Raw genomic sequence first — 133,688 nt, forward strand, 5'->3', positions numbered from 1 at the left:
GGGTAAAATTAAGCGAGGGAACCAACTCAGTCAGTAGATCTACGTCTATATTGCCAGATCGGCGTCTGTGAGGGCGGTGATTTGTTTGCCGATTCCCTCTCGAGAGTGACGTCCAACCAAGCCCCGGGCGGACGCTCTTTTAAGTAGAGGGCCGGGGCCGGCCGGTGTGCCTCGGGAGAGGTCATCCGTCGGAATTCCGAGATATTACAGTGCCATTTCTTCCGAAATGAGCATTTTGTGTGATGATTCCAATTTGGTTCCTCTATATTCGGATATTATCCCACAAGGAATCCAAGACTTTCGGTGATGAACTATTAAGAGGCATACTCCGGCAATGCCACGAGAGGAAAATGGACGTGGGTATCCGAATGTTTCTCTGTGATTATCTGGGGTCCTGGCAACTCCCGTGCCAGGGATTGAAGGGCGGTCATTCAACTCGACGCGGCGGCGTTGTTTGAAGAGCCAGGGCTAATGTCCGAAAAAACCTCTTGAACCCAGAAAAGAGATGAGAATTGAGATGCCCATTCTTCCGAGCTTACCTCCGTCATAGACACATCCAGCGTTCAAACCTGCAGATTAGATTGAAGGTGCCATTTTCGTCTCCATCAGTTTTTTGGCGAAGCACTCAAGACATTATATTTACATAAAACTCTGAAAGGAGAGACAATCGCAATGAAGTATTGAGAGCAAGCAGAAGGTTCCTGAAAATTTAAAAATTCCTTTAAAAATATTATAATAAATATTATATTCCTTCCTTTAAAAATATCCCTTTTGTCAATAAATGGCGTGTAGACAACTTCGAGGGTGGAATTGATTAAATCCTTCTCCCGGGAACGCCCATTTGCCGGATTCGGGAAAGAATACCTCCATAAACTCAAGCTCCATCATGTCCTTCGCTAACCAGAATTGATTAACATCTAAAGATAAGCTTGACACTTTAAGGTGAACAGATGGGCAGTGTGGGAGGGTTGAGCGGCGAATGAGATGTCTACATCGCATTGCATTGATCCTCGATCGTCAGCTGTTCTTCATTGCAATTTTCCTCTCGGTCTTCCTCCGATTTCCATCTATTCCTTCTCTCAACTCCGCCAAGTCTCCTTCTTCAGAATCACACTCGGAGCCAGGGGTGTGTGACTGGTTATCCCGTTAGCCGCTACGCTACCCATAAGCATCTCCGAGTCAACCAACCATCTATTTGTCACCGTTAGGGAGGAAGACATCTCTCGCTGCTTGGACATGTCTCCGAACTGTTTTCCGTCTCCGAAAGCCGCCTTCGGGCACTGGTCTCATGTGAACTCGTGTTATTTCTGGCTCTTCTGAGAGCAGCCGTTCCCATAATTATTTCTATCAGGCATTTGCTTTGGCCTTTCATCAATAAATCACTTCGTCTCATTCCATTCATAAAGCTGACCTGTGTAAATTTCGAAGCGATATAATAAAACCAACTCTGTAGTGTCTTTGAAGACGAATGTCCCCTTCGAATCGCCAGCTATGATTACCTACGCAGAGGTGCCTCTTTGCTATTGTTGGTAAGCTAATTTTGTATGCCTTCTGACATCTTCCATCCATCAGGCTTCGGAACAAATTTTAGTGTCTAAATATTATAAGTCATCTTTGTATTAAACATTTTGACCTTCTCTCTAGTCATTCCATCCTCCTATAATGGCATGCCTGAGGATTTATCTTGCAGCATTTGTATAGTTGTAGAGCCGTTATAATTTCAATTCTTATTTTACACAAGATGCCAACTTAAGGAATTAGTTTCGTCCGTATGATCAATATAATTATGACCAACTTTACATCACGTTTGCCATTTCTCCAACACCTCTTTCTGATGAAATTTCTATGTTTAATTTTGTGCAAATGGATGCGTATAACTAGCTTACATTTTTAATATGAATAGTTAATTCGTCGAAGAATCTTAGAATACCCTAGCAAGGGCATAATATGTGTTTATGGACTAAAAACTGTATGCAAATGTGTAGTAATTTCACTCATTAGACTGTGCGTGTAATGTTTCTAATATTCTTAGGGAATACTAATTAGCTCTGTGCGAAAACAAAAAAAATTAATGCCTAACGTTCATGGTAGTGCGTTCAATACTCAAAAAAATATTTTTTTAATCGTATTATTCATTTCCTTTCTTTTCCTTGATAGAAGCATAGTGTTTTTTGTGAGGAAAACTTAAGGTTATTATTTCAAATAAGTCTTGGGCGAATCCGGGAGGGAATTGATTTTTGAACAAGACTACCGATGATTGCGGGTGAAAACAAACATGCCGAGGAATTTGGAACTGAAATGGAGTTTTTCTCATGCATTAATGCCCAAGATCGACCACATAATAACCGCTTTACAAATGTTCGTTTGAACGCCTTTCAAAAATCCAATACGAAAGACATGACCACTGAAAGGGTTAAGATCCTCCAATCGGTCGCGGTGGTCGAAAAACCACAATACATCCGTGGCACCTAACTCAACCCCCGCGGTTACCATGCCAACGTAAACGCCACCATTTCTTTTTTGTCCGTTTTCGCATTCAAGTGCGGGAGGCAACGAGGAGAGAAAATAATTCCTCCTTCAAACGAAACAATGACTTCTGCGGATTGTTCAGGAATGGTCCCAAGCACACTTGACACGTGCGCGCTCGCGCATGCACTTAGGTGTATTATTTTCCACTCCATAATATGAACCGCACAGACAGAGCGTACTCATTCGAGCTCGTTTACTCAATGTTGGAATCAACAACGCAATTAGAGATAAGATATGCGATGCTTATTCACATAATTCTGTTTGTTATATGGTTATTACTTAACCGTCACAATGTCATCAATGTTAACCTTTTTCCAATAGTTACTAGATAACATAAAATTCTTTTGCTACTGAGATCTAACAGCATACCTATTGGGAGCGATTAAACTAAGTAGTCTCGTCTTGAAGTGCATTATCGCGAGTTAGTACTTTTACAATTTTGGTAAATGCATGCGATTATGCATGGATGAGGGAGTTTACGGATAGCTGTAAATTAATCAGCTATATATCCTGGAGTAATGTGGAAAAGGTTGTTATCGCCTTCTTTTAAATATCATATATTCACGTGATCAAACAAGCTTTCTTATTCCGATGCAATAAGTTTAATTGTAATTTTTCAACACCATTTTATGTTTTCTCGCAGTATTAAGTATTTATTCCTAAATGGTGTGTTTAAATAAAAGAAAAGTAGATACAAAGTGATGAATCACCCAGGGTTGGAGTAAAAGGTGGAACATCCAAAACTTTCTGGTAGAATCGGGGAAAGGATTTATGAGCTTCCTCCAGAAAATTGTTGAGTTGGTGAGAGAGGTCGGCAGAAATTGGGTCTTGATGGTCACAAATTACACTGTAGTAAACATTGTCTCATATTAAATGTATTTTTAAACAGAAGACATAACGTACCGTATGCCATCCTTCGGTGAGTTACCGAAGAGAAATATTTTATGGATGTTGTTCCTCAAGATTCCTATTTAAATATAAGCTTTGATTTCTCAGCTTAGTTGTTTTGACGGCGTCATTTTTACAATTCTGAAAATAATTAGTGTGAGAGATTCAGATTAATCGATCTGTGTTTTCTGCCGTGATTTTTGTATGTTGAATATGCACAAATAAGCTCCACGGTGTACTAATAACTAGGACATGCTGAGGGCATGCTCTAAGCTGAGATAAATTTGCTTATAAAATTATACTTTTCAATGTCATTAGTCTCAAATCCGTAATTATACTCACATAATATGTGATCCCAACAGCATGTGGTATTCCTTGCACTAATTCCAAATCAAGAACAGAATTTATTTAAAAAAATCATGCATTGGAAAACTGCATTGGTTCCATGATTAGATATTAAATGTATCAATCAGATGATCCAACGTTTTGGAATTCGTTTTTATAGCCCACTGGACTCGGTCAATTTAGTTTTTTCTCGGGATTGCAGACGACGTGGTGCAACGCAATGAGTGCTGGAATACGACAATACAGCCCAAGGAAGAAAAATATCGCGATGCCTCGTAGAGAAACTTGGAGGAACAGATTATATATATTATGGAGTGAGTAATCAAGGGACTCAAACTAAATTAGCCCTTAACGGCTCAACTCATGACAGAATGGCGGATCGTGACCTTTTGCAGCGAAGAAAGGTGAAATAAAGTACTGTTGAGTGTGAATCGCAGGAGCTAGTTACGAGAGGGTGAGGAATGGGTGGGGTGGGGACTGAGGGCATCTATTGTTGGCCTCTGCAGATCGTCGATCGTGGGTTTCCATGGGAACTGCAGATGGAAAAGTGGGGGAGGGAACGCTCGTGACTCAGTTCACCTCTCTCCCACGGAGGGCGTCGAGAGACTGAGGGTGGGACGCTTTTTTTCCGGCGCCTCCCTTTCTGCCTCTTCTCCCCACTATTTCTCCCATCCTCCTGTTTCCGAACCCGTCTCTACTCGACCCTCGCAGCCCACTCTTACCTTCTTCGCCGTATCGCGGTGTGGCCCCATGTATCATACGTGTATCTATGCTACCTGGAGCGGACGAGAGAGAGGGTATAAGGGAGAGGTCTTAACGGTGAGAGTGTCGTTCCCTCTCTCACTTCAGCATCAGGGGGCGAGGCAATGGTTCTTGGCACCATGTCATCCAATGTGACTGGGTGCCAATTTCTTCCTGCGAGGTCGTAAGGTCAATTTGATCCCTCGTCTCCGGTTCAATCTCATTCCCAGTGGTTCCGACATGCCCCGTCGCTGATGAGGGTAACGGTTCGAGTCACCCTCGCTCTCCTATACGATCCATTTTTGAGAGCCAGGATGCGAAGGTTGCTTCTTTTTCGTGAGGGACAGAGGAGAAATAGTGAACTTGTATCATCTCCCAACTAATTGTCTCCCTCGTCAATGTGACTCACCGACCCCTTTCCCTCTAAACTTGGAGTAACCTCAAAACTTAGCACGTAGGTTTTTTGCAGTAATTGACTCATATTGAAAACCTTAAATAATGGTGACTCCCAGGAAAATCCTCGTCGAGTGGAGTACGATATATTCAAAAGTTTCTATTTCTTGATCTAAGTACAGCCGATTACTTTGCATTTGCGAACATGAGAGTATGGGGCCATATTTAGGAATTTACCGTATTTAAATAAAATTGAAACCATTTTGAGAATTTCAGCGTGAAGAAGAATCACTAATGAATTGTGATTCTTCCGTCGGCTTCCTTCAAATACTCCGAAAAAGAGCCGTTGACGAACCCAAAGCTATGCCGGAGTCCTTAAGTTGTTTTGTTTTCCACGATTATCTCGTTTCGCGGGTCATATTCAAAGAAAAGCGAGGCTCTTTTTGATCATTAAAGGGACGGTGTGTAATTAGTGATGCCCTTGCAAATGCGTTTACTCTCAGTTATTACTTGATCATATCTATCCAGCCGATACGTGTCAAGTATTTGCATTAAACCCTCTTTGACAGTTCACCCGCTTCGAATCTTCAAGCTCTCCATCCGGATCCCCGGCAATGTCTCTTTCTCCCACGCAATGAATTCTCTGTGCTCGCAGAGATTCCCACACGACCCCCATCTCGCCCTTGGCTCCTGTTGTGAAGGGCGAACCTTCACCTGAAGGATGCCCTCGAGCGTTCAAAACTCACAGGAATGGTTTTTTTCACAAGAGGTGGCGAGAGATGGAGAAAGAGGAGGGAGGGGAGGGTGACGACATCCCTTCCATTCCGCCGTCTCCCTCGGCGAAATGAAACGTGAGGCTCCCGAGGGCCCCGGGGGCAGTCGCGAGTGCCGTCGCCCCTTCGCATTACCGAAGCTGCGGCTTCCATGAAATTCAAACCCCGGTGGGCCTTATCTTTTTTCCGGAGTCGTCCTCTTCCCCGTTAGTTGCACTCGGTGGCAGCGATACATGAACGTTCCGGTCGCGGTTAAATGACGAGGTCCAACTCAACCAGTGCCTATCTACGAAGGGCGTTCGGAGGGATGAGCATCGTAAGTAATGGTGGACATAAGTGAAATCATTTGATCGGACCTCTAAAAATATACGGATATAATTTATCTGATACATCATTATGGTTCAGAATTCAGTGAATTTGTGATCTGATGGCCAGCTAAGAGTTGTGAATAAATTCTAACAAAATAGAAATGTCAGGCAATTAATAAAAATCAACGCTAAGCAAAATGTTTCGGAAAAAGATCGGGGTATTATACGATTTTGATTTCTCTCATCATGTGTTTCAAATTCAAATAAATGCAAACTGTATAAAAATGACAACATTTCCAATAAGGCGCCGAAATTTTATGAGATAAGTTTAATGTTCCTTGTAATTTTTTTGTTATATAATTTTCGTAAATGCAACACCATAATCTATGATGGGGCATGACGGAGCTAGATATCACAATTATAATTGCTGAACGACTAAAAAAATATCAGATATGACTTTATTAGTTGCTGGAACCACTCTCCTCCTGAGGGAAATCCAAAGTCGTAAATCAGTTTTGGAAACATAGGTGGTAGCATTGCGGAAAATAAGATTCTCCGCTAAAAGGATATACAATATTTCATATTTGAGTAATTGGAGAGAGGAAATTATCATTAAAACATAGTGTACGAGACCATCACCAATAATCGAATGGACCTCTTCTTTTCCCGCCATTAACTCAAACAGGAAATTGCCTTCTCCAGATATCGTATATGAGCAATGACATGACAGTGCGTTTTGCAACCAGATGGTGCGCTTCTGAAGTACAGGAGACGGCAGCAGAAGCGCGCACAATGCCGCGACGGTCAAGACGTTTGCGGAGGTGATCACGGGCCAATGCATGCCCCTTCCGGGTAGCGGAAAAAAGACACGCAGAAGTACACGCACTACTGGCCGCACTACGTCTTGGTGATGGGGCCCCACGCGATCCCTTGACGTTTTGAGTCCCTAATCCACGACCATTGTTATTTTTTCATCCCGGAGACTTCAACGACGGTATGGAACACTATATTTACACACCATCCGTGATGGGAATAATTGACCTTCTTTTGCTCGGCATTTGAGTTTATGAGCCAGAAAATCTAGGGTGAGTGCAAACAAAAAGTTAAGTGGTAGTTTGAGATCCCGAGGCAAAACATTTTCTTAACAACCGCGGTCATGCCACTCTGAATCATCGTTACGCAACGCAAATCCACTTTCAATCTGGAATTCGGTTCGCTTCCACTTCTATTGATCTTGTTACAGTGCCGGTGTTATTTACCGCGATGCGGAGGATGCTGTGAATTTTTTAACTGGTTTTGAATCTTCAAAGTGCAGATCATTTTCACCATAAATTTACTCCCTGATTCCTGGATGTTTAACTCACTGCACTAATAGTTCCTTGTTTTCTCCCTCCATCTTTAGCAAAGAAGTGCATTTTGATGGGCGTTCTTATGGTTATTTCCAAATCCTTTTTTCTATTGTCATTCCAAGAAACAGACTTGCGGAAAAAGGGTCCGAGTATACCTCATAAGAATAAAAAATACAAGGATAATCGTTGAGAGAAAGATCCCCTTACTGCTTGCTCCCTGGCGTGCCCTTAGCTCTGAGGCAAAGTGAGCTTTGTGTTGAGCATTAAAAATTTTATGATTCCTGAGGACTAAAGCCCTATGGCAACGTAGTCAAAATACAAGTACATGATAACAATAAAATCACTCTGACCCAATGGTAGGTATCACTTAAAGTCATCCCCTGCATCATCTCAACCAGAAAACAGAACCCCTCGTTTTCTTCGAAACGAGAGAGACACCTATATTCTTCGAAATTCTAAGAAAAGACATTTGAAACGCTGTTAAATCTTCGATTTCTTTTTTACCATTCTCAATTAAGTCCAGGTGGAATAAATAGATTACGTTCTTGTCACAATTACACTATTTTTTTATTTCCAAAATAATGGGAGAAAGTATTTCCTGTGTTGTTAGCAATACTGTTGGAAATGCCTCAGTTGATCTATTTGGTTTGTAACAGGAGAATTTTTCCATGAATCGGCGTATATAATTTTCATTTACATCATAAACTGCAGTAAATAAATTGAATTCAGCTACATTTTTCACCGGATTTAGTATACAATAATAAGCCATAAAAGACTATAGGAATCGTTGGAACTAGTCCCTATATAATCAACATCATATGTATTCCTGGAATCAATATCCTACCTTAGTTCTTAGAATTTCCTTCCTCCTCAAACTTATTGGACCAATATAAACATGGCATCCCACCCGATTATTCATCTGGCACTAAACCCTAGGAAAAGTGCAATTTGCACGCTCTGGAAAGAAGACTAGTTCCTTTTCTTGTGCCCTCTATGGTTTCCCACGAAATTCTACGAGACTCTATGATTAGTAACCGATCAATCTCTTATTGTTACACTACCACACCCTCTGTTTTTGCTAAAATTACCTTGAATGAATATATAATTAGCTTCATTAAATACAGGCACATTCGAAGTGGTATTTTCGTTTCATAATTTTACCTTCGAAATGGATTTCCAAGTGATGATCACCGAAGAAGAGTGTCCAAAGGTAAAGGATGATCTCGGGGACTCCCACCTCAAGTGATTTAATAACGAAAAGGACCCTCTTGGATCACCAATAAACATGTAAAGTTAACTATCCACTTCAGAACTTAAAATCCTGTTGGCGCGTACCTTTGAAAACCGAAGGTGCTTGTGAACAGTAGTTGAGCGTCTGAAAGGGATCATTTTAGACCGCCTCCAGATTACAGGAATTATTGAATTTCAACTCGACACGTAGCTTACATTTGGATCGACCGCGCCCATAGGTTTGGTCATCGAATCATCCCAAGTTGACTGATATTTGGCTTCTTTAATTCCACCTTTTACGTCGTCTTCTCATCGTCTGCAATTTCGACGTTAAAAGGAGAGAAAGTGAGTTCAACGGCTGCTGCTGGCCACGGCGAGCCTCGCCGTCCGATTCTGTGGCCAAGCGCAATTCCCCCTCCTCCCTCCCTGCATACTCCCTCCCTCCATCCTCGGGAACGGAAAGACGTCCGCATAGCGAATTCGGCACGGTCACGTCCAAGGAAAATGAGACGATAGGCACCCGCGAGACACGAAACAAAAGAAGGATTTCGGGCGCACGCTCAGGTTAGTTCTCTTTCTCGCAGATAATCTCGAAGGAGAGGGAGAAGATCCCGGGTGACCGTTAAGAAACCCTTGTGTAAGATTTCGGGGGTCCGATAAAGTGGAGGAAGCCTTCGGTCGTGATGAAAGGTAATTAATCAACCCTTAAATGAATTGGCTTCATCGGATATGAACATGAGAATGTAATACAATTTTTATTACATTCTGACATCTTTTTTTTACACTTGATTTGCCTGCGGGTAATCTGATATAGGGTGAGCATATACCTGTACATAGTGCCTCTCACAAACTTGAAAATCAATCGGCGATTTGGGTATTTTTGGCTTATTGCTAAAATTTGGCGATGGTTATCTGAGTATCTTCAATAGTGAATACTTTGTGGATTGCCCTAATCCTCAAATAAAACAAATTTAGCACTTTATTTGGGCCTTATACTTTTCTTGTGGAATCAAAATTATTAATAATGGTACTTCTATTTCTTCTCCAAGAAAGTGCTATCTTGCGGAACATGTTTTTTAAAGCCGAAGGTTTAAATTAAAGGGAAGATATTTTCCTAATTAGTACCAAGTGTTTTGGCAACATTCCAAATGTATTCGCTTCAATATTAATTATCGATTACAACCTATTCAGTGACTGGATCCTCTCCCATTTTAAAGAAATAGTTTCACGTAAATCACATGTTATTTACTTGTCTTGATTGCTTTATTTTCTTGAATTCTCCTTCGTTTTCTTGAAACGTCCTTCTCATTTTTCTCTTGAACATCGCCAGGTTTTAGCACCAAATGAACACCATTTGGTTGATTTAAAAATAGAAGAAGTCCTTATCTGATAGTCTTCAACCACGGCATCTATTTCCGGATTTGTATCAGAAGAAAATGAAGGCCATTCTACGATGGACGATTCTCTCTCCCGAAATGCACCAAAAACTTTCCCTCCCCGTCCATCGTAAACCTAATCGATTGGTTTTGCTTGAAGTTCCATTGAATGCTGTCGCATCACTTCAACCGTGAGTTTCAAGGTTGACTTGATGTCCTTCTCAGGAAGAAATGAACGGAGTTGGGGATAAGCTCGTAAAAGGAAGATCGATATCAGCCTGTTCGATTCATTTGGACCTCTCCAATAAAATACTGTGTTTGAAAAATATCGATTAAATTCAAAGTAAACACTCAAACTTGATCATTGGCAAAATTTGCGTTTCGCATTATTATTCTTTAAAGGAAGCATTCGAGGTTTGCTACCTTTAGGCTATTTTCTGGCTCGATATTTTTGTTTAGTTTTATCGAATATCCAGAATCGAAGTGATAGATAAGTAGTTGTTATGCGGAGAGGGTATATCCGCAAGTTTTAAGCCGCTTTAAGTCTCACGCGCAACAGCAATTCAACTTTGCATTAGCATTGACGAACAGCAGCTAAAGCAAAAGATACGATCAACGCTTTAGAAATCCAATATTTTTATCTGAATTGCTGTGTTTTTATTATTAACTCCACGAAAATAGGTAAACATGCATATTTTTGTATGTAATATATAGACACATATATATACACACACACATATAAGGTCATTCTACCATTTTTTGAGATAATCCATATTTAATGAAGTTCAATTAAAGCCGAGAGTTTTTGTATTTTCATAGACAATGATATTTAATGAAATCATGCGGATAGCTTGAGCCAATAAAAATAAAGTCACATCCACAAAGCATTACAGAAGCACGGGACCAGTAATAGAAATCTTTGAAAAATATTTTGATGCCTTTAAACACTTTTTTCGTAGGTAATGGATTCAGTTAATGAGTATTTCCAAGTAATTATTTACCTCACTACATGGGAGATTGGTCGGCTTGAATGAAATATTTATCTGTGCATTTAAATAACAGATGACATTTATTTCCAAATATCATCTGCTATGTAAACCTTTTCATCATTCTCCACCTGTCCTCCATCTGGGGGAATGACTTTTGAAAGGCATTCGGCGTATTCTCACGAGCTTCTCAGCCAAAGCTTTCAGATGGGTCTCTCACACGTGCTTGACCGCATCTTCGACTCGCTCGGAGGTTCTTTATGTGATTTATCTCTTGTGCATGGCATGTCAGTGTTTGTTTACAATGCCCACAGCTATTCAGATGCCATGTATCTGATGCAACGGAGTAGTATAATTAGCATGGCTTTACTTGACGATTACACGGGTTCCGACCGGAGACTTGCGGGTGTACATGAAGAGCTAACACGCAACGGTGGAGGGACTCGATATCTTGCCTTAAAATCATGTTGGTCATAACCACTTATTCTTGCATAGATAAGTTTTAAACGCGCGTCATCTCAGTCTATATATATATATATATATATATATATATATATATATATATATATATATATGCACTCCTTAGCGTGTTTTATTGTATCTATTAAACCTCTAAGAATGCTTCTAAACAACAGCAGTTGCTAAGAAGTAACGCAGTGCTAACAATTTTTTTTTACTAAGCATAGATATACGGAAATGATTTCAAGGCCAGCCTAGGAAAAATGCAGCATTTTCTTATTCGGTTCCACCCGGTAGTCTCCATAGCGGGCAAAACTGTAAGTGAACCGCCACTCGAACTGACGCTACGTTACTCTTTTCGTCGTCGTGATTGATGGCACCCTGGGAGTGTCAGTGAACCGTGAGCAAGTTATTTCCTCTAATCGCTTGAAGAGCGATTCCACGAATGGTGACGCTAAAAGGATGTTATGAGAGCCATTCTTTGTATGTGGACCCTCTCTCGTGAAAAAAAAACCTGACGCGTTAGCATAGACTTCTCATTTTTGGGATATATAAATTCACGTACCTGCGTACGTATTATACATATATTTATCTCACCCGAGTGGCAGTTTAATAAGCAGAGCGAAGCTGACCGGAGATTCTAGGGGTCAAATATAAACCTGGACTTCGCTGGAAGTGGCTAGGTTGTACAACTTTCTGGTTTACATGTTAATTTTATCATTTTATCTGAATAGATCAGTTTTCATACTACTTTATTCCTATAGATACATTGGGAACATCGTACCGATAAAGGAACTAAGCCAAGAACTAATTCACTGACCCTATACTCCTAGTGTGAAAACTTCGAAGATCTCAAAAGAAGATTGTACAGTAGGGGATTTAGAAAACCTTAAGGGGCGGTATTTTCCCATATGAAATTTGAAAATAATCGCATTTACCCTCATCCTCATCTATCAAACCCACCTCCAAGTTTAGGAATAATCGCTCGATCTGCTTGATAGCTTTTGGATGTTACATACCCAAAAATCATTATTACTACGTATTCTCTTGTATTATATAAGAACATTATACATTCTTTTTCAGGGCATAATTTAATGTTATCAGGATAAAATGGGCCCGTTAGAGTTTCCATACTATAAGTATATTCGTTACAAAATGGTTAATTACTCTTTCCTGAATTTCTTCATTATAAAATGTGCCTAAAAAGATAGTGGAATGGCAATGAGATAATGTAAGAGCTCATACCTCACTGCATTTCATGAAATAAGATCATTGGTGTTAATATTTTTAATATTTTCCAGAAATGACAATATAAATTCTCTCCAAGATGATAGATAATCATTACAGTCATAGGTGAACAATTGATACTTTTGAGTAGCTAAATGCCCAGTGAAATGATTCAAAAGCGGATGATTCTGTTTGGAGTCCTCTTGTAAGATGGAGACATTCTATGAACTCTAATTTCATGCTTTGAACGAACTATTTACCTTAAATGCATTGGTTGAATTTAAAAATGAAATTAAATTAATTTACGATCTAATCATCAATGATATCTGATCTGATTGATGAAATATAATGATGCATTGGTTTACGTTAATCCAACCCTTCTATTCTGATATTTTTTCCAGCGTGCTGTATTAGATAAGTCTCCAATGTCCCGCAATTAACAAACAATGAACTACACCAATCAACTATCTTGCCACACTAGTGAAAACTTTTATGAGCCTATTCTGCTTAACTCATTTTAAGCAGTATAAAACGAACATGAATATTATTATATTTATTGTATTTTCTCTCCCGCTTTAATTAAAGCAAAACCCTTCAATTAATGCTTCAAAACTCTCCCTTCGAATAATTTGACTTCCACTTATTTTTCGATCAGTACTCGTACCGAGCCATGGGTCCACTTAATCTATCTAATGGTTTGGCATTCTGTTTCCTTTTGAATGCGGGAATTGAATAGGAATCTATGTTTTCATCGAGGTTTTAGAAGAACTAGCAGAAGAGAACTTGAATTTTTTGCAGTGAATCATATTTATCGTCTCTCTCAGCTCGATTAAATGGCCTGTATTTCTAGTTCTAGCTATGAAGTGGGAAAATTTTGGAAAGAAAATGATAAAATTATTTCCTTGAAACACGAGAGAAGAACTTCATTGTTTCATGGTCGCGGTATTCTGGCGGGAGCATTTCGTTTTTCGGCGGGTAGATAAATAACCACCACGAGTTATCTGCATCCGCTTTTGACTAGATATGGAAAGACTCACTGGTAAGTGACTTCGTAAATACTTTCTACTGAAATCAGGAGAACGATGACCCATTATCCGACCACGATGCTCAAAACTTGTACGCACTGGCAATTAAAAAGTCTCGGATCGGAATTCCACCTACAGAGATTTCAATTCTAGAATTATTCATCTATGGTATAAGATGCTATACAACACCTAACAAGTAGCTAATTCCTCTGAGATTTATACATGCAATGGGGAACATACAGCTTGAATTGGGTTGGCATTAAAAATTCTTTTCCGGTTGAGAATTTTGCTGCAGATCACAAGGAGCGTCTTTGCGAAAAATCTAAGGATTCAATTAAGGAACTTTCCAGAGAGGATTTTACGCAAACCAGCATGACACCTGGTTCCCATTTTGATTTATGTGAGACTACACGTCCCTATCACGTACAAGACATTTATTCCCATTCCATTCTTGATTCGGCTTCCCAAAAAATTAAGGAGAGAGAGAATCATGAGGTACTTCGGTACGTTCAATGTATTTTTTTCACGCGATGTTTTCAGGGGGAAACATTTTGAGGAAACTGATATTTAAAAAGTTCTCAATCGATCATCCTTTTCGATTCCTGCCTTCGTCCTTCGGAAGGATGGGCGATGGAACGTTTAGTACACTGGCCTCCAGGTGCCGACGGCCGGGATTTGATTTTTGGCCGTGGCATTTCTTTCGAGTGTTTCTTTTTCCGAGGATCATCTCGAAAGATCGCGGTGACTCCACAACGCGAGGGTGCTGACTCAAAGAAGGTGCCAGCGACCTCTCTTCAGCGCGTACTGCCGACGTCGCCCTAAATATCGACTCCCTAGGATTCATTTCCCCGGCCCCTCTGAAGGCGGCTCATAATCTCATCTCCATCTCACTCCTTCCATTTCCCGGCTGATCCAAAGAAAGCTGCAATGACTACTCTGCATTAAAGCAACTTTAACGAAGGTTTCTTGAATACCTCGTCTCTCTTTCTATCTCTTCCCTGATTGGCTAATTGAATCGGGGTTATTCCCCTTCCACTTCATCTCCCCTCTGATGTGTTATTCGAAGTGAGCACGAGCAAAAAGAAATTACGACTTCCTCTTGGGGGGGGGGCGGAGGCAGAAAATTCCTCTTACGCCTATGGATATGCTTTCGTTTTCTTGGGCCCACACAGGTTCCGACACAGGAGAGGCGAAATGAGTCTTCAACCCCTCTCCTCCATTCTTTTTTCTTCACTCTTCGCCCTCTGTGTTTTCCCCCAATACCTCGATCATTATCTCTCTCTGGCCCATGTAATTTCCGATGGCTTCGCTTTCGTTGCCACCCCTTTTCGCCCTTTCAGCCTCAAGCTTTTCCTATCCCGGACCTCCGAATTGCTCGACTCCTTCTTTTACTCCCGCCTTGACTTTTAGTCAGCATACCCCATGGCGCGATTCCTCTTTCCTCAACGCTCATCTTTTCCCATTGGCTCACTCACGGGACACCTTGCCTCCTGCCCTACGGGGAAAGATGGCCATAGGGCGCACTCATTCCTCGTCCAGGAGCTGTACTTATTAGAGCGCACATAATTCACCGGAGTGGAAGGCCTTTGAGAAATAGTAACCAGCACGCGAAACAATCGTGTGTCTTGCAACTCCACGTATGTCATGAATATATTAATTTTATGTGATAGTGTAATGATATTATTTTAATGTACCAGTACTTGTAACGTAGCAATATTATTTTAACGTCACAGAAAAGCTCAGGAATTAGGTGTGCATACCCTTCTTAAAATGTAAAGGAACTAGTTTTTTAAATTTTTTGAGGAAATAACTCGATTTTGCTATTTTAGGACGAACAAACCTTAGTACGAAACCAAAAGCACTTAAAAAAAGGTCTTTTAATTGAAGAGGCAGCCATAGAAATCGGCATTTCCAGGTGTATTCTTAGGGGACACAAGAATTTAGCATTTCCACCATGATAAGCTCAAGCAACGTTTCCAAAATAGTTGGCTGATAGATTATCTCGGTAGAGCCCGATGCTCAGCCTCCGGCACCTTCCTCAGATTCGTTCCACCTTCTGTGTTCGGAACTCCCGTCATCCCAATTCTTCAAACACGTCCCGATTCTCTTCGCCTTCCTGAATCTTTCCTTTCCTTTATTAGTTTAGGTCCTCTTATGAATTTCTCACCATTTATTTTCAGCGCACTCAAGTTTATGTTTATATATAACCTAATGTTCTCGTGATGAGCTCACGTGGAAATTTACGGCATTGGAAGATGGAAACAATGATTTCCTCGCCTCCAAATATCTAATGGCGAAGGAAAATATAAAGCCGTGAAACCCTATGCTAAAGGGAAAAAATATTGTTAACGTGGTATGATGCAACAACATTTTTTGAATCGTTTTGATAAAAACGAGTCACCAGAATATTTTGGTCGAATGTTTGCTTCCGCAGTTTTATCCACATTTTCAAAGGCCCAATCTCCACCTAAGAGATTTAATCTACGCCGGCTACCCCGAGAGAGTATGGTATCGGATACGTAATTTTAATCAGTGCAAGTGGGCGAAGAGAACTTATCGGATATACAGGGTATCCCTCAAGAAGTGGTCGATTCCAAACTTTCCCCACCGAGCGCAAGAGGCGAATGATGACTGTAGCTCGTCAAAGGTCGAATCAGATTCTCAATATGAATCGATGAGAACGCGCCAAGATTCCAATACATGTGGGACTCTCTTAGTCACTGGAGGCGGGAGTGAGAGTGGAGGGGGAGCGCGTATTATCGGTGGATGGGGGAGTCGGGTTAAAATGGGCAAAAGGCTAACGGCCTCTCCGGAACAGAATGCATAGATAACTTCCCGCTTCATGGGAAGATGATGCAGTTAACTCCCTTGAAGGGTCGGAGTAGATTAAAAATCATATGCCGGAAGAGAAAATTTTAACGAAAACTTGGTAATAATATTTGGGAGAGCATTTCAGCAGTGAGTAGTGGCCAGTGAAATCTCAATTAGCTTTTTATCGCTCGCCCACTGGTGATTTATTAACTGGCATTTTATTTTCAAATAAAAACTTCAAAGCTACAGGAAAGATGGGAAAGGAAATTATCCAGTAGTGAGCTGAACCTGTCTCACGCCCCAGAGCATACTTACGTAGATACCATCACCGAAATAAATACCTACAATGATATAATTTGGATAGGGGCAAAATGCGTAGTTTCAGGCGCAAAATGTTGGCATTGGAACATATTAACGGCCGCCTGAAGCTAATTTGCTACGTCAAAGCCTGGGCGGAAATACATTTTTTAACTAGTGGAATATTACAATGACTTGATGGGTAATAATTTTGGACCGTTGAGATTCCATCAAAAAAATGTATCGGGTTCAAAACCGTTAAACGTTTTGGTGAATTTTTGCAGTCCTTGTACAGAATATTCCTGAGATTTCTTTATCGATGCTGTTATATTATAGAACCGCCTTTTGATCTAAAAATTAATTTGAGAAAAGAATAAATGGGATGTATCCTAAACCTGAATTAGACTATCATATTAGTTACAAGACTGATTATTTTGAATTTTACCATCTCTTTGCCCTTTGAGACTTAGATATGTATACAGGTGAGGTTTAGAGGAGTGCGGAATAGATAAATGCCCGACATGAATAGATTTCAACGATAGTGAAGAAAATAAATGGAGATTTGACTTCTTCAAATGTTGACTGAGTACAAGGAAATGGAGCTCTAACGAAATTTATAAGTTACTTCACGTGTTAAGTGTCGACTGTGGCGAGCGTCGGCATCGACGTCATCCTTTGCCGGCTTTGTCTGCTCGAGGGCAAGAGAGATGCTCTCCCCCGAGGCCCTCCCCCAGCGGCAGTTTTCCGCACGACAGCACTGGAATGGGGCAGTACATAAATATATCAATTTTTATGACGGGCCGTCTCGAGCCAGGGGAGAAGTTAAGACTTTAGCGCGACGTTTACGAATGCGATTCCATGCATGGTACATGCGTGGTACCCTTCCTCTCCGCGGGAGATTCCCCTTCACCGTCTTCCTCGGCTGGGTCGAGCGTTGGAGTGCTCCCCCCTTCTTGTACAGGCGCACTCACGTAGGCCCGGTCATTAAACTTCAAGCTCGAGGCTTGGTCTTGTAATCCTCGGCGTGGTCTCCCAAAGCTTAAGTGAGTGTGACACGGGTTGCATTAGGGGATGCCGCAGAATGGACAAGTCCGCGGGAAGAGGTGAATGGATGGATGGGGGAAGGAGGTGAGAAGGGAGCGGAGAACGAGGGGGGAACAGGAAATGTTCGAGATGAGATATGGGGAAGGGCATTTTTTGGGAGAATACGACGTCGGCCCGTTAGGTGAGGGCGTAGGGGGCCTCGCAGATGGAAATGCACGTTGTTTGGGAGAGAAAAGGAGGGAAGAATGAAGGAGGGAGAGAGGATGTAAATCGGGAAGAAAATAAAAGACGAGCGATGTCCGTGGATTTACATCAGCTGCGTGCAAGCAAAGAAAACAGACTGTAACACCGCAATTCTCGATGGCAGACATCTGCAGAGGAATTTCATTAAACATAAAACCAAAAATATGTTTAGCAAAATGTATTGCGAAAATGTAATCACGATCTCTAATACCATGTAACCATATCTCAGGCAAGGCAACCATTATTCAACACTCACCTTTTCCTCTCTATAGGCATTATGATATTTTTTAGGTGGTCGAAGACTAGAATTAATCGTAGGCGTTTGACTCGGTAGACTTAACTGATGATATTCAAAATAGTACTTGAAAATATCCATAGTTATTTATTAAAATAACTACTTTTGGTGATTATGTGAACACTTTAAAACTGGTTAAGTTGTTTTAATAAATAAATGGGAAAAATTATCAGGTGTTTTTCAATCATAATGGTTAAAGACTTTACTGAAAATTTATCTTTCACTACATTACACGTTATGGCATAGGGGTGTGTCCATCACAAGGCAACTCCTGCTGCATGTCTTTAACCTGATGAAGATGAGATTACCTATCCCTGTAGAGTTACGGAAACATTTTGTTTCATCACCGACAAAAAGCGCGTACTTTCTCAAAAGTGGTATCAAAGTGAGTGCCATTGATATTTGCTGCAATTGCTCGTTCCCATTGTTCTTCGTAACACTCGTTTAAATCAAGTTTTATTAGAAACCTGGTCTTCAAATGGGGCGCGTCATCATCGATGTGAAACCAGTTAAAGTCGAGGGAGGGAGGGGAGGAAGGTATTTTTAATAAATGGGAATGGGTGGGAAAAGAGGCGCGGGCAAAGAGATTACTTAGTTGAGCGAGCAACAGGCGCGTGAGAATGACTCGAAGGGCGGATGTGCTGTATTTAGGATCCGGTTCGCGAAAAAAAACGGATTCGTTTAATAACTGTTACCCTCTTCGTCACAAACAAGCTACTTTCGCCCATTTTTTTTCTTGATGAACGCCTGTAATAACGGTAATTTTTGTTCGTGTTGAGAGTGACTTGAAAAATTATCAAAGCATCATCTGTTTACTAAAATTGCACGATAAGACACTTAGTCTAGACTTTAAGTTTTAGTTTTTAGTTAAGATGACCAGACTTTTAGTTAAGAGTTGGAGGTAAAACAAATCAAAGCAATATATTTATTAGAGTATATCAGCGACTGCAATTTGAAAATCGCAACTGATCGCTAAGTTTGCTATATTTCATAGATTATTTGAACTAATGATCTGTCTCTTTTTTCCACAGGTGGGTTCGGAGTTCTTTACCAGGAGTAGGAATTGGTTTCGTCTCACATAAGGGCGGCATATATTCCCTTCCTTGTGGTATTCCCTTTGGAGCATTTTGAGTAAGGATAGTTTGTATTATTATTTAGTGATTGCATCAGATTATATAATACGGAAAAAAAGATTAAATCGTATCTAACATTAAATTCAAAATAAAAAATTGAAAATATCTCTAATAATAATATTGATCATATATAATCTCATGTGTACACATTATTCGTTCATTTCTCCTGTAAAGAGTTCATATGGCGATAAAATGAAATATGTTCGTATTCACTTGAAGGAGTTCTAACGTTTCAATTAAAAAATATGCTTAAAACGCCTCAGTGAGGCAGGCAACACCACTTGATTTTTAACATTTGATCACATCCTTGCTCCCGGCATATTCATTCGTCACTTGGGCGAAATTCCACGTTGACTTTTTCACCTTAGGCGTCCCCACCAGATTCACACATTTCATCTGTCACAATCAGCCTTGGCTCGTAGTGTTATTTGTGATTCTTAAAAAATATTCAGATACTCGTTTTCACGGTGTATGACAAGGAATATAAATATTTAAAAAATCTCGAGGAAGAGTAGTCCGTTAGGCTCATCAGAATGGAGACTGGCTCTCGGGAAAACCGACGAAAAATTCGATTTCCTCGGGCAGCGGTGGAATTTCCCTTCCTCCTCCTCCGCTCGTAGTCCACCACGCGGCCTCTCCTGACCCCTCCTGACTTCCACTCCTCTCCCCACCCAACGCCGACATTCCGGCTCCTCAATCGGGCCTCACCAGTCAGTGCTCATGTAGCATCTCCACCAACATCACGTTCCATAAGGGTAGTAACAATAATGAAGAGGGGGCAAGCTGCACCACCGGACTATATCACTTCCTGCTTGGTTCTCCCGTCCGATTCTTCCTTCCACCTCGAAATTCTCTCTCCCCTCCTCTCCCTCTATCTCTCTGCGCGATGTGCTTCCCGCGTGGGATTGCCTTCTGACCCTTATTATCCTCTCTTCTCATCCCTTCATCCCATCTCACTCTCACTGCTCATCCCTCTTCCCTTCGATTCCCTTTCGTTTCATTCGTATCTCTCTCGCAGTTTTCATTTTTTCGATCAAGACCCGAAGAAACAGTCTCACGTCTTATTCTCTTTTGGCACGTAGGTATGATTTTCTTGATGGCCTCCCGAAATCAATACAATTACCTCCTTCTCTGTCATTTCATTATGCATTATTCATCGACACCGTTCAAATTGATAGTTAAACAACCGAGGTGATTGCCTAATAAAATTAATCTTACCGCCGACGCTAAAGTCGTTCGTTTTCCCCTACCTGAGTGTTGATTCTCGGAAATGTGTATGCCTCTTCTTGAACAATTTTCATTAGAAGCCTTTAATACTTGGAGATTTAGATTTAGTGTACTCGTTCATTAATGAAATTCTGCCGAAATCGCTTAGGCGCACGATTTCTTTCCGCTCAAGTTAAGCTGAGCTAATGCTTGCGTAAGACATTCTTTATTAGCAGCACACTGAAAATATTAGGCAGTCGATATGTGGTATTGATATTCATATTCGTGCACAATGAGAAGTTGTCGTCTTTATGTGTTCACGCCATGGAATTTTATGGTGGCCAAACTTAGGTGAATGGTAATAAATATCTTCTGATACTCCCGAATAGAAATGACATTTTACTTTATATTTAACATCATTATTTTTCTAATAAAAAAGTTTCCCGTTATAAGACTATTAAGCGCACATCAGAAATGAATTGTCTTTGTTGATGAGTTACAATTATTGTATATTAATATGATATAATTGATCTAAAATTACCATGGTAGCTTTGCCGCATTCCGTCAGTTGAAATATATATATATATATATATATATATATATATATATATATATATATATATATATATATATATATATATATATACCTGTATATTCCCTGAATGGTTCACCTGAAGAGAGATGATAGAATGGTGTCATTATTTCTCTCGGCGGTCGTGACTACCAGGGCGGACGGTGGCAAGGATCCTTGATCTTGACAAATGACCACCTCTTTCGTAGAACACCGCAGACACTTCCTTTATTCTCTGCAATCCTTCAGACCCTCTGGTGTTACTCTGCCTCTTCTGATTTCAGTTTATCCCACATAATACCTCTTCTATACCATTTATATGAAAGTGTAGAATGAAATCAAGAATGAGCAGAATTTGTCGAAAAATTATGCCTCTCCTGACCAGAAGGGTGTATCCTTCGGCAAGGAGAAAACAATTTCTCGGATGTAATGGAAAATTCAGTAGCTCAGCAAGAAATTCTGCCGTACTCACTTACTGATCTACACCCACACAATACCTAACAAGCCACCGCTAGAACATCTAGCGGGGGGTTTAGGGGTTCCAGTTATACATGCACTAATATAAGTTCAGATTGCGCAAACTCACAAACACTCGTAAACATAGAGAACATAGCTCATAGCTATCAAGTCCCGGCCAAGGAAACCTTATAATATAATATATATATATATATATATATATATATATATAAGGTTGCGGTAGCCCAGTGGGTAGAGCGTTGGACTACTGACCGGAGGGTCCCGGGTTCGATTCCCGGGCAAGGCACTCTGGGCACCTGCAGCTCCACCCAAGCTATGTGATTTTTCGGGTACCAGGTCTTCCTGGGAAACCATAACCGGCACAGGGAAAGGAACTGGGCCCCCTACCCTGATGCGTGAATTTTCACACGCCGTATAGGGCTTAGTACTGGGTGATCTCTACCATCACCTACTAAACCGACCCTATATACCGACAAGTACGATTTTACCGACATTATACGATTACCGACCCGGACCGGTATTTGCACCATGTCCGTCCGGGATAACTTTTATCCTGAATTCAGTAATTCAGGATAATCCTGAATTCAGTAATTTGTAATCCTGAAATTTATCCTGAATTCAGTAATTCATTTGTCTTTGGAACACAGATAAGAATAGTTTTAGCATCTCATCAGTATTGAAAAATTCATCCGAATTATGCATAAGTTAGCAGTCATTTGTAGAAGTAAGCAGAATTTCCCAATACGCTATTTTAATGTGATGCTAATGCGCTAATGCTTAGTTATACATTAATACATGGCTACGCTCTCTGGCCAACTATTTAAAAACTGGAATGTATGTTATAATGATGCGGATTATTGCCATTTAAGGGAATGCTCACCAAGTAGGTACGTGCCCTACAGACTACGGCTCTCAAAATGGAAAATGGAATTACGGCTCATTGCTTTTATGATGAAATAGTGCATGGTTCGTATCAATCAAGATTCCTCGGGTTGTCCATGAATCGCTTCCGAGACGAATCCGCAAAAAAACTCTGGTTTATCGTTCTCCCTCAATCGGACGAAAGACAAAACGACAAGGAGAAAATTCCCTGAAATTACGTAGAGATGCCTCAATTCTACTTGAAACACTTAGCTCCACTGGAGAAGGAAATTTCATCATTATGCCGAGAAGGAACGCCAAAGTACAGGCTTTCAGTTCTTGGAAAGCTTCGAAAATGGAGAGTGCTCTGTAATTTTTAGGTTACACTTTTAAACCGCTGTATACATAATTGAAGGTCATTACGGAAATAAAAATCTAGTACTCGTTCCTACAATAATTTTTACCCACGAAATGCATCCATCTTCAACATTAATTTAGCGAGTAATTAAAAATCTTTTGAGCTAAATGAGCGATATTGCTTCAATGCCACCCACCATTCAGAATATTGTCATGCGTCATTACCATGAAATAAGGAAGTTTTAAATGAGAAAAAATGTCATTTATAAGTGATGAATTTTCGTAAAATTTTTCTTCGAAATGACATGCTAATATTTTTGCTTTATAATTCACACTTGGCAAGTGCATGCACGTTTTACATGGATATAAAACGGATCTTTTAAATTTGTGCTGTGTAAAGACGTTGATCCTTATCCTCTAGCGGCATTTTTGCATTCGTCGTAGGCCGGACGTCAAGGCATGTCCTTTCAGATGAATGGCAGGAAAACACGCCGACCATAGGCATTGCATTCTGAGACTGCACGCCCAAGTGATTCAGAAAACAGCGGTCCGGAGGAAGAAAAAAGCAGTTATCTTCCCGACCACACGAATAGCTACCGGACCGGGCGGGGGTGACTAGACAAACAAGCCCTCCCGCGGCGATCAGATGTTTGAATCATTATCCCGAAACCTCGCCAAAAACATTGTCTCCGAAAAAACGGCGGTGGGCCGTGGTAATTTTAATGCCCATCTCCCCACCTCAACGTCTCCATTTACTTCCAGTAAATCTTCATATCCGGTCATTTTTTTTCACCGAAAACGCCTCGCTAGGTTTTTCTCAACTAACGAAAATCATTCGGTCGAAGCGGAGGGGAAACAATATCGGAGACTTTAACGACCGGGAGAACGGAAAAAAGTGGAATGACCAAAAGAGTCTTATGCTGAGCAAACATGTGATTATGAGAGGTGGAAGGGTAGGGAGGATCTCTAGAGGAGCGGAGAGGACAGGGGAGATGAGAGGGGAGTAAGACGGAGGGGTGAGAGGATTGAAAGCCATAAGGGGAATAGAAAATATGCCGATGTTTATCGCTCGGTGGAGCATCATTTCCGTCTTACGCTTGCAGCTTGCCGAACCAGTCTTGCAACGAGTCTATAGCTCAGAAGCGCTGAGACAAACCTTTAGGTAATAACCTACTTCTAAGGATTGAAGGTATTTACCTTTTAGAAGGAATGAAATGTTGTACCCGTGCACCATTGTAAAAGCACGAAGAAAAAATTTGAATTTCGAAAGAAATCCTGTGTAAATGCAGGGTCTGTTCAAAAATGAAGCGAAAATCGCTTCGTAGCGAAACTAGTCGATAGTAATGTATTATTTCCTCTGGAAATGTCAAGTCTTTGAGTCTTCCTTTATGTTTTACAAATGAGTTTCCACAGAGTATCGGCCTCAGCTATATCTCAAATTGTACATCATTGCTTTTGTTGCCGCAAGAAAGAATGGCGAGACGGCGGGATTCCATGTAATTTCAATCCAAACATTTTGATCCACGCGGAGCATAGACTTTCAACACGCATTACTTTTTGTAATATTAAAAGATTGATGAATTTCTCAATCCATTTGTATTTCTCTGGAGTATAGAAGACTCGTCAAATTTTTCATTTATTTGTAGCTCAAATTCTACAGTCAGATTTTAAATCCAATCACCAGTAATTTCCTAAAATCGTTAATGTGTAAGATGAAGTCATCTACAGCAATCGCTTCGCAAATTGGCTAATGGCGTCGCAGAGTGAAGCATATCCAATGTGGATGATTTTCCTCACTCGGAAAAATACGAAGTCTTGTTTAGCTTGACTCCCATAAAAAGCGATATATAACCTGCATTTCTGATATGCATGAACTTTAGTAATTTATCCAGCGGGAGAAATGACGGAATCGCACAGTATTGGTTCCAAGGAAATGATAGGAGTATTGCAATAAACGGCGATTAATGAAAAAGTAAGTGAGGACAACGGCACGGTGACGATTAATTACAGGGTAGGCAATGAGGAGGTCGAGGAAGGAGGAGGGGCAGAGGAGGTAGGCTGGATAGGAAAGGTTGGGCGGTGGGATCAAGTAAATGAGAGGATCGATGACATTGAAGGGAAGGAAATGGTATCGTAATGGAGAAGCGAGATGGTTACCATCCATGCAATTTATTTCGCGAGCTTCTAATAATTGTAACTCATTATGGCACATACAAACTATGTCAGAGTTATCTTTGTTTTATTTTTATGACTGTAATGTCTCGGAGTTTAATAATTTTTTGACTGAATTTTTTACGATATTTTGTAGAGACATATTATTGAGATGCATTAATCTAGCTACGATCACTACAACGTAAAAGCGTTTGCCAAATTTTAGTGGGTTTCAATATTTTCGTGGATAAAATTAATTGAACTTTATTAGAAGTATCACCAGTCATGGAACATGGAACGTTGTTGGCAATGATTCACCTTGGAAAAATATATTGATAGTTTTTTTCTGGATTTATTGTTGCAGCTGTATATTTCTTTTAATACGACTCAAGTCTTGGTTTGGGAGAATACTTGTTTTTTAACTGTTACGACCAAGTGAGTTCTTGGCTACTTCTTCTGTCGAAATTTTCCTAAAATATATTTAAATGGTGGAGGGGATAACGCTACACACATTGTGTATACTATTACAATAAATATTTATTTACTTGGGAAGCGTTTTAAAAATGCCTAATTAGAAAATCTGAGATTTTATGTGACATATACAGGTCCTTGCAGCATTTTTAATTGTATTAAATTTAGGTTAAGTCAATACTCCTTATTATTCTCCTGCCGTGGAGAAGTTAATGACTCTTAGATAAGAATGTATCAACCCTTGGAGTTTTGTGTTACATGATTTTATACAAACTACCCCAATTTATTCTCATATCTCTGAATCAGGTCCAAACGGTAATGACTATGATGATGATTCCTTGATTTGATGGTTTTATGACTATCATTACATCATAAAAACACGACAGGTTTCAAAGTCTACTGGACTAATATAAAATGGTGCTTTATATGGAAACTTTCAGGCTAAAATTAGGCACTTAACTAGTTTTATTTTTTTGAAGAACGTATACCGTAAAGTTAAAAGCATCTGATTTTCTGTGATTTAACTGTTCCAAACCATCAAACAAAAGCTTATATTAGAAATTTTTGAAGCAGAAAAATAGAAGTCCTGAGGAAGATATGCCTTAAAGTCGTCGTAAGCTCCCACTGATTTCTTCAGGAAGGCCCACTTACCTTGAGCAAAACTAACCGAAGTCACAGTTATATTTGCCCCCACAACCGGATGAGAGAGTCTAACATAATACTCCTCAAAACATTATTGTTCGTCGTGTCCATAAATATGGTATTTAGTACATTGCTAATATAGTGACAGCAAACGCGTATTACCCAATGTTGATAATTCAGAAGAGAGTGGCGGGTGGCAAGAACGAAGAAATGAGTGGGCGGGTAGGACTGCGAAGAAATGAGTGGGCGGATAGGCAAGAGCGATTTGCTATTTCGGAGGCTGCGAGATAGCCCGAAAATTTGCACAGAAGCAAAAGGAAAGAAAAAGCCCCCTCTATCCTCTTTACAAAACGAAACTCAGATGGCCTGATGGGCAGTAATTGCTACATTTCAATCTAGTGAGAAATAAGGTTTCTTAGCTACTTGCATTAGCATAGTTTTTCTGAAAGAAAATAATTCATCATGAAAACTATCCGATTGTAGCCCCACTGTCGGTTCAATGCATTTTCTCTATGTACTTTTCACCCTTATGCCCTGCGACATAAGATTAATTTGAAATTACTACTGGGCATAAAATAGTCTCTGGTTCTATTCAGACTTGATTATCACGTATGGGGAAAATCATAGGCAGTTATAAAGTGTTGTCAGATATAAAATCAACCAATTAGATCACGTATACTGCTAAATATTTGGGTAAACTATTGGAGGATACAGTTTCCTGATGCGACTCACGCTGATTAAGATCACGCACTCACTTGATATGCCAAACGTGCCAAAGTATTCCTTCATGACCTTTCATACTTCATTGGTATTGATGCTGGTAGTCACTTAACGATTGCTAATTATTGGAAATCCCTTTTAATTTATCGTCCAATCATGAATTAATGGCAGTAGCTAATGCGGAATTAGAGATATGTAGGTGTAACTTAAATGAAATATGCGCGTAGCTTTTTTAATTGAATCCCACCGAGAAGCCTCTTTAATGAGGGTGGCGAGGATGGAGAAGGGAAGCCCTTCCGCTCCTCCCATTGCGTTGCCCACCCCTCTGCGCCGTTTCCCTTCCGCCCTCCGCCCCTTCTCGCCCCTCCTCCGTCCCACCGGCCGCGAGTCCCTCTCCAGGGGCGAGCGGGCGGACGGTCAGGTGTGCAAGGGCGACCGGCGTGTGGGCAAGGGGCGGGGGAACGGGATTGGGATTTGGGGGGGGGGAGATGGAGGGCATGCGGGAGGGGAGCGTAGTGCAGAGGGGAGGGTGAGGGTCCTCCCCCACCCTCCTCCCTCCTGGAGGTCAACGACCTCGAGTGGAGCCACACAAATGAACGCTTTTTTCGCTCAAAGGGGGCGTAGATGATGGGTCCCCTCCTCTCCTTCTATCTCTCTCTCTCTCCCATTTCTTTTCCCCAAGTTCGTTCTCCCTCTCTTAGATATTCCTCATTTCTTGTCCCATCCTTGTCTTCTTATCTGCCGTTTCCTCTTGTCAATCTCTCGTCGCCTTGCAGTTTTATTTTTCCTTCCGATGACACTTCACGAATCCTTCACACCTCCTCAGCCCCCCCTCTACCCTGCTTCGTGCATGTTGGCTTCTTTTTCCTGACTTCATCCGAGTACACAAATATTTTCGTTTCATTCCTTTTCTACCCCCTTAAACCAATCCTTTCTCTTCCTCGCTCTCTTCTTTCCACAGTAAAAAAGTTTTTTTTGCGCCATCCATCTCCCGCACTGCTCACTACCGAAATTTTCGGCCCGTCACCTCAGGTTGCTCCCGTTCGTGGCAACAAAGCGCACCACTGCGCGCCCAGTGCATTCCTCTCACGCCGCCAACACCGCCTCTGCCCTCCCTCCCTCCTCAACAATCTAACCAAACGCTTTATCATGCCTCCCACGAGTTGGAGAGCACCGGATTCCCATTCATGCTTCTATAAATAATATAATCTTCCTTTCGACATACAGAAAATATTTTGATGAACCCTTCTGATGTCATAATTTCCTAGACGTTCGTTTTGTTTCCTTAAAGTCGTGCTGTGTTCAGTTTTCCCGTGTCTTCCCTTTCGTTTTAACGATAGTAATTAGTAGATTAGCCCCATTAAAAGAAACGAGAAAACACCCGGAAACTTCGCCGAAACTCTCATCCCTCTTACCTCCGAAGACGGAGTCGTGAAACCGGCTTCTCTTTTTTCTAGAAAATTATTTGAAGGGTCGTAATGGCTTAAGAACAAATCCTGAAAGGACATGGGTTTTGAGAGATGTCTTGGAATGGTATGGGGGAATGAGAGGGGGGACCTCCGAAAACATTAAATATTTTTCCTGCCAGGGGGGGGTTGGTAATTACAGTAGCGGATGTTGGTGCGTAACACGCGTTTTCCCCATAATCGCTCCAATTTCTTTGCCATCAACGCCTCTCTTGCCATGTTCCCCGCATTTTCTCTTCCATTTTGGAGTTCCCTCACATCCATTTACAACACCCCCCCCTACCCGACTCCCCTCGCCCGCCTAGAGTCACTCCATCTATTTCTTTTCCTATGATTCAGCACAATTTCTCACAGTTCTCCACAAGTTCATCCAGTAGCCCTTCCTCATTTCCACCGCGATTAAATAGGTGACAAAGGATAGCATTCCATGTCCCGGAAGGCGAAGAACGAAGTATTGGAGAGGAACTCGAAAACGTTAGTGGGCAATCAGACGGGGACGATTCGGTAATTTCGCGAAATTCTAATGGCGTGAACGTAACGGTATCGTTTTATCAACCGGTTGGGTCTTCGGCGAAAACGTATAGCTCTTGAGAGCAAGACTATGATCTAGGTGGATTCCAATTTCAGTTATCGTTAGAGATATTCTCACAAATTTGATGCAAATACCTATTGATGTCGAAACTCTTTTCAAGTGTTTACCTATTGAGTTCGTAACTCTTAGAACCACTCTTCCTTGGATGTACGTATCATACGCAGTCTCGACTGCTTATTCCTGTTTAACTGAACCTTCTACCAGACTCAGTGGAACAGCACAGTATTAGAGCAGAAAATACCAATTGTTTGGGAGTAAATTTTGGTGCTTTATTTTGTGCGTACAATAAAAACGTTTTGCAGGAGAAATAACGACTTTTTGGTAACTTATTCCAATAAATGACCAACCCACGAGTAATCTAAAGAATTTTGATTTAAGACTCATGAAGCGCTGTGTTTATTTATTGCTTGTTCCTTGACCATCTGGAATACACCATTGGTATTCAACCAGTAACTTCAACCTGAAGCTGAACTGATCGCAAGGTGATGAATGATAGTCAGTGGTGCGGGCTGCGGGGGCGCGCGAAGGACCTCCCTGCGCATCCATCCCCATGAGGCAGCCTCACATTGTTTCTCCCTCCTTCGCCGCATTTCATCCAGTCAACCCATTCTTAACACCTATTAATACTGGTGCTCCTCGGGGAGCCTCTTCGGAGGTGCCGCACGGTCGCTCATGCGCGAGAAATAGAGAGGGGGCAAGGGGGGAATTCAGATGAGTTGGCGTATGAGGCGGAGAGGGGGTCTGAGAAGATTCGCTGGGGTGGGAGACCCCGGCAGGTCTTCCTCGTGGACGCTGGCCAAACACTGCCTATTCAACTACAATAGCTGTGTGATAAATAGGGTACCGACCACCCCTCTTCGACCCCAAACTTGGTGAACAATGGAGGTTGGATTTCAGTCTTCTAAAGATTCTTCCTGACATTCCCGTTGAAAGCCTGAGCATAACGGATTGGATGGCGTTTTGCGAACGGCTGTTATTTGAAGGTTCTCCTAGAAGAAATGGCTGTACCGAACGAAATTTTACCAATACGACACTATAGATCGAGGAAGTAGTTTTAGGGGAGGCGACAGACAGCTAAGGCCAGTTGCGCAATCAGGGATCGATGATAAAATAAGAGTGGAGAGAAACCCGGCGTCGACATTATCCCACTCTTATCGAAAGACGACGCTATACGTATAATGTTATTTTTCACAATCAGGTGACACCTCAAACACAATAAACACAGTAAAAGGAAACGCGGAAAAGTAAACACTCCTTTATGGTATTCGGGGTGGCCTCAAAGGACTTCATTAGTGTTAGAAACACTGATAAGGGTGGCTGGGACCACCGAAAATGCTGAAAAAAGTGCATTTTTTCCGTATTTCTTTTAGTGTGTACATGCATAGTGCATGTGTGTAAGTATATATATATATATATATATATATATATATATATATATATATATATATATATATACTACCTTGATCAAAAATTTACCGGAATTTATTCAGAAAATTAAAAATACAAGTTTATTCATCTAAATCTATATTGTCCCCTTCAAAGTAATCCCCATCGACTGCAACACACTTATGCCAGCGCTTGATCCAATCCTCGAAACATTTTTTATATTCGGTTTTCGGTATGTCCATCAGTGCTTCCTGCGATTTTTCCATTACTTCCTCTCGGCTGCTAAAACGCGTTCCCCGTAATGGTTTTTTAACTCGATTGAACAGAAAGAAGTCACAGGGAGCCAAATCAGGTGAATTCGGTGGCTGTTGGATGGTATTTGTTGCATTTTTCGTCAAAAAATTACGAATAATGATAGCACTGTGCGACGGTGCGTTATCATGGTGCAAAATCCACGAGTTTTCTGCCCACATTTCTGGTCTCTTTCGGCGAATTGCTTCACGCAAACGTCTCATAACGCCCAAATAATACTCTTTGTTTACTGTCTGGCCTTCTGGCAAAAATTCATGATGCACTACACCGTTGTAATCCATGAAAACCGTCAGCATTGCCTTCTTTTTTGACTGAAAACGACGTGGTTTTTTTGGTCTCGGCTCATTTGGTGAACGCCATTCACTTGCCTGATGTCTGGATTGCGTGTCGTACTCATAAACCCACGTCTCGTCTCCAGTAATGATCCTTTTGATGAATGTGGGATCGGATTCAGCCTCGCAAATCATGTCTTTTGCGACGTCAACACGGTCTCTTTTTTGCATGAAATTGAGGTCTTTTGGCACCAACTTTGCTGCTACACGACGGAAACCCAAATCATTAACTACAATGTCTTGGGCGGATCCATAGGCAATGTTCAAGTCCTCCGCTATTTCTCTGATGGTTAATTTGCGGTTATTGACCAACATTTCTTTTACTTTATCAATTTTTTCACCGACTTTCGATGTCGATGGTCTGCCACTGCGTTCATCATCTTCGATTGACTCACGACCACTTCTGAACCGCTCGTGCCACTGGTAAACGACCGTTTTTTTTTAGAGAATCGTTGCCGAAACACTTTTCCAACATTTCCAACGTCCGTGCGCCACTAAATCCGTTTTTTACGCAAAATTTAATACAAGTTCGTTGTTGCAAATTTAAATCCATTTCTGCAATTGTAAAAAATCGCCAACACACACAGAGATAGATGTACTCTTGGCTACGTAACTTTTGCAAATGTCAAGTTATGACACTAAGATTTAAAGGGAATATCAACAACAGATGTACCAATTTAACAAAAAAAAACAGAACTCAAATCGGAACGATGGGAGCGCCACACGGTGGTTATTCCGGGAACTTTTTGATCAAGGTAGTATAAAGATTCCGTCTTCCCCACCTCTCCTGTGTTTGTCCTTTATGTGTGTTCCTATCCCTCTTCCTTATATCTGTTTCTATATAAATGAGTATATATATACAAACTTGGACAGCAACAAACAATATAAGAACACATAAAAATATCACTCACACGTTATTTCTTGATCATTTCGACGGAATTCAGCCCCGTCTTCATCGGAAGAAATAGAAGTAATCACTTCGATAGAAACATAAGTAATAGAAATAGAATCTTTACTTCTATTTCTTCCGATGAAGACGGAGCTGAATTTCGTCGAAATTATCAAGAAATAACGTATGAACGATCTTTTTATGTGTTCTTACATTATTTGTTGCTGTCCAAGCTTGTTACACACACACACACACACACACACACACACATATATATATATATATATATATATATATATATATATATATATATATATATATACACATACATTTATATAGACGCACTTTTTTTGTGTGGGTCGCGGTAGTCCAGTGGGTAGAGCATTGGACTGCTCACCGGAGGGTCCCGGGTTCAATTCCCGGGCAACTGCACTGCACTGCACTCTGGGCAACTGCAGCTCCACCCAAGCTGAAGTGATTTTTCGGGTACCAGATCTTCCTGGGAAACCATAACCGGCACAGGGAAAGGAACTGGCCCCCCTACCCTGATGTGTGAATTTTCACACGCCGTATAGGGCTTAGTACTGGATGAACTCTACCATCACCTACTAAACCGACCTTCGGGTTGATTACTGTGTTTAAGGTTTTATGTTTTTATATACATTTATATATTTAGAACAGTTTCCTCATTCTGTATTCCTCCACGAATGTAATGAGTCGCCTCCCGAAAAGTATGCAGGGACCATCTCCGAAGAGAATCCTTTTTTAAATAAAAAGTGAAATAACTTCTTCACTCTCACTCCTCCCGGTCAAAGTTTCCGGGAACGTTGATGACGATAACTGCAAAAGTCATGAAATTATCACTCCTCTTCGTTCCGCTCCAATCAAACTCCACTGAGGAAGAAAAACTATAGTCCGTTACTGCTAATTCGCACACCACCGTGCTTGTGATTATAAGCGAAAGAATCAGAAAAAAAGACGCGTCAAATTTCCCTCTGTTTTTTTCGAAGGGAACCGAATTACTAGGAATCTCACGGACAGTCGTATCGGCCGGAGCCAAAGCTCCAATAATCGATTACCTACTCCCGTTTCTCCTTTCCTTCGATCTCCCTTTCTCTGAATCGCCTCACTTCGTAATTGGCTTAGAATTATCCATTTGGTGGTGGGGAGTGAGGGGAGGGAGGGAAGTCTCTCTCTTTCTCTCGAGACACACTCATTCCAATCTCACGTCCGTTGGACGTCCTTTTCCCTCCCACACTCACGCCCCAACACTCCCGCGAAGGCACATTTAATCTGATTATTCCATCACGTGAATGAAATTGATTGAACCCCTTTTCATTCCTTTAAAGAGACGATTCCTGTCCCGCGCGCAAACAACCACCTACCTTGCCCCTTTCCCTCCTCCTCTCTTCTCCTCCCCATACATTGGGAGATTGCTTTTGAGGGGAAGTGGGGGAGGGGAGCTTCGTTTTTGCCTCGCTTCAAGGAGTCAGGAGAGCATCCGCTTTGCCGTTTCCTTCCTCCCTCTACGTTTTCTCTCCCACCCCCTACCCTTTCTCCTTCACCCTGCTACGTGGGTACGATCGGAAAAAACAACAAAGATGGTCCATTTCACACGGCGGCTATTCTCTTCTGCCGGGATTTATAGCTTTTTGAAGAATATTTTCAAAAACGGTCATTATAGTTAGAGGGATTCGGGTAATGGAAGATCGGATTGGTTATTTTTTACACCACCCGAGTCAGCATACAATTTCTCCTATAAGGAGACGTTTCGATAATAAATCAGGATCATACCTGCATTTCAGGAGATATTTACAAATTATCTATATGGACATGTATTTATGTATTTCTGAATTGCCTAACCATCAAGGCCAGTAGACTTGTTTCTTAAATTGTTTGCTTGAGCAATGTTTTGAAGAAATACAAAGATTGGAGTTTTACGTTTATCTTTAATCTTTATCCTATTCTACTTAAAAAACGGTATGGGATAAAATAGCGTAGACTTGAACTTTAATCAAATTCCAAACGAGTACCTACTTTAATAAGGTGGCATTAATACATATATTCCCAAGGACCCCGGGGCCTAAAATGCATTTTGATTTAAAATAATTCATGATTTCCAATTACCAAGGTAAAATATTTTAGCAAGTCAACCTGAAATGAACCACAACAATTTCGTTTATAATTCGACGGCACTGTCTTTTTGAGACCTTCATTCACTTGCCCCTGAAATAAATGACCGAGACTAACTCGTTTCCTATTTCAGCCTCCTCCATCTCTTTCCTCTCCTTTGTCTTTTCCTCCCCCATGCTCCTTCCTGCTCCGACCATTTCCTAATGCTTTTTGCTAAATCCTGGTGTTTGATCCTACTTCTCCCGGGTCCTGCATCTTATATTTGCGAATTCCGTCAATTCATCCCTATTCTAATCCAGTTAGCATGTAGGAAAAGTTATGTGGAAAAAAAGGAAAACTGCAATCAAGAATTTACTTAAACTTTGCTATGAAGGGCATTGCTGTTTTTTTTAGAAGAAGAAAAAATTATATTATTATCTGTTATGAAGCACTACGGGGTTTTGATGTACAATTTCAAATGAAATGTACTTGAAGAAACTGCGGGAGACGCCGCGATAGTAACTTTAAGGGAGTCTCCCGCTGAATGTGCAATAGGACGCCTCGGTAGCTTGACTGGCTAAAGCACTTCGCCGGGCATCGAGGGGTCTGGGTTCGAATCCTGGTTAAGGTGAATGATTTTTACGCTCTAAAATTTCTGAGTTGCTCAACGCATTTGTGTTGCTCTTTTTGATTATTTTTTTCTATAAGCATACTATTCACATTTTGTCCTCTGCAGTTAGCTCTCAATATCCGAAAATTTACATTAATTTTGTTTTTGTTGTAGTCATATCATGAAATAAGAAATGCATGCATAAGTCTACATTACTTTGTCACTCATTTTTTAATTGAGATTTACATGCATTTATCACTATAGGTACATACATGGTTATTCATTATTATTTTGATATTAAGTTATAATGCTGGAGCTTTGCCACATCAACACGTTTCCTGGCATTTTTCTCTTGAGATGAGTTGAAACTCAGGTAGTACTAACTAAGCTTTTCAGATGGCAATTTGCTTCTGTAAAAATAGTCGGATGCAATATCAGTGCAGAGAAACAGATGCAGATATTAAAATAAAAGCATATCGAATACATTAATGCCGATTTGATATCCGGATAATCGCTTAATTTATCCTTTAGTATTAGTTGCAATGACAACCGATCGCTCTTAATCTCCTGGCGGCGGAAATGCAACTCGTTCCTATTCTTTGCATCCAAATCAATAGAGCTGCGAGTGGAAAATTCAATTAATTTCATCGAGTGGAAATTAAAAAAAAAATTCTTGAAACTTAGCGATGGCTAATTCCTTCAAAAATGGGTTTGTTTAATTTTTCTTATGAAGATTTCGTTTTGATTCATCCTTGTTTGAAAAATCAATGCACTCAGCGGCAAGAATGCCGATCTGTATCGCATAAACCGGCTGACAGCATGCGCGATGAATAAAAAAAGTTGGCGGATTCGAACTCAGAGGCGATTCTCCTTGAGAATGCATTTGTTGCATCCTGGTGCAATTCAACTCATTCGCTTTTGATTGAAGTAATAAAAGATAGAATTTATTTTTTATCGTAACCTTGGAGACTGTATAACATCTGGTTGCCAACGGCAAAGGAATGGCTAAGAATTGAAACCAGAGAAACTGTTAAGGTCTTGTGAAAACCACATCGAAGGAAAATAGCTTGGTGGTTGAGACACCCAGTCAGTATTTGGGTGAGTCTGTGTTTATTGGAACGAAATTCCCCTTATAATTGGGTTGTATACCACGTTTCATCTTAAAATTATGGCATTTATTAATTAGACACCGTAATTATTTACTATGCTATATATTGGCCCACAAAGGATGTCATATTTGATTAAACCGTTGATGGAACCGTAAATGGAACCTTAAATGGAACTAGTTGAACAGAATGCAGAAAAATATAACTCTATTTTCAACATATCGTAAAACGATCACAACTACGCTCCACAGTTTTACTACCGTCTACCTTCCCTTATGGGAAGTATTTTTTTTAATACCTACTTTCTCCTATTTGGTTGCATTAAATACCTTATCTACACCAACTATTTATCTTTTAGGTGTTTTTGCATTATCTGCTGCAATTTTTTACAATTTTATTACGCGCAATAAAACGCACATCTCTTCCCTAGTGATATTTTTCCCGGATGTTCGACCTCATCGTACTATTAGAGGATTTTCCAGTTAATTTTGCTCGCTTAATGTTAGTCATATTAATATCATTTATGGTGAAAAAAAACGTGAAACCTCATTACTCCGTGACTTCCTCATATAAACTGCGGAGCCATTAATTAAATGATGCATTAAACAATATACTTCGTTGCACCTAAGAAGTCACAATTCAGCATCGTGTCGATTGAATTTTCGTACGCTTTCATGTCCTAATAGACAAATATTCACCACCGCCACTCTTAAATCGCGATCGAAATTATATAAAATTTGTGGTTGCTTAAAAAAAAGTGATTTATAATAATTTAAAAAGGCTATATGAAACTTGTGGTAGCTTCAATAAAAAAATAGTGATTTACAATAATTTAAAAAGGCTTCAAATGAATTTTCAGCTATTGGTATAGGTTTCACTGAAGTAAATCTAGTAACGTAAGGGTAGTCAGTATTTTAGGTCATTCTATTCGAGTCACATACAAGAAATACGGATGATATGGAAATTTTTCAAAAACGCTAATTAGTTTGTTGAAGCGATGGTAAAAGTACCAATTAAAGCGCGTTACTACTACGTTTCTCGTTCACAAATTTCAAATTTCTTAATCCCTGGCATATCTTAATGTTGTGTGTTTGTAGTAGTATTTGTTTTGACGTTATTCAACAAGACCGCGATTGTGGCCAATTACTAGTACGGCACAATTTTAGTCCTAGTCATTTTTCAATTTCACTTCTCCTCCGCCATTTCGTTCTCCGGTCATCCCTCACGCCAATCTCACACCCTCACTCACCCACTCGTGCTAACTCTCCCTGATTCTTTCCATTCCGTGTAATTCCACTTTCTCACATCTCGTCCCTTCTTCCTTCCACCCACCCTCCCCCTCCAGCTCCTCCCCCAGAGTTGGCCGCCGTCGCTCGCATTCCTCCCCTCAGCCCGCCCCCGCCCGCTCGCAACGCTGCCCTTTCCGCTGGGCTGCGGATGAGTCGCCCGTGCGTGAAAACTATTTCGTCAGGTGTGCTTCGTTGTGCATCGCCAAAACGAACCTTCGTCCGTTTTTGCCGGTCTCCTAAATAGCCACCGTGTTCAGCACAAGATCCGAGAGTCGAAGCAGCTCGTGATTCGCGTTGGTCATATCATTTTTGTTCCGCGTGATGTTTTTCCCTGGGTACCCTCGAGCATGAGAAGCATGCTACAAATTCTTCGGGTTATTGCTTGTGCGCAATCTTCACCTAATCTTGATTTACTAGCGCAAATTACATGAAGTTTTTTTGCTAAGTTTTCTGTCGATCCGTCAAAGTCTTACCTGTTGCGTGTTTTTGAAAATTAACTTTTTCAAATAATGTTTCGTTCTTATTGGTTGTGAGATGCAAAGGAATGCAAAAAAACACTAAATAATGACTACATAGCCATTGCTTGTATAAAAAAATTCCAACTAGTTTTTAATCACGGGTGGTCGTAACAAAGTGTTTAAATTACTATTAATAAAGTGTCATATCTCATCAGAATGACTGCGACGCAGATCATTTAATATTTTAAGCTGTCAATACAGGTACTAACACACTCAATATAACAATAAAGTTGAGAAATATTATATGATTGGTCGCATGCCACCAATATTGACAATTTTGTGAGAGGTAAAATAGAACAGTGGACGATATTTTGGTCAATTTTTGGTACTCTTCTATTTCGGAAGTTTTTCACAGGTTGCGTACGATAATTAACTGACTTGCATATAGTAAATGGAAAACGATTGCCATCACAATTGATTAGAGACGTATGGGGTTTAAAATGGATGGAGAGATCATAGTTCTCCTTCATCAGCTGTGGTTAAAGATTTAACTCTGATGAATAGTGACAGTTGATAATAACTTCCATCCTATTGACTCCGTACCTTAGTGGCGATTGACTTCTAATCACCCGCTTACGAATAAACAACGGTTTCCTGTCCAGAGAATCTTTACTTAAGGTTCATATATAAGGTGTTCTTATATACTCATATATAAGGTGTTCAGGTGCACACCGAGTGGGACGCTATTTCAAATTGACCCTAAAAAGCAGCGTTAACAGTTCTTTGACAGCAATCCTAAGTCCTGAAAAAATTCTGCGTAGGCCGCTCCAGACATTGCCGACGGCGACGGTTGGGAAAAAAATACGCATTCGAGAAAAGAGAGCACATGTTCTGGAATTCTGTCCGCATCTTTGGCAGCATTCCATGGGCTAGTGTAACAGACGTATCCCCGAGCTCATCTCCTGTGTTCGTGCAGTGCTCTCCCGAGAGTTTTTCAATCCTCTCTTTCCTCTCCGAGTCCATCGCTCGCTCAGGTCTCCACCTCGAGACCTCTCAACCTCGACATCTCCCGAACGGCGTGGAGGAAAGGCGTGCAAAAACCACCGGAAGCGAAAAAAAAACCCCTAGCCGATATGGTTTTGTTTTAGAACGGGGAATCGTACTCGACGGATGAAGGGTCGTTGTCGAGCTAAGGTATCGGCAATGTTCTTGACTCGTTGGATTGAGGGCGCGAAGCTCAGCGATTACGGCTCACACTCTGGAAAGGCATCGAACGGGCGAGTTTTTATGAGTAATAAAAACATATTTTCGTATTTCCTTGGCCGTTTTATTAGCTCGTTCCAGTTAAGCATCACATCACAAGGGCTGCTCTATGGTTAGTCTTGTCTCCAGTTCGGAGTTTGACGTCGTAGTTAGGCGACGTTGAACACCTTGCGGAAACATATCTAGTTGAAGAAAAATGTTACCTCCTGCGTAAATTTTGTGCACTTTATGTTAACTTTCAGTGTAAATTATGCCTTAAACAACAAGTAAAATATGTTAGAATACTTTATTACCAATGAGCTAACTACAAGGAAACTCTCAGAATCAGACAATGTGATTGTTCTTTTGATATTTTCTCTTTAGGATCATAAATTAGACATTATTCCAACAAATTCTCATTTTTCATAGTAATAGGTATTTCTGAAAGATGATATATGCCATTTTCTCGCACATCGCAATTTCAACATTTCTCCTCACAACTAAGAGTACCTATTGCAAGGGAATAATCTCTAGTCTCCACATAGTGTTGAGAAAATACCTCTACCAGGCTGTAACGAAGTATGTATTAATTTAAATCAGAAAGTATACCGCTGTTTGGCAAAAGCAACATATTAGGTCTCTATAATGCTCTGTTCATCATCATCATCGATAAGTATCCTTGAATAAAGTCAATCCTTTCCTTAAAAAGCAATAGAAACAGGAAAAAACAGTAATCAAACCTTGAAAATGTCATCCGCAGTACTCACATCTTCCATGCTGTTTTTACGTTCCCTGCATTGATTTTGTTTAATCGTTCTTCAATAGAGACTCGAAGAAGTGGTAATGATGTTAACTATCTCCGATGCTAACATACGATTTCCGTTGAATTAATGTTTATAGAAATCAACAATGGACTAAATTGGCAGATTGAATTGCGATTGAGTGCTTTTAAAAATCAAATAAAGCCAATGAAATTACTACCAATACTTCGTGCTTTTGTTATTTGACTTCGAGAAGTCTGCTAATCATGTTCTTATTGGACTGTTACCAGCAATAAGGTGACTTTGGCGATTGCATATTGCTGAAGTAATTCGGCGTATGGCAAAAACGTTGTTGTTAACATGGAATTAGGGATATAAACCACATCAAATGAATGAAAGAAGAGTTACCCTACATAGCAGTTACTACTGGAGGCAGCCTATTGCTGAGATATTTTGCCCCATTAAGGATAGATGCTGTAACTTGATAGAGATCGGATTTTTAGGAAAAGTAGAAAGCGTGGCGAGATAACTGAGATAGACATAAGCCTACCCTTAAAGCTCCTCGGGATCACATGGTTTAAAATTCCATCCGGCCTCCTGCGGATTTCTTATGAAATTCTTTCCACAAGAAACTCAATAGGAATCGAAATACCGGTGAAACACCAACCATCTCTGGAATCCAAACTTGGGCCCTCAATATGGGAAGCCGGCGAACTCACAACATCATCCAGATCTTCTAAAATACTTTAAATTTTGTTGCCTTTTCATTGTCTAACTTCAGTTTGGGCGAATCTTTTTTTTTTATTCCTGCGCTATCTTATTTCTAACGCGCTTATGCTTCAACGTTCTCAGCGCGCGTTTCACTGGGATTACGATTTTACTTTCTGACAAGCAAATAAGCATAGATCACTTCACCGGAGTTGTAAAACATAAATGCACGCATTCGAATGAGCAGAATGTGTATGATAACCATCATTGATGAAAAATCTGATTTTCGAAACTAGGGGAAGGACATGAAGCTAATACAACGAAGAATTTGATAAAAAACATTATTTTCCGGAGTGGAAAACGAAACCACCGAAAGGACTCGAAATTTTAGGTCGTTAGCCCAGAATGGGCAAACGACAAAAGTGGGACAGAGGCAATAATGTCTCCATACCTATGTTCCTTAAGGAATGGAGGACGAAAGGTCACGCCATGGGAAGAGATGGGTGGGAGGTGAGGGAATGGATGGGAAAGAAAAAAAAATAAACATGATCGTCGAATGCGGGAGGTGTAGCAGCGCGGCGCCTGCATACTCCGCTCCCCTTATCTGATACTGAGACGGAAATGGGGCATTGCGTTCGCACACATTATCATTATTATCATGCTCCAGGACTAGGGAACCTGTATGTAACCGAAAAAAACGAGGTGGAGGTTTCTTCCGCGGAAACCTACGAAACTGTGGACACGAATTTGGTCCCTCATGTTTTGACGAAAATTGGTGGACCCATTCTGTCATTCTCGTAAACGACATTTGGAAATCTGGCGGCGGTGATGTTTTATGGGCAGAGACGATAGTGGTGCCGTGTGTTTGAAATTTGCCGATAAATCGTGAATCGGGAGCGGGTTGGCATTTAAAATTTAAGATTATCATTTTGATCTCTAACTTGTAATTTCGCCACATTTTCTGCACTTTTCACGTACCATCACGATGAACAGGGATTATAGGAATATTCGATGTCTACGGATTACCCAAAAGTAAAAAGAGCGCGCGTCCCTTCATATGTGGGCAATCATCACCGGAACGTTACATACAAATGAACGACCAGATTTAACGTCCCCGACCCCGTAGAAAACTTAGAAAGGGAAATCCGAAATATCACGGTGCGGAGGAAAATGAAATACGGAGGGCTATTTGAAAGAAGCCACTCTTACGGAGGCGGATGTGACAAGCAATTACGGAAGCAGTAGACTAATGCTCCTTGTGGTCAGTTCTTTTTTTACCGTTACCCCTGGTAAAATTCACCGCTGCCTCTAAAACGGAAATGACCTCCATGGAATTTAGTCGTAAAGGGAATAGCGGGAATGACGGAAGTAATTTGAAATTCCTGACTACCATGTGGTCACCGATAAGTGTCGATTCCTGCGCGCTTCTAAAAGCTCCCAATCGGAACGGTGGGTCCCGAGGGAGGCGATTGTGGTTGAGAGACGTATACTTTTTCGTACCTTTTAATTCTCCCGTAGCTTTCAATCTTTTAACACTCTAAGTGGCCGCGAATATCCCATTAAAAGGATAAACAGGGTATTATTCGCGATGATGGTAGATAAAGATGAGTGGGAACGAAAGAAAGAGTAGATTAAGAAAATTGGAAGTTCGAAGATAGCGTGAGGAAGAACTGGGATGATTATATTTCGAAGTTGTGACGTCGTTATGGCATTCCGTCATGCCGGAATCGACTGCCGATAGTTCGATAGCGATTTTTTTTTCTTTCACACCCAAAAGAATCAACTTGAATGTTTTGAGGAAGCAGGAGAAAGGAATGGATGAACTAATAGCCAACTATTCCGTTTAGCGAAATTTGCCGGCTGCCTTTAGAAAATGTATATATCATGCATCGGGTAAAGGAGAGGTTATTCGATAATTCATGAAAATGAAACCCATTATGTTGCATATTCGTGATGAATGAGAGGAGCGTTTCAAGTTCAGAATTTCTTGGCAAGTCTTCAAGAAGTAAGGATCAATTATTACGTAGAACAGGCGGATTCCTTGTTACAATTAACTCTTGATGCGCGTCTTAAATCTTTAATTTAGTGTTAGTTTTATCCGAAATGTATTGCCACTGATTAATGCCTTTGAACTATGACATGGGTCCGCAAGCATCATTTTATACCCACGTTCGTATTCAAATGGACTTCGGCGGATATTTCCGCGGGTATTTTGGAGGTCCGAACATCAGAGGCGGCGAGCAGCGAAATACATTCCGGCCAATGCTGACAGAATTGTGTGAAGTCGCAAGCCGGCAGGCGCGTACTATGCAAGTCAAATGAAATAAGATTGTCATTCGCATATAATATATTTTCGATAATTAAAATAATATTTTCCACAGTTTATACTGTAAGAGCGTTTCCAAGATGTACCGCGAGCCTCAAAGTCAGCCTGAGTGGTTTACTTTCAAAAAAACTGATGTTAACTAGTTTGTAGTGTGAGCGAGAAATAATCGAAGGAGTCTTCCAGCTCACAGTCCACTCAAATTACCATTATAGAATGCGATCGGCTAAATTTCATTGCCATAAATTCGTTGTGCTTGAGAGGAAAGCGTAAATAATTAATAAATTATAAACAATAAAATAAAATAAATAATCCACACACTTCTTAGTCGAAAGGTGTTAGATTTGAATTCGCCACCGACGTAAATATTACGCTACCATTCAATCTGTTGACTGTTGTCTTTAAGTGAGCTAATTTTCATTAGCTGATACCTTATGTAACAAATAAAATTATTTGATAGTTGGAAAAATAAAATTATAGTCTTAACAGCGACAGAAAAATATATTCCTTAGGCAGACTTCGCATTGCTCATTCCCTTCTTGGTTAGCATATTATTATCTTCAGTTACTTTGATTAAACTATTTTCGAATTCACCAAACGTGAACTTTATTCTCAGCGGTTGTGTTATAAAACGGTTGTGACTTAAATAAGTTATCAATTTCCTTAGTGGTGAATGTTGGCAAGAAAGTTCAAACCCATCTTCAATTTTCTGCAATCCGCTAAAGAGTCATCCGATAGGCAAGGATCAATGGTGGCAACGGTCAGAAGTCTTAGGCAGCTCACTTGAAGGTTTCTTGGATTCATCCCCCTGGGGAATGAGCAGCTCGTATGCAGTTGGCAAGGGGGAAATTGAAAGAGGAGGATGTTGAGGAAGGGCGAGAGGGGTGGACGAGTAGGGGATGGCGAAGGGAGGAGAAGGAGACGAAGAGGAAGAGTGGGGGTGCTCACTCTTGGTAGGAGTGAGGTGATGTGGAGGGGGTTGGACGGGAAGCCGCAAAGCGACAGGAGGGAAAAGAGATGGGGTGGGAGGGGAGGAAGAAAACAAAACCATAGCCATGGAACGGGTTCCTTTTTTATGAGCACGGTGGAACATGGCTTTGATTGCGCCTCGAAATACAAGGGCGGCGATGCCATTCCCTCTTCCCCCCCATTTCTTTCCCACCACCTTCGGGATGTCTCTCGGAAGTTAAACGGGGCTCGATTTTTTTCATTAATAGCCGATAAGAGTGGGGACGGGGACCAAGCAAAATGGTCGTGTGCGGGGAAGAGGACTCCCTCGGTCGGGACGATTTTGTTGAGGTCAAGGGGAAGGGCGACCAAGTCTGGATCGATCTCAAATCCAAGGGAGGGGGGGTCGACCTCTATTTCCTCCCCCGCCCCTCATTGTAACACAGGGAAGAAACGATTTCGAGGGACGTTCGTAGGAGTTGCGTCACACACCGTGAGAAGTCGCCTCCACGTCACTTCCGGACACGGGTGGTCAGTTTTCGTCGGACCTGCGGCGAATGCCGGGGGCGATGGGATGGAGGGCGGAGATTTCTCTCTCTCTTTCTCTCTTCGTTTAGTTCGGGACCGGAACAAGTTCAAGGACCTGCCCGCGTCCTTACTTCCCACGACCCGTAAATACGCATGCAATCTTAAATAATTTCGGAAAATTCGCATCCAGAGCCTCACGGGGCAGCCAGTTTTCCCCAGGATGTCGAAGGTCAATTTGCACGTTTTTTCTCATTCGCGAATTTTTGCATGGCTCGTTTTCCTTTCGAAAGGATGCGAATTTTCAGTTAATTTGAAAAAAATTGGCGAGGGAAGCAAAATTAAAGAAGGGGTAACGCATAGGTGAGGATTTTTGCAGAAAAAGCATCAGAAGTGTATGTCGATTACTCCGCGTCGGTTTAATAAACAATGATACTAGACACTCAGAGATGTGTCTCCATGAGTTGAATATTATATATGAATTAAGTCCATTGAAATTTCTCCCATATGACACTAATATTAAGAAAACTGGAAAGGTAGAATACTTTTAGCTCTAGTAATGGGATATCATCTGGAAACCGTTTTTGAGAAGGGGTTCATTTTGAGAGAGAGATAGAGAAACCCGCTGTAAAGCATATCCGAGAAAATAGAAATCGTGGGAGGGGAACATGACGGAGCTGACATGGTCTGTATCAATGAAACATTATTAATAAACACTTCAATACCGAGGATTATTATATTACCAGATTTATAAATCTTCCCTTCTCGTATAAAGCGAACACCATGGGCAATTTTGGTCTCAACCGTTACAGCCAATTCGAGTCCGCCTGCAAGGTCAAAGGTGTTCATAAAACATAATTTCATAAAAAAGTGACGAACTGCACAATATACTTTCTCGCGGCAAGTCCAAAGAAGTGACCCCTGCTGGTCGAGGTGCGATGACCAATACGTCTTTGTCGATGCAGGACTATCGGATTCAGCGAGGTCACCAATTTGACCACTTTGAACGATGTGGTGTTCCGAACGCGTGTAATTATTTCAAGCCACAGTCCATCGATATGCACGCGAGACGCTGGCTAATCAGGATGTGAGGGTCCTCGCTGCAAGGCGGCCGGGTGGGAGGTTATCGGCGGAGTCTCCCAGCTTGGGCGGCGGAGGAGACGAGGGAGGAAATGGGAGAGAGGGGGTGATTAAAGGCCGTATCGGAGTAAACAGTGGATGCGCTCGGGATCATTATTGGAGGGGAGTTCTGCGCGGACGTGCGGTCCGAAGCCGTCAGAAGTTCACGGTCAACTCGCCCTAGACCCGAATTTCCTTTCAATAAAGCCGCAGTCGCGCAGCCCATCACGCCATTAAAGACGTGCCCCATAGTGACCTTGTGACCTCTCCTCCCTCTGCTCCTTCAATTAGCGGACTCAACCTCAATTTCGCACAACAACAATTTTGTGGAATATCTCCCGTCTCCCTTACTATCGGCGTTGGGTCAAACGATAGCATAAACTCATTGCACTCGCCAACAAAAGGGCTGCTCCAGGGACTGGCGAGGGGTTTACATGCTTCGTCACCCCTAACTCTTTGAGTCATGCGTGATTCCTCATAGTTTTATAGGCCCTTGTTGACTGTTTTTGCTTTCTTTTGGGTCGGTTATGGATGAACTAGTATCACTTCCTACATGAATGCGATTGAGGTAGGTACGCCCTTAAGGAAAATCTCGCGGTGTGGTTTCATGACGGAAGAATGGAGGGGATGCTTTCGGTGATTAATTCACTCGTGTGTAAGCTTTTTATTTACTAATAGTAGTTTTACTTAGCCATATTTTGTGCTTTTCATTTGGATGACTCCTTGCGACTCATGTGTTGGTTGCATTGTGCAGCTCGTGTTGACTCGCGAACTCTCCTCTTTTGCCAAGTCCCCTTGAGTCAACTAATTTTTAGATGTGGACTTCTCGTATTAAGATTATGCTCGAGCCCAATAAGTTTTTCACAGAAATATCGATTCTTCTCTTTGTCTCCTTTTTCCAGAATTTCATTAATTTTGATAACTGCTCAACTAGAGTTAATATTTGACGCTCTTGAAAATTGGATATGAGAATTTACATATTATCAGTTATAATTTGTTGTTGTATTTAAACATTTCTTATTGTATTGAGATGTTTTTACTCAGCATCCCCCGTATACTCAGTCAAAAGATAAATTCATAATGTTTCCAAATAGTATGAAATAAAAAAATCTAATAAATCAAAATCAAAAAGAAAATATCTATTGATATCACTAGGCGGAAGGAAACGCACGCTTGTGATGAGTAGATCTTTGGTTAAAAGTGATTGGGTATAATATAAATGCGGAATTTATCAAAATTAGCAATGCTATCAAGACTTGAAAATAATATATCACTGGTCTTTCTTTCTTATTCAAAGAATATTTGCTATTTAAAAAGAAACCCATTTTTGAGGACGTGAGATGGCGAGTCTCCTTTTTTGCCTGCCGAGTAGAGTGTTGTATAATTTGATGAGCCCTGCCTATTGATATTTATCGATAAATCATTGCCTGCCTTATTTGCAGTGTCTTTCTTTGGAGTTCCTCTTTATTCTCTGCCTACCACGTAGCTGATCCGGCAGGCACAATTTCCACGACGCGTAAGGGTGTAACGATCGCAGACTATTAACTCAAATGAAAGGGGACCAAAACCCAAATACCTATGGTGAAAAGAGGCGTTGGAAAGAATCATATGGCTCTCTCAACGGTAGAGATCCCCATGGAAGCTTCCTCGCCGAGAAGTGAAAGGAAATGAGCGGTGGAATATTCTCAGGGCTAATTTGCATCCGCACAAAGGGCTCATTCCTCCCGTATGGCCCAAGCTTAAACGATCGTTGAGATAATTCACCTCCCCTCATATTTACGCGGAAAATTATTGCACTTCCGAGAAGATTCACCCTGATGAATTATGCGCATCAATTGAAACAAGTTCCTCTCCGTGGTGTGTCGGTCGTATAAGAAACTGGTATGTCGACTAGTCACAGGCGCGCGCGTCCCCTCACTTGCCGGGATTAAAGCCGGGTTTACAAACCAGCGTCTGTTTCCCTTGCGGCTACGCACACCCAATATGTGCGTGTATGCATATTAGCAGTTGGCGCCACGATACTTCACCAGCCTATGTGCCATTTCACTTGGGCCGCTCCCAGTACAATCCAGAGCGATCGCTTCTCGGCCTCTCGCTCGCTTCCTCTCCGAGCGCACCCGCCAATCTACCGCCATCATCTCGGCTCGCGATTTTTTTCTGTCTATATTTTGGCCCGGAGCCGTCTAGAAGAACAATCACTCTCACCCATCTGAGGGCCTCCGAGAACTCCTCCGAGTCCATCAATTATCCAAGGAAAATTCCGTTTTCATTCATCTCCCCATAAAATATTCCCATCGTGGATCAGTTCATTTTAATCGATTGCACCATATTACATTGTAAACGCAGAGCAATAATGGTGGGGCCAATTGAGAGTGTCAGAGATCATTTAAGTTTAATGGTTATATACTTGAGGTGTCTCAGCCACTAACAACATTCTTCACGAGATCATTAAGGACCAAGTCGGAGCATGAATTCAAATATGTCGGTGCACGAGTGATTGGTATCCTACACTTTGTTAAAGAAATAGTTGGAATCCCTGTAACAATATGGTCTTACTGATTGCATTGTTTAGACTTAATGGATTGTAATATTTCAGTATTTATGAGTTATAAAATTCGTCTTTAGAAACATATAAGGATGGTTCGTGTGTGCATATGCTTTCTTAAATGCTGTTGACTGAAAGTCAAATTTAATGATGGAGCTGAAATTTTAACTATGTTTTTTACTTTATTATTGTGTATTCAAGTAAGCACTAAACCGAATTTATTCATTATCATATAAAGCAAATATCTATCCAAAACTTGATTACTAATTGAGACTTGCTACTTTTCAGTGACATTATTCTGAGTAATTCGCACTTTTTTCATTTTGAGTAACTCGCAAACAAGCAAGCGGTACGTGAAGGATATACTGTTTAAATATATCTAATGATCACGAACCTTATGCTAAATTTGATTGTTATGCCTCTGGAAACTCTGGCTACCTTGCTGGAATATTTAAGGTAGCCAATATGGAAGTATGTATATCGTATAGGGTGTTGTGTCGAATGTTAGCCTGAACAGCTTGTACGGCAATTCATAGCATTAATGTGGTTGAACATCGCAAAGCGCGTTTCTGTACTCAAAGGTCATGGAGAGAGATGTTGTAAGACATTATATATATTATATCTACCCTCAATAAATTGTTAACCTTCTTCTATGTAGACCTGGGTACCTTTTTAATGATGCACGACTTTCCAAGGCAAGATCCCTGGTTCATATCCCGACGGCGGTGGAATATTCTGTGGTATTTCCATTCTTGTTGGATTGCTGCGTGGGGAGCACTATGATGAAATTATTCCAGGTTGGAAGTGGAAGTAAATTATTCCGGTTGGTTGACTTCGAGGGGGAATCTTAACCGTTGACCACATGGCGCCTTTCCTTAGAATTTGGCCGACGCCACGGCGGGATCCTCCCTATTCTTATCTCTCCCACAAAACTCTTACATGCAATAAAATTATGAAACTATGTATTCTAATATTGTTCTGAGAAGATACGGCCCCTAAAGAACAAAGTTATTTGAAATCCAAACATTCCAAATGCTCAGTATAGGCTAGTGAAGCCTAGGGGTATTATTGTGAGTTGATATTCTTTTCATGTTTTAAAAATAACAGTAAATGTTTCCAGCTATTACCCACGTTTCCACTTCTCCGGAAACCTCGCACAGCACAGCCGCGCAGGTCGCCTTCATCCACTTCGGAGTAAATGAGACGCCAGTGGTAATTGGAGCGGTTGGCTCCGACCCCGAGGCTCGGCTCTCCGAGCCCTTCCTCTCCGCGCGCACCTGCGACCGCGGGACGCACCTCGTCTGAGCGTCGTTGCGCCCCCTCCCCTCCCCCGGGAGACCGTGCGTGGGGTGGTTGAGTTCGTTACGTTATGGTCGCATTTGCGTCCCCGCGAATCTCGGATTCCGACCCTGCGGTGGTGAAGTAGGGCCTCAGTCAACTTTTACGGCCGTAACTCGAAGGAAAGGTTCTGCGAGCCCCCAGGTTGCGATTTCCTCGCGTATTTATGGCTGCGTGAAAGTATTCCCTGTAAAATTGTGGGCGTGTAAATTAGAAGGGTTTAGATGGGTGAGGAGGGAATGGAAAGGGATAAGTACGGAATTGAGCGACCGCTGAAAACCATCTCCTTTTACGAGAGATTCCGCGGGCACTCAAGTTATTCTTGGCTTAATCCCCATTGAGAATTCCAAATGAATCGACCTATTAAAACTTAGCTGGGAACTGAGGGAGATGTTGAAAATTTCACGGCTTATTTAATACCGTTCTTAGACCACGGTAAAGATTTTCCCAGAGTAAGGGAGTTCGCCCAGTGAAATGGTCGGATATGCTGGCATAGGAAGTATTGAAATTTTTGGGATAAATGGGACAGTTTTTGCAAATTCATGGAAACTGTGGAAGGTGCCACTACAGTAACTTTTAACGGAGATATCTGATAATTTACATTGTGATGCAGCATTTTCAAGTTGCAGAAATTAGTCACCTTAACCTGGATTTGAAATTTTCGGAATGTAAGAGGATGCCTCGGTATTATAACTGGCTAAAGCCCTAGGTCGGGTATCGAGGGATCTGGATTCGAAGCCCAGTCAAGGCGAATAACTTTTACATTTTGAGACAGTTTTTATTCAAATTTGTATAAGCATTATCCTACATATTATGTTAATTTTCGTACAGTTATGTATTATCATCACGACTTATTCAGAGTGCACGAGAAACAGAACACTATGTTGTTGAGAAAATTTGGGATGCATGATCTCACAGATTGCAGGCTGCACCAATGCTATATTCCCGATGGTGGGAAAATAGAACTACTACCCACATTGGATAATTGTGAATGGAATTTTATTCTGAAAACGCGGAAATCTTGCATCACCTTGGAAAATTTTAAAAAATAATTGGTTCCAAAAGTAAGTCACGAGTCAAGGCAAGAAGGAATAATTCATGAAGATCCGTCAGGAGCATAAACTATTTGCTTGTCATGGACGAAATCGGCACAGGGTAAGAGAAAACTCAAGGCGTTTGATGTGGTGTTTCAGGATAATCGATTAAATAAGAGGTGTAGATACGGTGGCAAACGAGGAAGTTTTGAATGGAATTGAAGAAAAGAGAAGTCTTTGGAATATAGTGACCAGAAGGAGAACTAGAATGATAGGCCATATTCACGTGATAAGACATTCACGTAATAAGACACCAGGACCACCCTAGAATAATTATAGAGAGGACGGTAGAATACAATGACCGTATAAGTCGACCAAGAAGGTAGTACATCAGCTAAATAACTGAAGATATGAATTGTGATCTCTATCAGGAGATGAAATGGCTCATGGAAGAGATAATAAGCGATCTGCCTCCAAACCAACAACGATATTTCGGACTGAAGTGAGTGAGAGAGAGAGAGAGAGAAAGAGAGGGAGGAGGAACTCTGCCATAGTGCCAGAGTCCTGTGCTGAGCCAGTCGAGAAAGAGGGGGATAAAAATAGGGAGACGTACACCAAGGTTCGAGCACTTAAATCTTCATTCTCTATTACTAATATAATCGCAGGCTAATGTAAGTTTATTCCTCGTGTTTCATTCTCCTCAACTCTCACCCCCAACTTCCCTCTTCCCTTCGGTCACGAGCCGAATAATTATTGCTCGGGAATGCCTCCAGCGTTGTTCACTATTGCTACATGCTCTCTTCTCTCCGTTTCGTTCTGTTAGTCCCACCGACACTCTCACGCTTTCCTCTCTCCTGGCTCCTCGTCTTTCTTTCGCTGCAAATGGTTTATCCTTGCATTCTTCGACAAAACTTACATGCTCCATCTCATTTAAAACATTTCTGTGAAAACTAATTACAACTCTGTGCTATGAAACGCTATAAAATGGTAAGGAATTTACTCGGATAAATTCCGTGGCATGACGTTCACTATTTTATTGAAGCCCAAGTGCCAAGATAAGCAAATTTCTCTCTAGATTATCCTGTACCGTGGTTTCTTTCAACATTAAACAAATTAACTTGCTCTTTATATTTTTGGAAAACTAGATTTTGACGTCAAGCCATTGGTCCCATTAGAAGTTAAAATATTTTTGGATGATTGGAATTTGATTTGTTTTGATCATTGAAATATTATTGGACATTTATATAGATATTCCCTTTCTTTAAGTTCGTTATTTTACATATTGCCATTACTTCAACCCGAATAAGCATTTACCGGGGCAACTACTAGCATGTCTTACAGCTAATAATTTGGGAATTGATTTATTGTGTCTAGGCATCCTAATATTGAAACACTTCTCCTGTATCAAAATTAGCATCTTGTCAACGGTTAATAAGCAGATTAAAGCCAATGCTATCTATAATATACACAACTCTCCATTGTCCACAATAATTATGTGCCGATCAGCATTCCGCCACACCGTTTTCCTCCAACTCATCTTTCATATTTCTTGCCATAACTTCCTTCCCCATTATTTTTCGCTCACCTTACCATTTCCACCTTCCCCCTTTACCCACGCTCTTGAACTGAAGGAGCCAGCAACCTTTTATCATTTGACTCGTTAGCATTGTTTCCCGCAATTCCGTCCCTCGGTGAGCGCAACACACCCAGAGATATTATTCCCATTTTCCATTCCGCCGCATCCATTCCAACCCAGAGGAGGAGGAGGGTTCTTTTTTTTCCCTCCACTCATCCCGGGGAATCGTCGGCTAGACATCCTCCAGAAAGTGAAGAAAAAATATCCCTCTTCTCTCTCTCTCTCTGCCTCTAATCACCCCTCCCCCCTGCCCTAACTTTGTTCTCATCCCGGGATTCGCCGTCTTTCTCCCGGAATTCTTCGGAGAAGGAGAGCTCCTCGCCTCGCCATTAATCTCTCGCTTCTTTACACAAAAGGCCGCGTTCGTCTCGCATCAGCAGGGTCCGCCGCTACCCCCTTAGTTATACGCCGCCATCTCGCCAACTACCTCGTCCCATTCGTCCGCCGCCGCCACCGGCGGCGGGAATGCCAACGGTCGAATGTATGTAATGTGCATGGCGGAGCGAGGGTGAGACAAGACAAGATGGAGAGGCTCCCCAGTTCCTCGGTTAATTTCAGTACTTGACGGATCATTTTTGTTAGCATCTAGTTTTGGTTTGGCGTGCCATTTTTTTCCCATCCTCCGCGGCCACCGTTTACGACCAATTGGCGTTTGGGGTGGCGATTTTTACTGGCAGCAAATGACAGAGGAGACCCCTGTGGCGGATGGATGGGATCAGAGGGTGTACCGAGTCCTCATCGCAGAGACCCAGGGACAATCAGTCGGGCAGTAAAAATATCTTCGAAGCGCGAACGAATCCGACGACGCGAGGGCGGGACTGTTTTGTCTTTCGTGCAAGCTGGCCAGTCAGTTTGCAGGAGAAATCGCGTGTACCATTCTACTTGTCCGTAATCTATCCCAAAGGTCCGACTGATGCATGTCGCTAATCATTGCATTTTCTTTCCAGGTTATTTCTCATCCCTCTGTTTAGAAGAGAGTTTTTTACGTATCTCGAGAGATCACGTTGTCGTTAGATAAGCATTTCCAAATTCGGTCATTGTTGAGAGTAGATGTGCGAATATGTACATCAGCGGAGCCGAGTATCACACAGCGGGATTTCATAACCGTATTGTGCTTGAGTGAATATACTCTGGTATTTTATTCGAAGAAGCAAATAAATATATGAAAATTAAGTCGCGTGTCTTTAGGTAGAGTTCGACCACAGCGAAGACATCACTCGAACTGGGTTTCGGCATGCGTGGTACTATATATCAAAGCGCAGCCACGAAATACGAGTAGGAGAATGAGAATTCATGTAGGCATCCCATACACCAAGAACTTCTCAAAGAATGATGCATCAGCGGAGATCATCCACCACTGCGTGTATGTGTCCCCCAGATACATTGCCTTTCGCTCATCTCACCTGCCGAAGATGCCTGAGGGGGCCGACCCGAACTCTCTCCCTAAAAAAAAACCGCAATATATATCGTAGGATACGACGGTTTCTTGGTTTTCGTTACATGAAATGATGAATCTGAGACCCTTGGTTACTCCGAATAGGTAGTATATAATGCACATGCACGATTTCCCCTAAACCCTAACTAAATTTTTATCTTTTCTCTGGAAATATAACGCTTATTTGCACAAATTAAGTAGATATTATCCTTTTATACAATGTTAACCAATTATTTTTAGACTAGCATTCAATAATGATTCACGGTACTCTCTTTGATAAAAAGGTAATTACTGTATTCTTATCCTATCCACCAGATCACTCAAATGGTCGTGGCAGAATATTATTTCTGAAACAAAATTATTCCAATGGGGAGTCATTCGAGTGATACTAAAACTAACCAGACCCGAGGCGAAGATAGAAATAAAAAATAGGATGGTATGCCAATTGAGTTACTACGACATCTTGCTAATAAATTTACAATTCATAATTAGGACAATCCAATCAAAGCTCAGCATTCATGAGCGCCCAATTTTTTGAAGCCTTTCAGCTTATAGACGACACCAAGGTGGAGAGTGGACACTTTCATGAAATCAGTCACATTGATTTACCGTGGTGATTTAAAAATTTTGTTCTTTTCTAATTTAAATGCCGTGCGAGGTGCCATTTTAAATGTCCTACTTGTAAAAAACAATCCTCTCAAGATGCAAACGGGTAATTTCACACCCAAACACGAGTATGTGAATAAAAATATCTGGGAGGGAAGGGATACAGTGTTGGAATTCGCCCAATAGAACATGCATTGCATTATTGTTTAACAAGAAGAATTTATGATTGGGAGAAATTTATCGTTTCCGGAGGCATTCCAATTCTGATTGACTGCATAAAAGGCTGACATCTCACTCTTGGAAGGGGCATTTTATGTCATTTCAACCACCGAGCAATGCAAAAAAATCCATGGCAAAAAATAATGATGAATCAGCAAGACTCTTTGCAGTTCACCAATGGGTGAAAAATCGTATTTTCTGAGTAACTACGAGGAAGCCCGTTGAAAGGGGGAAAGATGATGAGAAAACCCTCTATAGGAAGTGCCGAATAAAAATGGTGAGGCAGCTTGAGAGGTGTTTTGAGACTCACGAAGGGTGAAAATGGTCTTTTGGGGTATTACAAGTTAAACAGGTATAATCAATGGAGGACGCGTAACGATTTAAATTAGACAGCCACGAGGTCCCGCTCGACCGACACAAATGGGATCGAAGACCTCTTTTATTTTGGTATAGCCTTTGCAGTCCCGAAGAACCCATTAAAAACATTAGATTGAAAGAGAATTATAAAGAACCTGAATGAAACTGCTTTTTACAGATCCATCCATGTGCCCATCGTGACTTAAAAACCAAGCTTTGCTGACTAGGATGAATAAAAAACTTTTTTCTTGAAAGTATGTGGATTTGGAGTACGATTAAGTACACGGGAATCATGCGTTTAAATAAAATGCAATAGAAATTTAACGCCCATTATTTGCTAAATACAAAATAGTTATCTATACATTGGAAAACGTCTGCGACAAAAATCATCTGCATTAAAGACTCGATCCTAGCGATCGTTTGGAACGTTCTCTGTTCTCGGTAATATTTCTTCTGGTTTTATTTCTTCCACAGCAATGGTTTCACCCTTTTCGATAACAAGGCAGATAACTTTTTCAGATGAGGTCTACACATGTGGTGACAGGACACACGAGAAATGGAGAATTCGTGAACGCAGAACATATTTCTCAGAGGAAACATGAGAAAAAGGAAACGATGGGCCGATTTTCCTGAGAGGATGAGCAAGGTAGACACGCAAGGAGTGTAATATAATAGTGTGAAAGCCTTTCAAAGGTATAGCGAAGGGAGAATCTACTCTTTTTGTTCGAGTTCCTTTACTCCATTTCCACGCCCTGTCAGTCCCTCGTCGATAATGACTCCCGAAAACCACTTCCACGCCTCATGCTTGCACTTTTCAACATTTTCATTATTCTTTTTTTTTGCACCATGGTATATTTTTTGCGCAGGGAGCTGCCGGCGTCACGACTCCCTTTCGTGCTCGTGTACACACTTGCGCACGGCAACCAAAGCTCGTGTCAAAGCATCTCGCCCCTTTTGAGGAAGGCTTCGGAGGCATTTTTTTCCGACCGCTTGCACCCCAGGGTGTTGCCCCGACCCCCACCGCTGGATGGCCCAGGGGGTCCGGACCACGCCCTCTCCTCCTCCACCTCACCTTCCACAACCTGCTCACGGCATTCTCTTCGCCCTGACAATGGAGAATCACTAGAATGAGTGACCGGACGCGATCCCGCGAGGCTCCGCCGCAGTTTCCGAACTCGTTCAATTGTGATCTCCGTCCTGATGTACGGCGTGCTCACAAGGAAGTACTGTATGCGATCACGAGCCTCTCACGGCGAAGTCCGTCGACTGTTTCGCACTTTATGCAGCAAACCGGCAGATGTTGGGTAATCAAACGAGGTCTTCTTGTCCTGCTCATTTTTTGCTATAAATCTTAACCATTGTTTTCTCTCTGGGAATGTGTTATTCTTATTTTTATTATTGATTGAAAATCGTTTAAGTTACAATTTGAATGAACACAGATTAGTCAAAGCTATAATTCTAAGCCCCACCCAGCACTATTCAAAGCGATAGTGTACACTAACATAAATCCTTCCATTCCGAACACTTTCTACCTCTCTTCATTCCGTCCGATATGAATATTATTCTATTTTTCTCCCTAAATTTCAAATCAAAGATTCTCCATCTTCTACAATCTTCTACATGTTGTTTCAAAAAATCCTTCTCTGTTGTATTTTATATGCATTGGAGATATGTAATATGTATATATAGATAGCTCAAGTGGTTAAGAGCATCCGCCCGGCAAGTGGAAAGATCCGGTGTTCGAGTCCCGGTCAAGGAAATATTTTTACTCTTGTGATCCGTTCGATTCCGCCTTCCCCACCTTTATTGTGTTCGTCCTTTATGTGTGTACCTATCCCTTTTCCTTATATCTGTTTCTATATAAATGAGTATTTATTCGCCGTTTGGCGGGATTTTGTTTATACACACACACACACACACACACACACATATATATATATATATATATATATATATATATATATATATATATATATATATATATATGTATATATATATAAATATATGTATAAACAAAATCCCGCCAAACGGCGGCATATATATATAATAAAGAACAGTTGTCCGATATTTCAAATACTTTAAATTAGGGTTTTTTTTTAAAGCTGAGTCAGCTCCTATCCCATAACTTGTGTATATTTTGTGCTGTGAAAACGATGTCAATGCTGGATAGTCATAGATTCGACGACCTCACCCTTAAAACTGTCATAATATTATAACTATTTGTAGAACGTTATTCGAGTTTGAATTATCAGATCATTACGATCATTGTTGGTGATATCCCTATGGCAAATAAATCCCATTGTATGAATACCAGTTGCTGTATTTAAAATGTTGCTCGTTCCGTTGTATCATTAATGTGTCAACCAGTCACATTGCTGGTAACGAGATGATTCCAGAAAATATTCATCTCATCCTCAAATATGCATGGACAAGCTTGGATCGTTGACTTAGCGTTCCGAAGGTTGCAGGCTATTCTGACTCTAGAGTGATGGTCAATGATTATTTCATTCTTTGACCTTCGCAGAAGGGCTCGAGAGACATTAAACCAACAATTATCCTCCATCTTCATATATCTGAATGGTATAATGCCGGAAGAATGTATAAAGCAGGCTATGATCATGATATCAACAACACATGATTCAAGAGCGACGACCCATGATGGAGCCCATGGAGCAGACGACCTGTAACTCAAGAACTCCGCGAACAGGTTTGTAACCTGAAATTCCGTCGTGATCGGAAGACGGCAACCGACATAAATATCCTGGGTAATAGATCAATAGGTATAGACTTTTCGGTTTATTCGAGCTTGAATTTGGAAAGACACGAAATCGCAATTGCACTGGAGGACCCAAGCCATTAATTAGAAATACCCATTTGTTGAAGGCGGCAAGAAAGCTGCGATCACGTCCGCTATTAATTGGATCCTACTCGTGAATGTCATAGGCACGTGTAATGTATCTCGTGCCTGTACCGCAGTATCCTCACCCAAGGTCTCTCTGGCTTCAAAGTGAGCCCGGACGGAGGAGGGTTCCATTCCCATCTCCGACCCTGAAGGGCAGAGTGAACGCGGAAATGCACCGAGTCCTCCAGAGATTTTTAAGAGACTTGAAACAGAGGGCACTGACAACTCTTGGGGCAAAAAAAACAACGCTAAGGAGAGAGCGAATGGAAAACGGCTCCTCCGAGTGTCTGCCGGACTCGTAAAACATGCCGGTGGACACTCAGGAGGAGTCGAAGGGGCGCCTGGGAGGCGGGCGAAAGGAGAGAGAGATGTGAAGACTTCCCACCACGCAACTCGTTATCGCGGAGTTGCAATTGTTACGAAGGTCCACCGTGGAAGGGGGATAAGGGTATCGGGAGAGAGAAAGAGAGAGCGGGGGTGGGGGGTTGAGAGGTGGGAGGGTAGTGTCTAAGGAGGGAGGGAAAGGTCGTCGAATAGGACGGGAAGACAGAGGAGGGGAGTGAAGAGACGAGGAGGAGATGGGGTAAGGTCGGCCAACGGCCTCTTTCTCTTCGCTCTCACTGAATGTCAGCTGGTTCGTACGCACGCGCGTTCCTCACAATGGCGTCGTCAAAAATAATCGCATCGGGTAACAAAAGAGGAAGGAAAAGTGGCGCCGTGGCTCCTCGACGAACCGACGATGACCCCCCACCCCCTCCTAACCCTCCCGACTCACTGTACTTACTCCCCTTCCAGCCAAAGCCTTTCGCGGACCCATCCCCCACATTACCCACCTGGCCCCCTTGGGGAGGCTGCCTGCGGAACGCTGTAACGACACAATGGAGGCGGGGAAGAGGTGGCTGGAAAGTGGTTGCCATAGTCTCACTGGAGGAGGGTTGAGGTGGTCTTTTCACACCTCTCTCCTCCCCCACCCCCACTTGCTCCTTCCCTTGCAGGGGTGCACAAGGAATAGGTCCTCTCCAGGAAGTAACCTCCCGGGAAAGTAATTGGGGTCGAAAGGAGAGAGGGACATATTCCAGGGATGGATCGCAAAGGGGGAGGAGGGAGTTTAGTCCTGGAACTTCATTCCATATCGGGTGGCTGACCAGCACAGGACAATCGTAAGTTTCGGCTAGGGTCTCTCGACCTCTCTTCTCCCTCAGCCCCTCCTCCCGCTCGTTCCGCTGTTGGGCGATTTCATTTCAGTTGAAAATTGCAGCGCTAGCGAATGCATTGTCGTGTGGGTATGGAATCCTATTGTGGCTGAAACTCGATGCATGCGAGTACCATATACTATGCATTTTAAATTACCTTGCTTAGCGCTCCGACTTCCGCTCTAGGTTGCAAGCTGAACCTTGTTACATAGTTTTGTCGCCAGATGAGCGTTCTTAGGGCTGTATGATTGCCTCTTTTTAATGAGTGCTAGTACATTGTACGAGTATTGCCTTCGTAGGAATCAAAAAATCATTCATCTTCGTTTGCATTAAAACTTTGTAATTACCTATAATTTGAAATTGCTGTCCCAATCGTTGCATTTGAGTAGCTTACATATGAGATGTCTTTTTAAGAAACTTAAATTAAAGGCGCAGAGGTAGTTCTCGGGCTGGACTGCGTGAGAGACATTTTTGGCTCAACGTTTCTCTCCCGTTGCAAGGAGCGTCTTCAGGAGCGAAGTCCACTTCGCTCCTGAAGACGCTCCCTGCAACGGGAGAGAAACGTTGAGCCAAAAATGTCTCTCACGCAGTCCAGCCCGAGAACTACCTCTGCATCTCTCAACAGCTGCGAAAGCCTACGATCTTAAATTAAAGGCATTGAAAAGGACGATATTGAATAGCCTAATGCTGGCAAAGTGGCCTTAAATTTATTATTATGCGCAATCAACGCGATGCAGTTCTTAAGACTTAATAATATACGCCCGAAAATCCCACCGGAAACCATTAACACTTCCTTCATGATGAAAGGAATTTTATCATTTCCCTCTCACAAAGCCTCCTTGAGAAGAGGAGGCAATGCGCAGAACTATGATGGAAATAAAAGGCATTGGTCATTTACTTGAGATCAAATAAGCAGTATAAAAATGTCATACCGGTACATTAACTTACTCCTGCACCCTTCTGCCGAGCGCGGATGATAAAGTAAAGGGAACTAGGTGATAAGGGAGAAGTATATGTGCCGGGAAGGATCACATTGTTTTAACACTGCAAACTAAATACGATTTCTCCGAAGGATAATTGAATTTTTGTTTTAGTCATTTGCGTATACTACCCAAAACTCTGCGCAAGAGTTCCTCTGTGCTGCAAGAATCTCGTCAAATATTTTTGAGTTAGGGGTAAAATGGAGAGTTGAAAACATTTCCTGCGTCGACTATGAAGAAAGGAGGGGGTGAGAGGTGTCCCGTAAAAGCACGCAATCTACGAGACGACCTATGATTTTTCCCGAAGGAATATATACCCTCGGAACACGGAAACAGGAAGTTTCGGTCAAGGAACCTCAGGTCGCAGCAGCTCGAAAATGAAATCAAATCCATTTGAATGGCATGGGATTATGATTTGCGGGTTGTGAGCCCCATCGACCCAAACCAAAGGTTTACGAATATTGTTGATTGGACATGCTTCTCCAAATAACACCCCCGGGGGCCGACTGGGAGGTGGGGGGAGTCTTGGAAACACGAATAGGTATCCAGTCGGTGCCTTCTATTGTGAGCAGGAATCCGTTATAATCGCATCACATATCGCCGCGTGCGTTTCCATTGTTCGATCTCCTCGACGAATCTTTCCGATTCATTTCTTTTCCCTTGCGCCTACCTTCAATCTACCCCGTCCCCTTGGAATATCATCCCCCCGCCATCGTTTCCAAGGTTTTCATTATCGCCTCCATCCATTACCCTCATCCTTGTCGGGACGCCCGTTGAGATTCAGTACCGATGGACTTTTAACAAGACACCAACAACCCCTTTCCATGATTGTCAATGATACGCGAAGCCTTATGAATGATGGACAAACCATGCGATTCCAGTAAGCTTGACCCAATCAATTTCTCCTCGGTAAGAAAGGAAGAGAAGGGTGCATACTTTACACCTCTACGACAGTACAAGCAGAAGATATATATAAATAAATATATATATATATATATATATATATATATATATATATATATATATATATATACATATATATGTACAAACACGTATTTTAAAATGCATGGATTATGAAGAAATAAAAGATAAACGTGAAACATGCTTTATATTTTATAATATATGACATAAAATGTTTACACATTAAAATTAGGAATTAATAGTATTCATTTATTTTTACATAGACACGCACAAAGACAACGCAGCATAGAAACGGCGTTTGACCTCAAATGTCTGAGATTTCCTTCAAACGAACAAGTTTTCCTCCAGGCTTCCGTCATTTTAGGTCAAAGTTTCCTGAAGTCGTCGCGTAAAGTGGTTTTTCTAGTTTTATTTTCAGTGGGATGCGAATCTGAAATAAATGCTCTCAAGCACTCGGGAGACAATTATCGTCTTCCTGCAATGGTAATTTTTGATCGCCCGGAAGCAACAATGGGGACAGTAACAATGATGTCAGGAGATTTCTCTATTGCCTCTGATCTTAGAGCTATGTGCTTCCTCCTTGGGAGACATGCATGTAACTTTCTGTAACACTCCTAGCAAGAAGAATTAAACTATCTTTAATATAGATTAAGGTACTTCATAGCATCTTGAACGTTGATGCGTTCATGTATTTGCTCAGTTACAGCTATATAAAGCTGAAAACTCAATTATTAAAATTACCAAAGCACGCATTCAATTGGAAGGACGACTCTTAGGGTATCACGTTGATCGAGTGGCATTTTAATTACAGGTACATAGCATTCACTGGATTCATCCTGTTTATTGCATGCTTAATTTAGGGATTTATAAATTTTCTAGGTCATGGAATTTCAAAGTAAATCTCCTGGAGAAAGACAAAGTTCGATTTTTGTGTATTTATTTATATTTATTGTGAAAAATCGTGGGAGATATTATCTAAATTTATCTAAATAAGGAAGCTAAATCTTTTACTGCATTAACATATTATTGACGCCAAGCACCCGCCTTATTTGACAAGCTTATGTTTTCTAAAATAATGTGCTGAACGTGGAATGAAGCTTTTCATCTGTGAGAATGTTCATAGTATCATGCCTATGCATAGTCACATTTTAGATAAAATATGAGGAAACGAACGTTATATGTCCCTGTACCCATGGCAGTATTCTTGGGACAAGTTACTCACAGAGGTTGTATATCGAGACATGATGATATAGAGCTAGAAAACCGCATAGCGTTGAGTTGGACATCCGAGTTGACACTGCACAGGTACCAATTTGCTTTATTTATTCGGGTAATAATCTGAAACTACCTTTGACATTGTGACATTTTGTACCTTCTCCTTAGACTCCTTTTGCTTCCATTTCTACGCTGAATTACCCCTTCGCAGGAGTTGGAAGTAATTGCTGTAAACCCGCCTTCGTCCTTCAACAAGTTATAGTATACATGTTTTGAAAAAATATACTTAATTCAATTTCCATCGACTTCGTCATTTTGTGAGACTTCTAGACTACTTCTTATGTTAAATGATATGATTTGAAATTGAAAATCAATCGCTACATTGGCCCCAAAATGTATGTTCAAAGATTTTGTCTGTTTATTGAAAATTGCCTAATATTTTCCGTTATCAGATAACTGTTTCATTTCCAGGGAACTTATCTTTATTATTTTTTGACCAATGGACTCGTCAAGCTATCTTTTTTTCGTCCATTCCATTCATTAACCCTTAAGGCTAATTCAGTTCATTAAATGATCAAGAATTTGTTACCAGTGAAAATGAAGAGTAGCAAGAGCTGAGGCACTAATTTTAAATTACGGTTAGGAGTCAAATAACTTGCAGAAATGTAAATGACAACGTGTTCAAATGGTAAAATAACAAATAGAAATATTTATCTGTCTACTTGGTGAAGATTCGGAAATTTAAACGCGGCCGAAGGAGAAAGAATCAATCTGCGTTTCTTAAGCAGTTTGCATTTTTATTTTTCCCATTAAGCTTCAAGTATTTACCCGATGTCCGAAATGACATCCGTCCATCCTTCAGATTATTGCGCGTTACATAATAATTTCGGCCGAAATCACTCACGAGAATTCAGAGGGAGAGTTTGAAGTCTGTCGAGTAGTCAGATTGCTCTGCCTTCTAATTTTTTCCCTACCACTCTCACTCCATGATCTTCCTCTCCACAACAGTATCTGGTGTACGTGTCTTCTTACCTTGTCACGATTCGTGGGTCCAGTCGTTCTCGTCCGCCCACGATTCTCGCTTTCGCGTTTCATGCTCCGTACGAAAAGAACAAAACTCGAGAGCAAAGGAATCCTCTGCCGAAGCGCTTGCCCACGTGATTCTCAATCTACGACAGAGAAAACGAGTCCGAGTGTGTGCTCATCATCCCTTTGCCCCGCGAAAAACACGGAAAAAGTGCGCGTATTGCTTAAATGCTTCAACAAGAAAAGTGGTTGTCTTGCATTTGCTGAAAGTTGAAAATTCAACTCACAATTGGCCGATGATAAAATGGCCGGATAGGTTATATAATTACAAAAAATGTAATTAAGAGAAAATATTTTTTATAGGAAGCATAAACAATTGAAGCTTGTGCGGGAAACATTTTCATTTTAGTGTTACGGGCGAAAACAGTCCGAAGAGCTAATGTGTTCCGTCGATTTTACCAAAGCACTTAGATAAAAAAAACACCTAACTACTCACGTTGGAACCAAGCCCAGTTCACTAACACAGTAAAATTGTGGTGGATAAACATGGATACTACCAATATAAAATTAAAGTTTTTGGTGTTGCTATGATGAATTTAGTTCCCATTATCTAGTGGTCCCAGTAGCATCGAAGTACTTGCCCGTACTTGAGCATGTATTACCGTCTTATTTATAGAATACTACCTTGATCAAAAATTTCCCGGAATTTATTCAGAAAATTAAAAATACAAGTTAATCATCTAAATCTATATTGTCCCCTTCAAAGTAATCCCCATCGACTGCAACACACTTATGCCAGCGCTTGATCCAATCCTCGAAACATTTTTTATATTCGGTTTTCGGTATGTCCATCAGTGCTTCCTGCGATTTTTCCATTACTTCCTCTCGGCTGCTAAAACGCGTTCCCCGTAATGGTTTTTTAACTCGATTGAACAGAAAAAAGTCACAGGGAGCCAAATCAGGTGAATTCGGTGGCTGTTGGATGGTATTTGTTGCATTTTTCGTCAAAAAATTACGAATAATGATAGCACTGTGCGACGGTGCGTTATCATGGTGCAAAATCCACGAGTTTTCTGCCCACATTTCTGGTCTCTTTCGGCGAATTGCTTCACGCAAACGTCTCATAACGCCCAAATAATACTCTTTGTTTACTGTCTGGCCTTCTGGCAAAAATTCATGATGCACTACACCGTTGTAATCCATGAAAACCGTCAGCATTGCCTTCTTTTTTGACTGAAAACGACGTGGTTTTTTTGGTCTCGGCTCATTTGGTGAACGCCATTCACTTGCCTGATGTCTGGATTGCGTGTCGTACTCATAAACCCACGTCTCGTCTCCAGTAATGATCCTTTTGATGAATGTGGGATCGGATTCAGCCTCGCAAATCATGTCTTTTGCGACGTCAACACGGTCTCTTTTTTGCATGAAATTGAGGTCTTTACTTTGCTGCTACACGACGGAAACCCAAATCATTAACTACAATGTCTTGGGCGGATCCATAGGCAATGTTCAAGTCCTCCGCTATTTCTCTGATGGTTAATTTGCGGTTATTGACCAACATTTCTTTTACTTTATCAATTTTTTCACCGACTTTCGATGTCGATGGTCTGCCACTGCGTTCATCATCTTCGATTGACTCACGACCACTTCTGAACCGCTCGTGCCACTGGTAAACGACCGTTTTTTTTTAGAGAATCGTTGCCGAAACACTTTTCCAACATTTCCAACGTCCGTGCGCCACTAAATCCGTTTTTTACGCAAAATTTAATACAAGTTCGTTGTTGCAAATTTAAATCCATTTCTGCAATTGTAAAAAATCGCCAACACACACAGAGATAGATGTACTCTTGGCTACGTAACTTTTGCAAATGTCAAGTTATGACACTAAGATTTAAAGGGAATATCAACAACAGATGTACCAATTTAACAAAAAAAACAGAACTCAAATCGGAACGATGGGAGCGCCACACGGTGGTTATTCCGGGAACTTTTTGATCAAGGTAGTATTTACTTTTCTTTGATCCCGCTTACGTGTAAGAGTTCATGAATAGAAGAAGAGATGCATGGATTTTTACCTGAATTTGGTGTTTTCTCTTCATTCGTTCCACCTCCTATGCGTAATTGTTTTTCATTTCGATTTTCTGTTTTCGTTTCCAGAGGGTGACAGCGGGTGATCTCCGTCCGCGGCACAGTCGAGCTAAAGACAAGCGGCAACGATGGGTGCGAAGAGAGCGAGTGGCTGGCGCCTGTGTGCGGTTGCGATCATGTTCCTCATGGGTACCGCGTCCGTCAGTGGTAAGAAGGGCAACTGGGAAAAGTCGCTTCTACTGCACGCAGTGCACTGCTTCCCTGTGTGAATAGGAACGGCAACTAAACAGAACATCTTGATCATAAAGTGCCACCCTTCGGCTCGGCAAACCAAAAGTGCGGATGAATGTTCATCGATGAAAATCCCTACTAAGCGATGATGAACTATTCTGAGGTGGAAATTTTCATGAGTTTAGAGTCATCCTGTATGTGAATTGGAAATTCTTTTCCCTAGTCTCCCAAGTAGTGCAGCAGTAAATAAATTTCTCTCTTCATTCTGGCTGCCTCGCCAGTCACATATGGCTTGGAAAATTCTACAGTATATGTTTAGTGTTTCTCGTTTGATAGATGCCACGCTATAACTTTCAACGACCCTTTTATTGATCCCATTACATTAGAAATGGGATCAATAAAAGGGTCACTGCCTCCATTTCTTTGAGAGAAATGAGAAACTTACGTATGGTGGTCGTTTTAATACGGTTTCACTCCTTCCCTAAGGATTCTTTTTCACTGGGGCGTGATGAATTTTCATGATAACTTAGATTTTATTTCTTTAGTCATTTGGGCTTCAAGTATAAAAGATGTTAAATTTATATGCTGTGAATTAGGGCTCCGTCGAAGGTTTAATGTTAGAAAATGAAACATTTCCTTCTTTGCCGATGCGTTGATGCATAAATGTTTTTAGTGATATCCCAACTCTTTATTGAACTAATTAAGGTATAGAAGTCAACACCTTCGATCAAAAGTGAAAAAATACTTGTAATATGTGATAAAAGTAGCATGATTAGGTTACGAATACATTTTTACTCATTAATGATTCCACTAACTGCTACGGTGCACTGACAAAAACAAAAATAGTTCTCATATTCACTTATAAAAAGGAGGATATAAACAATTATTTCACAACAGAAAATGAATTTCTTGAAAACTTTAAGCATAATACTGTCAAACTATTGTTCACTACAGAGGAGTTAACCACAATCAGAGGAGTGTGAGATCATTGCCAACTTCAATTCGATTTCAATCTCTCCAGGGCGAATGGCGTTCGAGAAACTGACCGACATGGACTTCCGAGGGACGACGTACTACACCGTGAGGAACCTCACGCTGGCCGAATGTCAGAATTGGTGCGGGGAGGAAGCCAAGTGCCTCGCCGCCTCATTCAGGTAAGCATGGTCGTAGCTCGATTTGTCTTAGATTGCAATTCTTGTGGATAATATATTTGACGGAGTTATCAAATTTCAAATATCAGCTCCCGCATTAAATTTTAAATATTCAACTGACTTGACGCATTGGCATGTTTAATCAGCAATTTTTTCCTCTAAATTATCTTTTCTGGGATGTTCTGCTACGTTTTTCACGACGCAATGTTTCGTTTACCCTGATAAGAGCATCGTCAGGAGCTGACGTTACGGCTCCTGGGGACGTTTCCAGCTGAGGATCTGTCGGAAAGAGATTTTTTGTCCTATAAAATCAAATTATTTACTCATGCAATTCAGCTAATATGTGATTTGGATGTGCTTATAAAAGGGTGGGGATCAAAATAATTATCATCGCGATTAAAACGATTGAATCACCTCCCAGTTTTGGACTCATCTTTTCTATGCCTAACCACGCGTAATGACGTAGAATTGTACAAAACGATGGTTACAAAAATTTGCTCAAAGCATTCCAATGTATGTAAACATCATTAAGTGCCATTGCAATGGCTAATTGTTGTTATACTATGCCCTTCTCACCAACTAACGCTTACCTAATTGTATATCCCCCGGGTTTAGTATTCCTTGCATTATACAAAATTTCACCATGCAGTGAGGACGTTGAAGGACAAAAATGTGGTCAAAAGCTAATGTTTGCATTGTTTGTTGACAGTTTCGTCCCGAATCCACTTCTGCCAGTTCAGGAGACGGTGTGTCAATTGCAGAATGAAACGACGGCCACTAATCCTTCAGCTGTCGCCCAGAAAGGAGTGGACATGTACTACATGGTCAAACTTAATATTAGATCAGGTATGTAAAATTTCTTTAGCATTGGAAACCTGCCTCTGATCTGCAATCGAGTCAAAGCTAGCAAAACTATCTTCAAGTGTTTGCAATCAGTTTATTATATTTATCGCCAATAGAGAATCTTCATTCACCTTTTCCCAAATCCTAAATCGCGTGACCGCGATCCGAGAATTCTTTTGTAGTAGCTCTCCAAACTTGTGCCCTGTTAATCTCTTCGTTCCCTCACAGCTCCTTGCACCGATATTTTATATTACCTGCTTTTAATAACTCGTTCATGATATTTCACTGTAGTTCTTCCCTATATTTTTCATTGTCTTTGGTGAACTTATTCACCTTTGAGTGTAACCAATTAGCCTCCCTTAACTTCTACTCTGCTGCTCCGGGTAATTGGCGGCAGCATCCTACCGTTTGGCGGCAACCGCTCGCCAATTCACGACACCTTGGTGGGATTTCGTAGAATCTGAAGGCCAGCTTGCCCTAAAGAGTGAACTATTTTATATTCATCAGAGAATAAATATTACCATTATTAACTGGGTAAACTTGTCCAATACAGCTACGATCTGAAAATGAGGCCCTGCAAACTTATTCGGGGGTTAACGAAGGGGCTGCCTCCATGCTTGTAGGCATATTTGCGTGAACAACAACCTAGACAGTAGAAGAGGCTTGGTGATATGAATTCATGCACCCGTATTCCATCGGATCCCGCCACCCTTGGGAATATACTGATTGGGGCATTTTGCTTCCCGATGCTTGACGCAGAGAACGTGTGCCTGCGGCCGTGGGCATTCGAGCGCGTGCCCAACCGGATGCTCCGAGGCCTGGACAACGCCCTCATTTACACGTCGTCCAAGGAGGCGTGCCTTGGGGCGTGCCTCAACGAGCGCCGCTTCCAGTGCCGCTCCGCCGAGTACAACTACAACACCCTCCAGTGCCACCTCTCGGATTCTGACCGCCGGACGGCACCGCAGGCAGGGCAGGGCAGCGCCGCGCAGTTTGGACAATTCATCGAGGCGCAGGGGGTGGACTACTTCGAGAATCTCTGCCTCAAGGGTGAGTGAGAGGGTTTCGTCGACACCGCACTCGGTGCGTGAATAAGTTTTTTTTGCCACATGATTTTTTTCCCGATTACCTCCCGCGTATTTGAAAAAAAGTTCACTTCGCATCTAGAAATCACGAAAGCATTAGCCGCTGGGATAAAATTATATTTTCATAAAATTATGGTTATATTTCATGAAGTGTGTGTGTGTGTGTGTATATATATATATATATATATATATATATATATATATATATATATATATATATATATATATATATATATATATATATATATATTTTTTTTCCATTACCCTGAGTTAAGCTGGGGGAAGAATGGCATTTTTACAACCAAATGTATGGCTACAAAGCAATATTTCATGTCGCCTGATATTTTCATTGATTTTCAATAATAAAAAGGGAGCCAGCCATACTCATGCTGCGCGAGTTATTAGCTGTTTTTAGAATATTGTCTATGATTTCAAGATGAATGAGCAGGCAGATCATGTTATGTAATTCAACACAAACAAATCAAAATATCTCATTGTATTCAACAGGTTCAGCAGCCTGCAAGGGTGATCGTGTATTCTCAGTGCCTAGGCTTGGAATTCCAGAAGGAGATGTTGGACAATATGTTGGCCTCAACTACTACGTAGACAAATCAATTCAGGTAACACTGATACCAGTATTCATGTTATGACAATTTCTTTGGAAATGAAAATAAGTTAATGCATTAGCATTCATGAAATGAGGCTTACAGCAACATGACAGTAACTCATGGAAATATTTCTATTAATATTGGTTACCTGATTATTGATTATTTCTGTGTATTTTCAAAGATGTATCTGTTTATTTCACTCCACTAACATTTGGCACTGGTGGTAATTCTAATAACATGAATCTCATAAAGGCAATGTAGAACACAGTATTCAATGACAAATCACCTAAAGGGTAGAGACCACCTCACACCAAACCCCATAGTATGAGAAATACACGCATTAAGGAGGTTTCTCTGTGGCATCTGCTATTTACCAAGGATTTCATGTCTAGAAAATAACAAGGTTTTGATAAAATTGGGAATCTCCAGTACCAACTGACTTCGAGACCTCCTTCCTGGTTCGTTGATGAACCCTCAACCCACTGGGTTTTTACACTGCCAAATATAATTTGTACTTTATATTAATTTAAATATATACTTCCTAAACAGTCAGAGATTCCAGAAGCTCACAGAGTCACTAGTGTTATTAGTCCACATCCACACATATCAGCACTGACTTAAATTGATTTATTTTTGTAATTAATTTCCAAGTAGTAGTCAACTTATTCATCAAGCTTTCACTCTTCTAAAAATAAGCCCTCATGACCACCTTTGCATTCCTCTTGTATTGTAGGCTTCAAGTGAGAAGGCATGCCGCAACGCTTGTGCCTCAGAGAACCAATTCCTTTGCCGATCCTACCTCTACCGTGATGACACACAGCGTTCCAGTCAGCGGGAGGGGGCCGCTGCCTCCCCTTTCAACTGCAACCTGTACCACATGGATCACTGGTCCCTTCCGGATGGACCATCCACCTTCCTCAACTCAGAACGCCCCCTCATCGATGTAGGTGAAGTGGTGGGAACATACTACGAGAACAACTGCTTCCAGGCCAAAGGTGACTTGTGAAGTCCATGTGCTTACTCAAAATTCAATGAATCAATAAATGTTTAGAGATCTCTTTTTGCAAAAAAATAACAATAAATATTTTTTCTCTGGCTCTTAATTCATTAGGCCCAGCAAAAACACCGGAAACTCTGCCTGTTGTGATTGAGAAGGAAGAAGATGCAAATTTAAACAACCTCACACGGAATGATGTTAATTGTGATAACACAGGAACATGTTATGATGGTAAGTACAAGGACTGATTTTTTATACCATAATTTATGCTGACTTCTGACTGACTTCAAGCCATATCATGGGTGAGTGGTATCTTTGAGGTTTGTGGTCTGTGAATGAATTTTAAAGAAAACTGATTGAAGATCCCTTAAGGGTGATTTTGAAAAGCTGACCAATTTGAATGTACCTATAATCTTCAACATTTCCAACCATCATAAGAAGTTGGTAATGTGTACAAGACATGACTCAACTGAAGTTTATGTTTTACTGATCTTAAAGTTTCTTCAGTATTTCTGTTTGATATAAACATGATGGAAACATCTCAAAAAGGCAAGGTTTTTTAAAATGAGCACTATTAATCAAATTGGAGACAAAGGCTCACCTGAATCATTTAACCATTGTTTGTAATATAATTATCCAACAAAATATACTAAATACATAAAAGGATAGTCGCTATTGACATTAATATCATTGCATGGTATAATGGTTGAGAAATTTTCAAACACAGACATATATCTAACCTGGGGTATGTTATTTCTCAATTCCATAGTGGCTGTGCACTGCAAGGATACCCGTATAGCAGTTCAAGTTCGAACAAACAAGCCCTTCAATGGTAGAATATATGCCCTTGGCCGCTCTGAAACTTGCAATGTTGATGTAAAGAGCAGTGACATGTTCCGCTTGGACCTGACTATGAGTGGCCAGGATTGTAACACCAGATCAGTGGTAAGTACTTTGAACATCATTGTTTAAACCTGAATCAGCAGTTTTGTGTTTAATTTTCATCCACTCTTCTGCTTTGTGAATAAGATTTTGTAGAAAAACCTGAACAGTTTATGAACCTTGGAAGTGTTTCAGACCAAAATGTTCAAAGTATTAGGGACACAAGGAGGAGAGAATATATGTCAGGGAAGTTGAGTAAGGGTGTTAAGTAAAGGCCCGTTAAAATTTATTTGGAGTGTAGTTATGTATGGCACAGAAACATGGTCATAGAAACAGGATGATAGATGTAAATTGGAGGCTTTTGAAATGTGGGCATGTAGAAATATGGAGAAGGTTAAGTGGACTGGAAGGAAAACAAATGGGGAAGTGCTAGATATGTTGGGGAAAAGAGGGGATTGATGGAAAAAATCATAAGGAGTCAAAAAATTAGATGCAAAGCATATTGATTGGCTGTAGGATGTTGAAGACTGTGATAGAGAGGAGAATATTAGGCAAACAAGGAAGGGACAAAATAGGATAGGACTGTTGGATGGAAAGAAGGGAGGAAGGAAGTATATGGAGATGAAGAGGGACTTGCTGTAGATTATGTTGTTGGGATTTGTTTTTGATAGGAGAAGAGAATATTTTGGTAGTTCTGACTTTCCAACACCTATCTTAACTGGTAGATTACCTATAATAATTCTGTCAATATGTTACTTATTTTAAATATTAATGGTGTGTATTCATTCACCTTAACTGACAATGACTTGATATTTCAGTATTTCCTCTCCTAATTATGAATACCTATTTGGTAGTGTTTGTTCCAAGTATCTCATTTAAGACTGTTAAACTCCCAGGCAGCATCCTCACAGTTTCCCAGCATCCTTACAGCTTCTTCACTCTCCTTTTCAAAGTCATTGAATTTAGAGAATGCCTTCATCCATTATTTGATTATTTATTTTTTTTTAAGTTCAGTAAACTGTATTTAGCATCCCCTAAATAACAGCCAAATTGTTTTGAAACTTTCCTTGGTTCTCTAAATATGCTGCTGGGTATAACTGGACTGGTCAGAGTCTTTATCATTAATAAAAACCCATAGGTCCCAGCTGTCTGTAATGCTCCAGGCCTTGCCCTAATGCTTTATTGCCCTAAATTGTTGACCCTGGAGTAGATACAATGGTATAACTCAAATATTTGTCAAGTCAATGTGATAAAAATATTTTTTCAGACTGGAGTATATTCCAACACAGTTGTACTTCAACACCACAGCATGGTGATGACCAAAGCTGACAAAATCTACAAGATCAAGTGTACATATGACATGTCTCCAAAGAATATCACATATGGACTAATACCAATCAGGTCTGTGATTGAAAATTTTTCAGCATTCAAAAAATTCAACATCTCATTGCTCACTTCTTTTAAAAATATGCGAGTGGAACATATTGCCATGACCAAATTAATGCTCTATATGAAAAGAAATAATTTATTACTGGCATTTTAACATGCCAGTTTCATTTTATTGACTTTTAATATGCATGTATGGACCATTTCAGTTAATAGGATAATATGTTACCTTTATTAATGGAAATTAATATTTAAGAAAGATAGTATTATCTTTGTTGATGACGACTATTGCCTTATTAAGGCATAAGGAATGAGACATCCATTCTTGGCATATATCGCAACTAATAAGATTTCTTATAATTCTCAAAAAAGTCTCTCTCAAAACACTCTCAAGAAATTTACGTTGCTACAGGAGCTCTAATTTTAAAAGGAATCATTAATTTATGCCTCAGAATTTTTAATTTTCAAAAACCATCATTTTTTTTTCATACACATTTGGAAAAATAAATCACTAGCATCTTTTACAGTAAGAATCACTCCGTCACAATTCTGGTAGCCTTTTATTTTTTTGTTTTAATGATTCATTCCCTTTATTGAATTCTTTCAACTTAGTCTCATGTTCAGTTAAATCATTGTGAAAATTATTGTTGACTTGAATGCAATATGCAAATGTATAAGATATTTACCAGGAAGAAAAAAAAAGGCTTGAAAATCTCATATAAGCTAGTTATTCACTCTCTATTTTAAAATCTGTTTCTCTAATGGCAGAGACCCAGAAATGATTTCGATCACATCCGCCCCGATTGCACCAGCTCCTCGTATCAGAATCTTGGACACCAGAGATAGGGAAGTGGAGACGGTCAGAATTGGAGACAAACTCACATTCAGAATTGAAATCCCAGAGGACAGTAAGTGCTTTAAGAATCTATTACAGTATGCCAAGGGTTAAAAATTATGATTAGCAAAAATATTAACAAATAACTTTAGATTAGCACCAAAAATGAAATTAAATATTTAAATGTCTGTTTACTTCCAATTTTTTAAATTATTTATGTCATCTATTGTGAATTGATATAGGGACTTGAAAAATATCTACATTTGGAAACACTATTGTTAAAATAAAAATTTAGACTTATTGCAATTTCATAACCCTATTGCTGCTTTGACCCATTTAACAGCCCTTTAAACCTGTTTCCATTCTCTTTCTACAGCTCCTTATGGAATATTTGCCCGAAGCTGTGTTGCCATGGCCAAAGATTCAAAGAGCACTTTCCAGATAATTGATGAGGATGGGTAAGATCCTTCATTATTGTGTATTTTTAATGAGAAAATGTAATTTAAACCATGATATGATTGTGCCAATTAAATTCAGGTGGTTTTAAAAAGAAAAATTATTTCAATTATTTTCTTACAGATGCCCTCCTGATCCATCCATATTCCCTGGCTTCACTCAAGAAGGTAACTCACTTCAGTCCATTTATGAAGCATTCCGTTTCACCGAGTCTTATGGAGTAATATTCCAGTGCAACGTCAAGTACTGCCTTGGGCCTTGTGAACCAGTAAGTGTAAAATCATCTCAAAATGGAAGTTAGAGTTGATCAGCTGTTGAAATGGTGCACTTGGGTTTGCAAGCTTTTACTATGGCATGAGAAGTATTTGTATTGTCAGTAAATTTTCTTTGGACGTATTGTCATTCATTCTGCATAAATTGGCAGGTAGTCGCCCTTTTAGCATTCTAAATTATTAAATTTTATTTCAAGATTTCATTGTTCAAAAAATACTTTCTCTACCTGGTGCATCACTTTTGTGGCAATGCCAAAAATTTCAATGTAGATACTGGCAGAATAACGCTGACTGGGGGAATAACGCTGTGACATGGGGTGGGCCTCATTAAACATGGCTATGGTGATATAGGCTCATGACCTTTTGGCAAAAGGTTTGCTAACCTTTGATTTCAATCCACCATAGGCACAGTGTGAATATGGTCTTGAGCGAGGCGAGTCTTGGGGCAAGAGACGAAGGAGGAGGAGCAGTGGTTCAAGCGCAGAAGACCCAGAGAATGCAGAGGACATGACACTCAGCCAGGAGATACTTGTGTTGGACTTTGGTGATGAGAAGAGTGAGAGCCTCCACATGCCCACCATCGGGGGCACTCCTGAAGCCGATTTTGGTGTTGGTGAGTAGTTTGACCTTGATGGCTATCTTTATCTCAGGAAATGTTTCCAACTTAGATCCTTATTGGGATTCTTGCATTTTCACGTCCTCACAGAGACTGTATCTGCGTCTCTTACATGGTTGCCATGGAATCAGCATGATTCTATGCACCTGTACAGTGGAACCTTGCTTAAGGAGCCCCTTGCATAGCAAGTAATTTGCATTTTTAGCTAAGTTGTTGGTTCCAAAAATGACTTGTTTGACATGTGACTTTTCATGAAACGAGTGACGAGGAGAGGAGAATTCCCAGAATTAATGCATGCCTGCTACTTTAGTTTGTGTTTAGCATTCTTTCTGCTACCCTAATGGCTAGTGATGATACATTTTTCCAAACTTGTCTTAAGGCTTTGCATTGGTGATTCTTTGATGTAAAGTTTAATAATATTTTGTGAATTGTTTCGAAAATAGCCCTGGAGAAAAATCCTTGAATAAGAAAACACTAAAAGAGTAAAAACAGTAGAAATGAAAAGTAAAGTCATTTAAAATCAGGAACAAGGTATGATTGTGGCTAATCTAGTAACCCCATCAACAATCTAGCGACACCAACGATATGCACTTTCTTCAAGAACAAGCACCAAATAAAGGAAAGGAAATATTCTACAAAGAGTGTGACAAGAATATCTACACAATGGGCACATATTCTCAACAATGTTGAAAAGGCGCTTCTTATATATATAAAGAAAGAGCAATTTCAATGCGACACTATTAATGAGAATATCATTTATGAGAAGGGGAAAGTGATTTTCACCAACCTCATTAGAAGATATCAGAATCATCAATGGCTAAAGAAGTATTTTCGGGGAGCCATGCAAGAGGGGAGCTTTAGAGAAGTTTATGAGAAGAACCAGCATCCCCAGCATTGTGAAGCATGGTGAAACAACAAGCTCTGAGCCAAAGGCAGCTCAGAACTTCATTGGTGAATTCAAGAAGCTGGTAGATTCTGAGGATTACCAGCTAAAAAAGGTTTTTAATTGTGATGAGACGGTCTCTTCTGGAAAAAGATATCGAAGTGAGCCTGTATTTCTACATGAGACAGTAGAAGAAAATGCATTACCCAGCCACAAGTCAATCAAAGACCCTCTGATGCTGCTATTTTGTGCTAATGGAAGTGGCGATCTGAATTTAAACTCCTGCTAGTTTACCATTCAGAAAGTCTATGAACCTTCAAAAAGTTTTTAGACAAAACAGCAGGCTAAATATGATGTGGAGATCAGAAGAAACTGTTGCATTGTACCATGTGTATGAGGCATCACCCTAAGAAGGAAGTGGCGATGCTTGCTGGATATTTATTTATTGATAATTCTAAGTTGTATTTTTATAAAATTTTGAAGCATATGCAAAAAAAATGTTTCTAGAAAGCTTTCTAGTAAAAAGGAATTAGGTACATATCATAAATAATCAATAGTTTATTCTGAAGCTCTTACTAAGCGAGTTTGCCTTCCTGATAACTTAAATCTACAAAAGAAGATAGGGTGAACATGATCTACGATTCTAAACAATGTATATATGATTTTCCTTGAATTAACCTTGTTCATAATATATTTTTTGGCACATATTGCATTATCGTATTTTACATAAATGTATATACAAAAAGTTGTTTCACTAAACAAGAGTTTTGCTTTACGAGAAAGATTGTGGAACAAATTATGCTTGTTTCATCAGGTTCCACTGTAATTTAATGAAAAGACATTAATTTTGGAATATGAGGAATAGTAAGTATAGCTTTTAAGTCTTCTCAATTCCTTCTAAGGAAAAAACCCTCCATCGCACCTCTTCTGTATTAATTTTCATGAGTTTAAAGTTCCATAATATATCCTCAATATATCCTATTCTTTCTTAAATAGAATGGTATGAGGCATCACTTTGTGGAAGTGATTCACATCGGAAAAGAAAATACTTAGTTCTTCCACACACATTTTATTATGCAAGACCTAGCTTTTGACTTATGAAGCCATCATCAAAGAATAAAGTATTTTCTTCTCCACTATTATTTATTTTTTTTCATGTGTCGCAATTCCCTTCGTATACATGTGTAGAGAAAATTCTATTCATAAAACATGCCATTTTATCTGAAATTCCTATGAAAGTTATTATTGTAGCCATCAATATGACTGAGAAACTTCAATCAAAATAAATGAATCATTATTTATGATAATTATATCTAATACAGTAATGGAAACTGAGAAGTCAAATGGTTACCATGCTGGATGGGCTAATTTAAAATTTTGAAGCCCCAATAATTTGACCTTGGTGATTTCTTGTTGCATTGCTCTCAATTATCCTTTCTGTTATGCTCCTTAAAAATTTGTTATGCATAATTGTCTAACTAATTCATTAATTCATAAATGCCTTTTACTACACCATTAAGGAGATAGATTTAAAGTGGCTTGTTCACAGCATTACCTACATTGTACATAATCTTGAACTCAGTATTTGGGAAATATTATTGACTCATTATGAACTTCTAAGGTATGATGTTTCTTTTGAATCCAGAATCGTTCTATGGGAATTTTTTTTGCACCTCTCCTCTTATTTTTATTCCTCAAGTATTGATTCAGCATAAGAAATTTGAAATAAGTTGAGGTTCTGTTTTTTCTCATCTATCAGCTCTCTAATGTTTGTATAGGATTGCAGGTATGCTATTATAATTTTCTGAACCCTTTCAGTTAGTATTTCACTTGAACTACTATTTCATGATTACTGCATGACTTCTATTTTATATGCAAGTAGAGGAATAGAGTAGTAGATGATACCAGATTCTATGTACTCAACTACTACCAACGATGAAGGTTTCTAGGGTGTATCATTAGGTACCAATCTTAAAAAAATGGTAGAAAGAAGACATGTGAACTATTGGCTGTTAATATGAAGTTAGGTTACTTCCTATAGCCAATAATATAAAATATAAAAATTAGAAGGTTCCAATGGTATTATTTTGGTTAGCTGGTAAATATCAACTGGGAAAGCAAAAGACTTGGTTGTGAGAAGACGTCAGTACCATATCACTGTTTGATGCCTCTTTTGAGAAATGATATATTCTCAAATAAGGGTTTCAGAATAAGAGTTTGTGAGTGTCTATAAATTCAACTACCCTCACTGTAGGATCAATGTGGGGGCTCATATGAAGTCTCTTCAAAAGAGAACACTAAAAACCCCTGGCTGAACCTCGTTCCACAGGGAAAATCCAATATGTTTTGATCACTTGGTAATTAATAACTTATTATTTTTTCAGATGATGAGGGTCCTTCTGTTCGCCGTGTGGGATTCGAAGGTCAGTCATGCCCAACAAGGACATCTGTTCTTGCCCTCGGAGTCACCTGTGCTCTCCTCGCCCTCCTGTATGCCACCACAGTCTGTTGCTATTGCCTCCGAGCATGTGCACCCTGGTACTCTGACCCTAAGAAGAACCTCATCTCTTGAATAATCCCCAATACCCTATAAGACTCTCTTTAAGGACTGATAATCCCTCCCCCCCTCCCCCGGAAGTCTAAAATAAGACTAAGAGTTTTCGACCTCAGCCTATGTGAGTTGTCTGTCCCGTGCCATCTGTGGGAAATTGTGTGGCAAGAGAAGCTACGTGATAGGACATCTCCCTGACCTGTGCTCGACTCCAAGGGGAAGATGTGGTGATGGCTTTAGAAAGAAATGGTTCTGCTCTTTTTCCTTCTCCGCTTGGTTTATATTCTACGTGGGTCATGGCTGCTTATCAATGAATGCCATCCCAGTGAACAGTGATCTGGGTGGGCAGGGACAGTGGAAATCAATTGTGAGTTTCACAACTCATGACTTGAGGACAATCTCTAACTTGCATTCTGGCAGCTAGAAAAAGTGACGATCTAAAGAGTGCCACACAGCCAAGAACTTGAAATGTGCCTTATGCTGGTATGTTTAAAAAAATTAAACATTTTTGCAACACTAGTGTATGCATATTTGGATCCAGATTGGATTTGGACTATTTCAACTGAGCAAAATCATTCCAAATGCTTTATATGCAGAAGTTGACAATTTGTTGGCTATAAAAATTATTTTGTGGAAAAAGTGTGATCGATCATCTTCTTGTTCATGTTCACCCAAATTTGAAGCAGAGTAGCTTTTGTTGCTGTTAAACTGTATTTATCAATCCTGCTACTTGGGATAAACATTGGTGCTTTATTCATTATTCATCCCCCCTTTATCATTCATTGAAATAATTGTCATTCATTACCATTTGCAATTATCGCTTTTATGATGAGAGGCATTGGACTCTGCAAAGAATTGTCCCTATAAGCAGGCATAACCCACAGAGAATAATACTCTCATTGACTTCTTCCAAGCAAATGTGAAGATGGCCATGTGGGAATTATTCCAGGTTTTGGTGCCAGGGGATTGTGGGAGAAACTAATCCAGCTGAAGCGAAGAAAGGAAAGAGTACAAGCAATTTAGTTTCTTGAATATGGTGAATGGGGAATTTTTTTTTGATTTAACCTTACATCTCAGCCTTCATTACATCAATGATTTAATGTAGCATTTTTTTGTAAATATATGAATACTGTGAATGTGTTGGCTGTAATTTCAGCCATAATATTTATGATTGTCCAATAAAGAAAGCTCTGCTTTCTCTTTTGTACACTAAAGGCTATAATTCACAAACATTTGAGTTTTAAAATTAGGCTCCAAAACCAGATTCATAATTCTAATGTCTTTAGCCTCATGTCTTTTCATCACAGTGTTTTGATAACCATTGAGAAGGAGCTTTAATCAATTATCAGTCACATTGATTGTACTAAAATGACCTGAAAAACTAAACTTTTAGAAGCATAATTGTGGAACCAAATGTTTGTGTATAAATGAGCCTCCGATCTCATTTAATCTGTGTTTTTCAACTTCTCCTTACACATAAAACTAAAAAATATGACAAGTAAAATTTAAACTTACCCTGGATCAGCTTATTGGTACTACTTATCAGAGAGGTAATGATGCATTGCATAACTAAATGCATGAACCTACTTAATTGACATATTCAGCTAAAAGCAGTGAAAGTCTCTTTCAATTGCATCACTATTTTAGACCTATACATATTCTACATTTTTATTTGATGAAATGAATTGTAGTGGTTTTCTTTGTAGTTGAAAGATCATTTGATCTGAAACCAACTTTTACATTGAATTCAATATTTCATGCGGTGGAATTCTTGAAAATTTCTTCAATTGGAATATACATCATTAACGCAATACTAAGATAGATGATGAGCAAACACAGTCATTCCTTTTTTCACCCAGATTCTTTATTTTATATCAATTATGATGTACATGATGCAGGAATGTACTCAGGGTTGGGATAATGTCATTAAATGCAACATTAAAACTTTGCATTGAGGGGGAGTATTAAAAAAAGATAAATTGACCTAAATGTTTTAAGGTGAGTGAAAATTAACTGTTTATTCTGCTTGCTAATCACAATTACGTACAATTTATATCAATGTTCAAATGAAGTTCATGATTCATTCAAAATACATCCACACAATAATAAAAAGCTCTTAGATGTGTATTGAGAAAGGCACCTTTTATTGAGGGTTTGGTTTGATGAGGGGGATGAGTCTTAAAGTGTGAGGTGATTGCATGCACATAATTTATTTCAGGACACTCAGGTTCAATGAAAGGTGTGTATGAAGGTATAAGATCAAATGATGGAGTGGAGGAAAAATGACAATAATCATGGTATAAGACTTTCCTTCCTTAAAGAAACTATGCCTGGTGGGGTTGAAAATTCAATGGAATTTTAAAATTAGGTAAGTGAGGTTAGGCATTCTTGATTCTGTATGTAAGAGAAGAAATATAAAATTACTTTGAACTTTTTAATAGAATTAAGTTCATCATTTTCCATTTGATTCTCACAATGGTTTAGTTTGATAAAAACTAGAGTGGTATTATTCAATACGTAGAAGGATTATTACCCTGCTGCTCCCAAGAAGTAACCATTATGTAAAGAATTCATGATGTTTACAAATTTTGACAAATGATGGTGCATATGTGATTGTTCCTTCTGGATGTGCAATGAAAAGTATTAAATGTTCAAGTCTTCAAAGATACCAATGACATTGTCAATAGGAATATGAATATTTATATTGAAATATAAAGAGGATGTCTAGAACATCAATTTAAAATTGTGAAAGTCAACCATAGAATAATTTGAGATGATTGAAATGAAGCAGGATATATTCAGGTGTCCCTAAAATATAAGTTAAGATCAAATAATCTGTTTGTGCTTTCCGTCTCACCAAAATTTTGGATGAGATTACTGTAGTCTTGAAATATATTACTGCAATTTGTAAGAGAGCTCTGGTAGACTGAAGAATTCATATGAAATATGATCAAATAATTTCAAATCCTTTTAATATTCAACACTGATAAAAAATTAAGCAATTATCAATTATTATTCAGATAAATCCTACTGCTTACAACCAATTTAAGGAGAAGCTACTTCCAATTTAAGCTTTTTATATGATAAATTTAAAAATTATAAACTGGAGTAAAATACGGGATTGCCTCACAGCATTAGCCCTAAAGGACCTCAGACAAAACACTTATGATATTAGATTAGTCCTCTAAGCATCGTTTTAACCAAAAAAGGATATATATTTCATTTATCTTTCAAAGTTTTGATGCTATCATATGGTTCAGAATATTTACACTATAGGAAGATATTTTCTCTACATTCTTAATATTAGATCGCATTCCATAGCATGGTAGCAAGATCGACAGAACATATGACCGCTTAAGACAGTTTCAAATTCGGAAAAAGTTATGAAAAATGATGGAACGAGTGTGTTAAGCCAAGTAGCACTATTAGTATATGAAAAAAACTTTTGACCCTTGGTAAATAGGAAATATTGACCAGGAGTGGAGATATTGGTCATAACTGACATCAGGCTGGTGATTTGCTTTATTTTCCGTTTTGCATATATTCCAATAGCTGAAATTCCCGATTAAGTCGTCGCAGAATGAGAATAAATGATGAAGCATTACTAATATAATTTGCAGTCATCAATAGCGATAATGTCATCAGATAAGGTTTAAATAATTACAAGGGGTAGGACAACGTAAAATTTCCTTGGCCTTTACTTGGGCGGGACATCTCTGCGTAGTCGCTTAACAATCGTATTCAACGAAAGAATGGCCACTCTACGACTTTCCGTTTCGGGGATCCCGCCTTGTATTACAGCGCCAGAGATTTATTGGCTACGCTGCGGTGGGAATAGGAATCATTTTCCCCGCGAAACGCTAACTCTTTGGGCACTTTTCAACCCTTTACTTGAATCGCACGAAACACTCTGTCTTTCTTGTGATCGTTTTTCGCACGAAAACGTGGTCGATTGGCCTGTTCAAGGTCAGATCGGGGGAAATCCGCGGAGCGAGAGCTCTTTGAAGGTCGCTCAAGGTCAGCTCAAGGGTACTGAAATGACTCCGAGGAAAGTCAACTAGTCCTCGCCCTATATTACCTAGTTGCGAAACGAATACCTTCAAAGGAGTAGCTCTTAGCTTAATGGTCTATCTTTACGTTTCGAATGGTATCAAATTCGCATTACTCCACTGAATCAACGAATGTAAAATATTATTTTGTTTTATTTTGTAATCCTCCAGCCGCATAATTATTAAAAATAGCTTTTATATGCTCGTGAAATGAATTTCGAGGATATAATGTTTATTTTACTCAACTTTCTTAATATTGATGACAGAAATTCGTTTCAAAGACTGGTGTTATCAGCAATATGAGTGCAGCGTGAATATGGGACGAATATGACGCTGCCCTGTATAATAAAAAATGTAGAAATTCTTATGCGCTTGGGCGAGAAACTCCCGCCTGACCTTGCTCCGACCGGCAGCGGAGCGTAGAGAGGCGATTAGTCCAATAAATGATCCACGCTTGCAAAGCGCCCAGGATTCACTGCAAGATACTGGCGAAGTTGTACAGGAAATTATGAGGGTTAGTGCTTCTGATTCTGTCCCTCGTTTCGATCAACACTATTTGGATACGGGGCAAAAATTGCGTTTCATTTCATGACCATTAAATATATATAATCAATAAATAGATTAGCAGCATTTATTAATGACACACAGGTTAGTTATAAGTTTTTCTCTTAAAAGATGTAAATTAATCCATTTGAGATTTTAGCATGCATGCGTAGAAAAGATTAACAGAATTCCAACTTTAAATGGTAATGATATGCTACCCATTTCAAGGCTAACTTTTTTAATATAAACAGCTGAACGTCTCAAAGACGATGTTGTTTTGGGTGCGGGAAAGATCACAAATATTTGACGTATACGAAACAATTCGGCCGGTCCTAAATTCTGAAAATTCCCCCTCGCTTGGGCATGAATCGAAACAGTACGTTCCTCGGCAGAGTACGAACAACTCGGCCGGGCAAAATAAGCGACAGGCCACCGGATACAAGCCATACGGCGAAACGATTCGCTTATTTACAGCGTAATACTGTGTGGATACCTAATGAAATCCTAAAGGCTAACTTTCTTCATATCAGCCGTAGAAAGTTAATTTGCATGCCGGGCACGACACAATTTTTTGACCAGTACGAAACAATTCAATTCTAAAAATGCCGCTCCACCTCGGCAATACCTGTACGTTCTATGGCAAGGTAAAACATGAATTACATGCCGCCGTATACGTTGTGTAAAAATGCTAAATCCTCCAATGGGTTAACTTATATCTTTTCAGCTAAAAAATATGTTATAATGGATAAATAATATATCAATAAAGGTTAAGTTACGATTCACACCTAAACGTAATTTTCAGAATTTACGAGAATCGACTTACTTAAAAAGACACGAGTACTTTTTGTACAAATCAACAGCGTCTTTAAAATATTTAGAAAGTTAGACTTGCGATCGATAAGATAATGTATCAATACCTTGTTTCAATTAATTGTTCTATTTCACAGCATATTGGGTGAGCTCTAGCCTCACTTACTAACCCAACCTTCAGATTGATTCTAGTGGTTGCTTCTGTTATTCCCCACAAATATATTTCTCCTGCTCCTGAAGACTCCTTTTTGAATTTTATAATATTCCTTCAACAGGGATCATTTCTCTCTGTTATGCCACAATGACAGGCAATTTAATATTTCAATATCATACTAATCAATTTACTGAGTACAAATGATTAATATTTTTGTTGTAGCAACAAATGGATACATAAATTTAAAAATGAATTTGCTTGCTTGATATTTAATCAAGGTCAGAGGACTAATCGAATGCTATCATCTTTTTGCTTGGACGTGCTTCGGAGTTTTTGTTGTACTAGTCATTAAATTCCAGTGCAGATGGTATAATGACAAGCTAAGATGTGTTCGGTCAAAAATGTAAGCTATATACGTGGTGCAGCGCTTAAATCCGGAAATACTTCAATTTGAACTTTCCGCCATATTGGAGGTCGCCATTGGCGTTCTTGAAAGCTATAAGCATCTAGTAAACAGTCATAACCTCAAAATGATCAAGATGTTACGTGCAAGTGCGGAGTACAATCAAAGAGCCGCTATTATCGGGTGTACGCGCTGGATGCTATATTTCAAAATACTATGATTCTTCTGGTGCCCCAGATCAACTGTTTTCGATAATGTGTCTAGGTATAATGCTTCAGAGAAGCCTGGGGAAGGTTTCGCTAACCCGGCAAGGAAATCTCATTCGAGGAAACGCATGCTTGTCTGGATTTAAGCGCTGCACCCTGTATTTTTACCAGTTAGTTTTTATCATTTAAGCAAATAAAAAAGTTAAAATCTTTCTTATTGCTACCAATCATTTCACGACTAATAATGCGACAAATCATAAAAGAATAATGCATCAATCAAATTAAAAATTTTAAATTTCTTAGATTTCATAACATTAAAGTCTTCCTCGCCTTAAAATGGGTACACGTGGTGGGATTATTTCTATGTTTAGTAAAATTGCTTGCTTATTATTTTTTTAACTATTCAAAGGATTTGAAATTACTCCAAACATTAGCTGTGCAAGAGGTATGCCATAATTTGGAACTGGCCTCTAACAATTGTAGAATACGTCATCAATTGAATAAAATTATATTAACTTTAGGCCATGGAGCATAAGTTTGGGACAAATTTCTTCCTGCTCTCCTAAGAGATATTTTGAGTTACCTTTTAGCTCCTCGAAGAATGTTTTAGCGCTCCTACCAAACACTTTCACCAAAGTTCTAAAACAGAATGCAATAATATATTTCAACACCAAAGAAATCTCACCTGACATAATATTTTGGTGGGATGGGGAGTACCAAAGGGTATATTGTTCTCATATCCTATCTTTCAATGAGTCATGGAAAGATCTTGTTTCAATGCAATCATATCCAATTATCCTAAAGTTGACTCACAATTAAAATGATTCCTACATATCTTAACATGAGCAGCAAAGAGCAAAAAAGCTAATTTTTAATATTATGCTTACACTGGAAATTAAAAAAAAACCTTCACACTTTTAGTGCTGCCGTGTCTTGCTTGGTTGGCTTTGTTTGGTTCAGAGTTAGTTTAAATGAACCAGGGGGTAGACAACCAATTTCCTTAATCTTCCAATTTACATAAAGAGCATGTGGAATTTTAAGTGATCGTCACTTCCAGGCTTTTGGCCATCCATAGAACTATTCCAGCTGAATATAAATCAACATTTATGGGTCAATTCAATGGGAAATTTTTGATAAAGTGTTTATTAAATCTCAGTTTAGGATATGAATAACTCTTTGAAAAATTATTAATTATTGTTCACAATAATCCAAATATTTTATGAGACATAAAAAATTCCATTATGGAATATTGAGAGATCCCCTTGTACAATTAATAGAGGTCTCCTAATGTAGGAGATTAAATATTGTTTGTCTGACAAATGGTATCTTCCTACAAACTACTGGCATATACGTTGAAATTGAACTAAGATTGACTAGTGAATAAATAGTGCATAATAATATATAAATAATGGAATGAAACTATGAAGTAAAAGGAACACAATTACTATACATTGTCTCAACTTTTTAAAAACTTTTGATTCATAAGGAAATAAAAAATACTAATTCTAATGTCCCTGGATTGCTTAAAGTCATCACTGTGGAGATAACTCCAATGATTAATTGGCATGAATGGTATGCAGCACAGCACCACTGTCAAGCAGACGTCACAACTGATGGCTTGAAAAGGTTGTTGATATTTGCTGAGGCCAACTGCAACAAATATGCTTTGGGATCAATGATTGCCTGTAAAAAATAAAACAAGAAAGAAAACTTTATTCTCTTTGCATAAATTCAATTTGAAAAAGACAATGCATATTAAGAAACACAATCAAGACCAAAGCACACATGGATGAGTTAAAACGTTTTCTGAATTAAAAGACATTTGCCTCCACCATCACATATGATATGGGGCAAATCGTGTGATGATCAGGAACAACATTTTTAATTAAATGGCTATCAAGATTACTCTTCTAAAAATATCTCAGTTATCACAAAGAATTTTTAACATTTGCATTGTTATTACATAGTCAATCATAAGCGATTAAGCAAATCCCTTCAACATTGATCCAGAGGAGACCAGAAATGTTCTCTGCTCTATCAATAACATTTATTTAATACAATTTCACAATGCATATTTCCTATCAAATTTATCCCAATTATCATTTTGTTTCTTTGGGCTAATAACTGTAATTTTACTAATTAAATTCCAGGGAATGATATTCATTGCAACATACAAGGTGAAATGTCAACTCATCCCTAATAATGTTAAAATATTTTTCTCAGAACGTTAGGTGGAAGTAAGGAGAAGAGGTTGTTTAAATTCACACTCCGGCAGCTATTATATTCAACTTTTAATATATAATGTGAAATGGAATTACAGTAGCATAAGCCAACAACAGTAAATTGAACATGGCAAGAAATCATATAATAACATTATGCTTTTCACAGTTTCATTTACCATCCTTATCATTCTCATACTGCTCACAAGTCTTGCTTTAAGTTTTTGGAATTGGGTCGTTTTTGAAATTCTTTTTACATGCAATGATGATGAGTGAAACTTCAAAATTTCCTCCCTTTCAAATAGTTAATGATAAAGTATTGGACACGTTTCCAATTGGAAAAAGAGGTGAGCATTTTTTTATTAAACATCCACCTTTTAACAATATGTGATTCTTTTGGCATTTAAAAACCCAATTTATATATGTATTGCATGAATATCGATGGTGTACAACCACACAAAAATAATGTGTTCAACTTCCTAATTACTTCACAGACAACTTTGGGATGTCCTCTTTGAGTAATGTATCAGCTAAAGAAAATTTTTATTGCTCATGTTTCCACACTGACATATATTGATTGAAATTCTGCAAAATTTATCACCTAAAACTAATATAAAAAAGCCAAAAGAATGGCTAGAATGGAATGCATCCATTAGTTGGTCACAATATCCTGGATGTTCCTGGATATGATGGACCATGTATAGCGAGTGGTATACTCTATACCCCAAGCTCCAAGTAAATGTTCTAAAATCCCACATTGATACAACATATAGTATGTTATTTAAGCAGAAAATCATGCTTTTAGAGGCTTGATGAACTGCAAAGGTAAATGAGAAGAGTGAAGAATAACAACAAGGAAACAATATTACAATAATAACATGCATGCTCCCAGGCACAAAACATACAGCCTAAACAGATGATGGATTTGGATGATGTCTTTAGCTGAGCGTTTCCAAAGGGCACTGAGCAAAACTTGAGAGAGAGAAAAAGTATCTGGGCATAAAATACATTCAAATATGGGTAAAAACAGGCAAAATTATTCCAAGTATAGAGATTTTTGGTGATGCCTTTATATTTTTAATAAGTTTCTCACAGTTTATTTATATTATTTAAATACACCAATAATGGCTACAGGCATGCTTCAAATCAGAATAGATAAAAGTGGTTGAATTGGATCTTGGAATTGAAGTGGATGAGTTTTGCTAATTTCAGGTTTCTGCTCAAGTCTTAAAAGCTGCAGAGTGGTTGGTCTTGATTTATCACTTCAAGCTTCCTTGGGTAAGAACAAATAAAAATTTATGGTTTCTAATTTTAGAAAAATGCAGCAGAGAAGACCAGGATACTGTAATTGTGATATTTACCCTTCGGCAGTAGGCAGCCATTTGGACTTTTGTAGTGAATGTTAATGTCCTGTACATGTTTAACATGTTATTAAATGTGTGATATTATGTTGAATATATATCATTGGGAATTACAGACAAAATGAGAATTCATACCATTCCTATTTTGAAACAATATTAAGGGGAAAAACACCAAAAGTTAAATAGCAGTTTTGACTTTCATTTACAAAGCGGACACTTCAGAGGTATTCACTCTAAGTCAAACATATGTACATGTACACTGTTAATTGGAACCTAATTGTTGCCCATCTGCACGATATATTATTTAAACATAACATACCTTGTTTGCCCAGTGCATAAAATATTTCATTGTTCTAATTAATGAAAAAGGATACCAATGAAGCAAGTGCAGCATTTACCTTCCCAATAACACTGGGCCAATTAAATAATTACACTAATATTCTTAGTTGCTTCAGTTCCATGAAAGAGACCAAAGGCAATCGTTATTTCAGAGATGGTAAATATTATTTGCCTTGTATGCAGAAGTGAAATGGCTTTTTAGCAAATGAAACTTGAGAGTAACCTTTAAAGAAAGAAGCCTTTTATATTCAATTAAAATAGTTCATAAAGAAGCAATCTAACGTTGGTGGAGTTGAATATTCTGAATCAGTTTGGGCGATAACTCATTATCGTTTTAACTACTCCAAACAATCATTGTTGTTACTGCAAATATTTCTGCTGAAAAAGGGCCGCTGCGAAGAAACCCGAGTTGGGTTTATTACCGGAATTTTACGATCCGAGGGGCGAAGAGGTGGACGAAGATGGCAATGAAGAAGAATCGGACAGAAGTCGATGGGGTGGGTGGAACATCCGGGTTTTCCACTCCTCCGGGAAATACCCCGGAATGTTACAAAATTTGGGGTTAAAAAATACCCAGATTTTAAGAGACCATGTAAACCGTTCTTCGGGTGTGGAATAAAGTTAGTAATAATAGTATTTAGGGGAGGCGACTGACTACTGAGGTCATTTGCGCCATAGGAGATGGACAGGAAAGGATGAAGGGTGGAGAGAAACCCGGCGTCGGCATTAGCCTACTCTTTACGAAAGGCGCCAAGGGGTCCGCAGCTTAACGTCCCATCCGACGGACGGCGCACTCACTCAAAGTGCCCTCCACAAAGCACCTCAAGTAGGGATCGAGATACCACTGAAAAATATTCAACACCGCCGGGATTTGAACCCAGGACCTCTGGGTGGGAAGCCAGTACGATAGCCACCGCACCAATCCCGATCCCGGAAATAAAGTTATATCGACATTAGGACCAAAACATCAAATTATTTGACCACAAAAATACGGACAGTTTGCGATATTTTCAGTAAATCACGAGATTTTTTTTGGCACGTCTCTTCCATGAAATAATGAGACACGTTTTCTGATTTTCTGCTTCCATTATTTATAATGCGTATTAGTATATAAATATTCAGAATTCAACGACTTTATCACCAACACTTTATAACGGCGTTCGAGATTTCACGCTACGATTGAATGGGCATCGAGAATGCCGCTAATACTAGTCACTCTTCATTACAATATTTTTTCAACGCCATAGAAATTCACTGGCCAAAATTATATGGTTTTCTATGAAATAATTGGAGGTAACTGGGGGAAATTCAGCGCCTTTAACGATATTTGCCGGCTATTCGTAACAACCAAATCATCAAGAGAACGCTGAAAAACTTACGCAGAAACACAAAACCGCAAACGCCTTCGGACAAAATGAGTATTAGTGTTAATCAAGAAATAATGCACCACAGGTTAACTGTTATAATAGAACACCTAGAGTACTTTAAAAAAGTCATCTTTTTACATCAATCGATGAGAAAATAGCTGCGAGGGCGTAAAAGAAGCTAAACATGGGCAAGAATTTTTTTTCATTCCTAGATAAATACCCCGGGGAAAAATAGACTCAGAATAGTGGAAGTTTTATTCCCCGTATGACGGGAAACCTCCACTGACGTGAGGGGGGTGACCCAGTGGCCGACCTCCCCGCGGCAATACGAAGAAGAATGAAAGGAAAAACTTCCGGAAGAATGGGAGATAACGTCCGCTTCCGTAAACGACATCCGCTACAAAGTCATCATCAAAACTTGAAGAGAGGTGGTAAGGAAATGAGCTGTATGAAAAAAAACGGGATCCAAAAACGCCTGTCTACTTCGATAATAAATACGATGGCAACACAACAAGCAAATTTTGTTTCATTATTTAAACTACTGTGAGTTTGCAACTAGATGCAGAATGTTATTTTTAATTTGTGGATCAGGTAGATATTATACATAATGGCATGCCTCTGGCGCAAATTGAATCACATGCCTATGCTCTTCACCTTGGTATTAAAAGAGATGTTTACAAAGTTGTAACTGTTTTGAAACATTAATGCCAAGAAGAGACCAACACTGACATGTTTACATTTTGTTTTCATCTGAGTTTGTTCTTCCATGTTGAGAATGTAGGGTTTTTATCATAATTGCATTGAAATTTTGTTTGATTAATAGAATGAACTTTCCATAGTAATAGTAATTTGTCTTTGGGGTTAATTGTTCAGGGGAAATAATACAACAAAAATAATATATATCTGACCGGATCCTTATACGTGATAAAAATGGTAATTTATTTGGCTGGCTGTTTAGCAAATTATACAGTCATTATTGGGTCTTGGAATAACAGGTAATTCTGGAATCTGAGCGGTGAAATAATATAGACATTAAGATGCATAGAAGTGGATAAGGTGAAACTGACAAGAAATACCCCAAAGAGATCTCTGAAGTTGCAGCTATACACTATGAACACAGGGCTAATGTATGGAAAAGCAAGAGTTGTTGTAATGAAATGGAGTAGTACTGTGGTAAGTGTGACATTTGCAACATTATGAGAGGCCTGACATGAACAGGTCAGTATATGAATTATGCCTGAAAATGGCATAATTAGAATAAATGTTTTTTCAATGCAACAATTTAAGAGCAAAATAATCATTTGCCTTGATCAGGATTTGAAACTGGATCCCTCGATGCCAGGCCGAGTGCTTTAGTCAGTTAAGCTACCAAGGCATCCTCTTACACTCTGAGATTTTGAGGCTTTTAAATGAACACAATATTGTGATGAAATACCGTACGTACAACATCACAGGCATTCGTAGTGTGCTCGGAGATACATGCTTGAGCTTGATTAATAGAATGAACTTTCCATAGTAATATCAGTAGTAGCCCTCCATAATAATACACAGTAATCTCTTCCTTCCTCCACCCTGCTTATCCAACTTTCTCCCTTCCATCATGGCCTTCAGCATCCCACTATCTCTCAAAATTTCCTCCACCCAAGGAAGGCAATGGAAAACCATTGCAACAATCTTTTTCATTGTGATACGATTAAAACATTATTGTGCTAAATTTCATTTGCATGAAATTATTTATTTGCCTTTCCTATAATAGGACCTGCATTTACTATACATAATTGCCTTTAGCTGATATTTATTATGATTTGCATGACTTTAATGTTGAGAATAGTGTGTTTTGGATCTGACATGTGGAGGAAGTGTTGAAGGTAGTGGAGATGTTGGAAGCTGTGATAGAAGGGAAAATACCTAAAATTAATAAAATCTGTTTAAAGATCACATAACATCATTAAATTTTGGATGTGACTGAATCTCCAATAAAATAAACAAATTTAAAATTGTAATGTTGGAAAACCAAATATCACTGTACTTTCTTGATCTGATTGCAACAGTGTATGTGTACCCTGCTTCACAGAAATGCATTTACCCAAAAATGTATTTTTTTATGATTATTCTTAAACAAAATAATGACTACAGAAGAAAAACTTACATCAGAATGCCTTGAGGAGGAGATAATATTTCTATCCAGCACCACACCTTCGGTCATGGGGAAATGGCTGTACTCAGGTTGTTGAATCAGTCGATCTTCTGTATTCCAATGACGAATATTTTCATGATCCATTCGATCCTTCTGTTAGGAATAGAAACAAGAGGGAATTCATCAAATGAGAAAAGCCTTGATGACTCAAGACATAAATTTCATTATGATACACAAATATTAAGTTTGGGTCAGTTTTAGTTTAATTAAAAAACAACACTGGTAATTGAAACAAATATCACCTTTCAATTACAAATAAATACACATTTTTTTAATTAACTTGGGGGGGGGGGGGTTTATTCAACCCCCTCTTCAAAATATCATCACAGTCATTCACCAGATTGAGTAAATTTACTGTAATTTGTAGCTATTTTATCAGCTTGTCCTCAGGTATTGAAAATAAAAATAGAAAAGAAAATATGTTTATTAACAATACATGAGACTAAAAATATAGCAAAAGTTATATTCTCATTGATTGAAAATTGAGACTTCCTTTATAACAAAAAGAATATTGTGTAAACTACACATAAGTAATCCTCCAATGCATCAATATGCAGCAATTTCTCTTAAAGGAGCATATAGCAAATATACAAACAGAATGTATACAATATATTTGTATACATGGAAAAAGGCTCACGATCAAATGGGTTTTCTTGTGCACAGTTCATAATACAAAGTGATCTCAGCCATTCTAATGCCATTGATATTCATTTCTACCCCTACTTCCATGGATTATAGTTTTAAAAAGTAGCGCAAAAAACTTGGTACATAGAAGGGTTTAAGAAGCCAAAGACATGTGCATGTAAAGAGAAATCATACAATAAAGAATACAATATTCAATGAAATTCTGAATGAAAAAGAAGATAACACCAAGAGGTCTACATTGAATTTAGATCAACTTTAAAACAGAAGAGAGGATAATGAAAAATAATCTCAGAAAGATGGAACATAAGGGGAGCTATTTAGTTTAGTTATTCTAAAGATTGTCACAGAAACTTGTCCATGCAAAAAATCAACCCACTTTTGTCACATTCATGGGAAATGGAGTTCTTCAAATTCAAAGGTGACAAAAGACAGTACATGATGTTGACTGGAACAGAATGCTATCAATTCAGTTGCATAGGAGGGAGGGAGGCTGTACTAAGAAAGGAATGGCTAAATGTTCATTAACAAATAGTTCAATTGAAACTGGAACTAGTGGCGAAAAAAAAGAGAAACAAGGAGCAAGGCATGATTCTCCATTTCTCTTTGTTTTTAAGTGTCCGTACAGAGCATGAAATTTTTGAAATCAAATACCATGCTATAAAAATTAATATTTAAAGGAATCAGGAATTGATAACATTGATGATAAGTAAAGCTTAAAGATTAGTGAAAACAAAACCAGCATCAAAGTTTGTAGCATAAGCTTCAAAATGGGAAAACTTTTCATTAGCACATTCCTATGGTATTACTCCTCAGGTGCAACACATAAATGGTGGCTTGATTAGAAAAAAGAAGATTGAGAGCATTTAAAAATTTGCGCAATGGGAGAATAGCGAATTTTGAGTGGATGGATCAAATAGCAAGAAAAAGGTCTATGGAAAGTGGGGTGGAAAGAAGATCAACAATAACACTGAAAGAAAGATGAGACAATCTTATTGAGCACCTTTGGAGATATGCTGGATAGCAGAAAAGAGCTTATTAAGGATAAGAATAAATTTTTGGAAAGAGAGAGTGAATGTGGAAACTACTGAGTATGAAACAGCATGTGATGCATGCAATATAAAATGGGAGACATGCTAATGAAGAAAGAAGAAGACGTGGGAGGTTTATCTGAAGAGTGAATTTGAGTGTGAGCTGCATTCCAGGCTCATCCCTAAAAGTGACAACTTGACAGGGACTACCATCCCATTCCATTAACTCACATGCTTTACACTGACTGAAATTCAACTATGCTACAAGTAGATTTGTGGAATTGGCCACAATCTCTGGGCATATAATATCAACAAAAATTCCAAACACACTCACCCATGCAAACATTCTCTTCCTATTTCTCCAATGTTCACCACCAACTCTAGCACGAAATCCAATGTCATGGCCCTCTTTGTTATACTTGTCCCAATTTGCATGGGAATCTTGGACACTAATACTTCTACGAAGATGCCACTCAAGATCCTTGGCATAGCCATGACACCATTTGCAGTCACCACAAAACCCATTCTTTTTTCGTTCACCTATCTGCTCCTTTGATACAGCACGACACCTAATATTGTCACCAGCACCATTCCTACAAACTCCTTTGAATTTCTGCGCATCATCACTACTATCGACGCCACCACGACTGTGTTGTCTCACACTCCCATCCTCCTCTTCTGAACTTTCACTTCGGTCACATGGTTTCTCCTTCCCAACAACCTTGTATTTAGTCTTCTTAATATCATTCCGAGCAGTGCCAAATCTTTGCCTCCCTTTGGTCCTGAATGACTTACTCTGATGTTTCCTCATACTGCCAACGATATGGCCATTACCTTTCACTTGTGCCTCTGTTTCATGGGCTGTAACTTCTTCCATCTGTGGTTTTGCTTTAGGCAGCATGACTTCTAGTGCTTGGGTCAGAATGGATTCCACTCTCTCTACTGTTTGACTCAAATCTTTGACTTCCTGAGGGCACTGAGATAATGCTTTGGCAGATGACTCATCTTTAATGTCATCTTCACTCTTATCCTTGATCTCAGCTCCAAAACTTTGGCCTGGAATAACAACGGGACATTTGAAAGTTACAACATATTCCCAGCTCAGAATGATATCTGATAACTGATCCAGGGAATAGAAGATGAGAAGGTAAAGCTTATTGGGCATACAATGAGATACAATGATTTTATCGACAATACATAGAAAAAAGAAGTTCTTGGGAAAAGGGAAAGAGGATAACTGCGATTTTCATTCATGAAATACATACATGCATAAGAGCAAATTGAAATGTGCCTCTTAAAAATAGATAAAAATTCTGGCCAAGAATAGAGATCATTAGTTGCAGTGCCAAGAGTAATCATGTAATATGAAAGCACTTCAACATCCCAATAAATACCTTTAATTTTGTTGTTTTCTCAAATGTTCACCATGCTAACTACTTGCCAACGATGTTCATTATTTATTCCTAAAAATTAGTTACTTTTATGAAAGCCTTTGCACGAACCAATTAAACAGCACACTTAAGATTTAATGTACCTGTAAGCACTGCCAAGGAAGCATTTGTGATGGCAGCACTGTTTGACTGTTGATAAGCCACCCTCATAGCTTCAACATCTCTGCCCCAGTCACGTCTTGCCTCTAGCATTCTTGTCCTGAATTCCTCCTCTAGTTTTATATTGGCATCCTGAAATAAAAAGGCAAACGTTTAATTATTATTCTAGTGAAATATCATCTGCCAGAATTTAGGTGACAACACTGATTTCAACTTCAAATAATTGTGTCACAATGTCTCCTATTTTCTCGTGAATAATTTGATGTGAACGTTTGTTTCATGTTTAATTATCAAAATTTTTCAAAATTTGTCATTAAAATCAGCCATGAATATTTCTAAGGTTTAGTAATGAGAAAAATAATACTTTAACAAACTTAGGTCACATATTCTAATCAAAATTAAAGAAGTAAATTTTCTCCTGCTATACCCATTTTACATCAGCTGCCATTGAGAAGACAAAAATACAACTGAATAGTGACATGGTATGTCAGGACAATATTGAAAACAGGGAAGATAAAAAAAATCAAGCATGAGACAGAGAAAGGAAATTCTATCAAGGTAGGGCTGTACAAGGGGAGATTGAAACGGGGTAGATTATATACACGTAAAGGGAACAGTTGATACTATACAATACACTAATTAGGGATTGAAATGCATTGGTAGACACAGGGGGAGAGATAGGAGTGATGGGGTTTTGGGGACATAAAATGACCACGGTGAAAAAACCAGAGTTTTGAGGAAGGAATGGTTTAATTATAACTAAAGCAACACTTTTCAAAATTATAAATGTCATAAAAGCTATAGGCATATGGGGAAAAAGAAAGAGATACAAGGATGTAGATATCATTTAGATTACATTATGCTTAATGAATAACTGATCGTAGCAATTTTCTACTCGATAAATTTTTCATCATGCGTTTGTTTATTAAAATTTATCAAGTGGAAAAGTGCTAAGATCAGTTATTCATTGCGTACAACTTCCACCACACCACACCTGAAGCTACTCAATTTGTACATTATGCTTAGACATATATTTTTGAACTGCAACATCAATTAATGATTACCCCGGCATGGATGCAGAATTGGATCATCATTCAGTCCACATAAAAATACGCAAAACAATAGTATTGTAAATTACATGATAAGACTTAAAAAGTTCCAGCAAAGGATAGAAGGACCAGCAAAGATTAGAAGCCTTTGAAACGTGGTGCTGGAGGAGAATGCTGAAGATTAAATAGCCAGGCAAAGTAACGAACGAGGAAGTATATAGAAGAGCAGAAGAGGATAGGATATGGAGAACTCTACGACAAAGAAGAAATAGATGGATTGAACACTCATAGAGGCACAATGGATTGATTAGGAATATAATAGAAGGAAAAATAGAAGAGAAGATTGCACAGGGAAGACCAAGAGACATGTACATTGGACAAATTAAGAAGGACCTAAAACTGAGGGGGCATCAAGGATTGAGGGCATTAACATTAAATAGAGTAGAATAGAGGGCTGCAGTAAACCAATCCTAGGATTGAAATACTGATGATGATGAACTTAAAAAAGGATATTTGAGAAAATGCATCCATTAGAGGTTTATAATACAGGATATATTATTGCATAAAAGCACTTAGAAATTTTTAGAAATGAGATTAAACATATTCGTCTCTACTAAGAGACAATTGCCTGGGTTTAGGTCACAAAATTGGTAGGTTTGTCACAAAATTGAGGAGATCTTAGGTGCAAGCAGTTCAAATTAGTAAAGACATAATTAAATCAGACAAGCCAGTGGGAATATTTAATAACCCATTTGAACCACCTTCATAATGGGTTGAGGAAAGCATGGAAGAAAGAATTTTTATGGGCTCATTCATAGCATTTGTGAGGGAGATTTGGCTGGAAGCATGGCTACTACATTAGGATAAAAAAGTTCATATTATATAAATGCCAATTAGTTATAACGTTTGTAACAGACTACATAAGAAAGGGTTTCACTTCTTGAAAATAATCTCCACATATACTACCTTGATCAAAAAGTTCCCGGAATAACCACCGTGTGGCGCTCCCATCGTTCCGATTTGAGTTCTGTTTTTTTTGTTAAATTGGTACATCTGTTGTTGATATTCCCTTTAAATCTTAGTGTCATAACTTGACATTTGCAAAAGTTACGTAGCCAAGAGTACATCTATCTCTGTGTGTGTTGGCGATTTTTTACAATTTCAGAAATGGATTTAAATTTGCAACAACGAACTTGTATTAAATTTTGCGTAAAAAACGGATTTAGTGGCGCACGGACGTTGGAAATGTTGGAAAAGTGTTTCGGCAACGATTCTCTAAAAAAAACGGTCGTTTACCAGTGGCACGAGCGGTTCAGAAGTGGTCGTGAGTCAATCGAAGATGATGAACGCAGTGGCAGACCATCGACATCGAAAGTCGGTGAAAAAATTGATAAAGTAAAAGAAATGTTGGTCAATAACCGCAAATTAACCATCAGAGAAATAGCGGAGGACTTGAACATTGCCTATGGATCCGCCCAAGACATTGTGGTTAATGATTTGGGTTTCCGTCGTGTAGCAGCAAAGTTGGTGCCAAAAGACCTCAATTTCATGCAAAAAAGAGACCGTGTTGACGTCGCAAAAGACATGATTTGCGAGGCTGAATCCGATCCCACATTCATCAAAAGGATCATTACTGGAGACGAGACGTGGGTTTATGAGTACGACACGCAATCCAGACATCAGGCAAGTGAATGGCGTTCACCAAATGAGCCGAGACCAAAAAAACCACGTCGTTTTCAGTCAAAAAAGAAGGCAATGCTGACGGTTTTCATGGATTACAACGGTGTAGTGCATCATGAATTTTTGCCAGAAGGCCAGACAGTAAACAAAGAGTATTATTTGGGCGTTATGAGACGTTTGCGTGAAGCAATTCGCCGAAAGAGACCAGAAATGTGGGCAGAAAACTCGTGGATTTTGCACCATGATAACGCACCGTCGCACAGTGCTATCATTATTCGTAATTTTTTGACGAAAAATGCAACAAATACCATCCAACAGCCACCGAATTCACCTGATTTGGCTCCCTGTGACTTCTTTCTGTTCAATCGAGTTAAAAAACCATTACGGGGAACGCGTTTTAGCAGCCGAGAGGAAGTAATGGAAAAATCGCAGGAAGCACTGATGGACATACCGAAAACCGAATATAAAAAATGTTTCGAGGATTGGATCAAGCGCTGGCATAAGTGTGTTGCAGTCGATGGGGATTACTTTGAAGGGGACAATATAGATTTAGATGAATAAACTTGTATTTTTAATTTTCTGAATAAATTCCGGGAAATTTTTGATCAAGGTAGTATATCTTTCACCAGAAACTTTTTAGAATTTCAATGATGCCACATGTTTACCATCAGTCTATCTAATGTCTTCCTGTGGTCTTCTACCAATCTCTTTACTTCCTCTGCTCCCCTTTTTTCCTCGCGAAGAAGTGCTTTTCTAAGTGTCTCAACTTCATTCCTGAGCATAAATGAGAGAGAAAATAATGTGATTGCTAATTGACTAACATTAACCCAATCAGTTATATATAAAATCAAACATTCAATGCATTGTCATAGGTAATTTCATTACCTTATACCTATACTATAGTTTGACCATTATATTGCAAATCTACCTTGATGTGACTGTAGTTCCTCCTTTATTTCAATTATGATGTAAGTGGGTAAAAGTTTTATAAAAATTACTTTGGCTGGAAAGTAAAATGGGCATTCTCATCTAAATGACAAGGTTTACATAGCATAGTTTATCTACTTTCATTCCTAAGAATTAACAGTTATATACAATTATTGCTGGTTTCTGATACAATTGACAACATTTCGAAAAAAGATTAAACTAGCCAGAATTATGAAAAAGAATACATTTCATCTACTGAATTAAGAACTTTGTCTTGAAGAAAGGTTTGTGTTGATACACTTTCAAAAGAGTAAGACCATCATACAGTAATTATTCAGTGGAAAACTAATGGTGACATCTGTCAAGTCAGATAAAACTTGTCATCCACGTTTTGAGAATTAATCATAAAATAACTATCATGGAACTATTGATGACATTTGAACAGGAAGAAGAAACAAATTTTTCAAGGGCTAACTAATACAAGTATATATACGAAGCGTTTTTATCATTCCAAGAGAAAATGCTGTTAACTTGACTGTGTGAAATCCCTTGATTATTAGGGAGAAAGGAAAATAAAGCTTCCACATAAAATATATTTCACATGACCATGGATTCATTACATATTGTGTAACATCATCAGATGCTGATGATGTTACACTGTAATGGAACCATGATTGTGTAAAATATATGTTAACGCGGAAATGAAGTGTTAATTTTCCCTTCCTATCAAGAATTTTAAGCTGTTGGAAACCAATTTGCTACAACATCTATGAACTTGTTAAGTCAAACATTATGTTTAAAAGAAAAAAAAGGTAGGTATTCAAGCTAAGTATAGGCACAAAGAAGTGACACTTAATGCTACAAGCAAAATTATTTATTTCTTCATTATGGAAATGAAAATTATTCCCAAAATTTTCAAATTTATAGAGATATTCCCTAAGTAAATCCATAAATAGAAGAAATTAATGCATAAAAGAAAACATTTCAAAAGCATTAACTTCACATGGCACTTGAAATTTTCTTATAGCATTTCAAATTTTGACCCTTGTGAAGCAGGGGTTAGATTGTTCAACATTTAATTTCAGGTCCAACTTTAGAAAACACGTAAGCGGATAAAATAATACTTTGTAATTCCACAGATTTATTTCACAAACACACGACCCGGGTTTCGACGTACAACGTCATCTTCAGGTTGTGAAATAAATCTGTGGAATTACAAAGTATTATTTTATCCGCTTAAGAATGAACCGATTCCATAAAATAACGCCTGAAACCATCGATCATCGATTATAAAACACGTAAGCTTTAGCTAGCAGTACAAACTGTCACAGCAATGAATACTAGCCTTAAATATAAGATAAAGACAACAGAAGGATGAGAAATTAATCTTCAAAAAAGCTATAACATATCAAGAGGCACGGAGATGTTGAAGGTGGCGATGGCAGAAAGAACTTTGTGTGAGATAAAAAAAGAAAAAGGATGTGTTTTTCAGGCAATATTAAAGGATGTAACTATGAAAATGATTAAATGCTATGAAAGTGATACTTGTGTATACCATTGTTGTAGAAACATGGAAAACAAAGAGTTTTAAGTCTTAATTTTTGGGGAAAATCGACCTTTGATCTGTAATGATCCACTAGCTACTATCCTATGATTCTATCAAATGGGTAAATGGATTACAGGATGACTAATTATTTTCAGTAAATTCATGCTCCATTTTTACATGCTATGTAGAAGTACTCTTTAAAAGTAGTAAAAAAAATAGCCCACCTAATCAGGACTTCATTGTTGCTTGATAAATTCATTCCTTATCTTTCCTATAAAATGTAAAAACACAACAAATATGTTTTTTCTTAAGCAATTTCCATCCTTGGTAACTCAAAAAATATTTTCTCATCCTGAGCTCTCTAATGTCTAAACCTCACATATTTACTTTCATTCAGCTTCCAAAGAAACTGCGGGAGATGCCGCTACAAAATTTCAGAGTTTAAGAGGATGCCTTGATAGCTTAACTGGCAAAAGCACTCAACCGGATATTGAGGGACTTGGGTTCGAATCCCAGTCAAGGCAAATGATTTTTACACTCTGAAATTGTTGCATTAAATTTCATTCAGCTCTATACACTTAATCATTAAACCACAATAATGAATCATATGCAAAGGAACAGAGCACTCATGAGAAGAACAATGCCAAAGACTAAAACTTAATAAAACTATATTCGATGAATTTTGATGTGCTACACTCCAGTGTAAACTATAATGCTGAAAACACAAAAGATACTACCTGGTATCTAAAATGAATACATCTGATTAGCAAAACAGGTAACAAGTCAAGTGGTTAGTTGACTAAAAACTTAGTAAGGTTGAGTTAACTTACCTATGAACATCTTCCAGTCTATTCAGCTGCTCTGAATGTCTCGCCTGCAGACTTTCAACCAGTGCCTCTGCAGCAGACTTCTCTAGTTCTACAACATGCACCACTGCCTTCAAATGCTCCACCTCACCTTCCAGGTATCTCATTTTTCCCAGTTCCTCCTCCAGTTGCTCCATCCTGCCAGCTTGCTCTTCCAACTCCCTCACTTTCCTCCTGTACTGCCTCTCCAACAATGCCAGTTGCTTTATATTCTCGCTCTTGGAGTCAGTCCTCTCTGATGGCGATGATAAGTCAGCATCCCCATTACTCACCCTATCCCTCAAAAGATGCTTTTTCTTTACTTTAGATTTGTTGAATGACGTTTTATGGTGTTGTTTTTTATTGGCCTTTTCACCATCTTTCATTCCCATTCCCCCAGCGGGAAATTTTTCCTTAACCTTTAAAGATACCTCATCTGTTTCTGAAATAACAGCACTTTCTTTTTTGTATACAATCGATGTTGCATGGGCAGGACTTTCATTACGGGACTTATCTGATTCATTTTTTGATGACTTTTCATCATCTTTACCACGTGATGCACCTGAATATGATGGTCCATCATCATCTTCTCTGATATTTTCATGACGGCTTTCAGTTGCAACTTTTGTGATAAATTCACTTGAATCTGGAGCACCCCGAGTCTTTTGCCCAGCTTCAGATAATGCTTCTGCAGAATGCTTGGACAATTGAGAATCAACTTCTTTGGAACGGTCACCATAAGACCCCCTTGGTGACTCTGAATCCTTATGCACCTCCTCCTCCTTCAAACCCCCATGCCCGTCAACTTCCTTCACAGGAGTACTAAGGCTGACAGCTTCCTTCCCCACATCCAACTTTTTACTTGAGCCCGTCAACCAATCTGGGAGTAATGCTTTACTCTTTGAAGGGTCCTCCACTTTGGAAGAATTATCATCGACCGAGAACAGTCCCAGGGGGTCAAAATCTGGATTGATGGCAGATCTAGAAGGCAGTCCCTCTGCACCCTCCCTTTTCCTCCTCCTTCGACCGGGTCTTTCTGGAGAACCACCCAAAAAGGTTGGGGTATAGCTTTGTGCTGACCTTTCATCATCCTCCAAAAGACTCCTCCTCCTGGGGTTGACTGTTGTTTCAGAACGCTTTTCCTTCTTCTCATCCTCTTCACCAGATGTACCCTTTAACTTGACCCTTACTCCTCCCTCAATGGGCTGGCCAAAATTGACTAAATCGTCATAGTCATCATCCATCAAAACCTTGGAAATGTTTGCAGACTTACCTCGAGTTTTGGACGTCACATCTGGTCTTGCAATTACTGATTCACTATTTTTAAAACCAAGGTGTTCGGATTCTGAGCTCTTTGAACCTCCCTTTTTTGAACTCACATTCTCACTTAAGGAACCTTTGCTCAAATTCACATTAGGCTCTGCAACATTCAAAATTGATTCACGTGCCTTGGTTTCCTTGGATGCACTCAACGGTACTTTCTCAACCTTTAAGTGATCTTGATCAACACTTGACAAGTTGATTTGAGGTATTCCCAACCTATCAAGAGGATGCATTTCCTTAGGTGCACTGGAAATGATACTTGTTGCGACTTTTTGATTTTTATACCCTGTACTTTCACCCTTTTCTTCATCACTTTCATCATCAAGTAAACCAAGCCAATCAAACTTTCCGGGTTTGTTGTCTGCTTTTGCCTGTGTACCAATAGGTGAGGTGGTGGTTAGTCCCTTTGAATCTCTACGAGGTGATAACACGTCAGGGTTCAAAGATGTCTTAGTCGACTTAGGTGGGTTCAAAACTGTCTTTCCATTCAGCTTCCAAAGATCATCACCACTCCATAAGCCAGTCTCTAAATTAGAACTTGCCAGAAATTCACCATCTATTGCACTTTCTGCCCCACTGCCAAGTTTAGCATTTCGCCTCCTTGCTCTGGCAGATAAATTGAATTTACCACCACTATCAACAATGTTTCCCTTTTCCAAATCCTTGGTCCAAGATTTGCCCAAGCTTTCTGATTTCGCTTGGCCATTGTTGGATGAAAATGATGTCAGCACTTCTCCTTCATCGTCCACTCTTTCCTCTAATTTATCTCCAAGAAAAATTTCCTGAAATGACATAACATTGGATACAGTTAATTTGTGTTATAAACTATGACTTTCGTGACAAATAGTGTAAAAATATGGTTGTCAACTACAGGTACTTGGAGGTACTGAATAATAAGTACCTCAATCGGGCGGAGATGAAAGGCGCATTTCAGAAGTGTCATATGTTTGAAAGAATATGTGCTCCGAGGTTTTGTGATATCAATTTACAGGGTTGGATAAAGAAAGTTTTAACGAAGTAGCAGTGGAAGTTCAAACATTGATAGCCGGTTTCTTCAGAAATCAGAATAATCTAATTGTATATCAAAGTTAAGTTAAGATGTTAAATACCTACAAAAACAAACGTAGTTAAACATAAACTTGGTTACTCAAACACATCGAGCAGCACTAAACCAAGGACGAAGATACTAAAAAATCCCACTTTTGCAGCACTTCATATACCACCTGGGATAACACATGTGGGCTGATCAATACTTGAAGTATTTAAAATTAACACCTAAATCTACGGACAAGTAATAACCACAAAAATAGAGATGAGGTGGCTTGCCTTCTTGGGTGATAAAATCCGAGCTGTCCGATTAGCATTTGTCGGTGGCTTCACATTGAACAAATTTTTTTCTAGGTCGTCCAAAGGCTGAAGTGGAATGCGAGGCAGTGAATTAGAAGGGACTCAATCATTCTTAGGCAAAACATTATATTGCTCTTTAACGTGAAATACTTACATCTATCATTTTGGCGATTTCATCCAGATCAATATCGTCCGAACCGGAAGAGTCACTGCTATCGCGTTTCTTCATTTCGATGCCTGCGCCTTATTTTTTATTGATATAATATAATAAACAGATTTAATGTCGCACACGGCCGAAGCAGTAAAATTCGTTGTTTGTGTTTTCCGCTGCATTGGTGACATCTATGAAGCGCCTTTTCCGAATTCAAACCACTCTGAACAGTTGAATTCCGAGAAAAGGTTATACGTGAAGGAAATGAAACTGTCAAGCTCCTTTCAGCTGTCGCGTACTTTCCTGTTACTTCCCAGAATATTCACAAGAACATGGCTGATAGAAACGAGAAAATTCTTTTAGGGCTTGTCAAAAACATTGGAAATAATATCTGCGCTGACTGTAGAAGTCCAGGTAATTCAAATACATGACAATGAGAAAATGTTATCGCCAAATTTAAAGAGCGCGTAAGGTAACAGTAACTGTCATTCTCTCACATAAGGAGTTAGTTCCAATCCTTAATTATTTATACGGGAGTAGTTTCATATATGGAATTAAGTTTTTAGTTTGTATCGACAATTTTCTTTCTTGGTGGTATGAAGTGTTCCACTTAGTTGGTGTACAACCCATCGAGATAGGCCAATAGCATTAAGAGTAATATAAGTTGCATCGACGTTTTAATTTGATGTCGAGTCACTCAAGTGTTGTTTTTGTGCATTCCATATTGAGTTATTCATCCCCGGCTTAAATTTGCAGATCCGGAATGGGCTTCTTATAACATTGGAATATTTATCTGTACGAGATGTGCGGGAGTGCACAGAGGACTAGGAGCCCATGTATCAAAAGTGAAGCATTTAAAACTTGACCGATGGGAAGACTCACAGGTAAGGTCGGCTAGGATTTAAGGACAAAAGTTTATAGTATTGACTGATTTCTAAGTTGAAAAACATGTATTTCAAGTCGTATACGTATACGAAGGTATAGTACCTTCGCCCCTGTTTTATATTCTATAGTTGATTTTATGTGTAATATTATTTTAGGTTGAGAAAATATCCAGTATCGGTAATCTTGCAGCTGCTGCTCACTATGAATTGAGCGTACCTGCATTTTATAGAAGACCAAGCGCATGCGATCCACAGTATGTAATTAACGATAACCTTCGCATGACAGTTGTTATCAATGTCATTAATGATGCCCACTAATGTGTTTGCTGTCTTTGTGTATTTGTTTTGAATGTCGTACGTATTTATCTCTGTCTTCATGTGTCAATGCCTTCTTAACATACATTGTCTTGTGCTTCCAAATAAAAATTGCTTTATAGTACACTATTAGAGCAGTGGATTCGAGCAAAGTATGAAAGAGAGGAATTCTGTCACCCTGAGAAACCACCCCCAGTTTATCTTCTTGGCACAATGGAAGGAATCTTGTGGAAAAGAGGAAAATCAGATTCACGTTACAAGCCTCGGCGGTTTGTTCTGAATGAGATGGAGGATACCATTAAATACTTTGTCAAACAGGTAATACTGATGTAGGAATGATGCACAAAAAAATAGTATGGGTCTGCCTTTTTCCCCTTTTCTTTTATCTCTACATGTTGAAATTCTTGTTTATGTTACCTTATAATTTATGCTTAAGTATTAATCATAATTAAGAGCAGCTTCAGAATGATGCATGATTAGGAAAAAAGTTCCTTTTTCGCGATTTTCATTCATAAAACACTAACATTTCAGCCTACATTAAGTTAATTGGAATTTTGCATTTTATGTCATATTCAGTCATTTTATGTTTTGATAGGATATATATTATGTTTAGGATATTAAACATCCCTCAAACTCATTGATTTGTGCCCTAAGAAAGAGTCAGCCTTAAGTGGTAAATTCGACTTGGTTAGCATGGCATCATATAGTAATTGTTTCTAGTAATGGGTGTAGTAACACTTTCTCAGTCCCCAATAAAATTTCCTGTGCAAATGGAGTGGTAAAGAACTTAATGGAATATCGAAATTTATGGATAATTCAATTCTTGGATGGGTAGTATAGGGATGTTCACTGAGCCTCTCTCAGTTCTCTGTGTTATAAGTCTACTTGAAGGCAAGAAATTTCTCTTTCTTTCTTACCCTTGTATTTAGTCATGCTAAATTAATCTTGGGGAAAAAATCCCATCAGAAAGGAGAAACACTGCTTAGGCAATGGAGAAGGTGATTTTTTATAAATATGCTAGAATTTACGTGGAATAGATTTTGTCACAAAAGTCAAAAGCAGTTTTAAAGCAATTTTAGAAGTTTTTTTAAAGAATATCTTCTTTGTAATTTTATCTGAACGGTCATGAGAAAAAAATTGATTTTTCACTTGTTTCTAGAGTAATTTCCTTGTTGTAGCTGTATTTTGATAATTTATGTTGGCAAATAAATAACTCTGAAGATTAACTTTCCTGTTTTTGAGGCTCTTCTGTGCATTGAAATTGTCATCCTTCGTATGCTTTTGTTTCTCTTAGAAAAAGGAACCAAAAACAACTCTGAGGATATCTGAGATCAGCATATCATTTGCACCAATCAAGATTTCCAATCCAAACTCTTTTCAAATCAGCTACATGAGCGATACATCATCAGGAGGGTCAAATGAGACTGGCAAAAGTTCTCGATCTAGCACGACAAGTATCGGCAATCCTGCACCATATCAAATATCATCTGCCACCACCAGACACTTTTTTTTGTACCATGAGGATCCTAAAGTTGCTGTTGATTGGTACACAGCCATTCGAGGCATGCGCTTGAGAAGAATGCAGATTGCATATCCGGCTGAGTCAGAAGAGGAGGTAAGTTATTTGATTGGCTTTCACTGCCTTTGGAAAGAATCATTAACTTTCCTTGTGACAAAATTAGTTCTGCATAATTTATGTGGTTTTTTGGTGTTAGCTGTATTGTGCTAATATCCTCACAATAAAAAAAACCTCTCACTGCTAACATTGAATAACAGAGTGTTTCTGTTTCAATGTAGCATCTCCTAAGAAAACACTACCTGATACCTGGCACAACTTTAAATCTCCTCAGCTCTGTATACTTTCTTCTTTCCTTCATTCCGCCCGACATATGTATCCTTTTCCTACACCTACCCCTTTGCCATGTGCGCTAGTGAATCGAGTTCCGCTTAAGCCATGTGTTGCATACAAATAGTTATTTTTTTCATGCACACACTTGAAGTTTTTATGATCATTATTTAATCAGGGGTGGCATTCATTCGATAGGCCTGTTATTCCTTCAGAGGAATCTCTTCCAATACTAGCCTGACCATTGATGTCTTCTAATAATATTGATCTTTCACCAGGGACACCCTCATTCAAGTCAATTTACTCTAGAACCCCCTTCACGCTTTCAGGCTTACCATCCAATGCTCCATTACAAGCCATAATCATTACTCTCTAAATAACCTCTTGGATAGGAACCCAGAGAAAGCTTGGGGACATTAAATAATATACATCCTAGTCCTGCCATTCAGAATCAAACTATTATGCCACTGGAAGGGAATATGTTGATAGTCTATGTTCTCTTTGCTCCATCATGCATATTTGTGTTTCATAAATGTGTACAATAAGATGAATTCCTAGTTATGATCAATGCTTTAGGCCTCATGAAACTTAATCATCATTTATTTCTACCATGCTTTCAATATAGCAAATATGTTGTGTTTGAATTTAGACTGAAAAGTATTGTTTTTGTTATTACATTAGTTGGTGAAATGGTTACCCAAGGATTTTGCTCGTGAAGGTTGGCTTTGGAAAACAGGACCACGTCCCTCTGACTCCTACAAGAAACGTTGGTTTACGCTTGACAACCGGAAATTAATGTATCATGATGATCCAATGGTAAGAGAAGAAAATGAAATAAATTTCTATGATGATACTTTCACCATTGCCCTCAATATAACCAAACTAATAAATATTCCATTTCTTTCAATATGTTTCCTTTCTGGTCCTCTTCAATGTTAAAAACTCCATAAAATTTTCATAATATCTTATTTGTTTCAAAGGGTGTTGCAGGGTGCTGGCACCTAAATCATTGACAAAGAATACTGTGGAATAGTGGGTACTAAAATAACCTAGATACCTTAGATAGCCTTAGCTTTATGTACATTTTTTTCAGAACTTTTTTTTCATAAAACATTTCATAAGAAAACCTATTACACATAAGCATGTTTTATCATAAGGTCAATAATATTCAAATACTGGAGATTCTTTGATTTGAGTCACACGGTGAAAGCTCAGTTTTGGGTATCTCAAAGAGTCTTGCAGATTTTTACTTCTTCACTATACGTGTATGGTCTTGCAAAAAACACTAAAATTGCAACTTACAAAAATTGTTAACTTTATTATACTGTCCACTGTTGTTGTAATTGTTGCATTGAAATGCATATTAGCGGATGCCTCCGTTAAAAGTTACTGTTGCGGCATCTCCCACAGTTTCTTGGAATTTGTCAAAGGTGAAAACAGCCTAGTGTTTAATGTTGGCTTTAACCTTGTGGACTGTGGCATGTCGCACACGGCTACGAATGCCTGTGACATTGTATGCATGTTATTTCATCACAACATCTTGTTCCTTTAAAGCCCCCAAAATTTTAGAGTTTAAGAGGACGCCTTGACAGCTGAACTGGCTGAAGAACTCGGTTGGACATCTAAGGATCTGGGTTCAAATTCCAGTCGAGGCAAATGATTTTTACCCTCTGAAATTGTTGCATTATTTTATCGTGTTTAATATTAATTTTGACATTAATTTATGGATGTTGGGATTTCCCCTACACTGAAAGGGGGCACTTAATCAAATAAAGAAAAACCGCCATTTATTGAATATGTTATTAATAAAATAGGCAATTAAGGTTATTGACTTGCCATTTAGTTTCTTTTTGGTGTGGGTTGTGCCTTGTGTTCAAGGTGATTTCAATTGCATGTATGGAAATATTTTAGGACTATTTCATTAAAGTTCCTTTGCATTAAAAATTTCAAGCTACTTTGTTCATCCCATTATGCCAGCTTTCTGCTCAATCACATTACATTTATCTCTCTCCTCTTCGGATCAGTGAATTTCAAGTGGAATTCTAAACAGCCGCATACTTTTAGTTGCCCGTTGTGAGTTTCTCAGAGCTGTCCAGCTGATTAGGAATTACTGGAGGCAACTCTTATGCATGAGACAAGATTTAGTTGGCAATTAATATTATACCTGAGTTAAGAAATAGCCCTCCTTGACGTATCTACTATAAATCCTCGTGTATGAGAGAAGTTTCTTACTGATTTCCCCTAATAAAAACAACACTTCTCTGAGCCTTGAAATAAGGTGCCTGTCCTCGATTAATAATCAATAAGCTACAAGATAAAAACATTGAATGATTCCACTTTTAATAATGGCAATATTTAGCACTTTCTTAAAGTAAAATTTCATAATTATTGTTTCATTTGGTAGTAGTTTAGTGCATGGCCAAACATTGCAAATTTCACAATCATATATTTTGAAAACCTTCTTGAGATTATAATAAACATTGGGTGTGGTAAAAAATATGCTATGCAGTGTCATTATTAATGTGCCTAATAATACAAATGCTATTGCTGTTCTTCAAATTTGAATGCCACAGAGACTTGAGCAATGTGATTATCAGTCTTGAATTTTAATTGCTCGGTGACAAGATTTCGGTGTACAAATTTTTTCTATTGGCTGAAATATCATCAATGGTGATAGTGGTAATTTAGAAGAAGCTCTTATAAATTTGGGTATTGTGATGGAGAAGGGAAGTCTCAGTGAATGTTAAGAAAGGAAGTGAGGACAGGGGTAAAACAGGAACCAAAGATGGAAGGAAAATGAATAGTGTGGTACAGAATAAAGGGTGAAAACCATAAAATGTGATGCATGCCAGAGGCTCACAAATTTCCTCTTTTACAGTACAAGGCTATAGTCTGGGAGTTAAAGTTGTAAATGGTCCATATTGCATTCATTGCATACAAAAAAAATATCCATAACCAAATTAGGATGTAATTTTCATGCTAAAAATTGAATGCCAGTTATTTTGAAGAGCTTCCAAGGCAAAGGATTTTTTATTATTTACAGAAATGGAACCGGGCCCTTCAAACCAAGTTGACCCATAGTATCTATGCTATATATTTATATCATAGTTAATATAATTGCCTTACACCCACAGGACTCGTGCCCAAAAGGAGAAATATTTCTGGGGGAGAAGGATGATGGCTACTCAGTGAGTGAGGGCAGAAGTCAGGGTATTAGCCCTGCAGGAGGTGGGCCCGGAGGTGTTGGAGGGTTTCCATTTTCCTTAGTAACCCCTGACAGGACCTTCAATCTTTCATCCACAAGTGTAGAAGATCGAGATGCTTGGATCAAAGTTTTGCAAGTTGTCATTGATGTACCTCTAAATCCAAGGGACAACTCATGTAAGTCTCAGCAAAATATTTTCTACACTCTTGTTCCTTTAATTTAAAAGGATACTTGTTATTGATTTCATTTATATTGAGTAGTAATGTGTGTATGTGTATGTAGATGACTATTATAATGAGTACTCAATAATTGCTATTAAGCTGGCACATGTAGGAGAATATTCAAGAGAATAACAGAAGCTGACGCACAATATTCATATTATGAATAGCTAGATTTTTGTTGCCTTATATTCAGTCCTCTAATACATTTGAAGTAATTGAAGTGGAGTAAAGTAAGTGGAGCAATTGAAGAAGCATTTTTTACCTATTGGTAGATTATGTTGTATGGGAGCACCTAAGCGTTTTTCCAGATAACTATGAGGGCATTTATAAAAATTGGGCATCAATTAATGGCATGATAAAGATTTTAATGAAATATTTCTTTCATTTTCAAGCAAAGAAAATGTGAAATTTTAATTAATTTTTGTGCATTTGCCATCCTCTTTATTTTTGTGTAAACCCTTCTCAAATGCATAATTTTCATTCTTGCTTTAGTTTGGATTCAGTTTAAATTTCTTCTCATGGTGAACATTTGTATTTCCAGTGGCTGCCAGACTGTGCCGCAAAAGGGTTTCAGGCAGTATGAATCTGTTCAACTCAAGATGATATTTAAAACCATTTTCTTAATCTTTAGTACAATTTTCCACCGAAGAAGATTTTCTGAGCATTATGTAGTGCAATTAATTTTGTCAGAAATTTGTTTTCGTAAGTCTGAAAAATCCCATTCCCAAACTATGATGAAGCAACTATGGCCATCAAAGCTATGGTCATTGTGGAAGCTGCTGTTTATACTGCCAAAAAGATTTTTCTTAAGTCCTTTTATGATTGTTGTTTTTGTTATTTTATATAGATGTTCTAAAGTCCCTTTTAGAATTTGGATGTCTATTTTGAATATATGGATGTGCAAGATAGTAAAACTATAAAAAAAATTATAGTTGCCAAAATTTGTTTAATATTTTGGCGTTTTTCTATATGTGCCATAATGTTTCTCTAACGTAACATGTTTTATATCTTTCTATTGTTGTGGATAATATGATAAAATTTTAATACTAATTACATATTAATAATTCTATTCTATTTATCTAAACCACTGCTATTGTATGGCAGGTACAACCCATAGTGTTACTGACCAATTTCTGCAAAGCATAGTTGCTTTCCTTAGATATTGTTAATAATTTATTTGTCTTAATAGTTTCTTTTCATCTCATCAGCCTTAGAATTTTTTTCTAAGAAGGTTACTTTTCCTCCTTTTTTGACCAATGTGCTTTAATTGAATTTGAATTGTGTGTATATAGAAATCAACCCACTGGTTTATCAAATTATTGTCTTATTGTTTTCATATACATCTTTTTGAAATTTTCAAAATGGATTATCAGTTTAAATGCATTCCTCAATGGCATTAAGTTATGATCATAATTGACAACAATTTATTTGATGATACATTCGGCTTACCATAGTCATCTACTGCCGTTAGTAGTTGGTATAGGAGTAATTATGAGTAATGACAGTTGGGTATTGCTTTTCAAATGTGCTTATGCAAGAACTCAGTGGGTTGATGTCGAAAAAGGCCAGTGAAATTTGTAAGGATAGATTTAAAATCAGTGTTCGCTAGAAAAAATTAATTGTTACAAAAGGGAGCATTGACCAGATATGGGAAATTGATCTTATTAAAAAGACTTGAAGGGTTTTTACTCTTTAAATATGGGTGCTTGTGAGTAGATCAGTTTCTCTTTTTTAAGTCTTTGATAAGATTTTAATAGATGTTGCAATATATTCTTCATATTGTGTTAGAATTCCTGTGGTACATTAAAGGAGATGTTGGTAGTATGACTACGATTTGATATTGCACATGTAAATGACAAAATTCACTCCCCTAACTGTATACACTATTGTTATTCATTTATATTGATGGGAAGTTTGTGAAAAATTTATTGTTCGCATGAAATTTTTGGACCAAGAAGCAGTAAGCTTTGAAAATCTTACTAAATTTATAAGTGTCTGTTTCCAATTTTTCCATAAAATTGACTTTGAATTTCTTTAAGAGACAGTTTTATAATGATATAAAAGAACCTTTATAAATATAAATGATACAGAGCATCGATTTTTTGAATTAATAATTTGCTCAACAATTTCCTTTTATCAAGAATTTTCCATTTTTTACCTTTCTAATATTTGAGAAATCTTTTCCTTGCAGACAGTTTATATTCAGGTCAATCACATTTGATGATTTCCTGTAAGTGATATTTCATATATAAGTCCCATTTTAATACTCATTGCCAACAAATTGATCTTTTATGTGCAAGAATGGATAATGATGAGGTTTCATCATGATTTTGAGATGACTTGAATTTATGTCATTTTGTAGAAATACACTAAGACTTTATGGTAATGTTAACTTTCCGAAAAGAAATATTACATGCCCAAAAGGTGTTCATTAAAATTGTTTCCCAAGGTCCTCTTAGCCAAATTCATGAATTATTCTATCATTTAAATTGTTTGTCCCCATTTTTAGGGTATTTGATCTCAAACTTATTATGAACATTTAAGAGTATACATTAAAAAAATATTCAAAGCAATTTCATAGAATATCTGTCCAATATTTCCAGAATTGTATAATTGTTATGTAAGAAGGTGACATGTAAAGGAAGATAAGTTTATTATTGGTGTGGTGATTTTTTTACTCATGCAGCCATTATTCATGTTGTTGTAAATTAAAGTAGTCCTGACGAAGGTTATAATATGGTAATAGGCAGTGTATTGAAATGAGCTTTCCCTAGAACAGCCTTGGTGTGCAAATGCTTCACTGAAGTAATCTTATCTACTGAAAATGTTGTGTAAATATTTCAGAGCAGCTTTTAAGGGTCTCTTAACAATCAGCAATTTTCTAATTCTTAAACAACAGCTTGAAAAGAGTTTCCATGACACTATAAGACTACTCCTTCATTGGTCACTAAGATAAAGGGTTATAAACCTTCTCCATTATCTTCTACCAATCATACTCATTACATTAAATATGCAGTTATATATAGGAAATTAATGCAAATCAGCTTTCTAAATCCACATAAGTCTCCTAAAAAATGTAATCCTGTCCACTGAATATCTTTTTAAAACCTATTTACTCTTGGAATGACAAAGTTTTAAAGATGTATGCCACATTAAACTCGGAAATTTTGGGGCTTTTAAAGGAACTAGATGTTATGACGAAATACCATACATACAATGTCACATGCATTCGTAGTCGTGCGCGAGGCGCCACTGTAGCTTAAGTGCCTAAAGCACTCGACCGGATATTGAGGGATCTGGGTTCGAGTCCCAGTCAAGGCGAATGATTTTTACGCTCTGAAATAGTTGCATTGAAATGCACATTAGCGGATGACTCCGTTAAAAGTTACTGTTGCGGCATCTCCCGCAGTTTCTTTGGAATGTATGCCACATCTTTAGTTTACTTGGTGAAACATATTACTCTAGACAAAAATATTTAAATATCATATTTGCAAACATCAAAAACAGATGTCTACTAGGGATAAATTAATTTTGAATAACGGTGATTGATATTATTATTTGGTATTCTAATATTTAAGGCAGGTTTTGAATTGACGCAGGCTACACAATGGTACAGCGATAATTACCTTGCCCCTCAAAACCAAACACAACCTGAAATTCAACACTATAATAAGCCTCTCTCCAATTTATTTGGCCAGCCAGTTATTTATAGGGCGTAGACCATGTGTTAGTAGCAAATTTGAGTTCCCTTATGAGTATCTAAGGTACAAAGAGATTCAAATGGACATAGAAAATAAGCCACCAGCTCCACATCATTTGATGTTTTAACCTGCAGTTTTTAATACATGTTATTCTTTGAAAAATAGCTGTATTTATTCCAGCTGTAGGGTATGCCTTGTTTCATTTCTGACTGATCAATGAGTAGGTTAATTCTAAATTACTTTGAAATTATTTTATTGCTTTAAGGCAACAGAAGAATAATTCAATTATTTATGTTATAAATTTTGCTAACTCTCAATGATTTTTTCTTTGATTGGCATAAGCCTGAGTTGGATATAAAATAAAAGGATTTATAGAAAAAGGCCCTTGGATAATATTGCATTATTGAGGTTTCATTTTGTATGGATTTGACCAAATTAAATTTTAGCAATATCTGAAAAATGCAAGTGTAATGTTAGTGGAGCAGCAGAAATTTTGACTGGAAAAGTAGATTTTTTGTAGCTTCTCCCTAATATGAGGTATCTGGATCTGGACCTGGTTTCTTTAATTATCAAATACAAAAACATGAGGGAGTCAATTTTCAATTTCTCTATGAATAAGGTGATAATGAACAATTTAGTGGATAAGGAACGAGGAGTAAAGGAATAATTTTTCTCTTAACAATTAGTAGAAGGTGCTGTCTTAATAATATTAATGTCATTAATATTTTAGAAATTAGAATTTACTCTTACAGTGATATTGTGTATAGTGCTATGCCTGTGATCTTTACGTGATATGTGTAGAGGACAGATATTGCAGTAAAGAGCCCAATGGACAGGAGATAACTGTAGAACATGACTTCATTAATATAGAAATAAGCTAATTTTCCAAACGAGTGTTATCTCCACTCTTTTCCTGTCTCATAAATCCTGATCCTTGATACTAGAGCAACAAGTTCCATGCTAATTGCCTTGCAGACATTACTTTGCCCAAGAATACTTTATGCCACTCACCAATTCATTTATTACGCTAATACCTTATTAATTTGAGATGGAATGAGTTTGTGGTTAGGATATTTCTGTTTATCATACCCCCCTTCCATCAATATTTTTTACAGCATGCTCAATGAACTAGCTTTCTTCCAATATTTTGGTGTAGTTTCTCCATGCTTTCATTGGCTCTCTTTTCCACATGGGTTCCTTGTGGTAAAAGTTTGGATTTTTTGCATTTGCTTTGTGCAATATGAGGGAAAAGTGGAAAGTAATTTGACATTTCTTCTATGATTTTTCTCTTTTTGGAAATAATTATAAATTGCTCAATATAATGATTGCTTAAATATTAAAAGTAAAACATGCTTTTGCTGACTATCTATTAAAATAAGATAAATGCCATTAATCAAGTTTAATCTATAATTCCATCATTAAATACCATGAACAAACGATGTTAAAGAATCAAACATTACTGAACTCATTAGAAACCCTTACCCCTTGATTATGTGATGGGCATTGTTTTTAGTCCCATCTATTATACGTGCATTTAACTTTCAGGAATTCTCCAAATTTGGGGAATAGGCAATTCAGTTGAGGTAAATGTGATTTTTGTTACACAAAGAAGTTTTAATTTTTTAAGTGAAGATGTAATAAAGTTTCATTTTGCTCAGTCTTAGGAAAGTTACAAAAACATTGAAAAAATCTTTGAGCTAACTGAACTCATTTTTGGATTGTTTTGCTGTTGTTGTAATTGAAGAATGAAGTCTCTTCTGTTATTACTTTTTATTAACTTTATATCCAATATCTTCCCATTTCCTCAATTCTTTACCATTTTTGTTATTGTATGTGCTTGGAGTGTTATGCTAGCCAAAGAAAGAATATGCTGCAGGGAACTAGGTATATGATTTTCTATGAAGAGAAGTCCCGAAAAATTAGTTTGATAATACAGTTGGTGATATATTGTTATATGTATTAATAATAATGAGTTTTAGTTCTAATATAACTAAACTACCACCATAAAAAACTTGATCACTTAGAGTAAACTCTGAGGAAGTCTCTCTTTTTTTTCTTTCTCTTCAGATTGGTCATTAAGATCCAAATCTGAATAAGTCATAAATGCCAAATAAGAGGTGTCACCGTAGTCATTAATTTATTGTATTTAGTACCTAGATTTCCATTAATTGCATCAACATAAGACATTTCATCTTATTTGCTAGGAACTATAATGGTTTTCAGTTGAATTTTAAGTATACCAGTTATGAAAAACTGATGTCAATGTGTGAATTACTGTCTGAAAATAGGTGACTAGCAATCTATTATATTATGGAAGGACTTGTTTATCACTGGCTGCATATCTGAAATTATTAAGCAATTGTCTATTTAACCGTTTACTTTTTTTAAGCAAAATTCAAAATTGGCATAGGCACAATTCTTAAGTATATGCATTCATAAAAGAGACTGAGATAATTAATAGAATTCAGTATTCTGAGCTGTATTTACTGTTAGTTATGACATTTTTATATGAATTTACTGAAAATTAATGGGAGCAAAAGAATTTGCAATTGAAAATTTTGACCTAAAAAAGTGAGATGATTTGGCTGTCCTGTACACGAAGGATCAAGTCCATTTCCTCTTGGCTGTTCATGTCTGTAGAAAGTAAATTTTTCCAGGACATATTGACTGAATCACTTAGTCTTATGGTCTGTAATAGTATATATGGTAATATTATGGTATATGAAATTTTCCCTTAGAATAGTGATTTATGTGAAAATTCACTCATCTAGTAACGTCAACAGACCTATTGTGTAATTTATTAGTAAAGTAATTGTATTACCGTCTGCAAAAAATACTTGGTCAACATATATTGGGGTTCTGTGGCATTGATGGTTGAATTTTAAAGATAGGCTTGTAGAGTGTCTGTCAATGACCTATTCCTGTTTTTCTTTATTTGCCATTGGCCCAAAGTAAATGTGACCCAGGGTACTGAATGTAAATCCTATGAATGTTGTCTCTTTAAATTACAGGATGGAAAACATTTTAGATTCTGGATTGAAACTATATACTCATGAATCAATAGGAACAGGTCCATCTTAAGCAATGATAGATCAATATATTAAGCTGAAGTTTGTATATTTCACGGGAGGTTTCCATTAGAACAAAGCATGCATTTACTGCCTGGCATAATGAATAGTAATATGAATTGTTTATGGTTTTCTCTTGCATAATATGTATGCTGCACCCAAAGATGTGACATGATGTATTTATACCATGACATTTTGTAGTTGACTAAATGTATTTTTGTAAATGTACAATTTATTATATATATATATATATATATATTTTAGATATGGAGCATAGTTCTATATGTGAATATCACTCGCTTAGAATCAGTTTAGCTAATTGAATTTTATTTACCATCTTATTTGTGTGCTTGGTGTGCATTTTATCATAGTCATTGTCAGCATAGTCTTATTTATAAATACTGAGTGTTAAGTGTGTATTACTGGGAACCCATGTTCATTATTTACTTGAGTTCCTGCATAGTTAGAATTATATCACATTAGTTATGAACTGACTTATGAAATATATCAGATACTAAGTACCTACCTTAAATGTAACAATGCCCATAAAGTACATTTTCCCAAAACAATAGTTAGCCATTCAATGTTCCTATGCTGTTTACATCTGTGCACACCCTAGTTCATCTGAAGACTAAACTTTTGAGTTCCTTGAAAACATATTATTCCTTGGAATTCTTTTTTAATTGCCTTATCGCACAATATAGATGTTTGTCATCTTCCATGTTGAATTTATATCTTAAAATTTTTAAAATGTTAGGAAATGAAAGCAATTCTTGTAACCTGATGAAAGATATTTTCAGGTTTTCTGTTGGGGAATACTTTTACTGTTAGATTTTAATGTATATAAATAGCCATATTCTGAAGTTACCCATTACGCTCAATGTTGTTTTTATTGTGAAGAGATATGTAAATGTTTAGCCAATAGATTTTAAGCCCAAAAAAGTTATACATGTTAAGATTCATTTGCAGATGTTTCGTGAATACTTTTGTGTACAAATATATGTATGGAAAAAATATCAAGTCTCTCAGTTATGTTTTGTAATCAAATGGAAAACAATTTATGTTGATTAAAATTTTATTTGAAATTGAGTTTATTTTTATTTTCCTTTTATGATCTAATAAAAGAATTATCATGTTTAAAGGCTGAATGAATGTGACCCATTCGCTAATATAATCTGTGGAAATACTGATAAAATTTGAGTCTTGTAGAGTTTAGGTTGGCGAATTTTAGAATCTTTCTTCTGTTTATCCCATAGGGACTTGAGGTCCTCATTTTTTTACAGATGATGATTTATGTAGATAAAGTTCTATCGATGTAGATACAATATATTGAGGATGCCCAAAACCTTGGTTATGAGCAATCCCTATATGGAAGAATTTTGCAAAAATCTAATGTAGCTTATTAAGAAAAATAGATTTGGTGGCTTTACACATATTCATTACAGCAATTATCTGTAACAGTGGACTAGTCAAGATAATGAGGTTAGAGAGGCAAATTAATGTTATGCCACCTATTGAACCTGCAAATACTGAACTGTTGCAGCAGCAGAATTTTGACATTTTTTTCAGTTTTCTTGGTTTGCAGTTCCTCACAGTTCTCTTCGTACAGGATAAAATGTATGAACCTGCAAAAATGGTTGATACATGGAAAAATATGTTTAGGAGTCCATTGTTTGGCCCCTAAACATATTTTATGTTTAAAGAGTTAAGAATTATTGGACTATTGGAAGGGAACAAAATAGATGTAGACTAAATTTTGCAAAATAAAGTTTTTATAGCCTCAGTCGGCCTCAGTTTTATAACCTCATAGATGTAGATATAAGATTTCTTAAAGGTCTATTTATTCAATAGATGATACCTGCATTTATGGGATAGTATTAGATAGTAATAAATGTAAGAGTTGCACACAAGACCACATCATGTCAAAAGTTAAGTGATGAATTTACATCACAAAATCATAGATTGTTATACCTACAAATAGGAGAGTAACAGAATGGTCCCGGGAAAGATATTAAGTAGTTTCTGCAGTAAAAATTTTAAATTATTACATCAGAATAACAGATGAACATGCCCATTCATTATTAATTAAAATAATTGTGGAGTCATTTTCTTGTGGAATCTGCATAAAAATTAGTTGCTTTTGTAAAAATATTTTTTTGCCACATGAATGCCTCTGGTGGTCTGTGCATTCTTTGGAATCCCAATAAGCTCTTGGCTTGTCAGCAGCTGCCCAAGGGGCCAAATCACTAGAATTTACACGATAACCATGCACCAGGAGGGGCTCAAACTCTTGACCTTACAGTTAATGGGTGAATGAGTTACCCTCTGTCTAACACAGCTGGAAATTAGTTTATTTACCGAACAATATTTTCATTTGCATTGATGAAACTATAATTGGGGTGACTGCAGAAAAAATAAATTTCACATTAAAATGACATTGAATCTCTGCTAGTCCAGATATAGTTAAACCATGTCAATCAATATTATGAAAAGGTTGAAGGTGATAGCTGTTACTGTCAATAGATGCATAAGTTTTATGTACACACAGTGGTCACACAACTAACGAAGCTATATATTTAGATAAATGCATGCTATGACGAATATTTTTTATCAAGCCTTGAAGTAAGTACTTAAATTGTAATTGATGTCCTTCCATTTAAGGCACATTTTGGAAGGACACAGACAACATAATGGTAAAATTCATCCCTCTCACCTGAGCAGTCTGAGACATATACAGGCTGCAGATAAGCTGCCTATCCGTCCAGTCTACTCCTATCTTGGGCAATACATTCAATTATTCCATTCAGTTTACTGTATCTAATCCAACCTCAAAATTATGAAATAAATATTTCCTGATTGTAATCTATGTCCTTCTATATCAATGACCTCATTACTTCCATTACACCATGCATGCCTCTTATCTCTATCTCTCCTGGATCCGAACTTATACAGCCCTAAGTAATAATTTGTATTTCTCTCATTGGAATCTTAAGTACCGCTTTATCTGTGTGTGAAATCAAACTTATTGTTCTATAGCCCTCACATATGGTCGCCCTTCTCTTTTTTGAGGGCGGAGCTTAAGCTGATCTGATGAACTCCTTTGGCCAAAGTCCTCCCTCATAAATATAGTCTACGAGTATGTTATCTTCCTTCAAATTTCATATCACTTAATGCCCTTACCTCTTACCATCCCAATGCCCAAACTTACCAGCAAGTATGCCCGGACCTAAGATATCCTCATCTACATCATATTCTCTTTCTATGTCTAAGCTTGCTGGATTTTCTGTCCTTACTACTTGATAGTGCTTTACTTATGAGAGTATTTATATTTGATTGTCGAATTTACATTTCCAATGCTCCATTCCAAATTAACTAATCATCAGTCAATCTAATAATATTTTATTACTATAAAGATGGAGTGACTACAGCTTTCAATACTTACTTATTGCTGTTTTATGCTCTGATAATACCCTATCTTACTGTTCCCACAAATTTTCATTGTTTCAAGGATTTCCCAATCTATATGGGTATTCTTTTTCAGGACAAATGACCTTATATCTTTTGTTCTCATTCTTTTCTCATTATATCTGTTTGATCCTCTGTTAGATCTTCAAAACCCTGTACTAGGTCTAGAAGGCTTCTTCCTATTCTTCCCTTGTCTGCTTTCCTAATGGTCCTTTAGATGCATATCCCATCCAAATGTTCTCAAATGCTGCCTCATTGTATTAGTTCTGAATAATTCATTCTTTTAGATCAGAGTTAAATTTTGTAAAAAAACTCCTTTGCTAATGCATGCTTTATGTTTGATTTGCCCATCCATCTCATGTTATGCCACCTCTTAAGCAGATGAAAGATTCCACTAGTTCTGATTCACTTAGAGTCAGCCTTTAAAGTTCCTCTATACCACATGCTATTTTTATTATCCTCTCATTGGTTTTCACGTTAAAACTATAAAGTGCTAGATATATTTCTTTCATTGATGATGTCCATAACTGAATAATCATTTATTCCAAATTTACAATTAATTTCTTTCACATTCACTGGAATTTCTAAAATTAATAATTCTTGTGTTTCTTTTAGATTTTTGCTCTAGAAACCTGGTAAGAGGTTGTATGTCTGTCTTAATAGTCCAAGTTAGGTGCCTTGATTCTGATAGAGGTGATTCATTAAAATGCCATTTTACTTTTCTTAAACACCCATTCTAAGTTTTTCCACTAATTTTAGCATCATCTTTAACTTGACAGCTGGAATTCTTTCCAAGTCCATGAGGGATTGATGCATTTTTTTTCAATCATTTTCTTTTTAACCAGAATGTAGAATACCTTATTTATCCAAATTAGGTTTTGTCTGGATCAACGTTTAAAAACTATTCTGTAGAGTATATTTCAGAGAAGCATTGCGAAATAAAAAAAATTATTTTTTAATGCAGGGAAGAAAAAAATACATTTGATTGGGTGTGGCAATCTTGTGCACCCAAATCATCCTGAGCAGCAGTAATGAGCCATTAACGGTGTTTGGAGTACACATAATTTGGAAATAATCAGTCGCCTAGGTACTCAGAAAAGCATATGCGGTACGGTATGTTCTGACAAAGGAAGAGCTCTTAAACAATGGAAACTCAGAAGATAACTTGAAGAGTTCAGAGATATTTTGTATGCATGATGGAGATTATGCAGAGGGAATTTTCTGTGCGCATAACTTAATTGGCAAATTCACATCTGTGGTTTATTCAGTGAGGAAAGTGAGATATCAATGAACTTAAGTTGTTTGGGTTAATTTTGGAAAATATTTGGACTAAGTTCACTCCCTGAAATATTCCAGTCGACAATAGATTTAGTGGTGAAAGCAATAGCCCCGGTTAATGTCCATTGAGAAGATAAATTACTTGCTGTATGCAAAGCACATAAGGGCAGTATTGAATACCCAATCGAGTTGATTAGTTAAATGCTGAATTAAAATTAATATTGAAAAGAAATATTTTCTGTGAATTGCGGTTTTCATTGACTTAGGATTCACGTTAAATCAGGGAGAGTTAAATTCTGACCTAAATGGAACATAAGTTACTCGAAAAACCCTACACCTTGGTAATATCACTTGGGTGATGGCATATTCAGCGTTCTTGGATTAACATCATATTTGGGTACCCGCGTCGGCCGATCTCTTAGAGCCTGTATACCTGTAAACTCGTCACAGTGAGGCCATTGAAATGAAAGCTCCATTGACCACTGGATTTTGACGGAAGCCAATACCTACATCGACAAAAATCGGATTTATAGCTGTTTAATCACATACTCTCGATTGAGGTGACGACACGCGACAGCCGGTTATACGGCGGAGGGGCCTTCGGTACAAAGTAGTTGGTTGATGCCGCCAAATGTTCTCTCGCATTTCTATACCCCATACCGGCGAAACCCGATAAAGAGTTGAAAAGAAGGAGAGCTCGTAGTACTTTTCCCTGTAAATTTTCTTCAGTTATTCATTGGTACGTAAATTCAATTTTTTAACGGATCACGAACGGCTTGAGTCAACAGTAAATGGAGAGGAAAACAACTTGCATCATTATGGAAAATGTAAAAATAAAGATGTCATCAGCATATTACTTTTTCTCGTCTTTTGTGTCACTTTTTCTCAACTAATGCATTAAATTAAACTTTACGGTGAATTATCATTTAAGTAAACTTTTTGTATTACCTTAACAAATATGGAAATATTAAGCGCCGTTTCCAAAAATTTCCGCAGACGGCCAAGAGGAAATAATTTCACTCCTTTCTGTCGGACGATAGCGCTTTAATTTCCTCCAACAAGTTTTCCCTTTTCAAAATTTTTCATAGAAAAATAAAGGATTAGCCATACTTGAAATTATCCTTGGGTCTTATAAAACATATTTCCTTCTACCTGCATAGTTGGACGAAACCTATTCACTTGGTGAGAGATCTTTATGAATAAGTAAGCATCCATCTGATTGCCAAAAAAATCGAGTGTTATTTCCATGCATTTACTTTTCATCAATTATTGTTTCAAGGATTAAGTACTAGGAGGCGTGGTTTCAAAAGAGGACTGCAGTCAAGTATTAAAATATCATTGGAATTGAATTTTTACGAAATTCTGTAATTTAAGCCATGGACTATTTTATTTTAGACAAAATGTTTATCTCAATCATTACACTAAGTTCATCAGCGAAGGAAATGTTTGATAAATAGTCAAATGAATCAAAATATTGCTAAACAGCAACCTTAGGGAAACATCGTGACGCAATAGTTGTTTAAAACAATGCTATCCACCATTTTTTATTTAATGCAGCTAAAATATTTAAAATTTTAACCGAGAAATCCGAAAAATAGTCAAATACCTTCAGTTGTCTCCTACGGGTGATTGATTAGGCCACGTTCATTGAATCCTATAAAAGTGTTAAATGCTACTTCACTGTTGTTCAGATTAATAATTACTTAAATCATCTTGACCTCAAAATCCCCAGCATTGGGAGGGAAAGACATGCACACACGGAGAAACAAGATCAGCAACCATATTGAATTGGTTTTAAACGGGAATATGAAGCGTACATTTTCCACTTAATACAATTATTTATTGCGAAAATCACGTTCCTAAGTATGATGTATGTTGATGCTGAAAAATAAAGAAAGATCGACTAGGAACGGAAATGTCCTCTAGATCGCCTGCCTATTCCGGAGGATCAGATTCCTCGAAAGAGAGCATCGGGGTTACGTATCCCAAAGTGCATTTATCAATGCGATTAAGAGCAAACCCGGGTTTTCCTTAATGTCTGAAGTGTTAGATCATTTGGTTAATTTAGGCGGGCTCAATGTAGTTAACATAGAAATCATTTTAACTGTGCTTCCAGTTAACCAGTCAAAACGGTTTTGGTTAATCATTCAAATTCTCTCACCGGTTAACCAATTAAGAAAACCAACCTGCTGAACATTTTATCGTACTAGTCAACTGGTCAACATGCAATGAGCTTTAAATATAATGAATTATCCATGGATACTAATTAGAACTATGGAAATAATCAGGATATTGAATTCACACTGTACCACATACACATGTGTATTTTATTGATCCGTTGGTTGAATTCAATGAATAATTTTGTAGTGATGCTAGTAGAATTAATCGTTGAAATTACCTGCATATTTCTAGCAATGCACCAATTATTTCGAGTTGTGTTTCAAAATTTTCCTCTCATCACCGCTTTAAATTTTTCTTTATTTATTTCATAGAAAAGTTAAAGTACTTCAGGTAAAACTTAAGAACTCATTCTGAACAACCGTTTTGCTCGTTGGTCGATAGGCACAGCCAAATGGTTAAGCATTTGGCACAATTATTTACCGATGAATTTGCCGTTATGGTTAGCCGAGACTGTACCAGTCGGATAGCTAGTAATTCGGTAGTAAACCGATGACATGGTCTTCAGCTGTGCATCCGTTTCAACAGTCAATCGGAAATTTGATTCAAATCATGATACCTATTCAATTGCTTGCATATTTTTCAATTCCTTAAATGAAAGTTTTACGTGATTTGGGTAGATGCAATTGGTCGTCACGGACCACCCAAAACTATACCGGCTAAATTTTTTTTAAGGGTCCAGGGCTTTAGGTCATGTCATATGTCATATCCCTCTTGTACGGTCACGTACATCCAATTGTAACGAAGTACAAAATTCCGGAGTGGAAGAGAACGCCTAGGTAGCTTAACTGACCAAAGTACTCGACCCAACATCGAGAGATCCGGGTCAGAATCCTGATCAAGGTGAGTCTTACCCTTTAAAATTGTTGCATTCTAATATATATTACCGGACGACTCCGTTTAAAGTTACTGTAGCGACATTTCCCGCAATTATTTGAATTGGTCTATGGTTTAAATAGTTGGCTTCAATCTCTTAGATTGTGGCGCAGTGCGCACGAGTACAAATACCAGTGGCATTGCATGAATGGTATTTCGTCATTACATTTTGTTTCTCTAAAAACCCCAAATTTCGGAGTTTAAGAGTACGCCTTGGTAGCTTAATTGGCTTAAGCACTCGGCCGGATATCGAGGGATCCGGGTTGATATCCCGGTCAAGGCGAATGATACTTACACTTAGAAATTACTGCATTGTAACGAATTAGTTGAGCGCTCTGCAGAATTGAGATTCACACATGTATGTACCTACGAGGGTCATCCGGAAAGTAGTACCCGTTCGTGAAATAAAAAGACAAAAGTAAATATTAACAAACATAAAAAATTTTATTTGAAAGAGGATACTTTAAACTACTTCTCAACATAATCTCCAAGCAAATTAAGGCATTTGTCATAACGTGTGACAAGTTTCTGTATTCCTGCTGCATAGTCCTTCGCCGCCAGCTCATTGAGATACGCGAGGGACCCATCTTGCACAAATTTTTGCATAATGCAGATGGTGTTTAACAATTTCATGAACAATTGTTCGAGAAACATTGGGAAAATGCTCACAGATGTCATCAATTGTGACGCGCCGATCGTTCCTCACGAATTCGTCAACTGAGCTCACCAGTTGGTCTGTAATGACAGACGGTCTCTCCGAACGCTCATCGTCGTGTGTGTTCCCCCTCCCCATGTTGAAGTTGCGACACCACCGCCGAACAGACGACTCGTCCATTACATTGTCTCCATACACCTCCTTTAATTGGCGATGAATATCACATGGGCGAACGTTTCTTGCATTGAGGAATTTAATCACTGCCCTCACTTCACAACTGGCGGCGTTCTCAATTTTTTTAAACATTGTAAACAATCACAGAAACAACACAGGAAATGCTAGCGTCACGCAACTTGGCTCAGAGAAGGCAGACAAGCCACTGAAGCTATCTGACCTCGTCCAGCGGCTACTCGCGTCGTCAGCACTTCATGCGGCACGAACGGGTACTACTTTCCGGATGACCCTCGTATTTAGCAGTGCTATGACCAGCGAAAGACGGAAGTGAAAAATTGGCTTGGAAAAATTAATATTATATTGAAATAATTTGAAATAGAATGCTAGAAAACGGAGACAAATAAAAGAACGAATCAATACAAATGAAATCTGCTACGATTAAAAAAAATATAATTGTGGCTTAATTCGCACAATTGCAAAATGGTGTTCTATGTGGAATTGATGTGAATAAAATGAGAGAAAATAACTTGAAGAATAAAGTTAGAGGTAATCACCACTACCCACTTCGTGGAACTTGGCCCGGCCAAGAGTTGATGGAACATTTATTTACTCTCACCTCTATTGGTAGCAATAGTGATTTCCCTGGCACATATCAAAAGTAGTATAGGGTCGCCTAAAATTCAACATTGGAGGTACCGTGCGCGGCACTGCTCGTACCGACCAATCGGCACTTATAATTGGTGACAATGCTTTGGTTGGCGGGTTGCTCATCCTTTTTATCCTGTTTTAAGATCGATATAGTTTTTTTGTATTTTAATTAATTCTCTGAGGATAACAGATTACCAAGTATGTGACCAAAGACAGACCAACGGTCTGAATTCAGCACTTCACGTGCAACTCATAAAAAATTGTTACCAATACTTTGTATACAGACCTTGTAACTTCAATTATTATGCATAGCAAACAAAAATAGGCATACCCCTGGATATGCATGCCAAGCAAAAAGGTGGTAATATTTTCTACGAGTATAAATAAAAAATCTAATAATTCTAACTAGAAAAGTTATGAGAAATACTCGTATTAATGGCAATGTTTAACTTCTAAATAGTTAAATTACCCGGGGAAGACATATTATTAACCCTTTGACTCCTAGTTGAGCGGTCTATTGGTCTCCCTTACTTATGAAATACCAGTTACCTATCAGAGGGAAAATGTTTCTCTTAATAGTTTATTGTTTAAAATATAGATATGAAACTTTTTTCTCGTGTCATTTATATCGAATGTAAGTTTTTATGGAAATTATTATCAAAGTCTACCAATTAAAATTAACATTTTAATAATATGTACACTATTTCATGCTAATTTCATTGTCCATATTTGGCCATTCTTTTTACGTAGATTGTCATGTTTATAAGTGTTACTAATAGTTCCACTTGATTTTGTTAGGAGTGTTACCCATTCGAATTTACCGGCGCAGCCTTTTCAAGGTTTTGTTGCTTACACACTATCCAGTACTCGAGGCAGTCGATAAAGGCAAGAAATATCGTATGACGGTGCTTTTTAAGTGCGTATGGATGAAACTAAATATCCTAACAGGAATAATGAAAGATTGGGTTTTTAATCCTGCTTATCTGGAGCAAAACTTTTGGAAATATAGGTAGTTAAATTGATGTCATCTTCATGAGGACAGATTTTATGAGGTTTCATCTGTTGGTGAAAATATCATCCAAATTATCACGCGCACTGACGTAGTTGGCGTAGTGGGTAAAACAGCCAATGAAACCTTGATTATTAGAGCGGTTAACCATTCTAATAATGCAACATTTTAAATAAAAATAAAAGACTGATAACTCACAGAATTTTTGTGGACTAAATATCAATGAAGTTGAATATAATAAAGCAAGAAGAACAAAAGATGCAGATGCAAAACCTTCTTAGATTTCTACAAATATGAGATGCTAAAATTTGTGAGGAGAAATTAAGATTATTTGAAAAAATCTGATAAACACAAGCAGCAACACATAGGTGATCCCCCAGCCACCTTACTCTTCAGATCTTTCTCCAGTGGACCTCTTCTTATTTTCTAAGTTGAAATTCACCTTGAAAGGATGCCAATTTGAAACTATTGGACACATGCAACAAAATTGTACCGCAGACTTAGAGGCAATCCCGAAAGAAGCGTTCCAGGCGGCATTCGAAAGCTAGAAAAATTTTGGTAGCGTTGTATTGGCAGTCTGGGCTGTATTTTGATGGCGATAAGCATGATTAAAGGGTAACTAATAAAATCAAGTATTTATTCAACCAGTCTAATTTTTTTAAACAGACCTCCTATGTAATTATGTCGATTACACTCTACAAATTTTAGGAACCAGATAAACGTGTATATTTATGACCCGCGCAAACAACGTTTAAACGACCAGAGCACAGGAAATGGGAGTAGTTAAACCAGACTATATTACAAAAATAATAGTTAATAGTTTTTATGGGAGGCCACCGTGAGCTAAGGTCATTTGCGCCATTAGGGAGGGAGAGAAACCCGGCGTTGGCATTAGCCTACTCTTGTCGAAAGGCGCCAAGGGGTCCGCAGTTTAACGTCCCGTCTGACGGACGTCGTACTCGCTCAAAGTGCTCTCCACAACGCTCCTCAAGTAGGGATGAGGGTACTCTGAAAAATATTTGTTGTCTATTATAGTATTTATTTAGTATATATTTGTTGTCTAGTATACGTATTAAAATAACTCTGCAAGTTTATAACGATTAAATGTCTTCAAAGGCAATAGACGAAAGGACGATGAGATTTAAGCGTATGAAATAATGCTTAATGAAATTATTTTTAATATTATGCTGCGTCAAATTTTAGCATAAAGTTATAAAAACAATGTTTCAAAATTAATAACCTGCTGAGGAATGAAAGAAAGAAAAAGAAAGGTTTCTCCGAATACCCATGTACCAATAGTGGACCTAGCGCCATAAAATAAACAAAAAAATAAGATCCATATTGGCTCTATTAACAGCTTTAGACTGCTCTTGATCAAAACTCCGTCGTCTTGATATACAGGGCTAATCATAATAAGTAAGAGTTCTCAACATTTTTATAATATTACGAGGGCGATTCGAAAAGTAAGATCTCCTATTTTTTTCATGAAAAATCAAATTTATTCTCTGCTTTGCGAACATAGTTGGAAAGGTTGAGCATTGAACTATTTTTCTACATAGTCGCCTTGAAGATCAACCACTTTTTGCATCCTTTTAAGGAGCTTTTTAATACCTGCATTGTATCTTTCTCCCGCCGCGTCGCGAAGCCAACTGACGACTGCTTCTCCGATATAATTAATCACCATTTAGTGGATGTGTACGGTGAGAAGTGTATGGACATCAAAGACGTGCGGAAGTGGTGCAGGGAGTTTTTTGATGGCCGGGAAAACACTCACGATGAGCAGCGGTCGGGGCGGCCGAGTTTGCCGAAATCAACGGTGGCTCCAATTGACGAGATGGTGCGCAATAACCGGAAAATTTCCCTTCATGAGTTAAGGAAGGCCTTAATGAAGAGATTGACTACTTCTCCGTGCAGAATATTGTGTCGGAGGTCCTCGGTTACAACAAGGTGTCTCACCAAAGGAGTGTGTTTGCATCATGACTATGCACGTCCACATGTGTCACATCAAACGACCACCCTACTCAATGAATTCGACTGGGATATCATCGGCCACCCTACAGCCCGGACGTTGCCCCCAGCGACTACCACTTGTTTCCCGCTCTCAAAAAACACCTTGGAAGACAGAAATTCAAGTCAGACGAGGAAGTGCAAGAAGCAGTCGTCAGTTGGCTTCGTGACGCGGCGGGAGAAAGGTACGACGCCGATATTAAAAAGCTGCTAACAAGGATGCAGAAAGTGATTGATCGTCAAGGCGACTATGTAGAAAAATAGCTGAAGGCTCAGCCTTCCCTTCGATGTACACTAAGTTGAGAATAAATTTAATTTTTCATGAAAAAAATAGGAGACATCACTTTTCGAATCCCCCTCGTGTAATTAAGACAGTTATGCTATCAGCACGACGGGAGTGTAGTGGCGGGTTGCGTGTCTTCAAGGATATAAATATTTTTCTCTCCTCCCTGGCCCATCATCACCCCATGCATCACCGAATTTCTCACATATCTCGGACATTTACCCATTATCCATAACAGATTCTATTCAAAATTCAATATAACCTCCAGATAAATGGACGTCATTTGCATCAGATTTATTTTCACATGCCAATCTCTCCGTGCCTCGGTGGAAATTGTTCACTGCCATTTCCACTCGTAACTCTCACTATGAGTTAGTAGGCCTATTGGCGATATACTATATTCCTTCGCTGGCCACATGAAAAAAACGGCAAGGCATGTCGTCGTCGTCACTGATTTCCTGAATACATTCATTTTCACCTTCCATACTTCCTCCTCTGTCTTCTCCACATCTACTACGTGGTCCTTGCAATTAACTGATTAGTCTCGACAGCAAAATATCTTTCATAAATCAAACATTCATCACATCTATACACACAAAGCGCAAAGATAAGACACAATAACTCCAATCTATCAGATGTCATCTATCTTGAAATTAACGTTCTATTCTGTACTCACTCTATCCACAGTAACCTAATATGAAACAATCCCAAATCTTTTGATGAACTTCTTCCTGATTAACGACATTCTTTCCAAATCCATGGACATCCAGAGATCCTCCCTTTCAAAAGTCCTGGCTCAAAGCTTTTATAAATAATAGCACTCACATATCACCTCCATCAACTGCTACCCAGATATATTATCTCAAATCTAGCCAAAAATACGAGTAACTTTCCTCCATCCTGAGCAAGCACAAAATACGACCAAATATACCCTAATTATCCCTCCGTCACTTTTAAAAGGCACGTCAATCTATCAGAGATTCTCAGTACGTGCCACCGATTCTCTAAAAATTCTCTGCTACCCATAAATCTCTACACCTCAATTAGTAATCCACCCCGGCAACCTACAATCGAGTCAGATGCAAATTTTATCCACACATAATCACTTCCCTCCCCTTGGAGCTCCCCAATTCACTCCCATACGATCTTATTCTCTTTTTCATCTCCAGAAATATGATTTACTACCTAAAATATGAACTTTGTGCCTCCTTCTTTATTGGATCAAAAACCCTGTCTTCAATCTTCGTATTCACATTCAATGTTCCACATTAAACACTACTTTACTGTTAGTCTGACTTCCAGTCCCAAAATACACCTTCCTTTATAATTTTCTGTCCATGACTCATTTCAGTGATTTATTTATTGCCTAAGTGTCATCTAGGAAACTATTTTGCTGCTTAAGAATATTGAAAAGGTATGCACTTGGCTTTTATGATCCTTCCCGAATCTTTGACGTGGCTGAAGGGCTTGTGCGTTTTAATGAACCCTATCGCTATGCTGGCAGGAGTAATGACATTTGATCCTGGTAGTGTCACCCATGCCAACTATGGCAGTCAGCCGATTCGGTCGTGTGTCATGCTTGACAGCAGACAGGCAAGGCTTCCTCGGTTGTCCTCTCACGAAATCCTTGTAAAGGAAAAGCGACAGTAGCGCTGCCGAAGACACAGAGAACGATCAAATTAGTTAGAATAGGACCTTGAAATGTTAGGACAATGTTGAGGACAGGAAAATCAAAAAATATAAAGTGAGGAATGGAGAAATGAAAAATGTAAGGATATATAGAGGAACTAAATGGTAAAGGCCGGAAACCTTATAGGTATAGAAAGGGATGACGAGAATAGCTTTGGTAAAAGAACAAGGCTAAGTTAGGAGGGCATAAACTAGAGCAGATGGAACGTTTTATCTATCTCGGGAATGTTCGGAACCAAAATGTTAAAAGAAATAGGGATTAAGGGGAAGATTTGCATTTAACAAAGAAACTTTCACGAGGAGGAAGTAATTGATGGCAGGGATAAAAAAATATATGTATATATATATATATATATATATATATATATATATATATATATATATATATATATATATATAACATTTGGGTAGCACATTAAAAAACAAACATATAAATAGAGAACATGTAAAACGACACTCAAGTTTTAGATTGTTTGAGTTTTCAGCCTTCTCCGAGGCTTTCTTCAGGTCAGACTGGAAGGTATCGGAGGGCATCTATGGAGCCTAGGGTGGGGAATGTGCAGGGTATGCTAGTTAGGGAATTGAAGGGAATTCTTTCATTCCCTTCCCAGCATACCTTGTACATTCCCCCCACTCGTATATACATGCATACATGTATGTGAAATCACAACACTTCCTCCAACCTTCTTCCCAAATGCCCCTCAGTCACCTTAAAAGGGCCCATGAACATGTCAGATCTCTTTAAATCATCCAAGCCTCTCTCAAAATCCCCTCCCATCCCCAGAGCCACACCCACTCCATGTCATCGAGGGAGATGCAAAACTTGCCCTATTTTGACCAATCTACCCCTATCCATCCCACCTTTTAACTCTCTCCTGCCCTTCACCCACTCCTCTTGCACATAAAAGACTGTTGTCTAACATCTGGCCAGTAAACTCTGCCCAGCCTTTTACATAGGCCAATGTTCCACGGCCTTGAACCTCAGGATAAACCTTCATCATGCCTCGTCCAATCTGCAGGTCTCCCCATCCCAAAACCTGCCTCCCATCATAACACCCCCTTCAACCAGTGCTACAGTGTTTCTGTTCTAACTTCCCTTCTCCCATCTGATAGCCTCATAGAATTAAAAACTTTATAAATGACATATATATATATATATATATATATATATATATATATATATATATATATATATATATATATATATAGTATATGCTTTCATAGACGTAACACGGAAGTGCCGAATAGTACAATACACAGTAACACATAATATAGAAACACAAAAAAAGAGAACACTCACACGTATTTTCTTGATATTTCGACGGAAACAATCCGTCTTCCTCTGAAGATGTAGAAGTAATGACTGCTGGAATTGTTGAGGTGAGGGGTGCGAGAGAAAGGGAAGGGGGCCAGGGGAAGGGGAGAACGGGAGGCGAAGGAGGGGTGAAAGGAATGGTTGGGGAGAGGAAAGGGAGAGGGAAGGGGTGGAAGTAACAGTTTTAGGCCACTCCCATCAGTGAACGACATTGAGGCCCGGATGCTGATAGGCCATACAGATGTAAATGAAAGCCAATTCAAGGGTTTTTAATTCTATAGGGTTATCGGATGTGGGAAGGGACGCTAGGACGGAAACATTGTAACACTGGTTGAAGGGGGTATTATGATGGGAAGCATGTTTAGGGATGGGGAGACCCGCGGACGGGGAGGAGGGATTGCACGAGGCGCGGTGGTTGTTAATCCTAATGTTAAGTGGTGTGGAACATTGGCCTATGTAAAAGGACGGGCAGAGTTTACAGGTAAGAAGATAAACAACATTCTTGGAAGTGCAAGAGGAATAGGGGAAGGGCGGGAGAGAGTTGAATGGTGGGATGGAGTGGGGTGGAGTGGTGAAAATAGGGCAGGTTTTGCATCTTGCTCGATGACATGGAGTGGGTATGGCTCTGGGTGTGTGAGGGGATTTTGAGAGTGGCCTGGTGGATTTGAGGATATCTGCTAGGTTGGCGGGACGTTTGAAGGTGACAGAGGGGCAATTGGGGAGAAGGTTGGAGGAAGTGTTGTGATTTTTGAGGATGGGGAATAGGTCTTTGAGGATGACTTCGATGTCAGTGAGATGACAATCGATGTCACCTCCTTATACACATCCATTCCTCACCAAGAAGGCCTTTCTTCCCTACGTTACTTCCTCTCCAAACGCCCTACCCCTCAAATCCCCAGTACCGATTTTCTCATTGATCTTTCCAACTTCATTCTCACCCGCAACTCCTTTTCTTTCAACAATAACCATTACCTCCAAATAAAGGAGCTCACTCCATCCCTATCTCCGCTTCACTCTCTTCTTCCTTTCCCCTCCCCCAACTCCTTCTCTCACCCCTCCCCTGCCTCCCGTTCTCCCCTTTCCCTGCCCCCCTACCCTTTCTCTCACAACTTCACCTCCCCTATACCCAGGCAGTACTACTGTTTTTCTGCAGAAGATGGAGGTAAATTGTGTAGAAATTATTAAGAAATATTGTGTAAGTGTTCTTTTTATGTGTTCTGATGTTGCTTGTTGCTGTCCAAGTTTTCTTTACTCAACACTTCCATGTTTCGTCTACAAAATCATCTATATACATTTATATATATATATATATATATATATATATATATATATATATATATATATATATACATTCATATATACAGAAACAGATATAAGGAAAAGGGATAGGAACACACATAAAGGACAAACACAATAGAGGTGGGGAAGGCGGAATCGAACGGATTACAAGAGTAAAAATATTTCCTTGACCGGGATATATATATATATTATATATATATATATATATATATATATATATATATATATATATTATATATATATAATATATATATATTATATATATATATATATTATATATATATATATATATATATATATATATATATATATATATATATATATATACTAGCTGAATACCCGGCTTTGCACGGGTTAGAGAGAAACAGTTATATAAATATACTACATAAATAAAAACAACAAATTATAAAGTACAATAATACATTACTTCATACAAATTTAAGAATCTTTTTTATT

At 38.5% G+C, this 133,688-nt stretch overlaps 3 protein-coding genes across 3 annotated transcripts; 2 read left to right on the forward strand and 1 right to left on the reverse strand.

The window, feature by feature from the left end:
- The first annotated feature begins 64,757 nt into the window (after positions 1–64,757).
- On the forward strand, positions 64,758–77,398 carry tyn (trynity). Its single transcript, XM_071596007.1, has 14 exons — positions 64,758–64,788; positions 65,834–65,966; positions 66,673–66,809; positions 67,566–67,856; positions 68,399–68,511; positions 69,233–69,494; positions 69,611–69,727; positions 70,266–70,441; positions 71,646–71,779; positions 72,533–72,672; positions 72,976–73,057; positions 73,179–73,323; positions 73,733–73,940; positions 77,211–77,398. The coding sequence occupies exons 1-14, from the start codon at positions 64,758–64,760 to the stop codon at positions 77,396–77,398; spliced, it is 2,157 nt and encodes a 718-aa protein (XP_071452108.1).
- A 15,957-nt stretch (positions 77,399–93,355) lies between these two features.
- On the reverse strand, positions 93,356–103,194 carry LOC139697329 (uncharacterized). Its single transcript, XM_071596011.1, has 6 exons — positions 103,120–103,194; positions 100,281–102,400; positions 97,643–97,751; positions 94,233–94,380; positions 93,494–93,754; positions 93,356–93,387 (listed from the first exon to the last, which is right to left on the reverse strand). Exons 1-6 carry the CDS (start codon positions 103,192–103,194, stop codon positions 93,356–93,358), a joined length of 2,745 nt encoding a protein of 914 aa, XP_071452112.1.
- Positions 103,195–103,388: 194 nt separating this feature from the next.
- LOC139700910 (arf-GAP with dual PH domain-containing protein 1) lies at positions 103,389–110,415 on the forward strand. Its single transcript, XM_071599367.1, has 8 exons — positions 103,389–103,530; positions 103,873–104,000; positions 104,157–104,254; positions 104,438–104,633; positions 105,610–105,930; positions 106,843–106,977; positions 109,296–109,542; positions 110,129–110,415. The coding sequence occupies exons 1-8, from the start codon at positions 103,449–103,451 to the stop codon at positions 110,188–110,190; spliced, it is 1,269 nt and encodes a 422-aa protein (XP_071455468.1). The 5' UTR covers positions 103,389–103,448; the 3' UTR covers positions 110,191–110,415.
- The last annotated feature ends 23,273 nt before the right edge of the window (positions 110,416–133,688 follow it).

This window comes from Hetaerina americana, unplaced genomic scaffold (genome assembly GCF_022747635.1).
Source record: "Hetaerina americana unplaced genomic scaffold, ioHetAmer1.1.p SCAF_1, whole genome shotgun sequence".
NCBI classification, from domain to species: Eukaryota; Metazoa; Arthropoda; class Insecta; order Odonata; family Calopterygidae; genus Hetaerina; species Hetaerina americana.

Coding starts and splice junctions, on each gene's coding strand:
- tyn (XM_071596007.1), top strand. CDS start 64,758: ATGTTCCTCATGGGTACCGCGTCCGTCAGTG. Junction 69,728..70,265: donor CACAGGAACATGTTATGATG/GTAAGTACAAGG, acceptor TCAATTCCATAG/TGGCTGTGCACTGCAAGGAT. Junction 73,324..73,732: donor GCCTTGGGCCTTGTGAACCA/GTAAGTGTAAAA, acceptor AATCCACCATAG/GCACAGTGTGAATATGGTCT.
- LOC139697329 (XM_071596011.1), bottom strand. CDS start 103,194: ATGAAGAAACGCGATAGCAGTGACTCTTCCGGTTCGGACGATATTGAT. Junction 94,381..97,642: donor AGACATTAGATAGACTGATG/GTAAACATGTGG, acceptor TTTTTATTTCAG/GATGCCAATATAAAACTAGA. Junction 93,755..94,232: donor TTCCTTGGCAGTGCTTACAG/GTACATTAAATC, acceptor TTGTTATTCCAG/GCCAAAGTTTTGGAGCTGAG.
- LOC139700910 (XM_071599367.1), top strand. CDS start 103,449: ATGGCTGATAGAAACGAGAAAATTCTTTTAGGGCTTGTCAAAAACATT. Junction 103,531..103,872: donor CGCTGACTGTAGAAGTCCAG/GTAATTCAAATA, acceptor TTAAATTTGCAG/ATCCGGAATGGGCTTCTTAT. Junction 104,634..105,609: donor TTAAATACTTTGTCAAACAG/GTAATACTGATG, acceptor TGTTTCTCTTAG/AAAAAGGAACCAAAAACAAC.